At 37.8% G+C, this 102192-nt stretch overlaps 11 protein-coding genes and 1 pseudogene across 14 annotated transcripts in view; 3 read left to right on the forward strand and 9 right to left on the reverse strand.

Moving 5' to 3' along the window:
* The window catches only part of LOC126783531 (probable arabinose 5-phosphate isomerase), a 1406-nt gene extending 554 nt beyond the window's left edge, over nucleotides 1–852 (reverse strand). Inside the window, exons 1-2 of the mRNA XM_050509014.1 lie at nucleotides 157–852; nucleotides 1–74 (exon numbers count right to left, since the gene is read on the reverse strand). The exon at nucleotides 1–74 is cut by the window's left edge and continues 554 nt beyond it. Coding sequence (XP_050364971.1) covers nucleotides 1–74; nucleotides 157–813 — 731 coding nt within the window. The 5' untranslated portion in view covers nucleotides 814–852. The remainder of the gene's footprint in view (nucleotides 75–156) is intronic.
* A 9533-nt stretch (nucleotides 853–10385) lies between these two features.
* LOC126782589 (protein LIGHT-DEPENDENT SHORT HYPOCOTYLS 4-like) lies at nucleotides 10386–11773 on the reverse strand. The gene has a single exon (XM_050507863.1). The coding sequence runs from the start codon at nucleotides 11358–11360 to the stop codon at nucleotides 10725–10727; it is 636 nt and encodes a 211-aa protein (XP_050363820.1). The 5' UTR covers nucleotides 11361–11773; the 3' UTR covers nucleotides 10386–10724.
* Nucleotides 11774–15780: 4007 nt separating this feature from the next.
* Nucleotides 15781–20747, reverse strand: LOC126782253 (U-box domain-containing protein 3). Its single transcript, XM_050507468.1, has 5 exons — nucleotides 20548–20747; nucleotides 19328–19608; nucleotides 18899–19015; nucleotides 16798–18678; nucleotides 15781–16297 (listed from the first exon to the last, which is right to left on the reverse strand). Exons 1-5 carry the CDS (start codon nucleotides 20573–20575, stop codon nucleotides 16238–16240), a joined length of 2367 nt encoding a protein of 788 aa, XP_050363425.1. The 5' UTR covers nucleotides 20576–20747; the 3' UTR covers nucleotides 15781–16237.
* A 4912-nt stretch (nucleotides 20748–25659) lies between these two features.
* On the reverse strand, nucleotides 25660–28860 carry LOC126783348 (50S ribosomal protein L10, chloroplastic). Of its 4 annotated transcripts, none has more exons than XM_050508802.1 (2): nucleotides 28169–28860; nucleotides 25660–26024 (listed from the first exon to the last, which is right to left on the reverse strand). In XM_050508802.1, the coding sequence occupies exon 1, from the start codon at nucleotides 28840–28842 to the stop codon at nucleotides 28174–28176; it is 669 nt and encodes a 222-aa protein (XP_050364759.1). In that variant the 5' UTR covers nucleotides 28843–28860; the 3' UTR covers nucleotides 25660–26024; nucleotides 28169–28173. The 4 variants fall into 4 exon arrangements, with proteins under 4 accessions (XP_050364759.1, XP_050364761.1, XP_050364760.1 ...); XM_050508804.1 differs by lacking the exon at nucleotides 25660–26024 and adding an exon at nucleotides 26150–26166; XM_050508803.1 differs by lacking the exon at nucleotides 25660–26024 and adding an exon at nucleotides 26481–26499.
* A 339-nt stretch (nucleotides 28861–29199) lies between these two features.
* LOC126783296 (rho-N domain-containing protein 1, chloroplastic) lies at nucleotides 29200–31632 on the reverse strand. The gene is made up of 2 exons (XM_050508740.1): nucleotides 31485–31632; nucleotides 29200–30759 (listed from the first exon to the last, which is right to left on the reverse strand). Exons 1-2 carry the CDS (start codon nucleotides 31507–31509, stop codon nucleotides 29615–29617), a joined length of 1170 nt encoding a protein of 389 aa, XP_050364697.1. The 5' UTR covers nucleotides 31510–31632; the 3' UTR covers nucleotides 29200–29614.
* A 566-nt stretch (nucleotides 31633–32198) lies between these two features.
* On the reverse strand, nucleotides 32199–35690 carry LOC126783628 (uncharacterized). Its single transcript, XM_050509132.1, has 5 exons — nucleotides 35482–35690; nucleotides 34460–34632; nucleotides 33594–33777; nucleotides 32803–32909; nucleotides 32199–32701 (listed from the first exon to the last, which is right to left on the reverse strand). The coding sequence occupies exons 1-5, from the start codon at nucleotides 35551–35553 to the stop codon at nucleotides 32620–32622; spliced, it is 618 nt and encodes a 205-aa protein (XP_050365089.1). The 5' UTR covers nucleotides 35554–35690; the 3' UTR covers nucleotides 32199–32619.
* Nucleotides 35691–46861: 11171 nt separating this feature from the next.
* On the reverse strand, nucleotides 46862–47959 carry LOC126784111 (uncharacterized). The gene has a single exon (XM_050509601.1). It carries the CDS (start codon nucleotides 47957–47959, stop codon nucleotides 46862–46864), a length of 1098 nt encoding a protein of 365 aa, XP_050365558.1.
* A 2672-nt stretch (nucleotides 47960–50631) lies between these two features.
* Nucleotides 50632–60426, reverse strand: LOC126782486 (structural maintenance of chromosomes protein 1). The gene is made up of 18 exons (XM_050507745.1): nucleotides 59773–60426; nucleotides 59013–59249; nucleotides 58250–58483; nucleotides 57603–57841; nucleotides 57059–57325; nucleotides 56574–56844; nucleotides 56084–56210; nucleotides 55046–55153; nucleotides 54851–54958; nucleotides 54630–54769; nucleotides 54119–54208; nucleotides 53829–54037; nucleotides 53088–53257; nucleotides 52782–52891; nucleotides 52316–52695; nucleotides 51865–52116; nucleotides 51244–51471; nucleotides 50632–51143 (listed from the first exon to the last, which is right to left on the reverse strand). Exons 1-18 carry the CDS (start codon nucleotides 60208–60210, stop codon nucleotides 51095–51097), a joined length of 3657 nt encoding a protein of 1218 aa, XP_050363702.1. The 5' UTR covers nucleotides 60211–60426; the 3' UTR covers nucleotides 50632–51094.
* Nucleotides 60427–61843: 1417 nt separating this feature from the next.
* On the reverse strand, nucleotides 61844–64805 carry LOC126783157 (TOM1-like protein 2). Its single transcript, XM_050508569.1, has 4 exons — nucleotides 64691–64805; nucleotides 63991–64497; nucleotides 63023–63292; nucleotides 61844–62508 (listed from the first exon to the last, which is right to left on the reverse strand). Exons 2-4 carry the CDS (start codon nucleotides 64483–64485, stop codon nucleotides 62071–62073), a joined length of 1203 nt encoding a protein of 400 aa, XP_050364526.1. The 5' UTR covers nucleotides 64486–64497; nucleotides 64691–64805; the 3' UTR covers nucleotides 61844–62070.
* A 2605-nt stretch (nucleotides 64806–67410) lies between these two features.
* LOC126784112 (patellin-4-like) lies at nucleotides 67411–68939 on the forward strand (annotated as a pseudogene).
* A 26379-nt stretch (nucleotides 68940–95318) lies between these two features.
* LOC126784113 (prunin 1 Pru du 6.0101-like) lies at nucleotides 95319–97216 on the forward strand. Its single transcript, XM_050509602.1, has 4 exons — nucleotides 95319–95616; nucleotides 95736–96076; nucleotides 96195–96701; nucleotides 96800–97216. The coding sequence occupies exons 1-4, from the start codon at nucleotides 95319–95321 to the stop codon at nucleotides 97214–97216; spliced, it is 1563 nt and encodes a 520-aa protein (XP_050365559.1).
* A 1859-nt stretch (nucleotides 97217–99075) lies between these two features.
* LOC126784642 (prunin 1 Pru du 6-like) lies at nucleotides 99076–100898 on the forward strand. Its single transcript, XM_050510119.1, has 4 exons — nucleotides 99076–99364; nucleotides 99466–99803; nucleotides 99909–100415; nucleotides 100500–100898. Exons 1-4 carry the CDS (start codon nucleotides 99076–99078, stop codon nucleotides 100896–100898), a joined length of 1533 nt encoding a protein of 510 aa, XP_050366076.1.
* Nucleotides 100899–102192: the final 1294 nt, after the last annotated feature.

The raw sequence follows: 102192 nt of genomic DNA on the forward strand, positions 1-102192 counted from the left end.
ACCAGCTGCTCCATTATCATGCCGCCTTCCTTGCATACCGGCAATTCCTCTTCTTTCTTCATCACATCTCTCACCTGTTAACAAAATCACTCAAGATTAAAGTCAAAATCAAACTCAAACCCTACAAATTGGGGATTTAGGGATTCGAAGCCGGACCTTGAAAATGAGGGACTTTCCGATACGGCCGGCGGGGTGGTTGGCGGCGTACTGCTCCTTGGTGAGGTTTCTGGCGCCCATGAGAGCGATGGCGACGGTGTCGCCGAAGATCATCTGGACGGCGGTGGAGGTGACCGGAGCCAAATCGAAAGGGCAGAGCTCCCGCTCGAGCGGCAAATGCACGTTCATATCGCAGACGGAGGCGAGGGCGTTGCCGGCGACGGAGGTGACGGCGATGAGAAATGCGCCCTTGGCCTTGGCGCAGGGGACGAGGCGGAGGAGCTCGTCGGTGTTGCCGGACTTGGAGAAGAGGACGAGGACGTCGGAGGCGGCGAGGATGCCGATGTCGCCGTGGAGGGCGTCGAGTGGGGAGAGGAAGGAGGAGCGGATGCCGAGGGAGACGAGGGTCTGGGAGATCTTGTTGGCGACGAAGCCGGACTTGCCGACGCCGGAGAAGAAGATGGTGCCGGAGGAGCGGAGGAGGGTGAGGGTGAAGGAGAGGGTCTGGGCGAGGTCGAGGTGGTGGAAGAAGAAGTTGAGGTGGCTCTGTTGGGATTTGAAGAGCTGGAGGAGGGTAGTTTCGGAAATTGGGGATTTGGGGGAGGAATGTGGGTGGTGGAGGGAGAGGTCCGACGACGACGGCGGGAGAGATCCCATGATGCCTTTTGTTCAGGATCAAATCTAGAGAGAGAGAGAGAGAGCGCGCTGTGTGTGTGTGTGTCGGTGGCGCTTAAATCTGAATTAATACATCATTTATTCGCTCCTTTTTCTTTTGTCTTTTTCTTCATTTCTGGCTGGAGGATATTTGTTTTGTTTGGTGATGGTCTCACAACTTTGGGCCTCTGTTTGGGTCTAGAGCCATTTTACATGCAGGCCCAAATTTTGATGGAGCACTTCCCACGAAATGATTGAGAACTACGACGGGGTCTAAATTCATTTGGTTCTTTGTATTCAATAAGTATTGCATGACCGAATAATTCAAAGAGGGGCGCACTGCAGGGAGGGTCCTTTTAAGTACACCAAGGTGTTGGTGTTTATATATCTGATACATACTAATCCCAGAGTATTGAGAGCGACCTGTGGATTTCTTGTTTTGTTTTAGAAAGGGAGAATTTGGAGCAAGGGTTTGTTGATCTTGTTGGTTAAGGCTTGATCCAATGATCCTTTACAATTGTGTTGGCGTACTTGCTTGCTGTGAAAGATGGTGCGCCGGAGAACGACTGGGAAACTGGAGTAGAACAACCAATAGAGTGACTTTAAATATATTGAGTGCATCTACTTTGTTGGTGAAGGTGTATTGTAGGATCGTGCTTATGTTTTCTGCATTTATTTTGGATATCAATTAACAACAATGGTAAATATGAGGAGGGTCTGATTAGTAGCTTGTTTGCCTGGTGCATATTTATTTGCCATTTGATTGTATCGGACAGTGATCTCTGTCAAATTTAAGGTGCGTGGGATAATTACTCTATCAGTAAACAAAAGTCCAATAATATTAATTATCACAAATGGGAGAAATAAAGGAACTCAACTTCACTACTTTAACTTCAGGATAGTCCAAAGACAGAAATCTAGCCAAATAGCGAGTTAGCTAGAAGGTAATGAATAAAGTGATCAACAGTACTGATATATATATGTGCAGGAGCAGTTTAGTCACTTCATATATATAACTAATATTTCAGACGATTAGAGGCCGGGAAAATTGAGAGTTGAGTAGAAATTTAACACTCGATCGGTTAATGAGTTTTGGAGGGCAAAATTATCTTTACGAGCTAGCAGAACCTCATTGATCATGCAATGGGAATGGTACATTTTGAGACAGACAGACAGCTAGCTGCAGACACACACACACCATTTAATTACAACACTGTTATAGAGATCGATAGCACGCGATAGATACAGAGGAGTAAGGATGACGACGAGACATAAATAGTCGACCTGAGGAAAGAGATTTCTAGGCTGCTCTGCAAGAGATTCGTACAACGTGATCTGATTTTCTTTCTTTCATTGATCAGTCAATTCAATACTTTCAAACTTTCTCTGAGAAGAAAGCTACCTAGCTAACCACCATGGATACGGCGTCTTTCAGTCAAACGGTCAAACCCTAGCCCTGCATGCATTTAGATCCATTATGTAAATCACAGCTAGCTTGCTACGAGTAGATATCATTGATCTTGTTAAGTGCAAACCCTAGCCTGTTTGGTACTGTGGTCCAGTACATAATACACCTACAAACATACAGACATACTGATCAGACGCACACACATATGTAGGACAGTAGGAGGGAGGGAGAGAGAGAGAGAGAGTTTCTGCTTGTTTGGATCGTTTAAACAAATCAGTCAGCGCCATATCTTAAATTGAGAGGCTTGATTGATGAAAAGAGTTTCAGAATATATGCTAGCCAATAGCCAATAGCCAATTAACACCGACTAATACTATACGTACGTACTTGAAGTAAGAGTATGAGACTATATATCGTGTTGGGTAATTGAAAAGTACTGCACAAAATCAAAAGGTTAGATCACGTATGAATCGATCAATTACTGTAAACTCATGTATTGGAATAAACATTGTGTGTGTAGACAGTAAATAACCGTTCTTCAGTCTTGAACTTTGAACGGCCGGACATTCGACTCCCACAGTGAGCTATGTATGTTGGAAATCATAATTCCTGGCCGACTGCATATGCCCCCCCCCCCCCCCCCTTTTTAGACTTATCTGTGTGTATAGTGTAAATTATATTATGGATTTCCCCGAGTTGTAGAAAAACTGAAAATGGCCAATAAAAGAGGGCACTAATGAACATACGTACTATTTCCATGAAATCAAAGACCAGATATAAATTTGGGCAATTGATCGAGTTGAGCAATACTATTTGCATACAGCAATCGAAGGAACAAAGCAACAGAACAAATTGACAATTTGCCGGTTGTAGACATCTTGACAAATATATTAGGAACAGCAAGAAAACATCGAGACTCAAACCAGACCATTCAAACTGTTGGCCAAGTCAATAAATAGTAGCATACATATATCTTTGTTCTTTATATTGCACTCCGTTATCAGCTGTTTGATACTTGACTTGGAGCCTTGGAGCATGCGATCCTTAAATACAATACATCCGTAAGGCTGTATTAATTTGAATACTGAAATGATGTTATATATACTGTTAACAAATTCAAAAACAATCTAACATCTATTTGTACGTCAAGCTAACAAACTGCTTTAGTACTGTATTAAACATCAGCTTGAAATACATACATTGCAACCGGCCGGCCGTGATTGTGATTCGACACTTATCAGTAATATCTAACAAAATGGAATACTTAATACACTCAACATCATCTAAACTCGAAAACATATACGATTACGTGTAAAACAAAACTGTTTGTTCTATCCAACTCAATTTTCATAATACACTGAAGGTCTACACTGAATACTAAACAAGTAAACAGTCATCTCTATACCGACTATACGCACCTCTCTGCTTGTTTCAGAAACACCAATTACGTACGTGCTTCCTTACTCCAAAGCGAACATGACAAAACATATCCATGTCCTCGTGACCTCTTCTTCATCAGCAATATCATTAATTGTCTCTTCTTTCTCTTTTTAAAATCTCAGAAAAAACTTAAAAAAATATATTTCCTCTGGCTCAAAAACCCTACAGGTGTTCGTCCGTACAGACACCCGCGCCCTTCAGCGTTTTGAAACTTCTTTCTTTTCTTCTTCTTCACTGTGACTCGTGCGGGGACCCACAGTCAGCTGGAAAAACCCAGAACCAGAGAGGGTTTTAGCGATTGTGACGCGACGGAAATCTCGTACGGGCGCAGCGTGGCACCGCAGATGGCCATGATGAGGCCACGTACGCACCCGTGCTTTTCGTACGGTGGAGATGCGGTCTTCGGACTGACGCGAACAGCGGAGGAAGGGTATATTATTGCCGGTACACGACAAAGACAGACAGGTGTGCACGTGAGGGTGCACGGTTGACGGCCCTGATTGAAGATTAACCGTTGAATATGCGGGATTCTCGTACCACAGAGTTTAGGTCGTTAATAGAAACATCTTTGCATGCCTTAACTAGGTTCCCCTTAACTAACACAAACGGAATCCAAAGCATAACTATAGCTTCGGCCGGTTTCAAATCAATATATGAAGATTAACAATGAAGTGGAATTAGATAAAATGACTTGAGCTGTTTAATTAGCTAGGTTGGTAAATGTTAAGACCCTAAGGAAAACATGTTCAGATCTGTTTACATCGGTCAAAATCGGTCTATTTGAACTTCATGTGTTTACTAATTTACTCATAAAGAATTGGTACAAAATGTTCAAATTCAAATTTTAGCTTGTTAATTTGACAACATAGAATGATATCGATCATGCGCGACTTGTGATATAACGGATCAGAACCGATGAGCTTCGGAGAACTACTATGTGCTGTGGAACACGAGAACCCCAGCACGATTAGTAAACTCATCACCTTCTCAATGAAGAGGCAGCAGACTTAACGCCTCAACTTAAACCGAAGATAGATATATAGAGCTAGCTACAACATGGTGTTTGGTATTTGCTAGTCCTTCGTTGCTAGATTTTCTTCAGAGATGTCATTGTTACAAATCACAAATTCACAGGCTTAAATCATGGACATGCAGGCTGGCTTGCAGATAAAAACACGTGGGGAAGGTAAATATTCGCAGCTTTGTTACGTACTGGAACATTTGTTTCCCTTCCAACCAGCCCAGTGATTTGCTAGTTGCTATATATATATGAAACTACTACTAGTACTACTGTCAGTTACTTTGAAATGCACTTATGAACATTCAAGATCCCTGTTGTATGGCATAGCTTTTAAACCTTCAAGATCCTACTGTTTTGTAGCTTTACAAGTTTGACTAAAACCATGTGACTTTTGAACTCGATCTGCCAAACTATTTCAAGATCGATAACCAGCTAGCGGCGCCTAGTCGGTTTTAAATTATTCAATATTTATTTATTTTTATACATATATTAAAATTATTTTAATGATTAAAAATATATAATGGTGTTTAATATTAATTTTGAAAATACTTAAAATAGTCTAAATTCACATAACTTGAAGTAGAAAATCCATATAAATATTTGAAGAAAAGATAAATAATGAAACAAATGCAATAATACTAAATCTCAATTTATTTCCTAACTCATTCAGTATCGGACTCAAACTTAATATTCATATTTCTTTCATCTTCTTCTATTGATAAGATTCAGTTTTCAAAAAATACACAAAAAGTGAGAGATGCGTCCACTTTTAGTTTTTTTTTAATGTCAAATGATGCTTCACCATCTAGGACTAAATAGAGCAAATTAGACCTCTTAAAATGATTAGGGCCGCCTAAGATCGCTTAGAATCGCCTAGGACCGCCTAGAACCGCCAAAGACCGCATAGGCGGCCGCCTAGGACCGCCAAAGACCGCATAGACGGTCGCCTAGGACCGCCTTGAACCACCTAGGACCGCCTAATTCACAAAACGCCACAGATGGCCGCCGAGACAAAAAGCGTGGCGGTGGGTGACCTCCTAGCGCCTAGGCGGCCGCCTAGACCATTTTTTAGAACTTTGGATTATAATGTTGTTTTCATCATTTGTAATGTAACTTTTTGAACAAATATAGTAAAATTATTTTCAAATAAATGTAAGAAGGTAACTAAATCGTTTGGAGTTTAATTTCTTTTTACAAAATATGGTATCCGAATTATGTCCATGAAAATATATTTTTTTAAACGAAAAAAAATATTTTTAATTTAATAATCATAATGAATAAATATTAAAAAAAATATGATTGTCTTTTTGTTTAAAATTACTATTTTAATTACTGATGTAGCAAAATTATGTGGCATACCACATATAATTATGACGCCGAATCTGACGCCCTAATAATATTTTTATTATCGGTATTGGTAGTGATAAGGTCATCACATCATTATTTGACGTACCACGTCAACAAGAGTCATAGTGAACATCTCTCGTAAAACTTATTGGTGGACACATAATCGGCTTCACTAATTAGTTTTAGGCAATTATTTCATTTACGAATTAGTAGCACATTTGTTCATTGACTACAAATTAAATCGATCTCAAGTCGTCGCTGAGAAAGATTCGTTAAGATACCTACTTACTGTCTTCAATTCATGACTGGCATTATTGAAAGCAAACTAGGTCCATCTAAACGTTCATGTCGGTTGACTATCCAAAAATTGCATGATGGTCACGTTGAAATAAATTTGATTGATGGTAATTAGGCTCCAAGCCTGTAAAACTAATAATAACCAATAGTAATGGGTTCCGTACAGTAATACTCTCCAGTCTAATTCCACTTTTGACGGCTGGTCTTAAATTTTGAGTGAGGAGAATGAAAATACGTTGAGCCTTCCGAGAGAGGCAGAGAGGCAGATCGATATTATGGTAAAATGAGACTTATCAATAATGGTAAGCAACAATTTGGAGCGCCTGGAAGAGACTTAGCAAGTATGGTAACAAACTAACAATCTGGAGTGTCTGAAAGTGAGTTGAAGGAAGCGATTACCTCATTCGACTGAATTAGATACGGTCATATATGGTGTTCCACCATACAAATCATACTTAAGCTAACAGCTGGCAGGTTGTGTGTGTGTATATATATGCATGCACGACTAGCCGAGATTGATCCGGTTAATTATTACCATCAGATGACTGCTTAACTAGAATGCCAAATAACAACACGATCAAGCTAGTGTTTAGTTTCGCTATAGCTAGAACCTAACTTATGAATAAATATTATATTTGAGTTGAAAGAGAAACTTCATACCGGTTTAATTTGAATAAGGAGGGCATGAATCCTTTTCAATGTCATTATGCATATATAATTATCTTAGCTTAATCCTGAAGAGGGGGCACCAAGTACTTAGACAGTTGGGCAACTTCAATTGTATGTAATTATAGACTCTTATCATGCATGCATGAAGCCAATTACAGTATACATCACAAGTATAATCAAGAATATCACTATATCAGTATACTGGTGATAATAGATTCACGGGAGCGAAGTGAACAAGCGAAGAACCAGATCTCCATTTGGTGTAAGAGAAAGAAAAAAAATGGAGCGCAGGTCAAGCTAGTTTAAATCAGTGAAAATAGCATGAAAGACTTTATTCATAAGTAAATATATAAAGGATTGACAATCAAACAAAACCAAGGACTAAAATTTCGGTGAGAACGGAAATATCGAAGATTTGAAAACTAGAAAGTTTGATTTAAAAAAATAATTAAATAAATTGATGGAAATTTTGAATAAAACTTAAAAATGATTATTTCATCAATTATCTACTATATGTCAAAAAAATTATTATATAACTATTAGTTTATAGTGAGTTATAGTAGTATGATGTGAAATAATCGTCGAACATTATTAAAAACCCCTTAATATATATATATATATATATATTTACACAAAGAGAGGCTATGTCATCACGACTTATTTACATATGATACATTAAACATGAAATTATATTAGTGATTTCAAACCACTGATCTATGAGATATAAAATTTTCACTATTTTCATTATGTCTTTGAGTAAAACCCTGAGTATATTGTGAAGAATAGTAATTAAATGATACTTCATCTTTATAATTTTGCATATACTGACTTATATGTCAACCATATGGGTCGTGAGTGATTGACTGTGGGTTGTGGTACTGGTAGTTCCCATTCAGATTAAGTATTTTTCAACTTTGACCATAACCATAGCTTTGTGAAAATTGTGTATCAAATTGTGTCTATATGTTTTCACTTGATTGCATCTCATTAGAGAATAAATATGGTGGATAATGCATGTTGAATTTCCCCCATAAGGGTAAGGTTCATCATTGCTTCTTCCTATACCAAGTTCCCCTCACAACTAGTTCGGTTTTATTTCAATTTTAGATGAATGTTGAGACATGGAATGCAATATATAATAAAAAGAGTCAAATATAACAATAAGCTGGTGTAGTAGAGTTGACTATAATTTTGTGCTTTCAAAATAAAAGATTGGAGGTTTGATCATCCTAACTAGTGATTTTTTATTTTATTTGTAGTTGGTCTAACACGTGGCGATATTATGAAAATATCGGGAAATTTCGAAAGTTTCCAGATATATCAGGAAATTTCGAAATTTCCATAAAAAAATTGTTGGTATCTAACGAATCTATTCATATGCCGAAAAATAGAAATTTTTGCGTAAATATCGAGGAAATTATGAATATTTTAGTCCATGAAGAAAACAATCCTTAGCTACTTGTTGTGCAGGAAGGGCACAGTTCTAGTGTTTCCCGATAAATGTATTTACTTAAAACATGGCAATAATAAAAACGAATGAGTAAGTGGATCTAGTTAAAATTATATATATATATATAGTCTATATCCAGAGTGAAGCTTCATTATGAAATTACGGAGTGAAGTTCCAATTTTGACACACTTTGCGGTCAAATTTTTTCACCATAAGTGATTCAATATTTAGGTATGTTATTCAAGATTATCTCTACAAATTTCATCTAATTCGGACATCGTTAAGGTATTGAAATTAGATTAAATCAATGAATGAATTAAAATTGTTCAACGTGAACCGTTCGTGTAAATCTCAATTTTAAAAACTTCATTGTCAAATTGAATGAAACTTTGTAAAGATCATCTTAAATAACATACCTAAATATTGAATCGCTTATAGTGAAAAAATTTGACTGAAAAGTGTGCTAAAATTGAAACTTCACTCTGTAATTTCAAAGTGAAGATTCACTCTATATAAAAACAGTATATATATATATATATCCACAGACAAATCCTACCAAATGTAGAAACCATGTAGTATATGATGATATTACAAAGTTCAAGTTATCTAATTAGATTTCCTTCAATTTATGTACTATATAGTTAAATAGGGTCTTTTGAAGGGGCTTAAACAGGACTACTTTAGAAAAAATCCTATGTCGGACCGAAATGATTGGCAATGCGAATAGATCCTCCAAGAGTTAATGTGATCATTGTAATATAGAAACCCACTACTTCACTCAAAAGTGAAATCAATCAAGGATTTCTTGAACACAAACCCTAATTAGCTAATGTCTCTACTCTCTCCTACTATAATAGTATAATCACTGTAATGAATGAGCCGGCCAGGGATCAACTAAGTCCATTATCATCTTACATTGGCCCTAATGATGATTTATTAATTTCATACTCCGAGAGGAATATCTGACAGAAGGGTATCCAATCACATCACAGACCACAGACAAGCTGATTGCCAGATTGATTAATTAACGTAATGTTCTGTTCAACCTGTAATTTTTTTAGCAGTCAGTATGGAATTACTTAAGCCTCTATAAAGATAATACTTAGACGATTAGCTATGTTTACTTGACCAAAGTAACAAATTAACTATGGTTTGACAAAATTGGAAGTCTCACTGAGATTTTCTAATACTATTAACGGCTCACACTCTGGGTTGCAGACTTGACAATAGTGCTAATTATCTACACTAGTGCTGCTCTTTTTGATCAGTAATATCTGACCATCTGAGCCTGATATGACAAATAAGGAAAGTCTCGTATGGAAAATATACATATAATAAAAGATATATACATCTGCATGACATACCAATTAATTAAATCTCATGCAAGTATCAGATCGATCAGATGATCAGTGAATTGAAGTAAATATCTAGCAAGACTCGTGACAATCAAGTTAAAGATCAATATATTAGGTTAAATTTTGCTTCAAAAACCATGAATTACTATTGTAGAAATAATAAATGGAGCTGAGGTAGAGGCATGGAGCCATATATATCAAATATTCCTAAGACAGTAAAGTAGGAAAAGGTGGGAAACACTGAAGGAGAAGCTAAGGGGGAAGTCGGAGATAAAAGAGAGGCTTTGTCTGACCAATCAGCAACACAAATTAAAGCACTAAAGAAAGCAAGTTTATATATGGTGCTAAGAGACATATTGATATCTGACATGTTCATGTATGATCCTAATGTAGAGTACGTCCTTCAAGCTTTGTCCAGTGTTTGATTCTGAGTTAACTTGGAGTTTCCAACAGCAGTTTTCAAGAAAATTGCCATATATATGTGAATGAAAGAAAAGGTTAGAGAAGGCAGAAGTTGCAAGCTCCAAGCAAATCTATGGGTTAACTAGGCAAGTTTCGATCAGGGAGTTATCAGACAGATTCATAATGTCACAAAAAGATAATAAGGAACAATAGTTACTTTCGATCCATGCTCATAGCAAATAGAAGACACAGAAAATTAAGCACATAAACTGAAACACAAGTAGTCTCTCTAGTAGTGCTCAGAGTGGCTACCAACAACCACATAAAATTAACTGCTAAACCCTAGACAACACCCAAGTACCATACCGGCATAGACTCAGCTAAGTAGAAAAAAAAAAAGACAGGAATTTAAGAAAGAAAATACCATCTGCTAAAGCGGGACTGATCGATTTTATCTCAACTCGTATAGCTCATCATTTTCCATTGATTATATCAATGGATCATCGTTAGAGCTATAACTTGAGCTTACTGACAGCTGGCACCCGGAGGAGGGTGGTGCTGAGGTGGTGGTGGCAACTGTTGTGGCAGCGGGGGGCGCTTCCGCTTCTTCTTCTCGTAGCTAATTCCTCTTGCTTTGGACTGCAAGTCCCGGACCTCACGAAGATAGAGCCTAACGGCTCTAGCTCCGAAAGGATTAACTTCCGGCTTGCCTCCGTTTTCTTCGAAGGCGGCCCGAAGCCGACCGATGAGGGCATCCAGGCTTCCCCAGGCCTGACGCAGCGGGCAGGGGCAGGGGGCTGGCGGATTGGGGTGACCATAGAAGGGACAGATTGGAGTGTGGACTTTAGTCTTCCCGAACTGGTCGAGGTAGCGGAGGAATTCGAGAACATGAGCACCGCTGCAGCGGGAGAGGGAGAGCGGAGGGCGGTGGTTGTTCAGGTACTGCCCGAAGGTGTTCCAGTCACGGCGCTTTTGGTTCTCGTAACGACTACTGGAAGCAGGGGAAGATGAAGAAGAAGAAGCCGAGACTGCTAGTGTCACACCAGAACCAGCTGCGCTGCTGGTTATCATCATGCCAGGTGTGGTCATGATTAGGTTATGGTTCTGAATTTTGTGTTCTGTAGAGTTGGGGGAGTCATCCATCTCTGGGATTGAATCCATGGATTTACTAATCTCCTTTTTCTTCTTTTAGGGTTTCTGATTCTCACCACAGAGAAGAGAGAGTTTGGATTTAATAACTTTGGAAAAAGAGTGGTCCGGAGAACTGTACTGGATGAATCTCTGATTGATTTCTAGTGTCTGATTATGAAAACAAGGAAACAAAACAGACCGTAATTATTGATTGATATTACAGACGGAATTCCATATTCTGAAAAGGGATGGATGGAGGAGAGAGAGACAGGGAAATGAAGCTGGAAATGGTGAAGCAAGAAAAAGAGTGTGGTGATCTTTGTTGTGGATGTGAATATGTGATGAGATTGATGGGAGAGCTTTGAAGGACTGTACCTCTTGACTCTTTCTCTCACAGAGACACAGTTTTCAAGTACTTTTTTGTGTTTTGCTTAAATGGTTCGAGCTAGACGGAAATCTTGAAAATACGAAGGGACGGCCGGGTTTCCCTGCTGGAAAGGGTTGAGCAAAACAACTCATCACAATAAATTCCAATTAGGGGAGATAAACACAATGACAGAGAAGAGAATTGTGCATTTAGGGCTTTTTATGACAATGGAAAGGCATTTGGGATAGCCGGTGAAAATGTGAAATGGTGACAGGAACTCCAGAAGGGGGTAAAATAAATAAGGTAATTATATACATTACATGATTTTCTTTCTTGACTAGTACCCTCTTAGCTCTACTGTTGATTTGAATGACAGTTCCTATCTGAATGACTAGAGTGCCCTTGTGAATTTCTTGTCTCTCAATGCCTTCTCTTCTTTTTCTCCCCAAAATAAGACTTCAACTCCTGACACACAAATTATGCCCCATCTCAGCTTTAGAACACTTGGAACAGTCACCTATACATCTATGGAATCCCTGTGGGACTTTCGAGTTTTTGCAGAGAGCCCCAACCCAGCGTGAATAAATTTTTAGAGATATCGGGCGGAGATGTACATAAAATAGGGTTAAACACATCCATCCATTTCCAGCCACAGAGCCACAGATATATATATCCACTAACCCTAATGATTTGATAATTTCATGGTAATAAGGAAACAAGAAAACATTATCTACATTATAAACGTGATAAGTTTAAGACTGCAACCTACATAACGTTCCAGCCCCTCAAAGTAGAAGGCCATAGTGATCGACAGGGTGACCACTTCAAATCCCGTCTCAATCCTAATGGTAGCCTTCTTCACACCTTAACAAGATTTTAGCTTGTTTATGTTATTCTTAGATTGACAGTGTTGAGTTACTGATGAAACAATAATCAACTCTCTTAAACCATTCATCTTAGAGTGGCGGATCTGAACGGACAAATGATATGAACACGCTTGAAAGAATCACATGATGCAACTCATAGTTTAGGGTCCCATTATCATCATCTCCTACGCATAATATTGTACGTAATGCCTCTCAAATCTCAAATAGTAGAATGCAACATAGACTGGCATGGCCATAATTTCTTCTATCACATTAATATGTATAGCGATAGGTGTGGCTTCTAGAGCATGTTCATATGCACATGATTGTAAGCTTCATGTATACTGTTTTTATGCCAAAATCATATAACAAAATTCAACATACAATACCCAAATTATTGCTCACTCTAATTTAGTACTTTACATTTGAAAACCATCGCATTAATAACTCAAGTTTCTATTTCAACCTAATTCATTCCGTTAATTAATACTATTAGTGACTTCATATCCCACAAAATTTTAGGGGTATTTTTGTTACTTCAATTTCTTCCGATTTCATTTTTCATTTCCCTCTAATTTCAACTTCTATTTAAAAAAAATAAGTTAATTAATTCATATAATTTATTATAAAATTAATAAACATCCTTAATTTAACACAACTATTACAGACAAACTAAAGTTCGCAATTACATAATAAACTAGCATATATTTCATATTGTATGTGTCCATCAACCAACAACTATATTGTTATAATAATATGCTAAAAAACTCTATCATAGGCATTTAAATGTTTCAAAAGTAAAATAAAATGTCTATATAACAATTGGTTTGAATGGTAGAAAATACTGGCTATAAACTAAGTGAAATCAGTGAGAAATAAAGTGGTGAAAATGCCCTTAAAAATTAATAGAAAATAAAATCATTAACAATGTTAATTGACGGAAAGAACTAAATTAACCTGAAATATAAATTTGAGTTGCTAACGTAATAATTTTTAAATATGAGGTAACAAAATTTAAAATAGCCAATAGTTAGAATATTGTTTATTGAATTTATCCTTTCCCGTTATGTGTATGTTTCGTAAACCTATTATTAACCCCAAATATAGAAAATGACTGACAATGCTATGATTCAACAATGCAATAGGGTCAATTACGATGACTGATTGATGATGAAAAGGGCCAAACCTACATTAATATTGCAACTGCCAACATATATATCGATCATCTTTGATCTTTCACATTCATACACTACAGTCATTTACGTACACTTTCTGAGTTCTGAACATGGCAACTGTTACTACACAGTAGTTTTTAGTACGATCAAAACCATTATTGCTAGATTCCTACTTATAAGCGAATTTATATATATATATATATATATATATATATATATATCTGTGACTTCAAGAAGTTAATAATATATGTGATCGATCTAGTTTGAATTGTGGGTCGTTAAAGGATCTCTATAGCTGTACATTATGGGAGTTTATCTCACATAATCACCCCGAGTGTGGTTAAAACCACAGAGCTAGCTCGCTCCATTGAGGATAATTGGATAAAGAAAAGGATGTAGTAAAGCTCCATAACCTCAATTACCGTTCTAATTCCTACGCAAGAGACCGGTCCTGTATCTCAGATCTTATTTGTTTCTTCTCTTGCTTTCTTTGGGGTTAAGATCTGACACGATCTTAGAATTACATGGCCGGAGTCATAAATCTCGCGATCGGTACTATAATGGCGTTCTGTTGATCTGATCATTATTTTCTATATCGGGATGCATGTGAGTCGTGTGAGGACTACAGAAAAAAAATGAGCACTCGATCATCCTCTTTTAATTTGTTTCTTCATAATAATGTTGGTTTATTTGATCATTCGCTCATAGTTGATATAGTTTGTTTAATTTGAGCTTAGAAATAATTAGTTAATTACTTCACTACATGTGTAATTGTGTATTAAGTTTCACTGTTTTATTATTAGTGTGACTGTGTGAACCTACTCAATCTACGTATGTACGTGTAACGAAAATGAGTCAATGATCACTACTCATGCATGTTAATAACACCCATGTCACTCGGTCTATTAATAAATCAACCCAACTTAGGAATATAATTGATTTCTATTCTTTTGTCACTGGACAGATAATTATGCATGCAACATAAATTAATAAACGATTCTTTGTTTTCCTGAAGCGTACTAGCATATATTTCTTTGGTCGTTTAAAGCAAATTTGTATGGTTCTTCTACTTTTACTCAAATATAAAAGTCAGTAAAATACATCAACTTCACTTTGTGCTATTCATGTCATCTTCAATTATTGTCTCATTAGTTTGATTTAGGATCATGGAGATCTACTTTAACAACAAACTAACAAATTCCAAATGCATCTAGCTATTCTTATCTAAATTCGCATGTGAGCTCTCCAAGTTGTGTATTGGGTCACAAGCAACCAATCACGAAACATATATTGGTCAAGCTCTCTGGATCTCAATATAAGATAGTTGTAATGCAAAAAATATTGGTCTCCAGGTAACATATATAAAGAGAGATCCCCAAATTAGTCTAAATTCAGTGCTTTTTCTCGCAAAGGCTCACCTCACATGAAAAATCAATTTCATTCACCGAGTACCTCTCTTGTGACCTTGTTCCCTGCTGCGGCCTGCTGCTTGAATGTTATATCCGACTCGAATTTCCCCTCGCAGTAGTTAAAAGTAAATTCTAAATAGAGAGACGCGCATAGTTTTCTTTACCTGCATATGTAATCGAACTGTTTCATCATTTATTTTCATTTATTTAAAAAAATATTTACTTACCATTACTGATTGTATCATGGCCAACACCAGCCTTCTATTGAACCAAAACGTAACAACACCAACCTTGTGGATCATACATTCTCCGGCAACCAAATCATAATCAAATCTAGTTGATACCGTCGATCAGCTTGTGAGGTTGCTATTAGAAATTAATTAATAAACTTGCAAGACACTTTTTTTTTCCAAATTATTGATTTGGGCCAAATTGTCATTTTAACCCGTCTTTATCAAAGTCCGGGCAGCCAACTGCCCGTATATTTTTTTTTCCTCCTCTTTTTCCAGGGGAAAAAGCAAAGCACAAATGAAAATAGAAGAAACCTCTTTCTTTGTCTCAAAACTTTTCAATTGAGAGCTTAACCAAACCTTTAGTAGAATCAATCAAAACATCAAATATAAGAATAAAAAGTGCCGAGAAAACCAGAATTAGTGCGCATAATATAGCATATGGTATGATAAATTAAAGTCTCTGATCATACTGCAGATTCCACAAGAGTATATTATATGTACAGGGTATATGCACAGCAATGTATTCGAACCAAATCAATCACAGCGGTCACTCAACGAAGCTATGTTCTCAATGAAACTAAGAGCAAAAGCAGCCTACCTAGCATAAGTACAAGAGAAACCAAAATGTAGAACAAAACACACAGAAAGAGAAGTTTGGAGATCCTAGGCTCAATCAATCCTTAGCTCACTCATCAAAAAAAAAATGTGCAAAAACTTTACACTCTTCTAAAATCAAAAGTACAAGTAAAGAATATGTGGAAAAAGAATGGCCCTATAAAATTCTCGAGGGAGAAGAAATATTATGGAGGAGCAAAATCAGGAGAGAAAAAAATCTGCGGCAGTTCAAGAAAATGTTTCTATTTTCCTTTCATAGCCCCTCCTCTCTGATTCCGGAAGTGGCTGAGAAGCTGCTGTGCCTGCATAATTCATGTAAAACATATCATCTTCTTTGTACCACAACTCCAGTCTCCAGATAAATCTTATCGATCTCCACATTATGAAATGCTTGGCATATCTACAGTTTTAGTATGGACTCAATAGGGACAGACATTTATTTTCTGCAAACCATAGATGAATTTTTACTTCAACAAAAACCACACATGAAAATATGAGATCTGTTTTTCATGTCTGAGGTTTCTTGCAAACCTTTGACATTATGGAGTCATCTCCTTTTAATGATAAGTAAATGTGTCAATCACCAGGGCAAGAGGGGTAAAACTTCTTTCTGGATTGCTAAATAACAGTCGATGAAATGATGGGAAGAAAAAGCACTGGTTTCTTCAATAATCAGTTTGTTTCTCTCTATTTTTTAGAAGTTGGCATGGGCCCTAACAAGTCATCAACAATATTTAACGAACAGAGAGCAGATAAACAGAGCGCTAGGTAAATATGCATGAACGATTATTAAACTACATACCTTTTCCTTTGCTCTTGTAGTGCCAGACTGAGATAAAGCGACCAGGGGAGGAACAGCTCCTTCCTGAAGAACCATAGTACAAAACTTTGGACTATGAAGGCACAATTGCAGGAGAACAGAGGCAGAGTTTTCCTTTCCCCTCTGAGAACCTGATTCCACAAGCTCAACTAGTAATGGAATTCCTCCTCCCCGAGCAATTGCTAAGCGCCCCTCTGCAATGGTGGACAAATTTGCCAGAAGAGCAACAGCTTTATCAGCCATCCCAGTGTCAGGGTCCATCAACTCAATAAGGTGCTTCACAGCCCCCGCTTGAACTAGGCGAGCCTTATTTTCGTGAAAAATAGAGAGGTTAAACAGTGCTGTAGCAGCATCTTTCTTCCCTCTAAGAGTCCCAGAGCATAGAAGATCAACCAAGGCCATCACTGCACCAGAACGGCCAATTTTGGCCTTGTATTCATCCAACACAGAGAGGCTGAATAAAGCTGCAGCTGAATTCTCTTTGGCACCGTCATTTCCAGTTTTCAAAACATGGATTAGTGGTTCAATTGCTCCTGCTTCTGCAATCATGGCCTTATTGTCTTCATTAATTGATAAATTCAAAAGAGCTGTCACAGCATGCTCTTGCGTTATCTTCACGTCTGAATATAAAAGCGAAAGCAATGGTGTTATAGCACCACACTGTCCTATAATAATGCGATTATCCATATTGTGCTTTGCAAGAAGCCGCAATTCTTCTGCAGCCATAGTTTGCACTTCGTCTAATTGGCTCTTAAGGTCTTCAATTAATTTCATGACATGAAATGTTGTTGTCAACCCATCAGACTCTGAGCAAGAAAATGGAAGCAGCTGTTTGTTTGGGTAATTAGGACTGTCCTGCCATGATGCCACTTCTGCTTTGGCATTTGAAAGGTGAGACTTTTTTCCAGATAGGCCAGGGAAAATTCCTGATTCTTTATTTGGAGTACAAGCACTAGGATGCTCAAATGTGATTTCTCCAGAAAACTCATCCTTTTCATCCTTATTGGATATCCCTGATACCTTAATAGATGGTGGAGGCATATAGTCAACACTGGAAACAAAACTTGAAGCTGATTCACTCCTGCTATGAATATATGACTGTTTTGGTGATGCCTGGCCTTTTTCACCTCTAGGACATCCATTGGAGTTTTCTCCACTCAATCTAGGAGATACATCTTTTCTTTGCTTCTCAACTTCGACAGAGGATCTTGATATCACATTGCTACTGCTGATATGGTACTGGGTATCTGTGTGAATTAAACCTTCAGGAGAGATGTGACCTGATGGAGATGAAAAGGTCATAGCATTAGTGCAGTCAGGGTTCTTCGCATGTTTAATATTATTTTCCTGACACCAACTTTCTACCATAGCTTTGAAAGTATAATTGGGAATGAGGTTTGTATGTGTCAGCCTGTGACGGGTCTTGGGGCAGATAATCAACCCATGATCAAGCCATTTTTGGATGGCAGTTCTCTCATATGTTTGACCCGAAGCTACAATCACAGGATCCAACATGAGTTCTGAAGACAAAGGGCAGCGGAAATATGGAGGGACCGGGAAGCCAGATGCGGTAATGTGGTCACTTTTAACCATGAATTCGCGAATATGAGAGACAAAAACCACAACCTGATCGATTTGAGCTAGCTCCCCCCTAATATCACGAACCTCAGCATTCATTCTTTCCTTTTCCACAGCAATACTTTCTTTCAGCAGTTCTTGACTGGAAGTCAAGCTAAGCAATTCCGTAATTTTCATAAGATATTTGGTGGAAGGCATGAAATCTTTTGTTTGACTTTTCAAAGCCTCTTCTAAGTATTCTGTTACTTTTTCAGGCTTCAAACGTTCAATTTCCTGCATACATTGCTGCAAGATTTTTCCAGATATTAGGCGTGTACTTATCATGATTACTTTTATAGCAACAAAATGATCATCAGACGTAAACTAAATAACAGACTATAAGAACTAGGGTAAGATAATGGGGAGAAGATATTTGGATGAAATTAGTGAAATTTCAGAAAACAACTAAACTCTCTACTTTTGAGAAAATGTTATATATAGATGATATTGCGAAGTTAGTAAATACCTGAAGACCCATTAAACCTGAAGCAGATGAAGACGACTGTAATAATCTACTTAATGTACAGCAAATCTTGAGCGATGAAGTTTGTATCTTTGTTAACAATGGCTCACTCCGCAAAGCCTGAGGATAAATTGTAAACAGATTGAAGTTAAATCATAAAGAACCCTTATAAACTCATACTCACGCACATTCGAACACATACTCACAGCCATACATACACCAAAACAATCTGTGACCTTATTATAACTCCCAGGGATGCATAGCAGCAGAAGTTTTTGATGTCATAAGAAATCTAAAGCTGTACCATGTTGGTTAAAAAATTTATATTCTTAAAATTTATTTTTATATGAAAAGGGTGCATACAAGAAACCCAAGCCATTTCTAAACAAAAATCCTCAAGAGTAGAAAGATACACTCATTCAGTTAACTTACACTTAATAGTTTGCTTGACTTTGGAGACCAGTTTTCCATGAATTCCCTGGCTTCATTGACAACCATATCCAATTCTTCACACTCTTGAAAAAGAATGTTATCTGAAGGTATATGGTAATCAACTACCTCATCAAGTAATGGCTTCAAAAGCTTCAATACATCAACTATGGTTCTGTAAACCTTCTGAACAGGCACAGACCTAAGTGTTTGGCATGAAACTAAAAGAACCAGCCGAGATATGCTATTAATTAGACATTTTATAGATGCTGTGTCCATCTCACCTGTTTGAGGAAGAAAAGAAATTCAGAATTCAATACTAAAATAACACAGACAAATATAATAAGAATGTGAACTTAACCAAAATATTTCATGTTCTGCCCCAAGTAGTTTCATTTTTAATAAGAGTGCCTTTGGAATCACCATTAGACCAATGAGCAGTTTTCGCTTCTAAATCTCCTGCATGATTTATATCTTACGTTTACATCACAAGTTAATAAATTGGTTAAAAGCGACTCAGACTTAACTATCATGCTGAGTTTCACACTAATGGTCCTAAAAACAAATCTAATCAAGCAATGAAACTCACAATATGCAAAGAAAAGACACTTCAGGCCCAATGGTCATCTGTTTCTGATTCAAAGAATAGATCTTTACTGCCGAAAACGTTTCAAACTCAATACAGTGAATTGATTTCACTGTGGACTCATCATCAATAGGACAGGAAAAGGAGGGAAAGAAAATTTGTAAAACACTATACGAGACCAAAATATAAACAAGAACCTCAGTTGAACTTAGTTGAATAAGTAAATTTGTGTTTCCTGTTTTCTCTAAGGAAGCCAAACAAAATGAGATTCAGAAACCATAATTCCTCCATTTCTGTATGTCTTGAGCAATGCCATAGGTATGTAAATTGACTAAATTCACTATACTAAAACCCCTTAATTATCTCCACAAGCCAAAATAAGATAAGACATAAACCCACAATATCAACCGAAAAAATGAACTGATTAAACAGTTTATAGATTATCAAACTCGCTATTGAAACCCAGAAAATTTGCACAAATGCCAGAGGAGCTCAAATTGAAGCTCAACAAAGCACCCCAGCCCAATTAATCTCCAACACATTTCAATACAACAAAATTACTAAACATATGAATGAATAAAGCTAAGAAATCCAACATTGCAGAAATAAAAAATTTATCTTTGAATCAAAACCTTACCCCCTCTATGCCTGGTGGCTTGAGCCATAAACAGATCTTGATAAACCCAAAGATGAAAACTTCAGCATGAAATCCTCAATGGGTTAGTCAAAAAGGATCAATCTTGGAGAATCAATCTAGACCCTCATGCACTGCTTTCATTACAAAGCTGCATGAGAGAGAGAAAGAGAGAGAGAGAGCAAATGTTCAAGGAATGAGAGTTTTTTGTGTGTGACAGAATGAATAGTTTTTGATGGAATGAGAAAAATAAGAACTAAAATGGTGGGGCCTATATGGTTGCAGATTTGTTGGGGTGAGGGGAATATTTAAGAGATTAATGAGAGAGAGTGAGATGGTAAACAAAAGTAAACATTTAAAGGAGGCTTTAGGATGTACTAATCATGATTAGGAGAAATTGTAAGAGAAGTCAAGCCTTTTTCCTTAATTAAAAAAGGATTGAAGATTGAAGATTGAAGAATGCGCGCAATGGAACAATGCTATCCAGAAAAAAGATCCTACAGAGAAGACCACGATTCTTTGTCCAACTATCTCTGATTACTAATGTATCCCTCATATCTTCACAAATTTACCATGTTCCTTGGCTTCCTTCATAAAGGGATAAAAAACATTATCTACCCAAGAAAAAAATAGAAGATTTTATGTTTAAATATTTTCGATCGATATAAATTTGACGACCATCTTTAATTTATCCATTCAATGTCCACCTCCTCAAATGCTGTTATGTGTCATTCTTTTCTTTTTTACCATGGTTAATATTTATTAAGTATTATAATACTAAACTAAATGATATAGGATAACTTTGTTTTTTTTCTTTAAATAAAACATTGTCTTTCTTTATCCTTACGAACTCTACCTCTCTCTCTCTTCTTGAAATCTCATATATCTTGCGCATAAGATTTCAAGTAGAACTTGGTGCTATTAATAATTCCAAATCATCCAATATCGAAGGATATATAACATTAGATGATAATGAATTAATGATCGACATATATTAAATAAGTTTTCAAAATTGATTTCAATTGTTTTCATCCATGAGTACATGCTTCCAAACTTAAGGAAAAGCAACTCCCAGCAAAGCTATAGGAAAAACAAAGAAGAAGATATTAATTCCCATGTATGATGAAAAACAAAGAAAAACAAGCCCCATTTAGAATTCATTTATAATATTGTTAATCATGATTAAAGAAAAGAACACATGGTAGCATTTGAGGAGGTGAGCTTTGGGTGGGCAAACTAAGGGTGATTGACAAATTTATATCCATTTACAGTGCATTTGGATGAGAAAATTATGAAATATGTAGGACTATATATATGATGACATCTTGAAATCCATCAATCTAAATTCAATTAATTATAAATTATATTGTTTGGTTATATTTATGTGGGATTTGAATTGTGTAGTAGATTAGGAAAGTTTGAGACATATTAAAAACAATTAAATTTTAAAATCCTTTTTTTTTTGTAAAAATAATGGAACTTGTAGATGAATTTGTAAATGACACATATTTTATAGGGAATTCAACTGAGGAATCTAAACGATGAATTCATTCGTTTCTTTTTCACAAGAATTTAGAATTTCCTATTTAACAATGTCAAACGAGAGAATTGACCGTTAGGAATTATAAAATCCTTACTTTCAATTAAAAATATCCTCATGTTTTCTCTCCTCCAAACACACTGTTAAGCAAAGAAAATGATTTTTGATAAAGGCACAGCCTTTTCAATATGCTAAGCGTTGTAAGAGCCGCCACTTCATTTGATCATATTGGTTAAACTAACCCTACAGATGAAGGTTGAAAGTATAATGTCACCATATGTAATTAGAAAGTTGATAATGTTAAATCAGGGTGACAACTTCTATAAAAGGGCTGCATATTATCATTATCTCAAGTTAATTATAGACACATTTCATGTGTTGTGTATTACTCTCCAAGTAAAATTTAGTATGACAACCTACAGTATATTGTGTTCATGAGATTTAATATGGAAACATGTTTAGTTGTCTTGCACATTACTCTTCACATATCACAAATCATTATTATTTAATTGAAAAACTTAAAACAAACTCATGAAATTGATTAGCATTTGAATGAAAAATATTAGAATTCATGAAGGTGGAGATATAAAAATATGAAAATTTATGTCAATTTCTTATGATTAGACTCATCAATAAGCAATTATAAAAGTTTAACATGTATTTTGTCACTTAACCCAAAACACAATGAAGCAGGACGTACACAAAATGCTAAAAAAGGATGATTAGAACAATACATACTCCTGGGAGCTGAATGACCTCAGATTATGGAAGATCCAAACAAATGCACACTTGGCATTAACCCTAATGAAATTGACACCTACGGACCTACCTATTATCATCAGTTACAAAAATCCATCAAAAACATTTCTGCAGATTATGAGTTATCATATGACTAAAGTTCTCAACAATTCATAACTTGATTTACTTGCTACCTACTCCACACTCATAAAATGATTAGGATTCCATGTTTTTTTTTCATGGCTTTTAGAATAATATCCTCTTTTTAAGGCTCACCATAAAGAATAAGATGGAATTTTACCCTTTTATATGTTGCCGCTATGCCTACTTCACTCTTCTCCTACTCCTAGCTAGCAAACATAAACCCCATACCTACCCAACCAAACTATACCTAAGCATCTTGTTTGTTTGTTTCCTCTTTGACGATAAGGTGATTAGCGTTTAGGACAAATTCACTGAACCATTGATGTGATAAAAAGAAAAAGGTGAATACTATTTGAAAATTGGGAACTGATTCTTGAGGCTTTCACCAGTAGTTTTGTGTCCCAACTCTTTGCAGCTAGTACTAGTTTTGCTAATTACAGCATGCATGAGATTTTGTATCTGATTCACGTGAAACAATGACAAGCAACAAGTTGTGTGTGGGGGGGGGGGCATTTTCATTGCAGCAACTCTGCTATAAGAACAGTGATGTCCTGGTCTGTCTGTGTTGCTCCATAAATGGTAGAGATCATCCTTCTATGATCAAATCACTATGCTGTTTCATAGGCATGTGAACCTGTAAAACTGTAAACCAATCTATGACAACCGTACGCGTACATGCATTTATTTGCTAACACTGAAATTTCTACTATGAGTTGAGTACACTCTTCAAACCCAGTTTTCTCTACGTATGAGACTGTGCTCAGATTGCATTATTGCACAACACTTTGGTCGCCTTTAAATGCAAAACAAGATTTGGAAGTGAGTCTCTGTCAGGACAAGCTTTAAAAACTTTTATTTACCATGGCCAGGAGCCCAGGACTGAGGAGTACGTACTACTGTTTCTCATCTGCATCAGTATTTGGGAAAAAGAAAAAGTTCTTAATTAGGGAAATATCAACACGACTTTTCCTTTCTGCATAATTCTAGTGCAGAAACCCTTCTGCTACACAGATCTGTAGTGCTTAATTTTGATATAAATTTATAGGTAATACTGCTTAAGCTCTATAAATTAGTAATCACAAGGTGGTTTAAAGCTCAATGTGTGATTCCTTGTCTTTTGCTCAGTAAGCAAAACCTTTTCATAATTTGATTTCTAAACTTAAAGCTACACTTGACGTACACGCTCAGTTGGCCTGTTGCTACTTTCAAAGGACATGATCATTAAAGATTTGGTTCCCCATTTGTCCATATTGGTAGTCGAGATCAACAAACTTCACATAAAAGAGGAGTCGGTTACTTCAACGACTCCGAGTTTTAGTCCTCATGGTCGTTCACTTGTCTAGGGATCTTTAAAGCTCAATGCATGTAAGTAGCTTAAAGGAACTTATGCCTTCTAGATTTACGAGACATTTCATCATACATCTTAGTATTTCTCTTCGAAGATCTGCATTAACAGGACTGTGTTGAAACATCGAGCGATTGCCTTCAACACCCATTTAGACATGCATTAGAGTGCTACACTGACACTCGCATACATCAACGGCTGGCAGCTATTCATCCGTGAATACAAAGCAAATGTCATGTACACATTGGGCAAACCTTTGAGGTGAGATTTAGAGAATAGAGAGGACACAAGTTGGAGGAAATATGTCTTTTGTGACAGACTTGTGTCAAGCAAAGCAAAGCCATGTGCATTTAGTTTGACATAAATGGAAGGTAGGGTCTTTGATGTTGAATGGATCCTTCTCATCCTATTAGTAAGTTAGGAACATAATCTACTAACAATACACTACTAAACAATATGGGATTGCTTCATTATCCTTCTGTGTCTGATATCTATCACAGTCTTCAAATGTCAATTCCAGGTTTTATAACATGAGGAACCGCACAACCGAAAAAATAGAGAATCTGTAGTAACTGAAATAATGAATTACAAGGTAAGAAATTAAGAATGTAATATTTATGTTAAAGTTATATCCAACTAAATTTTAGCTTTAACATTTGAAATTCAAATTGATGCTAAAATAGAGTATGATACCAAATATAGCACTCTTCAGTTTGAAGGGCAAATTAGTGAAATTAAAAAAGTTATTAATTATAGACAAACTCTTAATATGGTAAGTTTGCTTATTTGAAATGGGTGTAAAATGAAAGAAAATTATGTATGAGTTATTTAAAAGAGACTTGACAATATTGAATTTATATCTAACTAGTCTTTTGACACGCTCTAACGTGCTAATTTATTTTATTAAATTTAAGAAAAGATGGAGAAAATAATAGTGGAGTTATCCTTTCAAAAAAATAGTGGAGTTGTGGTTAGAGCCCACTACCTAAAATTCCTCCCACAGTAATTTTTTTTAATTTTTTTATTCTTTATTTTTTGATTTCCTGATCTAATCATTATCTATTAAATATTATAATTTTAGAGTTTTAATAGATAAATGGTCAATCTGGTATTTCCTGATTGGCGGTTACAGATGACAAATTACTTAAATTTATAGAGATTTGATCCAGAATGAGTTTCATTGTCATGTCACCTTCAAAGAGAAGGAAAGAAACATAGATATGGAGTATGAGCCAACCAACAGCGCACATGAACAGGAATTTATATAAATGATTCAATGTCCAAGTTCATCTGCTTTTGTTCCAAGCTGTGTTTGTAGTTGCTACAAGTCCATAGCATTTGGCTTGCTTCCTATTTTGTACAGAATCTCCACTTCAACCACCCTGAAACAAAATTTGAGGATGAATGATTGGCCCCTTGACCGAAACCTCCAAGCGAATTGGTGACAGATTCAATAATGCTTCTGTTCATGGGGACAATCGAGGTCTCGTTATCTTGTTTTTTGATAATGTTGAGCTAAAATGCCGACTTGGATAGAATCGCACAGGTTCATTTCGTAGTCATCTTTCCTGGTTTATGCCTCCATCCAGGAATAGAATCGCACAGGTTTATTCTGTAGTCACCTTTCCCGGTTTATCCATCCAGTGCTTGCAGACCCTGAGTGTCGCAACTAACAGCAGAGAAGCAATTGCTTTACAGCCCGGAAACTGGTCACTGCAGGGAAGTTTGTACCAACTAGTGTCAACTGTTCGTAAGTACAAAATGTCCATGCAACTTAAGCAATTACTGAGGTTTATGAAGCAGCTTCTACTTCTGCAGAGGTTTGGGCAATCATGAGGGGATGGGAAGGCATGGCCTGATGAGTGAAGAGAAGTCACATGGCATTGTTCTCCAGAAAGAGAAAAGACTCAGATACAAGAATCATACATGACATGAAAAAAAAACGAGTAAAATGGATCCACCACAGTGAATTAAAATCAAAATCCATATGCATTGTTCACATGATAATTTACTTTATGAAATTGAATATCTACTGAATTGAGGCATAAAAGCAAAGGCTGAATCTTTTCTTTTCTGATGAAAAAACAAACTGTTAACTTCCAGCTGCAAAGCCTATCACTGGGATTCTGATGGAACAGCAATCAGTTAAGAAAGGTTTTGGCCTTCTCTGCCAATCACCGTGTCAAAACTGCAACCAAGATCAAACTTTCACCCACAGAAGCAAACACTAGAATGCATCTAGAATCAAACAGTTTTCTTAACACATTGTTGTCAACTAAAATCAAACAAGATTGAACCCCACAATGAATTTGACTGGAAAATGAACTTTTTAGGAATAGAAAAATTTAATTGCAGTAAGCAATTGTGAGTGTCTCACAAAGCCAGCAATTTCATGATAATTTGGCAGAGCTAAAAGAGACCAATGTAGTATTCTAGGTTCTGCTGTTCTGCAAGTACCAAGGACAAAACATATTCCAATTACAAGACCTTTAAGCTAGGATTCTCATCCCATCAAGGCTGTACGCAATAAGAAAAAATTCAAAGATGTTGGAAAGTAACAGTGCTACCAGTTTATTGCCTATCTACAAGGAACTTTTAACTCATTCCACTTTGCAGGTGTTGGACAAGTAACTCAGCAGGAGATTGTTAATTCACTGAACCAAGACTTTGGTCATCAACTATGATTTTACATGATCACAAATTTCTACTTAAAAGGAAACATAGTGGAGAAGCCCAAGAATTAGAAACTATTTGAAACGTGGTTATCTTAGCTCATTATTGAATATGGAACCAAAAAATTATTGCATAGTGACTGGTATGTTATATAAAGGTGCAGTGTTTCAGTTTTTCACAGAATGCCTGGAGAAGGCATTGTCTTGTTTACATTTTCAGGGGGAATGTTTCCAGATAACATGTTTTAGGGGCATTGTGGTAGCGCTATTGTGAGTAATAAGATGGATTATGGCAATGCAACCTCACGCATGTGGTGCAACTCTTTCCCATCAATTTGAAAACTCACTACATGTGCTCATGTTCCACCAAATTCTTTTTTGGCCAACCTTCCCCCTAAGCCTGAGAACTGATAAATCCTTGGCATGTTAAATGGCATGACTAAGTATATTCATCTCCTATCCAATGTCATTTATATAAGGAAATTGGGGACAAGCAGTAACATATACAGAAATATACTCCAGAGGGAAAATGGACCAAGACCATAGCTTTACAGCTTAAGCTAGGGCCCTGAAGCAAACGTGGCACTATTGAAATAACATTAACAATAGTCAGGCCCAAATTTTTATTTAATAAATCACTGCTGCCTCTACTCTCCGTATCCTCATTGATAATCATCATGAAACTCAATAGAAACATCATCAAGTTATCACCTAATGGCAAGGCTTTCTGTTTGTTTTACATGCCATACAAATTTAGTCTGCCTTTTACAAATATGAACAATGCCAGTTTGTATTAATGCAAATGTGAAATTACAGTTCACTTCTTCAAATGTGAAATTACATGCTCATATGTTAAGAACTCTATAGATTTCATAACACATCTAGTAAACGAAGATTGTTGCATACAATTATAATCAAGTGGAACAACTATTCTTTTAGGCATTGTGTCTTCTACACACAGGCATAGATTACGCTGCAAAGAATAAAAACCATACTAGAGCAGCCATTAAGCACATATAGCCGTAAAACCGAAGATCATCATTACTTGCTAAGATTCCAATTTTACACAAATCTACAGCTCTTTCATACTTCAATCGTCAACAAAAAACAACCAAATGCAATCATTCTACAACAACAACAACAAAATCATAACAGCTGGTTTCTTCAAGTTCAAGGTACACTTACACCAACTATTGCCCTCCCTCCTGCTCCAATTTCTGCACATAAGCCTGCAAAGTCATCACCAGCTCCCTCGCCGGCGCCTGAATTGTCCCCACCACACTCGACGCCGGGCCCTTAAGGCTTCCGAGCAGCTTGGCATAAATCTCCAGCCTCGTCGGCATCGTCTCCAGCGCCTTAAACTCGCCGGGGCCATAAAACTTGCCCTCAAACACGGCCCCGGTGAAGTCATTCTCAAGCTTCCTCTCCCTCTGAAACTCCCGGTAGGGCTTAATCGCCGGCGGGATCTCCTCGCTGTGGACGAACAGCCAGGCGTTCATTCCGGTCATGCAGGGCTTGAGGGCCTCCCACGGGGTGCCCTCGATGGCTTTGATGACGAGGGTGTTCTTGGCGACGATGAGCTTGGTGGAGTCCGGGAGGGCCTTGCGGAGGTCCTGGAGCTGTTTGACGGAGAGGCCCTTGAAGGAGATGCCGGCGAGGAGGTAGCAGTTTTCGAGGTTGGTCTTGATTGTGGAGACGGTTTCTTCTTTCTTGGTGCGGGAGATGGCGGAGCGGATGGTGGAGGAGGAGCGGCGGGTGGGGAATGCGGGCCGGGTCGGGAGAGTGAGGAATGGGTTGGCGGGTCGGGTTAGGGATAGGGGGGAGTGTGGGGGAGGAGAGGAGAAGAGAGTGGCTTCCATTGTCGAAAGGAGAAGAAGAAAGTGAGAGTGTTGTTGGATTCGTTGCCTTATCTCTTTGAGGTGTTTTTGGTGTAAAAATTTTGAGTAAGTTTGGGAAATTGCAGGATAGACCTTTGAGGTTGTCATAATTGAAAATTGTACAGGTGAATTTGTTTTTTTGTTTTTCCCCAAATTATCACGTTTTAGTATCAGAATTCTTAGTTTAAATCAAACAAACGTGCATTGATATTCACTGGCAATGAAAATGGGAAAATAATGTATAATCTTTACTCACTAATCATTCAATTTTGGTTTGAAGAAATGATTGTTGAGCAAAGACACTGGAAGATGATCTAAAATCATAAATTCCTTGACAATAGGGTTTAACAACATACATTCTCTCAATTGCAATATTTGAGGCATATACATGCTGGAAGGCCTATGAGAAATGAACAAGAAAAGATGGACAAAAACTTGAGTTATATTTTGAGTAAGAAACTACAAATGTGAACTTGACAGTTCAACAAGCTCACCAGTCTTACATAGAGCACTCACTCACTAGTCTACAAGCAAATTGAATCAGACACAGCTTCCCGGAGATGACTGAACAGAACAAAAAACAGGCTAATTCACACTGGGGTCAGACCGACCTCACCAGCCATTGCTCAAAAGGACCCCCAACTGGAAACGCCCAACAAGCTTTTCTGTGAAAGACTAACATCATAAATGAAAATAAGGCCAACATAAATGAAACCAAAACCAAAATCTCATCGAACTGGTATGCATTCATGAATCAATCTAAGCTCCCGCTGGTAAGCAACTCCAGAAGCTCAGCCTTCTTCATCTTTGAGAACCCTTTCATGCCTCGAGACTTGGCGATCGCCCTTAATTCTGGTAACTTACATGCACTCAAATCCATCTGTTCAATAAGTTGCTCCTCGTCCTCCTCCTCATCATCATGATCATCATCAACAAGATTTTCTTCAGGACCTGAAGTCTCATCCTCTAACAACTGAACAATCTCTCGCTCAGGCTCGGATTCAGGCTCAAAGTCAATGTCAGTCAAGTGAATAGGCTCAGGCTCAAGTATTGACTCCACATCAATCTCAACCTCTGGCTCTGGTTTAGAAACTCTCTCAGCATGATTCCTTTTCCATTTGTCAGTTGAATTCACATGCTGCATCGAATTGACTGTCTCATCGTCCTCTGAATATATAGGTTGATACGCCAACCGATTGATGGGAGACTTGCGTCGAAAATTTGATGCAGGCCTGCTCAAAGAGGCAGTAGGCTCTTCAGTATAATCCTTCACACTATTATTTGAATCCAAAGCCGTGTTTTTTCTTTCACTATATCGGCCATTCTTTTCTGGTTGGTCCAACATAAAGTCTTTGTTTCCAGCACCATTACTGTTTCTCTTTGCCTGTTCAGCCGAATGTTTCCTTAATAGTTTAAGAAGAGAATCTACAGTTTCATTCTCTTTACCTTTCCCTTGCACAGGTTCAACCTTATTTTCTTCTTTGACAGCAGTTCTCTCCCGAAGCTGAGCCTGGACTTTCCTGAACAGCTCAACAATCTCTTTTTCTCTGGGACCGGGGGATGCAGTAGCCCCAAACTTTGTGTTACTAGGAAGGGAGAGCAGTGGACCATTTTTAGCAGAAAGCAAATCCGATTCTTCAAGGTTTTCATAGCCATCTCTCTCTTCATTTCTCCTATTCCTCCCCCGAGAGTATCCTTGCCTGTTTTGCCTTCCGAACTCTGGATTTCTGTTACGACCACTGGAACTTGCTCTACATGTAAAAGATACCCCACTATAAGCACGGTTCAGTGTTCCAACCCTGATCTGCGACTTGAAACGAGAAGAGCAAGGGTGTACAGGGGCTACTCTCCCCGGAATCCCAGAACAAGGTAGACATTTGCTATCGGATGGTCCATAACCTGAAAGACGACCAACAGCATCCAAAATTAGGACGCAAATTAACAAAATATGAAAGCAAGAGCTATGAGTGATATACAGAACCACCATTGACCAACACTAGTCATCATAGAACACAATAACATACTAAAATCGGCCGCATGCTAAGAGTGTACCTAAAAATATGTTTTGACAAAGTACCTAAACGAACAAATACACTAAAAAATGAAAGGAAAACCAAAAACGCTTGTACCTGATTTCATTTCCCCTATATAGCCAGTAACTACAGGTAAACTGAATGTAACCGATATCACAAAACATGGCAGCAGTCCAGTAAGATAGTATCTTCTAGGAAAACAGACAACACATAAAAGCTTACTCCTTGACACACTTTTGCATATGCAGGTGCTAATTTCATATTATCATTTCAACAATCACACGGTGCGCAATTTCAATAACCAATTTCGTATAACAAGTTGCCGGATATACAAAAATCGGAACAGCCTCAAATATTCACAGAAATGGAAGATTCTTGCAGATAAAAGAAGATTATAAGAACTCCAAAATAATCAAAAACCCAGAACAATAAGTAATCACAGACCCAAACTCCAATGGCCAGTTTGGTAGCTCGACAACTGGACAAGACAAATTTAAGAAACGGAAAAGCAAACAAGCGAGTTCAACCCTCAAAAGTGTAACTATGGAACAAAGTAGCCAGAAGCTTGTTGATGGGGTTTGAGGTACTTACAGACGAGATGAACGCTCTGTGACATTGGTGAGTGAAAGACAAGAGAACAGGTGAGAGTGGTGGAGTTCAGTGGTGGCGGTTGTTCATTTTCTGTTGGGGGTTTTAGCGTTTCAAATGCGACGCTCTATTCTGGCTCCCAGTGTTTTCCAGGTTACGATTTCCTATATATTGCCATTGATAAGGCACTTGAGAGTTGAGGCGCTTTAGTCTCGGATCTGACTCCGGGTTCTGTGACCCGCTTGCCCGGCCCATCTAGACTCCATTTTCCAATTTTTCCTAGCTTTTTATCCCCTTTGAAAGTCGTAATGACATTTGATTTCAAAAGAGAGAAAATATAGATCAGTTTTTCATAACCATTTCAAATAGCCTGAATTTTGAGTACGAGTGTAAGGTGTCAAATCTCTATGGAAAGGTTTGAATCCCACCGATACTGATCGGAGTTGAATCACAATCAATTCCTGGTGCTCATGCTTGAAGCGATTCTGAACATATACGTCACATTGGTTCTTGAATTCACTTACGTACATCAAGTGAAGAATTACTCTGTTGTTTTATGTCACAAATTGGTTCTCCCATATGCCATGAAGAGCCATATGGATACGTTATTCTTGACCATTTTTATCAGATTCAGACTGATATCATCATATGCACCAAGGCAGGGCTACAGAGCCAGTTTGCAAAAGAATCTGACACAACCACTTGGCTCACTAAAGCAAACAATAACCTGGGTTTGCTGCATGTTTATTATGGTGGATAATTGATAGCATTTCTAAGAACACCCCCAACAATAGATCCCACTTCTTTCTGACAACATGTGGATTTATCCTTCTTTTCTTCAGTAGTTATTAGATTACAATGCTGCAAGAGAATGAAATTGTCATTTCTAAACTCAAAATCCCGTACAGGCTGCGTCATATTCTTCAACAAGACCGAAACTATGAGCACCTGAACAACCCATAAACTCACAAACTTACAACCATGAACCATCCCATGACTGAAGAACAGCTTCAAATTCCATCTTTATTTTTTTTCCCGTGCTTGAAACAGGGGAAGAAAAGAAAGAAGAAAAATAATTCAATAGGAAATTGGGGCGAAATAGGTACAAACCAAATGAGTCAGTGGTTTATGACACATTTTAGGCTTTATGGTTTTTTGCCATCTCATCGACATCCAACTCAACTTCCAGCACGGGTGAATCCTTTGTCATGCTTACATGACTGGAATAGGAACACAAGAAACAAATATAAATCATTTCAGAAATAATCCCAAAAAAGAAAACAACATAATCAATTAAGCAGATAAGGTTTGAGTAACTTACCTATTCTGTACGGGGCCATGATCAACAGCAGTTCGTAGACAATATATGACTCTACCAACTATGTCTGTCATGGAAACCGGACCAAACTTTCGACTATCATTGGCTTCCTGCAAAAATAAGAATAAGAATTTATCCATGTTTGCCAAATTAGTATGATTAAATGATGGCATGGAGAGAAAGTGATTCTTAATCCTAACCATTGGGTGCATATTCTATGTAAATCGCCTTTATATAGTGAATGTTAACTTTCTAATTCCCAAAATTATCTCATGCACATTCACAAAGTCCAGTATTATCAGGGTCTCTAAACATAAGATTATGTACGGTGGTGGATAAGTAGTTGATGCATCAATCATATGACTCTGGATCCATGTGTGCATTTAATCTGTCTTTCAATTGGAATAAAAGAATGCAAGTAATTGTTTGATACATTTCTTTTGAGTAAATGCATGAATTCATGTCTTTCACTATTTCCAATCCATTTCATTCATAAGGAATCCTAAGATGATTTATGTGGTTCAATAAACAACCTCCTCAGCTATGTTGTTAATACTTTAGCATAGATCATGAAGAAGTCTCATTAATATCTAAATAAAGAGCCGTGGTCATAAATTGATAGATGTTACAGCAGCAAATACCAATGAAAACTACTCCCATGCTACCAAGCACTAGGTATCACTATGAAGATGCTACTGCACTGCTGGTGTGCTTTACTTACTTTAAATAAAACACAACAAACGAAATGTGGATGAAAAAAAGTAACCGATCAAGACTTCGAAATATCCATGTACCTTGGGTTTCAAAGTTTCATTATCTGCCAAAACCCAGCATTCATCTTTTTCAAGGATAAAAGGATCATCTTTCTCATCCGTGGACAACATTTCATACCCTTCTACAGCAGCCAATCTTCTCACCAAAAAGTTATCTGCGTTATCAGGGTCCTTCAAGACCACTACATCCCCAACAAAAACACGCCTGTTGATAAAAATGAAGGGGTCACTTGAATTGTTAGGAAACCATCAATCATGTACACCAGAAGGAAAAAAGAATGTGATTTTATGTTCTCACAGAGATAGAATCATACGTAATTACATATATAACAAATGTAGTGATTGAAGAAGCTGTGCTCAGGGATCAGTTTGAAAGAATGAAAACTAGTACAGAACATGATTTAGCATACCATAAAGCTTATCGTTAAAACTATTTCGAAAATTATAAGTACATGTTGAAGAAATGCTTTAAGAGAATAGTGCCACACAGTTCTCTATTGAGAATAGACTAAACTTGGGTGACCATACGCTGACCACATATACTCATTTGTAGAAACAGTCACTACTAACCCAAATGGTTCACAAAGAAGTTTATAACCTCCGAAAGTTAAAGCCAATAGCAACTTTTCCAAATTGCAACTAAATAGAAAGTTAATCATTCAGGTACATCTTCAAGAGAAAAACACTGCATGATTGAGGTGATCCATAATAGTCATCATATAGAAAATTTGAGATGTTATCTTCTAGTTCCTTTAAATGCACAAGGAGACATCTTATGAAATCAAACTTATCCATAGAGAAATTCTGGAAGGTATGACATTTACACGCAAAACTTTAAAACATCATCAGAGAGTCGATTTAACGTGGAAAAATGTAGTGATAACTACCTGGGGTCTGCAGCTGGTAATTTCCTAACAAGGAGAGTTCCCCCTTGATCCCCTATACTTGGGCCCATCTCTGCTCCTTTGTTCCAATGCATGTATGTCAACTTTCCCTGGAACAAATTTTTCCAAACAGCATCACCAAGCTCTCTGTCTGTGATTCGACCTCCTTTATAGTTCTGCGGCTCCAAGAAGTTGTTTGTCAGTAAAACTTTAACAAACAAAGGGTCATAACAGAAAAAAAAATCCATTCATAAATCCTTTACTAACTAGATAAACATGCATATTAAAAGTAGACATCAAGTATTGGTTGACCATAAAAACCATCTGATAAACTAACTTAGACTGCTAGTAACAATGATTTATGAAAGAACTGTCAAGATAAGGTGTAGTCCTTTTGCCTCAAGCAACACTCCTGTAAAAATTATTTTTGAGGGACTGAGATGCTCCCCAGTTTAACACTTGACCTTTAACTTTCAACAGCCACATTAGAAGTTCCCATTTTCTTATCATATCTGCAAACTAACTCTAGCTTCTTTTTAAGATCATGCCCCCAAAGCAGCTACTAGAAATGCCTATATCGCAATTTCGAGCCTTAACTATGCTTGAAAACGAATACAAGCTCCAACCCATGTAGCCATATAACATTAAGAATTATATATTACCAGCTGAGAAAACAACTTAAATTTAATGAAACATAATAATGCCACAACCAAATCAAGCCTTATCCACGACAACATATTAACACCACAAACCACCATGAAAACAGAACCCAATGACACAACTCAAAGATTCAATCCATCAAGTTTCATACTTTCAAGAACAAAACAGCACAGACATGGGCAAACCGGTCTAATATCTCTCAAAATACCCCTTATTTACCAAAATTGAAAACTCCCCACTACGAAAGTTACATCCTTTAGCCTTAATGAGTCTAGCAAATCATAGTTTCTAACCCAGAAACGGACTAATCAAAGCAAATAAAGAGAAATTGCGAAATGGGTAAGAGTAAGAATGAGTGAGGAGACCTTCCAGCTGATAGTGGCAGAGTATTCGAGCTTGTGGGCAAGGTATCGGAACCAGGTACCTAGAGAAACCATCACAAAACACAGAGAGAGATTGACTGCCTGTTGATGTTGGCTTATGAGTTGAAGAGGTTCAGTTTGGGCATTCGCCTTAAACCCCTCGAAAGTTTCTGTCTTGTTATTTTGCACTCGTGGGCTTTCTCATATCGCGATTTTAGATGATCGATGTGTTTTAATGAAATCAGAGTACTCATTTCTTCTTTTTATGTATTTTCTTTTGTTACAATCTAATTATTTTTCTTTTGTAAATTAATTTTTATCCTCGTCGAACAAAAATACGTATTTTTTTTAATTCTTCTATAAAATTGGGCTTGTTCTGGAACGATGATGTTCAGGTGAATGTTGAGGACAACATCACCCGCACGAGATAGATATGGCGGTCTTTGGTGGTCATTGGAAGATAAAAATAGGCTTGGTCAGGGGGGGCGGAACCAGGAATATGAATTAGGTAGGGCTGGTTTTGAAGACATTAATTAATTTTTAACAAATAACTAAATAGTTTAAGAAATTATGCTATAAAATACTATGACCAAAATAAAAGGAAGAGAAAATGGGGAAATATGAGATATATTTCTTACTTATAAAAAATATTGTAAGATTTTTTTTTGAATATTGAGAAAATATGTGATATAAAAGAAGAGTGAATAAAGAAAAGAGTGTATAAAAGAAAAGAATTTAAAAAGAGATATAAAGAAAAAAAATTAGAGAAAAATGAAGGAAATAATGGCAAGTTGGGATTTGAACTTGAATCACAAGCTCAATGAGTTGAGTAACTTGACCAACTGAACTGACTTCAGTTTTTGTGGGACTAAAATATGTAATTAATTAAATACCAAACTGTTTCTCGAGTGGGATATAGCTAGATCAGCCCGCAACGTAGTTCTACCACTGGGCTTGGTGATGATGCTTTACATTTAAGACTATAAAGACATCACTATTGAGCCAACATGGATGCGCTTCCATTCGGGGATCTCTCAAAGTGGGCGGCTTTGCCGGTTCCAGTAATCATTTCAATGTGAGCTCCGTTAGGGTTTTAGGGGATTTGTAGTTTTTAAGTTTGGGGGTGAAAGATTAACTTGACAAATATTTAGATTTAGTTTTTTCTATCATTTTTTTTAATTTTAAAAAGCTTCAAATTATTATTTATATGAAGAAAGGATGAAACATTTTGTTTGCACACACTAGTCAGTACATTATTCTAGATAATCTAGATCGCATGCATATGATCTAGCATATAATTTTTGAAAAACAAAACTGCTGTGTTAGTATATATAGGATTGTGAGTGAAAATATTGAGCTCAATTTATGTATTCTTTTTAAATCTCTTTTCCTGTTAGAACTTAGAAATATAAGGAATAAGAAACAAAATCTCCCATATATTTCCGATATATCCTCCGATATCTCCATTTTTCAAAAAAACGATATATCTTAAGGGCAAATATCTTATTTTTTTCCATATCTGCGATATTTCTCCGATAACATAAAATATTTCCAATATTTATCCGATATTTACGATATATCCGATATATCTTCGATATTTTAGAGAAATATTTGAAAATTTTCACTTAAAAAAATTTAACTCAATTTGAGGATGTCTCGGATCTCCTTGACATGTAGTTTTTGATTAATTAATCATCTCGATGAATATAAAAATAAGACTAGAAGAGTAGTTTTTCAATCGGCTAATTTTTAATTTTTCGTAAAAGATATCGAGATGAGAAGTGAAAGTTCAAGTCTTAACTCTTAAAAGTCAAGCCATATCAGTGACCAGTGCTCTCCTTGACCTTGAGAGAATCCAAAATAAAGGGTCACAACGTAGTCTCATACTCTCATGACGGTCATAAGAGAATATCTAAAATTTTAGTAATAAGTGTTCTCCTCGAGGAATATAGAAAGAGTATTAATTTTTATCTCTTTGACATCCTCTCAAATGATATTTAGATAAGGAGTGTTCTCCTCGAGCACTATTGGGGAAAGTAAGAAAACATGAGTCACATTGCAGTATTTGTCTCCTAGAAGTTTCCTCATACCTTCATAGATTGCTAATAACCCGTGAACCCACCATGGAATGATGATAATACTGAAAGTTGACATGCGTATTTTAGCACAAATGGCTTCCTCTTCTGCTTGTGAAAGAAAGTGGAGTACTTTCTCTCTTATTCATACAAAGCAAAGGAACCGTTTTGCATATCAAAAGTTGGAAAAACTCGTATACTACTACTATAACATGAAGTTACGACTACGTGATAAACGAGCAAAAAATAATGTGATCAATGAAAACAACTATATCGATCTACTTCATATTGCTAGTGAACCACTTCAGAATGACATTTATCATTTTCATGATTGGATTATGCATGCACATCTCGATGATGAAAATGGCAACCCTCCTCCACATGTCGTAGAAAAGGCAACTGATTTTGAAATTGATGTAAATAAGGTATTATCTGATGAAGTTGGAGACCCGGGAGATGATTCTGATAATGCTAGTGTGTGGGACGGTGTAGCAACTCCAGATAGTTAAGATAGTAATGATGATAATGGTAGTGGTGGTGGTGGTAGTGGTGGTAATGGTGATGGTAGTGGTGGAAGTCGACAAGGTGGTGGAGATACAAGGTTTGAATATGAACAATTTTATGTATGTGGAGAATTTGAGCAGTTTACTTGTGAAAGTAATTTTGATCATGCTACCCAAGATGAGAATCATGGATCTAGAGCATGCGGTCATGGTGCGCAACATCAAAATAGGTGAAGGAGGAGGACAAAAGGAGCCATTAATGATCAAAATATTTCATCTGATGTTAGTTCAGTTGCCTTAAGTTTTGATTCTATCAGTTTAGGCACATAATACAGTGAGATGTCAAACGTGAAGTCAACTATCAATTTGGTCATCATATTTACAATTATAGTCAGTTTGGAGACGTTTATGATCAATTATCGAGTTGGGTTCATCTTTACTATCTCATTCTCGGAGAAACTATTAGTAGCTCAAAAGAGATATATGACTATCATGTTAACCATTATAATTCGTACTATATGGCTCATATGTATTGGGCAAAGTATTGTAGTTTTGTGTGCATATTTCAAGCACGTAGAGTTTCTTTCTGGTACTAGATAAAATTAATAATTTGTTTTATGATGAAATAATTGTGTATTATTGAATGATATGGGGGCCTATATATAGGCATTACAAAACCACAATCCCGTAGGATTCGGAGTCCTAATCTATTACGGAGATGCTAATCTATCTCCTAACAGGAAACCTATTAGGCTAAGACACACATAAGGGTAGAATAGTAATTCTCCCGGAACACTCCCCATTGTGTCGCATGCCTACGTTGCATGGTGCACACATCGTTGCCTCGGTAAAAACCTTGTCAAGCAAAATAAAAACCTCTTGGGTAAAAACAAAAGCTTGATCGAAGGGAAAAAGAGCACAACGCACCGTCTATATTTGATAACATCATGTGAGCTAGACTCCCCCTGAAGTCTACGAAACAACTCCCCCTGATTAGTGCCATAATCATGGAGTACAAAGAACAACGTATACAACGTTCATTACATGCTTCTCAAACGTAGCCTTGGGCTAATGATTAATCATTAATCTAGCCACACATCCTTAGATCATCCATGCTATACTTAGCCAAACTTAGATCTTAGGAAACAAGATTGCATAACAACTCAAAACAAGAGTTTGCAATGAAAATCAGATTCTCGGATAGAATGACCTTCACTCAGTTAAATGGCCATAACTTCTTCGTCCAAATAGGTATTAGCAAACCGTAAAATGTTTTGAAAAGTAGACACCCGTGGCTTTCCAGTGACATAAGGTTCACAACCTCATCCAAACGGAGCAGTTCACAATGCTCTGTCGAAGTTGACTGACTTGCAAATTTCCGGACATGACTGTCCTACTTTGCTAAAACGGCCATAACTCACTCAATATGATAGCTATGAACGAATGGTTGGTGTCCATGGAAAGTAGACACATAGGCCTTTCCAACGGTACTAATGTCACCATATTTCATCGAGCGAGCTGTCTTGTAAGTCTCGTTGAAGTTGACCTACGAAACTGGACAGATTCTGATTTGTCACATTTAATGTGTCTTTCGCGAAAAGAATGGGGGAATGAACCAATGAAGGACTGATTTTGGTTCAAGACGGAACCGTATGCATCCTCTACGCTACCAGTGTCGACTGCTACACCAAGGCGTACGTTGATGTTGCTGGAGCTACTGGCGGCGTTGGTGTGGATAGGATTTGTGTTGGTTCACTAAGTGTAGAACTAAACCCATGTCAAAGAAGCAATGCAAGTCCAATGACAATGCATAGGCACATAGTTAATCACGTCATAATGAAAGCAATAGTGTCCCAACAACACTAACATGTATGAATGTATAGCTCATTGAATCTCTTCATCATTTATACTTAGACGGAATAGAGAATCAAGAATTAGCTTCATATGAACACATATGGGTATGAGTTCTTGCAACCGATTGTACTACGTTCTCTCGAACGTCGCAATCTGATTACATAAGCTCTCCGTGGTCTAGAGGTATTTAAAGTCCCTCGGGCACTCTCATATCTGCGTCAAGATCCCTTTACAGATATTCTATGATCACTATCATATGCTGCAAATCAGTTTTCATGGACACTACTACTGATCAAGTAGCGGAAAGCAATTATGTCCATAACGAGAGAATATAACTCATCGTACTCAATACTAGGATAATGAGACAATATTTGCGCCATAAGTCCTGCGTATATCGCATGACTTCATCTTTCTCATTACACTTACGAACAACGACCAACATAACAAGTCTAGTTCAGCATGTATTGATTCTTTCCACTTCGGTCAAGTTGCTCATCGTTGATGCTTTACAACAGAATAAGAGCATAAGCGAATACATCATCAATCATGGGAGATCAATACATTAAACACACGCGCTGTATACGATCAATTCATGAGATTTCTATTCTTCTCTAACATCAACAAAATGAGTCTGTAGCGTCCCACAGAAACTTAATTGATACACATGGTTAGAGGATATCTCTTGATGATGGGTGAAATACTTGTGCCTACGCACTTCGCTTCTTTCTAGATTTGATTCTAGAGAATAATGGTCTCCCCCTCATCTAGGCTGGAGCCAAGACCGAAGCTATGACCCTTACTAGTTCATCTTTGCGTATGCCGCCCTTGTTTTGTGGTGCAATGCCACGGGCGCCGACAACACCACAGCGTACGATGGTGCCATCGCCGGCTTCCTTCCCACTGTCAGGGATGGTGCCAACGGTGCTAGGACCAGGTCATATGAAATTCTCTCATATTCTGAGAGTTCCAACCTTACCGGCACATCACAGCATTTATGTGTGATCTCGTCACTTTCGCAATATCGGTAAAGTCATTGAGCATCGAATTTTTGACTTTCTGGAGGTCGATAATGCGTTGCACATTTACTCACTTTGAGTAGTGCGGGATCTTAATGAGACATAGTTCCACACCACGTCAATTCCTGGCGTTAAAACCAGAATGGGAGCATTCCATATCTCCCCCTAACGACGGGAAGTATGTCTCATCAAAGTGACCGTCTGCTAATATCGCAGGATAGAGATCAACGGTTGTAGATTGGAAAATAGCGGACAAGTGTTGGTGATTCATAAATCATAACCAACCAGAATACTTAATCGTTTCAAGTAGACCCATTGAGATAACTACAATAGAGGCACATAAACAACTTTAACCAAATAGGCGTTAGTGAAAAGAACGTTGGGACCGTATCCAGTGCCCATCTGGTACGCACTAAACGCTTGACAAGTTGTGGGTCTAAAACGAATAAGTGTCGCTGCATACAACATCATTACATATCTCCATGCAAAAATCGGCAGGTTAGTACCCATAACCAAGTCCGAGCTCTGCTAGATTGTGCAGTGAATGAACATGAGGAATACTATGTTCAACGACGATCCCAGTAGATATGCAAAACGAAATCATCAAAGTCGTGGAGGTGAACTCTCCAACGGTATCCAATCAAATAGATGTGAGAGGATAGAAAGGGTGGTGAGCCCTGAGGATGATGATCATAGCTAAAAACTTTAGCAAATGCAGCGTTTCTTGTGGAAAGCAAAGCGACGTGTGACCAACGCGTCGATGCTCTTAACCTATGCCATAAAAATACTGAAAAATGTCCGCATTCGGTTGGATAGGGTCCACTAATGTCACCTTAAATACTTCGTAAGAATAGAATGTTCTCGGTTGGAGCCTTAGCAAATAAGGACTTCCTTGAAATCTAGCAAAAGAACAAGCTTTGCAAAATGAGCGATGGGCATCAGAGATTACCATCGAGGCATTAGAAAACACGGGAGGCATCACAAGCTCCTGTGAAGGAGGGGATGCCGCCACCGACGACCTTAGTGCCATGGAGCCGCCAAAATAGGCAGGCTCGGCCTCACCATGTAGAGCATGGGTGAGGTGGTCCTCCAATCGCTTTGTGAACATGAAAAATAGATGATAATGTGAATTTCAAAGAACTCGAATCATCATATCTTGTTCAAAATGACCAAAAAACGATCATGTCAAAACCGAGAAGACAGTAAAACCGAACCCATGATTCAAAGAATCTTGAGTTACATAAAGCTACTGCTGCAGGCAAGCAAAACTATGTCTGCAAGCTAACAAAGCTACTGTCGAAGCTTGAAAAAGATATTGTCAATGAAATCTGACAGATTTATTCCTCTCCATTCTTAACACAAATATCAAGATGAAAATCCATCATTGGCATGTATGGCCTTTAAAACTTAGCAAGGTATGAAGATATACAACACAATCTCCGCACGAGATCCGTAAAACAACTACCTGCGCCGTAGGACAGTGTGGGTGGTTACGCAATTAGCAAGACACTCGATTTCACGGCGAGACATTCTCAAAATGAAGATTAAGAGAGTCAACGACGCGGTGAACTTCTCTACACAATACACCGTAGGATATTGTAAGAGAGGGGATTGAAACAAATGGCAATCCCATCGAATGTATCACATGGCAATAGAACTACATTCTTCAACTCAAGAGTTGGAAAGACATGGTATTGGAGCAGTTGAATACCAAACAATTTGGGTGGTAAAAACCATCCAATTGGTGCGGGTGGTCACCAATAATAATAAAATCATTTGAGCTATGAAACGACTTGGAGAAAACCGGAAAATTAACCGGAAGACCATGTCAAATTAACTCAAAACCGGGTGAATTTTGGACTAGGAAAACATGGCAGCAAGAACTGCTGAGATATGCCGGAAAAATGACGAGAAACGACGAAAAAAAAACGTCGGAAAAACTCGTCGGAAGCCGGCGGCACCGATTGCCAGAAATCCGGCCGGCAGTGGCCTGACCTGGCCGGTATGGAGGCCATAACCTCAGGTCCGATAGGGAACGCCGTCCGGAACCGGATGGCGGTGCCGGAAACGCCGGAATATGGCCGGAAGGCGGCGAATACGCCAGTAAAACGTCAAAAAAACGTTCCGGAAACGCCGGAACAGTAACCGGGAAAAACGACGTCAATTTTGACGTTCCGAGGTCCGTTTTCCAAATTTCAAAGTCCAAAATCACAATGTAGTGCTATTGGGGTCCCATGTAACCCAAAAGCGGCCAATTTAAAAACCACGTGAGTTGCAAACGTTGACCATGCATGCTAAGCCAAGGAAAATAAAATTCTCACGAGTCCAAGAAAGACGAGAAATTTTATAGAATATGCCAATATTTAATACAACACAACCAAACTTCCAATTCCAATAGACGACTTAAGCTAAAGTCGAACAAGAAACATGGGAATGCCAACGTCATACTTGAAAAATAGTAAGCAGAAGACATAGTCAAAATAGAGTGACTAATCAAAAGTCCGTAGCAACAAAATCTTGCATATCGGATCGGGCGGAGCCTTAGCCTGAGGCTCAAAAATGTTTGCTTACTTGAGAATGGAAGAATGTTACTTTTCCATCTCCAAAATTCCCTCAAGAAATAGATATAGGTGCCAAAAATGGCATGCGTTTCTTGGATGTGGAGTATCATCAAGGTCAACTCTGATAATACAACGTCATAGATGTTCATTAAATCACTTTAAGTGTGTCCCATAGAATTCTTTATTTTTGGGATCTTTTGTCAGCAAATAGTGATGCATCAGAGTAATGAATCAACTCAAATAAATGAGTACGTAGACCTTGGGATTATCGTTTATAGACATGAGTTTAAGAAAACTCAAACATTCCAATAACAGTCGCGATGGTGACGCATCCATAAGAAACGAGGGCTGTATAGGTTTCGAATAATCGAAATATTCAAGTATGTAACCGGAATTAGAAGGGTTGTGATGTATATGGTCACAAAATAATCGATGCATATCGGCGATTCTCATGATCGCACCCAAAACAGCGGTGCACTCAGGCGACCACACGAAATCGATATCTTCCTTTTTTAAATAATAACGTGACTCCCCCAGGATCGTCACACGAAAAACGTCGACCAAGAGGGGAATCATATCCCTCTTTGGTCTCATCGGCGTTATAAGAAAGGCCGGAAAAGAAGACATGAAAAAGGCTAATAGCGCCCGATAATTTATATATATATCTTCAAAAGCAGCAACTTTAAGAAAAACATACTTGTTGGTCTGCCAAATAGACCGCATATAAGTAAATTGCTCTGCAAATCGATCGTCATGCATGAAGTTGCTTGTTGAATTCCTTTTCGATCTTCGTCCGATGACATAAAAATCTTGGGAGGATACGATCAAAATCATATGTAGATGACAAAAGTATCGTCCATCTCGGCATGAATGTCATCACCATAGTACGACGAGTGATCACTTTTCCTATGCAAGCACGTGAAACATAGTTAGAAAACGAAAACGTGCAAATAAACGATTTAATAAGCAATAGGAAAATAAAAAGGAAAAAAGAGAAATAGTTTAAAGGCCCAAAAGGGTAGAGAAGACGGGAGTAGCTTCTCTTGAGCGAAGAGTTTGCTTGTGCAGTTCGCGCTCATTGCGTATATATGCGGGAGGAGCAATTTTGAATCCTCTGATGCGGGGTTTTTGGGGCAAAAAGATGTTTTTGCGGAGCGGATGCGGAGGAGACCCTGCGGTGCTGCGGGGCTGCGTGCAGGGGCTGCGTACAGGGGCGGCGAGGCTGCGTGCAGGGCTTGCGGGCAGGGGCTGTAGGGGGGGTTGCGGCAGGGGCTGCGGCGATGCGGCGGCAGCGATGCGGTGGCGAGCAGGAGGTGCGCCGGCGAGGAGATGCCGGAACTTGGAATCGACGGCGGCCGGCGGAGAAAAAAAGTATAGGGCTCTAAAAGTTCAGGGTTTTAGGGCAAAGTGCGTGATAACGTGTTTTAGGATGAAATAATTGTGTATTATTGAATGATATGGGGGCCTATATATAGGCATTACAAAACCACAATCCCGTAGGATTCGGAGTCCTAATCTATTACGGAGATGCTAATCTATCTCCTAACAGTAAACCTATTAGGCTAAGACACACATAAGGGTAGAATAATAATTCTCCCGGAACATAATTGTATTTGTTTGTATGTAATTCAATAATAAATAAATAAATAATGTCTGAAGAGTAACAATATTTTTTTCCTAATATCCCAAATATATTTCCGATATATCCGATATCTCTATTTAAAAAAAAAACAATATATCCCCCAGTACCGATATTTCGAACGTTGAAAAGGATTTCAATTCATAGTTGGAAGTGTACTGCCAATTAGGCGCAGGTATATAATATATTAAACTTTTTAGGGAACTATTAGCGAAGAACAAAGTACCATACTGCAAATTTCAGAAGCAACCTATAAACATGTGTAGACAGGCATTACCATATGCTGAATCCAGCCACGAATTACGAGAAATCACAAATTACTCTCTTCAGCGAATTGACTCTATCCCGCAGTCCTTCAACTGCCCTTTCATTATCTTGCTCATCGATTTCAAGAGACTAGGAAGATGAGGCCCTGATGCCACCCTCCTCAATGCCATGAAAAAAGGGTGACTTTGTTGCTGCGGTAGTCCCTGCATATTAATAGATTCCAAGGATTGTTATGCAATCAGCTTCTGTATGATTGACTAAGGAGTTTGCTTCAGATGAAACATGTGACAATTTCAAAACAATTAGAAAAAGCTTCAGCAACATCAACGATAGGTTCATTTAGTCATTGATATTTTCCGGAATTGCATCTAGCACAATGGAGATATAATGAGTTTAATCACACACATTATACTCTGAAGTCTGAACCTTTGTATCAACAAGAATAAGTTGCAATACTTCAAGAAGCACAGCACATGTTCCTTTGTGATTCCCTTCAAAAATGTACTAGTCATTGAGTACATGCCCTAGTGATCAATTTGGTAACTTGAAACAGAGGAAGTCCAGTATACCAACAATATATAATGCGTTTTAAGCAGTCAATATAGCTTGTTTAAAGACTAATTAATAATCTGTATCCCATGCACAGAAACCACTGTTTTCAACTTAACACAAAGTAGCATTAACCATGGCAACAACATATTGTCAGGAAATCTTTTTTGTTGATCCAAGCATCCAATAAAATACACGGTTAAGAACCTATCCAGTACACAAACTAAGCACCTGATCCATAAAGAGATGTTCTAAGTGTTTATTGGAAAAAAGTTGATGGGGATTATGATTTTGTGAAAGATCACCGTGTGCTTTTCCGGATGAGTAAAATTCATTGACAACTTGGACTGAGAAGATAGTCCAGTATTGATCAAATACTTTTGTCAACAATAATCTTCTTCTCTTATCTGTTTAGACTTCTATACCGAATGCGCAACTTAGAATTTTTCGTAGAAATGTTTTAGGAAAATGCATAACATATCTTTGAAATGTAGTATTGCAACATAAACTTGCTCGAAGGAAAATGAAGCTCTTCGATCAGAGCAAGGGATTATGCAAATGAGCTTAACAGATATCAAGTTACAGTTGTGATCTAGGTATATATGCACACTAAAAATCGAGATAAAATTCTGTCACGAACTCATGTAATAATCAACTAATTTGCAACTAAGAATCAGTAACGACTATTTCATCCATTATGAGTTAACTCCTACTTGTCTTATCAGCGCTATTACATCTTGCATTCATCGCAACAGCAATCAGATCAGAGTAGTAGTCTATTACAAAAGGACAGAAGACATAAATAAGCTTTTTTTTTTTGAAAGGGAAGACATAAATAAGCTTAGAGAAACATAATTGCAAAACAGCATAATTATCCACAAACCGCAGGTCTTCTGGACTTTGTTCTTTCAAGGGGATATCACTGCGGTTGAATCCATAGATGGGATTCCCTGACCTCCTCAAAACCCGTATTGAAAGACTTGGCAAAGTCTCGGTCGATTTTGCCATTCTCCATATGAAAAATTCCAATATCCAAGTCCACAGATGGGGAGACCAGTTTGTTGTTCATGAAATATATGCAATTGGCCTTGCATCCGGAGTTGCTCGAGACCTCAACAGAGAAAGAGGAATTGCTTTTGCTCAAGAAGAGGGCTCTGTCACCCAAATCGAATACCTCAGAGTTGGACCATGAACTGCCACTACTGAACGGGACCTTGAAAACCCTGCAGCCACTAGTTGTTTCATAGTGGTAATGGTTGGAAGTACACAAAACCACCAATAGGGACCCTGCTGATTCCACCAGATATGAATTCTTAATGCCTTTATGACGACCTAGAAGCTCCTCCAAATCCGGAATTTCGGGAGCAACAACACTCAAATGTGCTCGCTCAGGGTCTTCAATGTCACAAACAACAGAAACACGACCAGATCGATTCACAACATAGAAGTTTCCCTGATAATACGTGAGATCCGTGAAGTAATTTTGGTAGTCAAATGTAAGACGCTTCCAACTTTGGCCAAGTCCTGGCCTGCAGAATCCCAAACTACTATATGATTGAAACATGACTATATAATCCGATGTCAAACGAGGATTCGACGACACCACAAACTTCAATACATTCTCAAGGGGGAAGCGTATAAAATCAGTCCCCCCATTTGGGATTTCAATTCTGGAATGCATTGATGGGTGGAACATACTAAACTTCAATTCCCCATCATCCGCTGTATCCTTGGTTACAGTAATCAGCCATCCTAGAGAGGCAAAGCAGGCCTTGCCAATGGTTTCTGGGAGATTGGTGTTGTATATCTGACTTTTTGTGAGGGTGTAAAACTGAACCATGTCCGCATCAAACCTCTTAGGAAGCATAAGAAGGGGAACTTGATCAGAGCCTGATTTCCGCACCGCAGCAATAAACTTGTCCCAGAAAATTGTCAGCCGTCCGTTGAGAGAGACCAAATACTTCGGAAGGAAATCGCAACACCCTGTAGCCGTATCAGCTTGTAGTGAAGAAGCCATTTTCAATTCTGTGATGATTTTGGGTAATTTTCTAACTTGGTTAGAGGTTGAGACTTGCTCTGTGCCTTTTATATAGGCTTGCATGCGGCTCTGGACTCCTTGTTAGAGTTCACTTCCTTTTCCTTCTGGCATTAGGATTTAGTTGATACTGAGTGGCATGCATATCCGTTTAAGGTTTACGTTCTTTTCCTTCTAGCATTGGGATTTAGTTAATACTAGACATCAGCCAAAGTGTACACATTTGAAGATACAGTAGTTGTTTTTGGGAGATAATTGCTTGCCGAACAAATATACTATTTTCTATTAATAAAATAAGAAATGAAGACGCATGGTTTAATTTTTAAAGTGCTGAAAATACCGAGGGTGCTGAAAATACCGAGGGTTTATATTCCTCAAATAAAACTCAACATACATAAGCGAATGACAAAAAGTAATATAGTAACGCCTGCACATTCTCTCATCTTATCAACAACTGATTCTCTTCTGTCAAAAACTGCAACTCCCACATTCGATCACTTCTTTGGGATTGAATCATCATACGCTTCTCCTAATCATATACTTCAATTGACGAAAGAAAAATGTAAGTTTTGTTGTGTACCTTCTCGGGTTCATTTAGCGTGTGAAGAAATCAAATTATTGGGTTTTCAAAGAAGAAGATCACGTTATGGGTATTTGATTTCCAACTACTTTTGTTTCGATCTCTACATAGATGGTTACTCACGAAGACATTTGCAAAATCTTATAGATAGATAACAGGAGGAGAAACCGAAAAGATGGAGAGCAGATTACCCAAAAGGAGGAGGACAGTGCTATCATATCGCCCTACGCGCTAATCTGATAATTATTACAGTTATTGTTGCTAACTTGCTATTTGACTTTAAATACGGATTCATAGGCTCACAAGTTGGTTAATTGATTTCAGGAGTATACAAGAGAGGCCGCAGTTGCCGTAGGACGCCGTGAAATTTTTTCAGGAGGTTTGAATTTGGCTCTGATCCATTCAGTTTTTGGTTTTCGATTTAATTGTAATTCTTCCAAACATGTGTTTATGTATGGATGAATTTGAGGAGCTAATCCCAACTATGCATAAGAGTTCTCATCTTTGTGACGAAATACTGGTTTGAAAGAGAAAAGTAACACTTTCTTTGTCTTGCCGTAAAGCAATTTCAAGATAACTATGTGTTTGCTATATAGGATTGGAAGAACCATAGTAAATACAATGAGCAAAATGTTGCAGTTATGCATGTCCTAGGAAAAAAGAACATGGTCATGAGACCAGTTCAAAATCATTCAGTCTCGTTCCTTTATTAAATCTTTTATAGTGCTTGATTGTGTTACTTTAGTTCAGATTAAATCTTTTCCCTCATTCTTCCGGGTTTCTTTAGTTTCCATTAAATATGTTCATGTTGGTTGCAAACATAAGTTGAATATTACTCATTGGAATTAGATTATCAGTAGAAACAAAGTTAGTCATGTTTCAATAATAGTTTTAGTTTAGTTATCGTTGGATTTTGTTTTGTTGCAGGACAACTAAGTTCACATGGGGAATCATTTGTAGAAACTATGGTTTTTGGGGAGTTTGATACATTTTGATTCCACCTTATAGTTAGTTTACATTCACGTATTCGTACTGTTCATGGTTTTCGCTTTAGGTTCAAAAAAATTTTTTGGTTTTCTGTTCATAGGAAATTTTTTGCTTATATCTCTTCCAGGTGTCATTGCATACCAGAAAGAAGGATTGTTTTCCATCAATGGGGCATATATCGCGGAAGGATTTGAAGATGTTGGATTTTCTCATTAGCAAGGAAAGCATAGGAATGGATAATTCAAGGTACCATTTTTCTGTTAGCGAGAGTGTAGATATTTTTAGTAGATGAGTTTTGTAGACTACCTCAGACGCAATTTATGATATATATCCTAATATAATAATCTATTATCTGGTCGTTTCTCTTATCCTCGATTCAAGTTGAACTTAAATAGACACAGTACTAGAAAACGAAAGATTCAATCTTCCATAGAATGACGATCGTCTAGCAGAAGGACTGTATCCGATGTTATCACTATCTGGATATAATATCGGGGGGCTTTCCAAAATGTAGTCATTAGGGTGATCATAATTTCCCGGAAAGTCGAGCCCTTGCTCTCTGCCTTGATATTCAGGCTCAACATTTTTCATAGTGGGTTTCCTGATCATTCTTCTGCCATTGTCAAATATAGAGGTGATTGAAATCCTCGGCATTCAAAGTTTCCGGAGGAACTGAATATTGATGGTGCTCGGATTCAATGATGGAGTGTTGAAAAAGATGAACCCGAAAACACAAAAAAATTATATGTTTCCCTTTCTCTATTACCTCAAGTTCAAGAACGCCTCGGGCCAAATTTAGGCTGGACAATCGTAGTAACTAACCGCGAGATTGGAACAGGCTTTTTTTTACAAGTGTTTAAAACTTCTAACCCAATTCACCGGGATTGGCTGGCACAGGATAAGTGGTGGTTGAAAACAGATCAGGTCAAGTCCAACTCAAATATAGTATTCCAGTTTCAACACTTAACCCTCGATCAAACTCTGCCTAAAAATGTGCAAGAATCACTATCTAACTCATGTCTGCCTCTCTAGGTTCTCAATGCATCTCCAACAACAACAAAAACACTCATACAACTGATACAAGAGCAACTCTGAAAATAATAGCATCCACTGATGGTGCAACAAGTAATTACACGCTTTTAGATTTGCAAAGGTCAGCTAACTGGACTCCCCAACCTTAGTTTGGGAGACATTGACAATAAAATGAGGAGAACTAGCTGCGAGAATAACTTAAGTCTTATAGCGTAACAGTTGAATGCTGGAGATAGAAAAGGGACAATGACTAAGAATTACCTCTACATTCAAAGAAGTTTGTAGCATTATGACTGACATTAGCTTGTTCTCCTTTGACTAATTGATAACCTGTAGCAGTGATTTTTACATCCTAATACAGAGAAACCTAACTGCTGATGTCCATGGCTACCAAAAGAATGTAACCTGCACGGCCATCCAGATCTTGTAATCATATTTACAGCGAAATGGGACGCGAGCTGGCTGATCTGTATTTATGTAACTAGTCACTATCCAACCGCAGACTGGGAGCTGCTGCATTATTCCTCCCGAAATCTAGTCAAGTCAAATGACATAGTTTTGGAACAACTGCAGTAACACAAGCACAGTTAGGGTGTTAAGAAACTATATAAAAAAAAAATTGAGATACAACCATGTGATGATGCTCAAACTATTGTCTGATGCTCACCTCATGTCAGCGTCCCTGAAAACCCCAACCAGAGCTTCAGCCTTGTCGTAGAAACTATCTTTTAGAGATATTACAATACTTTGAAAACCATTGCCTCCTTCAGTATCCTGGTTACCCCTGGCTCCTTGGCAAGACTTTGAACGGATGAATCGAGCAACTTTTGCTACATTTAAGTTATCCAGTGCAGCATCAACTTCATCCAGTATGAAAAAAGGCGAAGGCCTATAACTGAAGCGTTTATAAAAGGAAGAAGAAAAACAATTCATTACTGGCACTAATTTGCAGGGTTAGAGTAGAAACCAAATTCTAGAACAGAGTTAATTACAGGAGAAAAGACTAACAAAAGCTGACCAGACAAAATCAGGAAGGAATAATGATGCTATACCCAACCGACAAGATTCAACTTATATCATTTCATGAATATCAAGTCTAGTCGAAAGAAAAACTTGGAAAATCAAGTCAAAAGAGAGTTTACGATTGAATCAGAAACTCCAAACCCCACCCAAATAATTTTAATTCTATTGGAGCATGTGCTCTTTGTATTTGCTGCAAGCTCTACCCAGATTCTTTCGGGCGTTATTTTCTTTAAAGGTAAAAACTATCTTAAGTTTTAAAACAAACCTGTGTATGGAAAACAGTAATGCTAATGCTGCAACAGTTTTCTCTCCACCAGATAATTGTTCCATATCTCGGAAGCGCTTTGTTGGTGGCATAGTCGTGTACTTGACACCATGTAAATATGGATCATCTTCATTTTCTAAGTTCAAATATGCCGTCCCACCAAGTGGATGTGTATTGCTCTTCGTCAGTTGTTTGTAAATCTTATTAATATTACTAGAAATATGGTTGAAGGCATCCATAAACAACTCATACCTGCAAATTTTTTGACCACATACATTACAATCAAATGCTAGATGCAAAATAAACATCAGTTGACTGGTGGACATGTATGTCATTTAAGATGATTGATTTGATCGTCCCTATTACCTTACCAAATAATGTGCAATTAGGTATAGTTAACTATTTTTATGATAATTGGTCAATCTGGTAAGAGTGTAGAAGCAATCAATACCTCCTTTGTTTAACGGAGTTAAACAAATCAGCCTTTTGCTTCTGTTCTTTTCTGGCCACTTCAAACTCTGCAGTTATATGTCTTTCCTTTTCTTGTAGAGCCTCATATTGGTCCATGGCCTTCAAATTGGGAGCTGTTTTTTCAATTTCTGATAGCTTAGCATCCATTTGTTTCTTAAAGTCTAACTCAACTTTCTCCCGGTCAGAAGGTCTCCTATCCCTCAATAGAGACTCATCTAACTCATCAAAATCCAACACTGGGCCAGTTGTCAAGGAATCAGTCTCCATTGGGTCTGAGATGGTGGGAAGGGTTATTTGCTGCAATTCACAAGTTTCTACTATCTCCTGCTTCCGAGATGTTAGATGCTGAATCTGTGTTTCCTGCAAGGCAAGACAAAAAAGATTTATTGACTTTGAATTCACATATAACATGGTACAGAAATGTCACAAACAAGATATATGCCAACCTTAGAATTTATCTGCCGATTAATTTTGGATAAATTTGTTGTCGCAGTAGAACCCCGCTTGTTCCATTCCTGAATTTCCTTTTCACAACCTTCCGACTTGGATTTCCAATCTACAGGTATAGAGAGATACAAAAAGTATGAAGAGAGGTACAAAGTGGATTTGCAACTGATTTATATAACTTTAAAAAAAAAAAAGACAGAAAAAGAACAACAATCATACGATTAAGTCTCAAGCTCAATGGCCAAAGTATTAAGAATTTAATTTCTTCAAACAAACTCTGGCACCATGCCAAACTATTATCATACCTTGTACTTCTTCCTTCAACTGCCCTATCTCATCAGAGGCTTTTTCTGCTGCAGAGTTGGCTTCACCCTCTTTCTTCTGAACCTGTTCTAGATCTTTTTGTAGATTACTAATAGATGACTTGAGTTCTTCAATTCTTGAAGCCATGTCCCGATTTTGCTCATACTCTAGCCTGTAAGCAAACAAAGAACCGTATATTACCATAAAATATGAGCAAGTGCCAAAGCTGTCACAGCGAGAACACCAGAAACAAGTATAATAGTGGTGAAACTGGGCATGTTGTTATTTGATTGTTATTTGAGTACTCAAATAGAATCAGGTGGTCATTCTTGAACGTTAATTATTGATAATAGATCACAGACAGCATCAAACATCTCATCTTTAGTGTCACAGCTTTTTAAAGGAGTTGCATGATAATAGCTGGACTCATCCTTAAAAATTGGATCAATGACACATCATAAAGAGAGAAAACCCAACTAGATAATTGGCCTAAGAGTTGTAGTTGGTTATTTCCTCAGTTGAACAAATTGTAGTTCGTCAGAATGTTAAAGCACAATTTGAAGATGCAGAAATGCATGTGCACTCAATAGTATGTGTATCCATGTTCTAGTTATATACCCAAACACATGCATCACGTATCCAGCATACAATACACAGGGAACATTCCACTGCCCATAATAAAATTAGATTACTAACATACAGCACTAAATTCTATAAACAATAAAATAAAGGGAAAAACATACTGGTATTTCAATTTTGATAGCTGGCTACTCAAGCTAAGCCGCTCATCCGCCATAGATTGGGAAATCTTGAGTTGTTTTTCTTCATACTCACGAATGTTATCAACCCCAACAGATTTACTAAAACCTTTGTAGAGTCTGTCAACAATATCATTTATCTTCTTCTCAAGCTTATTGATTTCTGTGCCCCGCTTATCTATAGCTTCTTTTAGCTGCAAGCAAAATATTAAAATTGCTGAAGCTACTTGTGTGAAATAAAATGCTGGAATAAGATATAGTGATCACATAAATACCTTCAGAAGATCAGGGCTCATACGATCAATCTCTTCTTTTATATTCTGCCTCTCCCGCGCCAAAGTTGCAAGTTTGTCCTTAATGCTTTTCTGTGACGATACTTATTTTAGTTTTGAATCCACTAAAAGGAACCTCGTGTTTAGTCTTATTAAGAAATATTAAAGAAAAAGAATGCAAACCTCTTCGCCCACCCTCCCACATGCAAATTATAAAATATATAACACTCATCTGTAAGATAAAAACGACCTAAAGCAACCCTTCTCATCAAGTATAATTCCATTTAATTTGATAAACCATACAGACACAGACATAAAACAGTTCAACCTACATCTTCTCTTTTAGATATGGCGCCTACACAGCGCAACTGACAGACCAACAAAATCTAAAGGGAGTTGCCAACTTTGAATTGGGTGTGGATACACAACTATGAATTAAAAATTTACAAGCCAGTCAGATTAACCTTATCAGTAGAATGGGTGGGGAAAAAAAAAAGTAAATCCCTGCAATTACCTTCTCAATCTCTGCGTATTGGATTTTCTTATCAAGCCCACTAATTCTGCCAGCTGTTTCAGACTCTTTTAGCTGCATCTCTCTAATTGACCCGAGCTCTTCTAGCTCCAATTCAAACTGTTCTTTCTTCTTCTTCAGTCCTACACAACATACACAAATACTTAAACCACATTCAACTAATTCAGATTAAATCACAGCAAAAAAACAAATTCCACTCTGACCTTCAACTTTTTTATCATCCCACTGTTTTGACCTGGCTTCCATTCCTCCACTGGTACCACCAGTCATTGTGCCAGATTTTGACAGCATAATTCCATCCACAGTTACAACTAATGAAACACACACAAAAAAAAAATCACCAAGTATAAACACGCCTAAAAGAGAATACTTAACGATAGCAAAGTAAAACTCATTACCTTTGAACCTTTCACCAGTCCAGCTTAGGCGCTTAGCCTCATCAAGTTCATCACAAACGAGAGTATTGCCAACCGCAAAAAGAATAGCCTTCTCCAAGGCATGATCAAATGTTGGGTTGTTAAGTAGACAAACTCATAGCATCTTTTTTGCAGAATCTTATGCAGAAACTTACAGTTTCCTTACAAATATAATTTTCATAACAGGGATACAGCAACATACATCAAGAAAAGAACATAGCATAATGATCAGGAGGATGAACTACAGTGATAGCTAACAACAAAATGATGAAGGTGTCTGCTTGATTCCCCTATGAATGAACTGGTCTACCTAAATAAATGCTGATATGATACTAATGTGAATGCTAATTACCAGTTGAAAACTAAAAATCTTCGTCGGAGAAGGTCAGACTAGTGACGAGTTACACGAAGGAAACTCATGGTATAGATTACAGAAAAAAAAAATTAGAAGGGTTGAACAGGGAAAACATTAAAGCATGTTTAGAAGAAAAACATCAATTTTTTGAAAATAAAATACATTGACTAATAAAATACAAATTGTTCATAAAATAATATTGTCAATTTAAAGGTTCCATAATTTCTTCTCGAAAATTGCAACATAATTTCAATAACCAGATTTCAACCACCCAAAAACAATAATAGACCAGAAATTAGCAGCACTACTGGAAAACATGAATGAAAGTTAACAATATAAAATCTGGATGACACGCAGAATGTCTGTGCCAATTCCTATGCACACGAATAAAGAGAAGCATAATGTGCACTATACACATACTTCCCAACACCGACACGCATGCAGACAAACGCCAACATGATTGCATGAAAATGTAACTTTTCAGCTACATATTTCGCAACAACAAAAGCTTTCACACTAAACCAATGTAGGCTTTTTTAGAAGCAAATATCGAGTAAATAACATATAATAGATGTATTTTAATTTCTATTGTACCGTAAGATGATCACTGCAACAAAGATTTATCATAATTCAGAATTTATGTGATCAAAAGCATAAGAAAGGATATTGGACAACATCAAAAACCAGCTTTGCAGTACCACCCAAGTTACGCAATCGCTCCATCACTTGCTTTACACGAACAGATTGGAGAGGTATGAATGTCTGAGGAGGAAGCCTCTGTTCTTTCAAATACTGCAGACAATGTAAGCATCAGTATCAGAACCGCATTTAAGTGGGCAATATATCATTATAATTTTGTTGACATATATCATACAATGGTGCACCGAGCAAACATAAAACTGTCAGTATCATTAGACATTTCAATATTTTACACACAGACAATTAACATCTATTTCTAAACTTAAATTAAAACATAAAAACCATTAAGTCTCTTGGTTTCCTATTACTTTTACTTTTGTTCTAATTGCCTTGGCTTTACAAATAAAAATCTTAATTTTACAAATGAAAATTAAAGAGCAATGTGTTTTTTTTATCTAATGAAGTCAGTGTAAACACTCTACGAGAGCTAAAAGATTAAGAGAATATATAGATCACCTTGATGCACTCCTTTCCTGTTTGTTCATCTTCAACTACGACTGCATCCATAAATTTTCCCATGGCAACAGTGACAGCAAGATTATACTTCTTTTGTGTTGGCCTACAGAGTTCAGTCATGCGACCATGGACACCCTGAAACAAGCGCTTGAGAGTCTCTACTGCCTGTGACAATCTGGAATCCCTCTCATTTTCATATCTGTCAGCCTTCAGTTCACGTAATTGCTTTTCTAATTCATCAATTTTTAACTTCAGATTTTCATACTTCTGTCTGTATCCATAAAGAGGGATGATAGGAAACATAAGATTCATTGGATTAATGTCCAAGTAAATAACAAACTAAAGAAGAAACATGAATGGAGACATTTAATCAAATGAATAAACAAATGGGGGATTGAGAAGCACCGGGCAACACATGACAATGACGTAGCAGAACATATAATTGACTCTTAAAATCATAAAAAGAAGCAAACAAGTTAAATAACCTGGCATTCTGATGTTTATCCCTCATCACTAGCAACTCATTATTCAGATTTTTTACTTCCTCTCGGTGTTTTGCAGAGTTTTCTTTAATTTTTTTCTGCCTCGTCAGCATTTGCTCATTCTGTGAGTCCAGTTCGCTCTCCCTACTTCTCAACTGTTGAAGATTTTCTTCCAAATTCTTTTGTGCTTCAAGATCAGCATGCTGTTGCCGATCCAGAACCTCTTTCTCATCTTTTAGCTTTGCAGTTTTCATCCCAGCATCCTCCTTCCTGTAAGATCAGCACATTAATAACAATATACAAAGCCTCGTCATTTAAAGCTTAATATGCTAACTACTACGGTTCAGTGAAGGTAATTTAAGAAGTTCATGAAGAACGAAAAGGAAGACAAAAACTTGAGTTATATCCTCAGCTTGACTTCAAAGGAACATGGCTTTTGGTTTCACGACTAAAGAAACAGATTTCATCTTACAAATGTGAGGAACAGGACACCATGGTCACACTGAGATGCGCTAATAAAATTTGGCAGAGATTACCAAAAACTTACACTTGAAAATATTCCCTTAATTTAGTATCGTCCAACTGTAATTTTTCACCACCCTCTCGTCCTTTCTCATGTAGATCCTCTAGTTTTGTGGTCAAATCTTGGATGCCCTTCTGCAGCTTTTTAATTTCCTCCTTATGTCTCCCCCTTTCTTGTTCTTTCCTACCAAGCTCAGTCTTACTTTTCTTGATTTTTGAATTTATGCGAGACATTTCCTCTTTCAGTTTCAGAAGCTCTGGTTTCTACAAATAGGAAAACATATCAAACATTTCATTAGTATGTCCTCTTGATAAGAAAATAAGATACTAATTAAATTTACAGAAAAGTAGAAGCCATTTTAATTTATAATGTCAGCAAAATTAGCAATATATTGGAAAAAAATCAGAAGGACCCATTCGTTCACCCACAGCAGCTATACGAAATGGCCAAATACTCTTATCCTAGACATGTAAGTTGAATGAACACAGTTACTGTAATAAGCAATTGTAAAACTAATAAGTTCGATGACATATTTGGTTATGACTAATTTTGACCAAATGTTGTTTAAGAGACCAACTTATTAGCGAAAAACAAAACAAAATGATACTCATGTTATTGGATGCAAAAATCACAAGAAATTTCAATATCCTGTCAAAGGCAAAGAAACTTACACTTCTGTCAAGTTTATTACTTCTCTCAGCAATCTTCTTTTCACAAAGAGTAATTTCTTTTAAGTATTTGGCCAGCTCTTTCTTCTTTTTATTTGCTTCTTGTTGAAAATCATCTAATTCTTGCATAACCTGTTCACGGCTTCTCATTTCAGCTTCAAGTTCATTAGTCGTTTTTGTTATATCTTTTTCTATGTTGAACAACTGCCACAAAAAATGTTCTCTCTTCAAAGATTTCTGCAACAAAGAATACACATGATTATAGTACTAACATATTACAGAGAACCAAAGTTCTGAAATAGATGATTCAGAGATAGAAGCATACACCTATTGAGAATGTAACAAGATACAAACTTCAACACCAAAATAGTCTAAGGGGAAAGTTTGATATATTCAAGACAGATTCTATAAGAGATTTAATCTAAATGAGTGAAAACACAACCCATGTGGGAGAAAGATTGATAGTACGTGTGTTTATGTCTGTGTGTGTGCCCGTCTGCGGAAGAGAGATAGAGAAATGCAATATGCAAGGCCCTCTTTCCTGAAAGATGGTTCCTAGAATCTACAAATCTTTTCAGTTACATGGTGTCTTGCATGCATGCATTTGTAGAATTCATCAGAACAGAGATAAGAACTTATAAACCTAGAATACACCATATGCATATGATTGTGTGCATAAAGACATATATAATCAGAAACTGTGGATGTGTGGGTGTGTAATTGCAAGTATGTGTATTATGTATGAATAAAGCAAAAAGAAGCGCACCAGTTCATTTTGCAGGCGAATGTGCTTCTCAGCTTCTTCCTTTTGCTCTTTCTTTTGCTTCCTCTCTGCTACTATGGTTCTTTTTTTCTGATAAACAAGTGCTGCTTTTTCTTCAGCTACACCTTTCTCTTCTTCATACTTATCGTAGTCTCTTTTGAGGTCATCAGACCCTGAGATCTGCTCAAGCAGTCCAGTAAGTTCCTTCGGATTTTTAGAGGCAATGGACTCCACATCACCCTGAGAAAGAAAGATAATCAATACTAAAAGTCACCACATAACCGGCAAAGATATGCAAACATCAAAACCACCATAAAAGCAACAAAAACACATATTAGAGCAATTAAAAATAATGCAAATGAGAACACACGGGTTAGGAACGTTTGTAAATAACTTCTATCCCCTCTTTTAATTTTGGCTTAGAATCTAGAAGTCAATGTTCTAACGAGCCACTTGAGCCTGAACTCAACCACGGGCAGCAATAAACTTACATAAACTAACCAAACACCTTCAATTTCACAGATCAAAATGTGCAACTGGCGCCACAGACATTACCAATAACTTCATAATTAACTTCCATCTATCTACTATTGCAATGTATACCCAAATAAATGTCATTGATTTCCCTTCTCCTTCTACTCTCATTCAAAAACTCTGCTTCCTAGCAAACATACTCCCAATAGTACAATCAACGAAAACAATTCAAAATCGAAAACCAAAAACCATGACAACAATTACGAGTATTCGGCCATCGAAAATCAACCTGAAACACAAGGAAATTGCGAGCCTTGACCAGAATCCCCAGAGACTTGAGCTTCTCATTGTAAGCCTCCCACGAAACCGGCCTGCCGTCAATGCGGTACTCACTGCCGCCGGAGCTAGTGATGGCCCTGGTGAACTGGATCTCGGACTCGTTGGCGAGCTGGTAGACCAAGCTGACGAACGCCCGGCGGCCCTTCTCGGTCTTCTCGCTGTCGTCCATGGCGTAGATCAGGTCCTTGAGCTGGGAGCCACGGAGCTGGCCGGTCTTGACGCCGAGGACGAAGCTGATGGCGTCCATGAGGTTGGACTTGCCGGAGCCGTTGGGGCCGATGATGGCGGTGAAGTCGGAGAAGGGGCCGATGACCTGGTGGCCGCGGTAGGACTTGAAATTCTCGACCTCCAGGCGGTGGATTTTGCCCTGGGAGATGAAGGACGGCATGGCTTAGGGTTTGGTGCGGACCAGAATTGAAGCTAGGGTTTGGGTGGAGGGGGTCAAATTAGGGTTGGGGAGCGACGGAGAGGAGGAGGGAGGGGTGGCCGGAGAGGGTGAGGGGGGTTGAGTTCGGCGGCGGAGGGAAATCCCCAGTGGGGAGAATTGGCGGGAGAATTTGGGGGTTTTGGGAATTTAGGGAGGGGAGTTGATTTGAGTTGCCATTTTCAGAAGTGTGAAAATAAAGTAGAGAGCGGGTATAGTACTCGGGCAAGAAATGCGAGTTCTTTATTTGCAGTTTAGTCCTTTCTACTTTTATTATTTCCGTTTTGGGGCGCTCTTGGTCCAAGATTTTTTTTTCTTTCTTTTCTGGTGTCACTGGTGTGAATTCCAAACTCCAAATATTTTCCTCTCTTTTTGGAATTAAAAAAAAATATCAATCTGTGCAACCTTCGAATCTTAGCCGATTCAATCACCAGTGCTGGCCTTGTTCAAATTCCATTGTAATTCGTATGGTATTTTGATAGCCTGCTCTAGTGTTTTTATCTAAATTTACAATAACGTTCGGGTAATGCTTTACCGATTCGTCTTTTTTTCTGATACAAGTGGATAAAATATTGACACATATATAGAAACGTATACACAAAATGCAGAGCTTGACCAACCTTCTCCTTTGATAGGATGTGAAATCCCTAATAACGTTATTAGTTGTTGGATATGAATCTGAATCTGAATCTGAATCTATAAATCTATAATGATTAATGTCAAAGAGCAGGAAAAGTTAAGATTTGGTGGTTGTTGAATATGAATATGTAAATTAATCGTCAAAGAGCGGGAAAAGTTCAGATTTGGCGGGAGATGAAGTTCGCATATTGCCTAGTTATCGGGAAAAAATTTGGCTAGCCTAACCAAAAACATCAGGAAAAAGAGAAGAAAGAGTGTCAAGTGAAAAGAAAAGACGTATGTAATTCACTAATTCTACTATCTTAACGTTGATTCTGTTTCTGATTCCTATCAAGTTCTTTCTTTATATCGTGCAGTATAAACCAATGACTGCAATATCGAAAGTTTCGTCGATATACCGACGAAATTTTCGTCTTTTCAGCCTTAGGATATTATCTTCACCCACCATGAGAATTTCATGCGAAACTCTCGATATATCGAGATATTTCGTGAAATGTTCGATATATTGATGAAATTATGGAATTCTCGTGTGGTCCCGTTGGAAACTTTGGGCCCATTCTACCAATTTACATTGAAGAAAAAGATCCACTCATGAGGATTGAACCTTGGTTGGCCACATACAACCCTTACTTCCCAACCATCTCTATTGAGATGCAACTTGTTATTATATGTAAATGCTTGCATATATAATCGCTTCTTATGAAATTTTTGTCGATTTGTTTTTTCAATATCCGATATTCCGTCAAAATTTCCATTTTTTAGATCTTCGATATCTCCCCGATAGTCGATATTTTAGTCCTTGGTATAAACCTTGCAAACAGGAATTCCCAACATGAGAATGCAAGAGAACAGGCATTATGCCTGCAGTCCTGGACATAAATTAGACTGAGATAACGCTCAAGTAGAAATGCTGAGTTAGGCAGAGAAACTACTCATCTGAAAATGAAAAACAGAAAAAGACAGTGGCAAGATCCGCATACATAACAGAGTTTGGCAGAAGGGGCTTATGGTATGGAGACAGCTTCCACGAAAAAGTTTTGCCCCCATCTAAGTCCACAGTCCATGCTTAAAAGTACTAGTATGATTACAGAACGGTTAATTAGCTGAACCATAACCGAATAAAGAGACTCCTAATAAACAAGTAATCCTGCTAGTATGAAGTCACCAGGATGGGCGCAGTTTCTGTCACTGACCAACTTTTTCACTGCTAGACGAAGCGCCTTCTTTTACAGAATCCGCTATTTTGGTTTCCCTATGAATTCCCGCAGGAGCAGATGGGATGACTCTAGAATAAATGGTATGTTCAGGCAGGTGACTGTCACGATTTTGGATGTCATCTAAATCCTCATGCTCAGGGCGATTTGGGTATCCTGGCAGTTCTCCAGGGTTTTGTGTTGCTTCCAATCCCTCAGGCCTGGTGGCATCCGGATTTTCAAGCTGTTGGCCTGCAGAGTTTTGAGAAGCTTCCAACTCCTCATACTTGGAAATGACTTGTTGAAGTTCTTCATGAAGAAATAGAGCCTCAAAGAGCATCCCTTCATCATCAGTAGTGGTTTCTATAATCCTCTGAACAACAGGCTGAGACTCCTTGCACTTGTCCAGCATATTCATGGTTAGTTCTTCCTGCAGTCAAACAAGTATCTCTATCAACTTACATATCATCTGCCGTGAGAAGTTGATCTTTGGAGTAGGTAGAACATGGGAAAATAATTGAAGGAAAGGGTTAAATATACTTTCTAGAGATATTATCATGCAATATATAATCATATAAGACAGCACCGGACAGGCAAACCTAGCCCTAGAAGAATTACAACCGCTCTCCCTTACAGTCTTTGCTCACATGTGGAGAATACACACACCTAGTCATGATGCACAGGACATGCAAACTCTTCAACCTAACGTATTTCATTTCTATCTCTAATTATATAAGGGCACGTAACTATAATTAGTTCCTTCATAATATAAAATTAGTGCTGTGACTGCGTGAATGCTTTGGAACTGAATCACATCATTGCTACGGAAGCAAAGCACTTAGTTCTATCTCAGCAAATAATTTGCTTTCAGAGAACTAAATATGGGAAGATTTATATAGATATAGGAATTAGTATTACTTGTCTCTGAGAGGTCAGGAACACACCTTCAAAGGTTTTGGATCGGTTTCTGTATTCAAAATGCTGGACAGCAGCTCCAGGCTATTGCGAGTTACAACAAGATATTCCTTTTTTTCCTCAACTGATAGGTAGTTATAGCGAAATTCACGGTCACCTGCATCTTGAAATCCAGCGTCAGGTACAGGGTATCTATCTGGGGGAGGCATAGGCTCTTCCATGTATGATTCCAAGGTAGATTGCAATGAGGGAGAACTCCCTTCTGGTGCTACAGGATGTGCTCCTCTTTCTCTCAAAATCTGAACAACACCCAGAGATATAAATCATATCAAATATCACTTAAATGGACGAAAATACATATTGCTACAAGCAGACTGTTCCATGGTCCACAAAAGACAGGTCAAAACTTACCAAGATGAGACAAACCTGACACAATTAAATTAATTGAAAATAGAAATTTGGTGCAATGTTACTCTATCTTGGGAGAGGGTAGATGTACTCAGGTCATTGTTTATTGAGTATGCAGATCAAAAGGTAAATTTTACAGTTTACTTGAAATGCAATTGAAATTATAGACTTCGAGAAATTGTAACCTAGGCCATATGAAAGTCAGGTCATAAATTGATCAAAATGGAAGAGCCTACGCAACAATTTATGCAACTTCAGTAGACCCATAACAAGAATACAGCAACGAACAATGGTTTATCAGCCCCGGAACAAATATATATATATATATATATATATATATATATATATATATATATATATATATAGAGAGAGAGAGAGAGAGAGAGAGAGAGAGAGAGAGAGATGAAATGCATAGCTGCTCGTTCACAAATGCACTTCTGATAAAGACCCATTTTGCATGAGAAAACAGCTACCTAGACTAACTAGTTAATATTGAAGATTTGAAGTACTTCAGTGATGCAACAGAAAAAAGGTCAGCAAGCTCAAGACTGACATAAGATATACAGCATTTGATAGAAAGTATGCTCACCATGTAAGTCTGACGAAACACAGGTAGATAAGCAAGATCCTGAGACTCTCCCCAAGCCCTGATCAACTGCATAGCTCTCCTCCTATTGTCATTATCAGTCTGCGGATTATCAATCATCTTTAACATCTCATCCAACACCTTCTCCGACGCAATCTCCGAAAACACCTTCTCACAATTCATAGCAATCGCCTCCAACAAGTCCAGACTCAGCCTTTGCGTCACCACGTTCTTCCCTGAAATCTTCCTCTTGATAACCCTCACAACTTCAAACCCACTAAACTCCTCACTGTTAATCATTGCACATATCCTCAAATTCAACCCCCAATTCGGCTCCTCCATCGTCTCCAACGTCGCCTCGTCGATCATCCTCGACTCCGGCGTCGGCGTTTGCAGAATCTCCTTCACTTTTCCACTGACCATCCGACCCATCTGAGCTCCACTCGTCACCAGCTTCTCACCTAAGTTACCCAACTGGGTTAAATTAAACCTGTCCATAACTCCAAAGCCCTGTTTTCATTCACGAATCAAACAAACCACAAATACCCTCTTAGTCTCTGACCTCAAATCCTCAATGAACTGTAACTAGTTAGCTAAAAAACAGAGAGATCGTAGATTCTATACATGCAGAGATTCAGTTAAAGGTTGTCATTTTTAACAAACATAAGCAGATGGAATGAAAAGGTGAAGAAAGTTGAGGTACCTGGATTGATTGGTAGCTCCGGTGACGGAAGACCTGGGTTGCAGAAAAGCGATGATCTTCCTGGTGAAGAAGGTTGGAGTTGAATAGGTTTAGAGAGAGAGAGAGAGAGAGATGGGGATAGTCAGAACTGAAAGGGAGAGAGAAGTACGTGGCGACAAGAGAGAAATGAAGACAGGGATTTGGCGAGGTACGCGGCCTAGTGGTGGGTCTGATGCCACGTGGGTTTTAAGGGTCGGATCGGGTCCGAGGCTGTTGGGAATTGGATAGTTCTATAACGGTCTGGATAATTAGCTATTGATAGGTGAAAAGATGGATTTAGATGGATCTTCTAGATTTATATATGTTTCCGGTTAACTCCCCGCGATTGGATACGAATTGTCTAAACAAATATGTTAATTATCTCTTTATCTACTATACCAATCTAATAAAACAATGAAATTACTTATTTTGAATAAAATAAATTGAGAAACTAACTATTTTAATCGTAGTCATCTTATTTATTATTTGATAATAATAGTAATCTTGTGGCTAGTTAGTGACACATTTTGGGATACTTCAAAAGTCTATAACCCGAACCACCCGGGAATGTGATACCCTCGATAGCTAACATGGGTCAAGAAGACCCATTCTTCAATCATAACACATACACACCCGCCTTCTCGGGCTACACGATTTGTATTTTCATGATCTACTTGATTACTTTCTCGAGGGATATGAAAAACTTGAGCAATGTTCGACAAATCTCATCCACCATAACCCCTTATGCAACGAAACACGTCTCCTTTAAATTAATGAAGTGCACTGCCTCAAGACAATCCATCTCAACTTCCAAGTGAACAATTCATCTATTCACAGCCAACTCAACCTCATGAATGTGGTTGAGTTGAATTATCATGTCAGGAATCATGGATGTTCAAATACCCAAATCTTTTGCCCATTTCCAACCCTTCATACATCTATGCTACATGAAACAAATTTGCTGACCACTTTTATTTGTCAATATTGTGCTCACCCTTCTAAACTCATGTCATGTGTCAAATTGCTCAATTATTATCTAATTTTGAGTTGAAAAAAGACACATGACATGAGTTTAAAATAGTGTGCACAAAGTGGGCAAATAAAAATGTAGTCGACAAATTTACTTCCTCATACTACACCATGTACCAATAAACTTCTACCCCACAATTACTGTCACTAGATTTTCAGCCTCCATGCATAAAGGAGCATTTCAGAAAGTATTTAGCTTTAAGAAAATGACATAACAGGGAGTTTGGGTAAAACGGAATGTGTCACCCACATACAATATAAGATCAAGTCCTTAAACCCGAGACCTCCTTTTGTCTTCGTAATAAGATTATGCAAATCCGCAAAATTCATCTCTTGGCGAATCGTAACTTTTTACCCCTCTGACATTATTCTAGATTCCTATATCTAGATTGATATCCACCAACAATAACGTGATTATGGAATTTCGAAAATCAGGAGGAAAAAATATATATCTATATATATCAAAACTGTAACAAACCTTTGGTTAACTGCCCTACAAATTAAAAGCACAGACAAAGAAGCCCCATATGTGAGACACAAAAGGGTTATTTTGATGAATTGAGAAATTTAGTCTATGGTGTGTTTAAGTCAATTGGCTTATTTCTGGAATCTCCCTCTGCACATTGTCAACGAAAAAAATGAAGTCTTATTATCATTGTTGGAGGAGGATAAAGTATATAAATGTTGAGTTGAGTTCATGTATACTAGCCTTCCTACCCGCGCGCCATGTGTGTGCGCTTATTTGTTCTCATGTGAAATACGTTGAATATTTTGTTCTCATGTGAAATACGTCGAATATATATAGCGTTCTCCGACAGTGTAGTTCAGCACCGAAAACTTTGAACAAATGATATGATACCCAAAGATTTAAAATAAATAAATAAATAAAGAAGGAAGGAAGGCAGAGGAAAGGGGTCATATGCATCTCAAGTTTCATGCACTGCCAGGATGTATGTCATTCATGATCCATTCAATTCTGCATCAATCTCCCTGCTCAAATAATTGCTGCAATATGCATGATAGCCCTTTTAGAACAATGAAATGATCCATTTAGTTGGAAGTGTTATGTGCAGTTATAGTAATCCAGAGGAGAATTTGTAAAACAGATCCAGAATAAATTTGCACTAAGCAACAAAACTAAACTACAAAAGGTAATAAATTACAGTAACAAAACCAAACAACAAAATTTGCTATTTTATGTATTCGTATCCTTGACTTGGTCCATTAAGTATCTCAAAGCCTACACCAACTTTTCCTCCCATCTTCACTGAATATTAGGGGGTAAGATGACAACAGTCCTGCATCAGAAGAAAAAAAAAACAGATTGAGATATAAGTATATAACTAAAAGTACATAGTTATATGTGTAACCCAAATATCTAATTAGATCTAACACAATCCATAATAGCCCCCAAATGAAATTAAAGTGGCCTCTTTATACTATTACTAACATGAAATTAAATCCAAAATCAATGAAAGTCAGTTTTTCCTAATGCAGTTAGATACATGTACTTCCCTGATTTCAACATAGCCTTTGGTTACCTAAATATCGATCATCGCATCTAAAACAATAATTAGATACATGAAAAATTGAATATCATGCTTCCTATTCTGAAGGAGCCAAAAGAAAAGAGAGAAATATGAGAGCACAGTAAACAAACAAAGCAATCACCAATGCCGAAGGCAAAAAGAAAAAAGGATGCAGAGGTCTACGATTTGTAGTTCAGAGATGCAACCCTGATGATTATGATCTGACTTAACATACAGCTAAATAGGATGATGAGGAAACCAAAGCTGCTTCTGCCGCGTTGAAGAAGAAGAAGAAGAAGAAGGCCTTGATGGAATTCCGGTGCAGAGTTGAAGATTTAATTTGGGGGTTCTCGGAAAACCCAGCAGAAAGCTTACCCGAAATGAAAGCTTGAGGCAGAAAGAAGAACTCAAGGAAATTACCCTATGGGGTGTGCCTTTGTTGCCAAGCAAAGGCCACCAAGGAACTGATGTTGTGCTCCTCAAATTCTTGAAAGCCCGGGATTACAAGACCATTGACGCATTTGAAATGCTTAAAAGAACCCTTTGTGTGCATAAGTAGTAGAGACAAAGAGGGTCACCCTTTGTGTTACACTGCGTATGGACCTTTCAAGGACAAAGAGTTGTACAAGAAAACATTCGGGTCTGAAGCGAGACGCCAACAGTTTTTGAGGTGGAGAAATCAATTCATCGAAAAGGCAATCAAGAAGCTCAACTTCAAGAGAGGGGTTGATTCGATGGTTCAGACGGATTTGAAGGATTCCCCAGTCCCCGATTTTAAGGAGCTACATTCGCTTAGTAGCAAAACTCTGCTCTTATTACAGGACAACTATCCTCATTCAAAAGAATGTAAGTGTATACTCTAAAATTAAGCAGAGTTACAATGTGCATGGTGTATATGCTAATGTCTTTCCTTTTGCAGATTATTATAAATGCTCCACTCTGATACTATGTGTTCCATGTTGTCCGATCAAGGTTTCTAAATCACAGAATTAAAAGGACGTTCATCTTTGCTAGACCCCAAAAGGTTACACAAACCCTTCTCAAGTGAGTGAGATTACAACCCAAAAGTTAGATTATCCAGTAACATTAGTAACTCATCTGTCTCTCTAACACACAAGTTACTATGGATTTGATTATATATTAAAAGGTTCATAGAACCAGAAGAACTTCCAGTTCAATATGGTGGCCTGACGAGTTTACACCAAAGGACATAGTATCTGAAATTATAGTCGAAGGAAGTACTACAAATCATATTGAAATTCCAGTTGTTGAGGTACTAATTCTCGTAATTACTTGGGTGTTCAATTGAGTGGTATGAGTTGAATCGGCTTGTTGTTTGACTACAAGTTTCATGCATGTATGGGGTGTTTTCATATGATTAGGGTGGAGTCACATTGGTATGGGATCTAACTGTGGTGGGATGGGACGTGTTGTACAAGGAAGAGTTCCTTCCAGATGATGAAGGATCGTACAACATTCTAATCCAAGACAAAAAGAGACTGCAAGGAGAGAGTGTGAGAAACTCCTTCTACATTAGGGAACCAGGGAAAATATTAGTGACCTTTGAGGACTGGAATTTTAAGAACAGGAGGGTTCTTTATCGGTATAAAGCCAAACCCACCATTCCCATTTACATAACAAATAGACAGCCCTGCATGCACGTAGAGCCCTAGTGAACTAGTAGTTCTTTAACTTCTTTTGGAGCCGATCGAATTATTGATTTCTGCTAATAGTACAATAAACATATTAATTTGTTTCAGCGGTTAATATGATCCTCGTTTTTTTTAAGAAGATACAAGAAAGTATGGTTCATATTGGTTCAGGGCATTGTATATATATTTTTCACGTTATTGTGATAGTCCTTCTGTTATCTTCGAAAGTTCTGCATGCACATTTCTTGGGCAAGCCCCACACACACACACATATATATAAGCTGTTTGTGCGGACGTCCGCACGGTGCAGAATCGGCGACTGGCGACGCGCAATGACAGCGCTGATGATGCCCGTCGTACTCCCCATTCCGGCGCTCATGTGTTATTTTTTTATAGTGGAGGACATGGAATAGAGCCATCAATATAACCCATTAGGTCACATCCTATCAACATCGACTCAAGTATAAGTCTCCAAGAAACTTAATGTGTGCCATCTAAACTCTAATTAAATTGTAGAAATTGGACAAGAGACAATTTTGTAACAGAGAACTGGTATACATGACAGAGTCAAGGGCACGATACATAAATGAGTTAATCTACTATACATCATTATATGCTATATATTTTACATCCAACGGTTGACAATAAATATTATTTTTCTGACCCCACTCACAAAATAATATCGACCTTCGGATGTGAGATGTATAACATACATTAATGTATACTAGAATTTTCCCACATAAAAAATGAATACTCTAATATGAAAGTGAATAGCAAAGTAGCAATCCCGTCGCAATGATAAAGTAACTAAAGCTGGATATATTAGTAACTATTTAAGTGCTTATTATCCTGGTGATATATGTCAAATATGCTCGCAGTTTGGTCACTTTGCTAATGCTTGTGCTCAAAGATCTTCCCCCAGGCAAGTAGTTATTGCTTCTGGATCTTATATGCAGTGTCAAATTTGTTCCAAGACAGGTCATAGTGCAGCTGAATGTCTTTATACATGCATGTCAACCAACACCTGAAGCTGTTGTTACTTCCTTCTCAACTCAAACTATGCCAGCATAATCATATCAAGGGTATTTAGTTTTACACTCATTTTGACACATACTTTTAAAATAAACTCACATATTATTTAATTATAATTTTCTCTCAAATATGGCCAATTAAGCTTATAAATTGTCTTTCATTTTAACAAGAATTACATACGTTGCCACTATTTAAATTTAATTAGTCAACTATAATAAATTAAATTATCTTTTAAATACCTAATTGTAGATTGCACATTGACTCATTATAATTGCTAAAATTATAGACATTCTGTTTGCAATTTTAATTTAAATTAAGGTAGATAATGAATGTTATACTTATGTTTTGGTAATTTAAATTATCTATCTTAAAGGTAAAATTTTAAAGAGGAAACTTGAAAATTGGTAGGTTGTTATTTGCAGCACTAATTTTTCTATATGCATTCATCTCTTTATAGCATAACATAAAGGTAGAAATTAACATTGTTAACCTAGTTAATAGGTACGAGACAACCTAATTAATATGTATCTCTTTTTAATTTCAACCTAAAGGTTAAGAGCATTTTCTTGACATATGAAAATTTTATATTGTATCTCTTATCGAGGAAAACATGCATATATATAATTTTAATGTACCTCGTTATTAGATTTTGTAGTGTATATATATTACATATGCTTCTCGTCCCAAAAAACAATATTATACCTCTTACAGTGGATTTATGTTATAATACATCTAACATGAATAAAAAAAATATCATTCAAGAACAAAGATGTTTACGTACCTCACAATAAGAATTTCTCATATAATCTTCGTTTTACTAGCTCCTATTGCTTAAAAACAAGAATTGTGTAAACCTTTACAAAATTAGATTGATTGATGAAAGAAGAACAACAAAGAGATACAACAAATTTGCAAAACTGAATAGCCTAGTGATGAGTGTATATATAGATTGAAGATACTAATATGAATTATTTAAAACAATGAAACCATTATGGACGAAATTCATTAATTCCATATTCAAATTGATGTAAAAACCTAAAAGTAAGGAAATAATTTAATATAACTTTTTATGTATCAGAATGGTAGATCATACATTTATAAAATGAATAAATATTGATAATAAAAAAGATTTTGGGTATAGATTGAAAGAAAAATTGGGTGTGGATGTATTTTAAAGAGGGAGCTTCAATATTTGGCTCATATCTAATTTTCTCTCATATAAATCACAGCAAGAATTTTGGACAGTTGATACAAGAGATAGCAACTCAAAATTCCTTTATAACCTAGAAGTCCTTTAAATGTTCGCTTCCCTCCCATATATATAAATATATAAAATTCTGCAGTTGTAGGTTGTATTTGGCTTGTGTATTGTTGGAATACAAGTTTGTTATCCTCTATGTTTTCTTTAGTCTTTGAGCTTCTCTGTAAAGCTTTCGTGGTATTAGAGCCATGGTCACATTCTTGTGGTTGTGTGCTTATGTGATTCTATGTTTGCTTCCGTGTTGTAACTAGTTTTGTTTTTCAAATTTAGATCTCCCCCAATTCAAAACCCTAAACCTCATTTCCAATTTCTCTACTCAATTGCTCGGTCAACTTAACTTTGTTTTGTCCTATCTCTGTTTTGGTGGTCGTCCTCTATGCCTCTAGCCATCGCCGGCTGGGACTTAGTTCGCTTCTCGGATCTCTCTGTCGCCAACATTGCTGTTGTCGTTGTCACAGGGGCTATGTATTTTGGTGGCCGGTCATCCTTCATCATCTTCCCGGATTCAGTTGTCTTCCAAATCTGGGCGGTGCGTGTCTATTTCTCCATCTTTAGTCTGCAAACGGGTTTGCAATCTACTTGACTAATGTGGTCTAAGTCTAGTAAAATCACATATCCTTGTTTGACATAAGTAAATTGGATGGTTGATTGTAGCAGTAGATAATTATGATGATTTGATGGTTATTCTCTTAAATGAGTGTTGGAATTTTTGAGTGCTTTGCTGCAAGAGTTTTGATGGTGAATTCCTTTCATGCTTGGCTCCAATTGCAGAGATATTGGTTATAGCTTTACAAATTTAGTCTCCTCTTTCACTTAGCCTATGGAATCATTATGTGGTTTGAGTTGTTGTCAAGGCCCAATAGCCCAATAGGCGGCTGCCTAGAGCCCCCAACTCAGGTAGGCCCCTGAAAGAAAAAAAATCATGTATACATTTAAGATAATAATAATATTATTTATATATATATATAGGTGAAACAAAGAAAAGAAATATGGGTTTTCTAAACGCAAAGAGAAACTTTGCAACTGTGTTCTTGTTGATGCAACGAAATAGAAGGTTAGACTTAGTTTCCAGCAGATTTGGGAATTGGGCAATATATGATTCAACTTAGGCATAAATGCCGATTTGCACCCTAAACTTGGCTGAAATTGTCAATTTGCACCCCAAACTTGCATTTGAGTCAATTTACCTCCTAAACTTGGTAAAATTTGCCGATTTACATCCCGAACTTGTATTTGAGTCAATTTACCTCCTAAACTTGGTAAAAATTGCCGATTTGCACCCCATATGTTAAATTTAACTGTTTCTATCCAATTTTACGTCACATGTCATGCACATGAGGGGTAATTTTGTCATTTTCTATTTATATTTTTCTTAAAAAAAAATAAAAATATTCTTTAAAATGAGGATTATTTTGTTAATCAAATTATTTATTTACATCTTTTTTTCTACCTACTTAACCCTACTTTGAATTATATATTCAATATACCCACCCATTCAAATATAGTGTGTTGTGTATAAATATATTTTTATATGTACACATTGTTGGAGGATGAACAAAACGAGAAAATAACGACGTAATAAAACAGAACGTAACCGTTTATTGATTTATAATGATGCCAATATATGTGCATTACATAACCACAATCCCGTAGGATTCGGAGTCCTAATCTATTACAGAGATGTGTATCTATCTCTAACAGGAAACCTAATAAGGCTAAGACACACACAATGGTAAAATAGTAATTCTCTCGGAACACACATTTATTTTTAATTTTCAATGTATTTATTTATTTATATTTTTTCTAATATCTTTTAACATACCATATCACATAAAATAATAAATATATAAATCAATAACATGTTTCGAAAAAACAAACATTGTAGCAAGTGTTCCTCTTAAGTAATTTTATTAATTTATTTCATTATTCAATATGAATAAATATATAATGACAATACTACCCCTTAAATGCATGACATGTGACTTCAAATTGGATTGAAAACATTAAATTTAACGGATAGGGTGCAAATTGACAATTTTACCAAGTTTAGGAGGTAAATTGACTCAAATGCAAGTTCGGGATGTAAATCGGCAATTTTTACCAAGTTTAGGAGGTAAATTGACTCAAATGCAAGTTCGGAATGCAAATTGACAAGTTCAGCCAAATTTAGGGTGCAAATCGGCATTTATGCCTTCAACTTATGAGTAAGTCTTGTCTGTAATTTTCAAATAGCAAATTTTTTTGAGTCAATTTTGTTCATGGTTTTTCTTAATTTGTGGTATGTGTTGTTGATTGATCAATGATTTGCAGATTATGTCTTTGTGTGATAGTATGAATCATCCTTATTCCTTAGTTGTCATCTTTTCTTATCTAGTTCATTATCAATTTGGCAATTACTTTGAGCCAAATTTTTTTTCTCCCATCATCATGGTTACAAAAATATTGGTATAAGTAACGTCAATATAAACTATTATGTTTTGCAACTTATTTAGATCATTAGATGGCTCTAGGAGGTAGGAGTTATCATTCCGGTGCTCAAAAGAAAAAAAATCAAACGAATGAGGGATGCATTAACTAAACAGTTCAGTTACTAGTAGCTATATGTTGTTTAACCTTACTATCTTGCGTTCGTAGATAAAAAAAATTGTGACTACATTTTTTTGTAAAGAGGGAGGCCCCATTTTTCCGTTTCACCTATAGCCCTAAAATTCTAAGAGCTGCCCTGGTTGTTATTGTCAAAAATTGACGAAGAAGTTTTATATAATTTGTTTTTAGATTGGTAGTTATGGTTCGACAAATTTGATTATAGACTGATTGTATGGCTTCGTAGAAGTAGTTGTTTGCATTTGGTGAAGTTGGTTCCGATTTTTCTGAAATATGGTGTTGTTGCCATGAATTGTGATTTGCTTTAGAAGATTGTGCAATAGACCTTTATGTGCATAATTATCTATGGTTGCTCACGTTATGCATCAATCCTACCTCATTATCATGGAATCTGATGCAAAGTAGAGGGGGTTGATGAGTTTTTATGTAGCTGGTATACATGAGCTTCAGTTACAATATGATTGATTATTAGGTATCCTTGAGTCACAAATTACAGAGGAATGATTATGGCAGTGTGCAATCATATGCAACTTTTAATTTTCAATTAAAAATATTTCCCAAGATATCCAAATTTTCAAAAGATTTAAGTTTCCAGTTAGTTTTCTTATTGCCTTGGTGCCACTGTTACTTTCACCTCTGTCGCAATGCTTCAATGTGCAACCATGTCGACCTTCTCAAGTAAATTGGGTTTTTTTTGGGTTTCTATATTGTAGTTTTGGCTAGTGTTGTATTCTTCAACCATCGCTAGTTACCAAGCATATGGTTGCGAACTGGGGGGGGTGTTAAGAATGTAATAGATGTTACACATGTTAGAATTAGTTTGTAAGGGCCTTAATGTCATTCTACATATGTTGCCCTATCTATCCTATATAAACTTGTGTAACCTCTCAATTTCAATCATTGAGAATGAACACAATGTAGTCTCCAAAGTATTCTTGCTCTCTTTACTTCCTTGCTTTGCATTTCAATTCAATAAACCCTAAATCCAAATATCAAATGTTATTCTCGTCATGGTGGATCGACTATCTAAGTATGCACACTTCATTCCTATTGCTCATCCTTACACTGCTTCACAAATTGCGGAAACATTCACCAAGGAAATCTTCAAACTGCATGCCAAGCCTCGCTCCATAGTGTCTGATTGTGACCCCATCTTTATCAGCAACTTTTGGACTGCCTTTTTCAAATTATAGGGTACAAAGCTCTGCCTATCAAACCCCTATCTGGCGGACTAAGGTAGTGAATCGTACATTGGAGCATTACTTGCGCTGCTTGGTCACCGACAAACCATCTTCATGGTGAACATTGCTTTATTGGGCTGAATGGTAGTATAACACCACTTACCATTTAACAATCAAGATTTCACCCTTCCAGGCCTTATATGGCTATCCACCACCTGTTATTCACCATTACTCCCTTGGTTCCACTATAGTACATGCAGTAGACTCCAAGTTGTGTTCCAAGGATGCTTCTGCAAACCTTGAAACTTCACATGTCTCAAGCCCAAAATCGGAGGAAACAACAAGCTTATAAGCACCGTACTAAGCGTGAATTTTCCATCAGCGACTCGGTGTTCTTGAAAATCCATCTATATCGCTAGAAGTCATTGCTCAAGCGGCCTTCATACAAGTTATCACCCAAATTCTATGGCCCCTTTCAAATTCTGGAACGAATTGACTTAATGGAATATAAGATCCATTTACCAGCTCACTCCAAGCTCCATCCGGTGTTCCATGTTTCCTTGCTTAAATGCCGGATCGGTGACACAAGCCTTGCACTTCAAACACTCTTTCTATTCTCGAAAAAAGGTGAGATATTACTGCAACTTGCTCGGATTCTAGATATGAGCATCATTCAGAAGAGAGGCAAGAAGATTACTCAATGGTTGGTGGAGTGGACTGGCTTACCTTCCGAAGATGCCACTTGGGAAGATGTTTCTTCTATCGCCGGCCGTTTTCCCCAATTCTGCAGTCGAGGGCGATTTGCAACTTAAGGGGGGGGTGGACTTGATAGAGCCACACTCTTTAATAAACCCAGTAGCTAGCCCAAGAGGCCCATGTCATGTAGGAGTCGTTATCCTTGTTTGCTAATGCTGACGGTCTTGTGACACGCATTCGTTTGTCTTACTTGAGCAACAACTCTATATCTCTGTAAGCCTTTCATGCATTGGCAAGGAAATCATGAATTCAATCTAAATTCCCCTCTTTCAATTCTCTTTACATTCTTGTGATAGGAGCACTTTATGCGACGTTCTTAACATGTTTTTACCTCAATTTGTACTTTGTTTAGCCCTTATTGTTGTACTATTGAGTCATTGAGTTGTAGTAAGAGTCTTGAGCGGTATTGGATGCATTTTTGTGCTTACATGAGTTAAACGCATAATTGGTTTAGAGTCCTAGTTTGACTAGGAATCCTTGTTAGGTTTTGAAACTAATTATCTCTTACTTATGATTTTATTTTCTTATTTTCAGATTGGATTGAAGAGATAATTAAAGAAAAAAAGATGGAGCCAAGTCATGCAACAATTAAATAGAAGATGATCATTAAAGGCATAAAACATGGCATGTTTTAGGGATTAAAGCATGGCATGTTTTAGGGATTAAAGCATGGCATGTTTTAGGGATTAAAGCATGGCATGTTTTAGGGAATAAAACTTTCCATGATTTAAGGGATTAAAACATGACATTATTATAGGAAGAAAGAAGCAATTTCAAACCCTCCATCTTTCCTCTATATATACATGGCTTCACCTCTCAAATATCATCACTTCTCATTTGCATTCAAGAGCCAAACCTCTACCAAAATACTACCTCAAACATCCTTCACCAAAACAGCAAGCCATTCTCCCCACATACAAATTCCATCTCCACCGAAATCACCATTGAAGACACACCTCCAAGGTTCCTACAACGTGTGATTCTCGCAACTCTTCTCCACGGGTTTGTTCGTTTTTGATTTTTTTACAATACTTTGTCTATGAAGATTGTAGTATGATGTTTGTGTGGGATTATTGTTTTGTATTAAGAATCGAAATTTTCAGATTGTTTTATTGGATTTTTGGTTCTTTGCCAAATTGATGGTTTCTTATAATTAATGAGTTTGTATTTCTATTGTTGTGTTCTAATCATCTTTCTCATACTTTTAGATAATTTTCAGATATGTGCATATGAATTTAGTGCTTGGATGCAGTCCCTAAGATTGTGTTTGAGTGCTAGATTCATCAACCATATTGACACAAATCGAATCATGCCCTAAGTGGGTTCGGTTTGTGTTGATTAAAAGTGGTAAAAATTCTGGAAATTTGCATGTGAAACCATGGTGGGTAACGTCATATATGAAACATGTCTCCAACAAAGATTTGGTGCTTAAATGTAATCTTGTTTGATTTCTATTCTAAGTGTTATTGAATTCGATTGCATGCAAATTTAGATTAGACTCTAAGTCAATCTAAATGTTAATTGAAATCTTGAATGATTAGATGATCCCCTAAGGCTCTAATTGTATTGGTGTCTAAAAAGTATGTAATTGGTCGAATTAGAATGCATGATAGGTTCGAACTTGTAATTATGTGGTGTAATGGTAAATTTGATTTAAGTTTGTTAAAGAGACGTCGATCATGTAAATAGTAATTTAGGTTTTATTAAAGTAGTTGATAATCAATCTCAAATCTCCCATTATTTGTTAACACTAAAAGTTTAGAGTTCCCTTCAATTCCCCGGAAAGAACGATCCCTGCTTATTCTATACTAACGATGATGTTTTACAGGGTTTATTATAGACGTTTTAACCAACGCTCTATCATCTTGCACCTATTAGTCACCCACACTCTTGCTAGGAATGCTCTTTCCTTTTCTTGTCCTTTTGTTTGTGTCAAAGTTGTGCCTTCATGGCTTGTTGCGTCTGTCTCATTAGATTTCAACTCCAAAATATAGAGGATTGATCTATCCTATTTGGAAACAAGTCCCAAATCCATTGTATTTCTTCTTCATTGAGTGAGATGTTAAGTGATAAAAAAAACGATCCAAGTTTCATCATCTTCATCATGTTGATAATTAATCGTTAATTTGTTTTAAAAGGAAAAAAGAAATGAGATCCATTGTGTTATCATATAATTATATTAAAAGTGGTAAATATTTTTTGAAAGTACGTTGCAACATATAGCTCTCGCAGTCACACCTCTGTCTCAGTCGATTTTTTTAAGTCCATAACATTACTGTAATTAAACATCATCTTACACGCCATCGATATGTTAAGGTCGTTTTCCCTCGTAGCAAAGATGACCAACAACTTTTATACATAGTTACGTCCACACTAGTGTATATATATTCTCGCTCAGTCTCAATTTTCAATTTTTGATGTGGTGAGTAAAATTTTATCTAATTGCAAATCTATTTCCCACTAATAGTCATTCATACTCAATATTGTTCACTTTTAATTCAATTCTTTATCCTTGGGTTTACTAGCCTTCTTGGTTCCCTAATAAATTAGCACAGATCGACTTGAGTCACTTGAGAACATTAATTCCATAATCTATTGGTTATGAAGTTGGAAACACTGTAGTAGAAAGTAGTATCAGGACCCCCGAGAGAGAGAGAGAGAGAGAGAGAGAGAGAGAGAGAGAGAGAGAGAGAGAGAGAGAGAGAGAGAGAGAGAGAGAGAAATGGAAAAATAGAACAACCCAGGGCCAATGGTATTCTGGGAATTTGGGAATCAAGGGGCCTCCAATTTTTTTTGCCTTGAGGACTTTTTGACACAGGGCCGACCCTGAGTAGTATACAAAACGGGCTTAATTTGCTAAAGAAACTACTATATAGAGATTCCCAAGTGAGAGATCTACAAAACGTCCTTTGTTTGACAAGATCAAAACGGCCAAATTCATTATCATCAAATTAGTGAGAGATCTATGAACCACAACCCTTCCATTATGTTGTGTTTTAATAGAGGAAAACAATGAGGAATTTAATTAAATTTCAGAAATTTGATATTTTTTTATCTTGTATGGGGTGAAATTACTAGAAAAGTGCAAATTCTATGGGAAAAAATAATGAGATTTTGAAGTTGTTTTCCCTATTATAAACCATGAAAAGATGTCTCATTCTTCAATTCCTAATTTTTTACATACAATTCTAACCATTTTTTAAATTATAGGGAATAGTATTCAAAGAAAAGAATTCTTAATTCTTAGAATAAGATTCCTATGAAAATAGGATTCTCATGAAAATAACATTTCCATCAAAAAAAGATTACTCCATCCAAACATAGTGTTAAGTTTCCACTTTCCAACTCATATATGTATATATATGCAAAACAATGAGTTACCTTGCGTAGAAATGAGTTTTTTTTTTAAGGAAAGGAAATTACACAGAGCCACCCCTAGGGCGCCCCACAGCGGAAAGATCAAGAAGAATAGCAGAACCAGCTTGTGAAGGAATTCCATGCCAAGTAATAGGAGAGGTTAGAGAAAGACCAACATTGGCAATGACGTCAACAAGAAAATTAGCTTATCTTAAAGCATGAGAAATCTTCACATCCTTAAATCTTCCAATGAGATCATTAATATCTCTAATGATAGATTTAATCGACCACAGAGGAGAGCAGTCATTATGAGAGCAGCTAATGACCAGAGTAGAGTCACCTTCAATCTCAAGGGATTGGATGTTTAAATCTGTCATGACCCTGAATTTCGAATGATAAAAATTCGAATTCGAAGCCATGAAAACTCAAAAACAATCTCAAATATACTGAAATCATCTTATCATAACAGTGTATCGAAATTGAGTCCATCATGACTCAGTCAACTCGAATAATACACAACAAATGGAAATGTAAAATTCACTCAATCTTCACCACTAACAGTAGAAAGAAATCTTCGACGTCTTCAGAGTAGTCCGTCAATTCTGCTAATCCACACCTGCAGAACTATCCCTTACACTATCGAATAGGTGCACCACAATTGTAAACACAAACCCGGTAAGCTTTGCAGCTCGTATGAGTAAAACAACAATACAACTCGTGTATAAATACAAAATAAACATATTTAAAACATATAATTATAAATGTACTCATGAGTTATTGGACGGCCCATCTGGTTGTCCAATAATATCTGAAAATATAAGTGCTCATGAAAAATAGGGCAACCCCTATGTTTACCCAAATATATTTATAATACGGGTACTCATGAGCGTTGATACACCTCTGTTACCCCTCATGAAATACGCCGTCAGACATTGGGCAACCTCTCGCTACCCAATATCCAAAAGAAAAATACTAAAAACATTTAATTATAAATGTACTCATGAGTCATTGGACGGCCCATCTAGTTGTCCAATAATATCTGAAAATAGAAGTGCTCATGAGAAATCAGGCAATCCATCTGTTTACCCAATTACAATTATAATACGGGTACTCATGAGACCCATGTACTCATCTGTTACCCCTCATGCAGTACACCGCCGGGCATTGGGCAACCCATCTGTGACCCAAAAATCCCAAAAATATCGGTACTCATAAGCTGGTAACCCATCTGTTACCCCTCATGCAGTACACCGGCAGACATACTAGAGCTCTAACTGTATCGTAACTGTCACCCGGCCAAGGCTAGGTTCCGACATGCCAACACGTCCGAAGACTAATCCGAAGACATAAAAACACATCCGAAGACATAACACACGTCTGAAGACAGAAAAACACGTCCGAAGACATAACACACGTCTGAAGACAGAAAAACACGTCCGAAGACATAACACACGTCCGAAGACAGAAAACGTTTTAACAAAACTCAATATTAAAACCACGTACAATAATCATCACATAATATTGTACAAATCAAATCGACATGCTCAAATAAATAAATATCAACGCTAAAATAAACTCATTCGCAAACGGAAATTATGATAGTATATAACATATCAACTATATATATGTAGCTATTTTACCAATTATACACATACACAATCCAATATATCATATACATATCATAGTTCATTCTTTTTAATTAAGAGTAAACATGAATCTCCGCAAGGGTAGATTCGTCACTGTGAGGTTTTTACTCACTTTCTTTCCTGCGTGCAACTTCCACGACACTGAGAGTAATTTCCTCACTCATTTTGTCAGTCACCTAATAGCATGATAAATGCTTAGAAATGATACGTAAACTATCAGGTGACGATTTCAGTACAGCTAAATGTTGTTCATAAAACATTGTTCACAGAACACTGTTCTTGGTTTACTGTTTTACTAATCACGGTTCCAATGTATTGTTTCACTAAAACACTATTCACATGTACTGTTTCACTAAAACACTGTTCACAGTCCTATTCATGCGGCACCACTGTTCACCAGCCGCCACCAATGAACACCAAATTTCACTACCACAATCTAAATGACATTCCTAACAACTTTCTAGTTCACAACAAAGTCTAAATCAAAGCTTAAAACCTCCAATTTCGGAATTTCCGAAAAATCCCAAATCATGAACCCTAGAATTGAAATTTCTTGATTCGAGTTCTTACCTTTCGATTTAGCTGAAAACCTTTTCAGGGGTTGTTGACGATTTTGAGGCAAGGAGTTTGAGACCGGTGGTGAAGCCTAAACTCGTTGTAGATTTCCGGAAAATTGAAGAACACAATCGAGTCACCGATGGGTATTCGGGTCGACTTTCGGATTTCGATGCGTGGAAACCGACGTGCTACTCTATGATCCAGCACCACAGGGAGGTGCACAATGAGGAGATGAAACTATCTGGGTTAGCCCGGTAACTTGAAACCGCCGGAGTCGGCTGGAAAAGTCGGGTCGGGTCGGAATGAAATTTTCGCCTCTCAAGACACAGGTGCGGAGAAATGGGGAGAAAAATGAGGTTATGACAAAATCTAGGACCGCAAGTAAACCGTCCTTGAGAGCAAAGCTTTCAACAACTGGAACTGAATTAGTAAAAAAGTTCCGAGCACCAGAAATCAAATGACAAAGCCAGCGGCACCAGAAGAAGAGGAAACTGCACCATCGAAGTGGCTCTATGCATATATGCAAAACAATGAGTTACCATGCGTAGAAATGAGTTGAAAATATTAGTTCACAGACTTTCCACTAATTTGTAGGCTTATGATTGATGTCTGAGTCAAGCCCTATCATTTGCGCTCTTTAACGTAAGTGAAATGCATGTCAATTTTGTAAGTGTAATAATGAATAGTCTTACAATAATTTCAAGAGCATGCATTAATATCATAAAAGTTCAATTATAAATATATATATACACATACAGGTATATGTCAATATGTGTGTGTGACAGTGCGTACGTACTGTGATCACGTTATCGATCATTGATTTGCATGCACAGAACTCCTATGTTCCATGTACCATATAATTATTTACCAAGTACGTACTGATTGAACTAATATCTGTTGTACGTGGTTGATGAATTCTACACATGCATAAGCTCATTTGTGCAAATGATTTCCGTCTCACAATACTATATGAGAGATGTTTTCACAATAATTAAAAAATGATGGAATGGTACAGTAGCGGTGCCAGAAATTTAAATTCACTGGTTCACAAAAAAAATTGATTCAAAATTATAGATATATATGTAAATCATATTACGATGATAATTCTTGTTAGAGATAATTTAAGTGTGACATATATTTTAAAGAAAAGATTTGATATAATTGGTGTATGAGTTTTTTTTTATCTCTTAATCTTAACTACTTTGGAAGGAAATAATCTGGGAGTTGAAAGTTAATGCTCTTGTGAACAAAAGAAACAGTGCATAATCTTTAGAATAGAAAAAACAACTACCGAGCAAAGCTATGTAGAAGATCGAACCAAGTGTTGGACCAAGAGATTGTAACAAATTCACGTGACACCACTATGCCGAGTTTGCTAGAATTAACACAATCAGACTTAAATAATTATATAGATCTACTGGTGCACTTGAACCAGTGGCTCCTTAGAGCATCTCCTATCATAAAGTAAAATTGATAAGATATAAGTGATATATGACTTACCACTTTAGCATATTCTTTGACATCTTTTTTACCTTTTGTTTTTAAGTTCCCACTATAAGGTATAAATAGTAAGGTATACATAGGATTTTTGGATGACAACGGCTATTATTTGAATCCTGATTGAAAAAACGACTACTATTTTTTTTGTCAACATCTACAACGAGTAGTTCACGGACATTTTTGAAAATTCTATATAAACACATATTCATCACATCATTTTTGGTGGAGTCCTTAATTATGGAGGAAATGGTGGCTCTGGAACAAGTGGTTTGCAAGGAGTCCAACGATTCGGCGATAACGGTTGAACCAGAACATATAGTAGATATGGACGGATGCAAGAACATGCAAGAGCGGATGATAATCTTCAAGAGTACTAAATTCGGTGATTAGTGATTTCTTTTAATATTGATGTATTATTTAGTTATTTTACTTTTATGCATCAATGTGTATGGTACTTTTTCCGAGCTCGGAGGACATCCCTGAGAAGGTTTTGAATAGGCCGTTAATTATCGTTTATAAATCATAAGTAATGATTACATTAAAATAATTTAACTCGATCATATTCAATATTGGGCTCATATGAAAGAGCTCACTGCGAGGTTCGTGATGGTACAATAGTTATTTGTAAAAAATAAAAATAAGCATAGTATTTATGGAGAAAATTAATATGTAACTAAAATTAAAATGGATATAATTGAAATATTAGAAAAAAAATGAGGATAGATTGGGAAGAAAATGAAAAAATAATAAAAGAATATAACCAATTTGCCTTACGGAATGGAATGCCACAGATAGTATTCCACTGTTCACATAATGTAACGACCTCAAAATTTCGAGTATAAAAACTCAAAATTTCAAAATCGTTAAACACCAAACAATCTCAACGAATCGAAATCATTTAAAATGCCACAGCGGATCATCTCTGAGTTCAAAATACAACTCAGTCAAACCGATTATTACAACTCAAATTATAATTCAATATTATAACAATGGAATTGCGTAATCCTCACAACAAACTCACAAGATAGTCACACAAAATCCTCACACCAGCTGGAGATAAATAACTTCAAGTCCACTGAGCGGTACGTCAATTCCCACTAATCCACACCTGCAGAGTTATCCACTACACCACCGAATTGGTGCACCGGGATTGTAAACACAAACCCGGTAAGCTTTACAGCTCGTATGAGTAAAATGAAAATATATAACTCGCATATCAATATATACGAAAATTCAGAAATCAAACAAATATAAATGCACTCATGAGTGAATGGATGACCCATCTGGTCGTCCCAAAGAAATATGAAATAAAACGCTCATGAGAAATTAAGTAACCCTTCTGGTTACCCAAATGCATTTATATTACGGGTACCAAGAACGCTGGTACACATCTGTTACCCCTCTCGTAATACACCGCCGATATTGGATAGCCACCCGCTACCCAACATCCAAAACAATCTGAGTACCCATGAGCAGATAACCACCTGTTACCTCACATGCAGTACTACGGCAGACAGACTAGAGCTCTAACTGTATCGTAACTTTCACCCGGCCAAAGGCTAGGTTCCGACTTGCCAAACACGTACAATAATCTCACATCATATTGTACCAAATCACGTCCGAAGACAAATCAACATTTTAACAATCTCAATGTTAAAATCACGTACAATAATCTCACATCATATTGTACCAAAAATCATGTCCGAAGACAAATTAACATTTTAACAATCTCAATGTTAAAATCACGTACAATAATCTCACATCATATTGTACCAAAAATCATGTCCGAAGACAAATCAACATTTTAACAATCTCAATGTTAAAATCACGTACAATAATCTCACATCATATTGTACAAATCAAAATCATATGCTCGATATATAAATCTCGTCATCGAAATGACATAAATCACGATAAAATCATAACAGTATATTATATAGCAAACTATATATATATATGTACATATTTACCATTTATACAATATATATATATAATCCATTATATTATATACATGTCATATTTCATAAACACGTCCGAAGACAAAAAACTCGTCCGAAGAAAAAACATTTTAACAAACTCATGTTAAAACCACGTACAATAATCACACCTCATATTGTATAAAAATCAAATCACATGCTCAATATTTAATTCTCGTCATTCGAAATGACCAATTCCAATGAATTCATAACAATATATAATATAACAAACTATATATATATATGTACTTATTACCATTTATATATATATATGTAATCCACTATATTGTATACGTGTCGTAATTCAATATTAAAAACTCTTGCAAAATCTTGAATCACCGCAAGGGTAGATTCGTAAATAAGTGAGATTTTACTCACCTTCTTTCCTGCGTGCAACTTCCACGACCCTAAAAGTAATTTCCTCACTCGTTTCGTCAGTCACCTAATAGCACGATAAATGCTTAGAAAATGATACTTAAAATATCAGGTGATGAGTTCAGCACAGCTAAATGTTGTTCATAAAACATTGTTCACGGAACACTGTTCATGTTTACTAATCACTGTTTTTACTAAACCACTATTCACAGTTACTGTTTTACCAAAACACTGTTTAAGTTACTGTTTTTACCATGACACTGTTCACAGTTACTGTTATAAATCACTATTCACAGTTACTGTTACAGATCACTATTCATGCGGAGTACTATTCACAATTACTATTCATTCGGCGTTACTGTTCACCGACCGCCACCAATCATCACCAAATTTCACCACCACAACCTAAACAACATTTCCAACAACTTCCTAGTTGACACCAAGGTCTAAATCCGAGTCTAAACAGTCCAAACAACAAAGAACATGAAATCGGCACTATTCACAAACCCTAGAAAATTGAAATTTTGATTCGGGTACTTACACTTCGATTTGGCTCGATTCCTTTTGTGGGAATGTTGCTGGGACTGAGACAAGCAAAACCCCCCAAGAATCTCGAGCCATGGTGGCCGGAGGAGGCGGCGCCGCCACAGCAGTAACTTCCGGCGGTTGCTACACCGTGTGTGGTTGTCGCCGGAGTGCAAGGCGTAGCCCAAAAGATGGAGCTCGTCGAGCCCGTCAGTTTGATAGGTGGCACGACAGGAGACGACGTCGGATGGTGGAGAAATCGGCCGGAGAAGGTTTTTGGGTCGGGTGAACAGTGCGTCCGACGTCCAATTCTAACGCATGACATGTCCACGAATTCGTATCGATGAGCTCTACGACTTTCGTGAAGGAAGTTTTTGCAACCGAGCGACGGAATAAAAGTCGATCTATAGATTGCGGTAACGTTACGTTTTCTAATTAAACGATCCGAGAACGTTTCCGTTTTCGTTTCGAAATGTCGCAAACCTCCAATTGTCGTCTTGAATTAATTTCACAAGTTTAAGACTTTGAAAATACTCGACATTTAGTTTCTAAAAATTCGGGTTATTACACATAAGGCAAAACATTTTTTGGGAAAATGGGAGATACCTTATGATGGGAGGTGGTGGTAAGGTATATAGATGGTTTTAGCTTATGGTGGGAGATGGTCTTAGAGTATCTCCCACCATAAGGCAAAATTGGTAAGGTATAACTGTATAAGTGATATATGGCTTACCACTTTAGCATATTCCTTGGTATTTTTTTTTTTGCATTTTGTTTTTAAGTTCCCACCATAAGGTATAAATGGTAAGGTATACATAGGGTTTTTGGATGACAACGGCTATTATTTGAATCCTGATTGAAAAAACGATTACTATTTTTTTTGTCAACATCTACAATGGATAGTTAACGGACATTTTTGAAAATTCTATATAAAGACATATTCATCACATCATTTTTGGTGGAGTCTTTCATTATGGAGGAAATGGTGGCTCTGGAACAAGTGGTTCGCAAGGAGTCCAACGATTCGGCGATAGCGGTGGAACCGGAACATATAGTAGATATGGACAGATGCCAGAACATGCAAGAGGTGATGATGATCTTCAGGAGTACTAAATTCGGTGATTAGTGACTTCTTTTAATATTTATGTATTATTTAGTTATTTTACTTTTATGCATCAATATGTATGGTGCTTTTTCCGAGCTCGGAGGTCATCCCGATAAGGTTTTGAAGAGGTCGTTAATTATCGTTTATAAATCATAAATAATTATTATGCATTAAAATAATTTAACTTGATCATATTCAATATTGAGCTCATATGAAAGAGCTCACTGCGAGGTTCTTGATGGTACAATAGTTATTTGTAAAAAATAATAAAAATAAGCATGGTATTTATGGAGAAAATTAATATGTAACTAAAATTAAAATATATATATTTAGAATATTAGAAAAAGTATGAGGATAGATTGAGAAGAAAATAAAAAAATATAACTCATTTACCTTACGGAGTGGAATGCCATATATAGCATTCTACTGTTCACATAAAGTAAATAGATGATTTTAGCTTACGATGGAAAATGGTATTAGTGGCTCCGCCCTTGGAATGATAGGACAAGTAGATCGGTTTAGGACTTAGGAGAACAGAGATATCTGACATGTCAATAATTCCCAAGATAATGATCAGGATTTTTTTTTAAACTCAAGGAAAAATTAATTTGAATCCATTGGCAACAAAAAAAGTCAAGGCAACGAATTAATCTAAAGGCAACATAATGAACATGTCGGTGTGAATTCGGCCGGGAATCACAGCCCGTGATTCCCTCCGTAAATCACGGAATAATTAGTGGGTAGAATAGTGCTAGAATTAGGCTATATAATGAAGTGTAATCTGTAAATGATTCATCAAGCAATATAATCAAACCATTTCAAGTTGGTATCATGAGCTCCTTCGTGCTCTGTTTTTCTTGGGTTTTTTCCTTTTTTTTCCGGCCGGTTACCACCGGGGTGCTCATAGCTGCCTCCTCCTGTACCGCTGCCCTCCGGCCCTCTCTGTCGTCGCCGCTCATCCTTGCTGCCTTCCCGACGTCGCCGACTGCTGCTCCGGCGCCGCTGTTGCCTTCTCGACCCGACCGCTCCTGCTGCTATCTCCCCGAGGATTCTTCCATCACAGCTGCTGCTGTCTCTCCTCGCCGGACGTCGCCGCTCCACGCCGGACGTCACCGCTCCACGCCCGACGTCACAGCTTGCCGATCCTCCCCGAGGATTCTTCCATCTCTCAAAACGGTCTGTCTGCACCGCCCGACCCGGTTTCGGCCCAGCCCAGTTCATTGCGACCCGACCTAGCCCATTTTAGTGCTACCCGGCCCAGCCCAGCTCAGGTTCAGCCCAGCTTAGTGCGACACGACCCGATTCACCCGACCCGACCCGGTTCACCTGATCCGACCCAGTAGTGCATCTTCACCGACAGTTCCAGTGCACTGGCGGCAGATTCTTCTCCATTTTTTGTGTTTTTGTTCATGCCTCCTCTGCCTTTTTTTTCTTTACACTATTTCTTTTCCATGGGTTCTGGACACGAAACTGATGGTTTTCAGATGTCTGATATTCCGACATTCGAAGTATCTGTTAAGGGTTCTAACAGTGGCTCATTTGGGGGCGCCAAACTAAACGGAACCAATTTTCGTAAATGGAAACGACTCATGACTGCTCATCTTCGAGGCATGCATAAGATGAGACATGTCACCGGCGTCACTAAGGCTCCTAGTCCTACGGATATTGTTGCCTACACTAAATGGGACGACGACGATGGTCTTGTCATGTCCGTCTTGTGGAAAGCAATGAATGATGAGATAATTGATCTGGTGGAGGCCTGTGCCACTACACAGGCAATATGGGAGACACTAGCCGGCTTATATACTAATGACTCTGATTTCATACAGGTTCATGAGTCAATGTGCACAGCTTTAGCCATTCACCAGGATGGGTAACCGGTGGCGCATTATTTCACCAAACTGAAGAATATTTGGCCTGAGATTGATGTGAAACGTCTTTGCATGATTAAAAACCAAGAGGATATTGTTTGCTACCAAAAGGAGAAGGAGCTTGAACGAGTTCACCATTTGCTAAAAGGTCTTGATGCCAAACATACCAGTGCGAAAGGCGAACTGCTCCGAATGACCGAACCACCTAGCCTACTCACCGCTTTCACCTATATCTGAAAGGATGAGTCTCAGCATGAGAGTATTCTTCAGGCACCGGCTGTAGTTTCCAGTCTCACTGTCCATGCTCGTTCTCCAGCACCACCCCTTCCGCAAGTCACTTCCGCTCCCTTTCATCGACAAGGACCACCACCAGGCTTCGGGAATCAGCCCCGCCCTCCTTGCTCTTATTGTCATGATACTAACCATGCTCGTGCGACCTGTTGGAAATTGTATCCACACCTTAGGCCTAAACGGCCTAATCATCGTCCACAGACAAAGGCAACTCTTCAATTAGTTCCAGAACCAGATATCTATGGTGTGGTTGGGCATGATCATCATACTGCTAGAGGAGCACCTACAGCCTCCATCGTTGGCCGTGGTCAAATTGGTATGGCTTTCAATATTTCTCACTCTGTTAGTTTTGATACATGGATTATTGATTCTGGTACATCTAATCATATGACTTATGAAAAATCTTATTTTACCGTATTGTCCCCTCCACCCGTACCCTATGTTACTAATGTTAATGGTGAGGCATTCCCGGTGTTAGGGACATGGTCCGTTCGTATTACTCTCACTATAGAGCTTCATAATGTACTCTATGTACCTGCTTTATCACATCAATTGATATCTGTTCCCCAATTGAACGCTGACGCCCAGTGCTCTGTGACCTTTTTTCCTATGTATGTGATATTTCAGGATCTTCTCACCGGACGGGTAATTGGTCGGGGGTATCTGAGGGGCCGGTTGTTTCATCTAGATCTGACATACGCCGTGGAAAAACCAGGGGGACAGTCTCGGACCGCTTTACTCTCCACTTCTGACAAGCTAAGTGAAGTTTGGTTATGACATCGTCGCTTAGGGCATCCATCTTTTAGTGTTATGAAAACATCCATGCCTTCTTTGTTTATTAGTGTGGACGAGTCTTTGTTATGTTGTGAGACCTGTGTTTTGGGCAAGAGTCATCGATCTACTTATTCCCCTAGTACTTCTCCTAAAAGTTTTCTTCCTTTTGAATTAATTCATTCTGATGTTTGGGGACCCTCTAAGGAGTCGACTGTGTCAAGAATGCGTTATTTTGTGTCTCTTATTGATGATTGCACATGTCTTTTATGGATTGTTCTTCTTAAAACTAAAGATGAGGTTTTTCCAGTTTTTTGTGCCTTTCATGCCTCTGTCCAAACACAATATAATGCCACTATTCGAGTTCTTCGTTCTAATAATGGGAGGGAATATGTGAATAATGTCTTTCAGGAGTTCCTTAACACACACGGAATTGTTCATCAAACAACGTGTCCTTACACACCTGAGCAAAATGGGGTCTCTAAAAGAAAAAATCGTCATTTACTTGATATGGCTCGGTGTATTCTTTTTAGTGCCCACATGCCTAAATACCTTTGGGGTGATGTTGTCATTACTTCCGCCCACCTTATTAATCGTCTTCCATCTCGTGTCTTTCATGGGAAAGTTCCATATGAGGTGCTTGCATCTCATGTCTCATTACCCTCTTTTCATAATGTTCCTGCCCGTGTTTTCGGTTGTGTTGCTTTTGTTCATCTTCCCCAACATCAGCGTTCTAAGTTGGATGCCCGGACAGTTAAATGTGTGTTTTTTGGGTACGGAGTACATCAAAAAGGGTACCGGTGCTATCATCCCCCTACCCAGAAGTACTATGTCACTATGGATGTTACCTTTTTTTAGGACATGAGTTATTTTCCCTCTTCTGATACTGCTCTTCAGGAGGAGAATTCATATTTTGAAGAGTTGTATCATGGAGAGGGGGAGACAAGTGAGCTAGTCGATATGGTAACAGGTTCTGTTAAGATTACCAATGTGTCAGCCACACAGGCACCCCCGGAGGTCATCATTCGAGAGATTCAGGCACCAGAAGCTGACAATACAACTGCCCCTCATGACTCCCGTACAGCTGTTTATATCCCTGACCAATGCTCTCCTGGTACAGAAGATCACTTATCTGAGGTTAGTCATTCTATTAGGGCTAATAGTAGACAATATGTTTTGCCAAATAGGTCTACTCGGGGTTAACCAACAAAAAAATATGAACCTACCCTTCAGACTAAAGTCAAGTATCCGGTGGCAAATTTTATATCTACCAAAAGATTATCTAAGTCATATGAGTCATTTGTGAATCAAATATCTACTGTATCAGTACCTAACAAAGTGCAGGATGCATTGGGAGATCCAAAATGGAGAAAAGCAATGGAGGAAGAGATGGAAGCATTACAAAAAAACAATACTTGGGAGCTTGTACCTCCACCATATGGCAAGAAGACTGTAGGATGTCGTTGGGTGTTAGTGAAGCATAATCCAGATGGGTCAGTAAGCCGGTATAAAGCACGCCTAGTAGCGAAGGGGTTCACCCAGACATATGGCATAGACTATGATGAGACATTTGCATCTGTTGCGAAGATAAACACTATCCGGGTATTTCTCTCTATCGCTGCTAACTTGAACTGGCCACTTAGACAGTTTGATGTTAAAAATGCATTCATTCATGGAGAACTAACAGAGGAAGTATATATGGATCTTCCGCCTAGATATGTGGCCGCTTCTCCAACTACCTCTGTATGCAGATTGAGAAAGTCTTTGTATAGTCTTAAACAATCACCTCGTGCTTGGTTCAGAAGATTCTCACAATTCATGAGAAAAATTGGCTACATACAGAGTAATTCAGACCACACGTTATTTCTCAAACATCAACAAGAGAAGGTAACAGCATTGATTATATATGTTGATGATATGGTAGTTACTGGAAATGATACTGTTGAGGTGGATAGATTACAGAAATAGCTTGCCAAAGAGTTTGAGATGAAAAATCTAGGTACACTCAAGTATTTTTTAGGCATTGAAGTAGCCCGGGGAAATGAAGGTATCTATCTCTATCAGAGGAAGTACATTCTTGATCTTCTAACAGAGACATGTATGTTGGACTGCACTCCCATTGATACTTCTATTGAGCAGAACCATCGGTTAGCAGAGTACCCAGATCAAGTCCCTACTGAAAAAACTCGTTATCAGAGGCTAGTTGGATGCCTAATTTATCTATCACATACCTGACCAGATGTTGCGTATGCAGTGAGTGTAGTGAGTCAATTCATGCATAATCCCAGTGAGAATCACATGGATGCTGTTGTAAGGATTTTGAGGTATTTAAAATCAGCTCCGGAGAGAGGAGTAATCTTCTCTAATCACAATAATATCCTCGAAATTTGTGGCTTCACAGATGCAGACTGGGCTGGAAATATTACAGATCGGAGATCCACATCAGGTTACTTTACCTTTGTTGGAGGTAATCTTGTTACATGGAAGAGTAAGAAACAAAATGTGATAGCACGATCTAGTGCTGAAGCAGAATACAGAGGTATGGCTCAGGGAGTGTGCGAATTGTTATGGGTTAGAAGTTTACTACAAGATTTTGGTATTAAGCCTGAATGTGCTATGCAGTTGTACTGTGACAACAAGGCAGCCATTGATATCTCCCATAATCCTGTGCAACATGATCGTACAAAACATGTGGAGGTTGATCGTCACTTTATAAAGGAGAAGCTAGACGCGAAGATCATCAGTTTTCCTTTTGTTTCTACAGAAAAGCAACTTGCCGATATGCTCACAAAATGAGTGTCTAAAAAGGCTTTTTATGATTCACTTAGCAAGTTGGGCATGGTTGATATGTATGCATGATAGGAGCACTTTGTGCGACGTTCTTAACATGTTTTTACCTCAATTTGTACTTTGTTTAGCCCTTATTGTTGTACTATTGAGTCATTGAGTCGTAGTAATAGTCTTGGGCGGTATTTGATGTATTTTTGTGCTTACATGAGTTAAAAACGCATAATTGGTCTAGAGTCCTAGTTTGACTAGGAATCCTTGTTAGGTTTTGAAACTAATTATCTCTTACTTATGATTTTATTTTCTTATTTTCAGATTGGATTGAAGAGATAATTAAAGAAAAAAAGATGGAGCCAAGTCATGCAACAATTAAATAGAAGATGATCATTAAAGGCATAAAACATGACATGTTTTAGGGATTAAAACATGACATGTTTTAGGGATTAAAGCATGGCATGTTTTAGGGAATAAAACTTTCCATGATTTAAGGGATTAAAACATGGCATTATTATAGAAAGAAAAAAGCAATTTCAAACCCTCCATCTTTCCTCTATATATACATGGCTTCACCTCTCAAATATCATCACTTCTCATTAGCATTCAAGAGCCAAAACTCTACCAAAACACCACCATAAACTTCCCTCACAAATTAGCCAAGCCGTCCACCCCAAAACCATCATCATCTCCACCGAGTTTCACCATTGAAGACACATCTCTAAGGTTCCTACAACGTGTGATTCTCGCAACTCATCTCCATGGCTTCGTCTATTTGTGCTAATCTACAATTCTTTGTCTATGAAGATTGTAAGTTGTTGTTTATGTGGAAATATTAGTTTTGTATTTGTTTTAAATTTCAGTTGTATTTGATATTTTTTTGAGACTATGCCAAATCTATGTTCTTATAATTAATGAGTTTGTATTTCTATTGTTGTGTTCTAATCATCTTTCTCATATTTTTAGATAATTTTCAGATATGTGCATATGAATTTAGCGGTTGGATGCAATCCCTAAGATTGTGTTTGAGTGCTAGATTCATCAACCATATTGACACAAATCGAATCATGCCCTAAGTAGGTTCGGTTTGTGTTGATTAAAAGTGGTAAAAATTCTGGAAATTTGCATGTGAAACCATGGTGGGTGACGCCACACATGAAACATGTCTCTAACAAAGATTTGGTGCTTAAATAGTTAAATGTAATCTTGTTTGATTTCTACTCTAAGTGTTATTGAATTCGATTGCATGCAAATTTAGATTAGGCCCTAAGTCAATCTAAATGTTAATTGAAATCTTGCATGATTAGATGATCCCCTAAGGCTCTAATTGTATTGGTGTCTAAAAAGTATGTAATTGGTCGAATTAGAATGCATGATAGGTTCGAACTTGTAATTATGTGGTGTAATGGTAAATTTGGTTTAAGTTTGTTAAAGAGAAGTCGATCATGTAAATAGTAATTTAGGTTTTATTTTAGTAGTTAATAATCAATCTCAAACCCCCCATTATTTGTTAACACTAAAAGTTTAGAGTTCCATTCAATTGCCCGGAAAGAACGATCCCTGCTTATTCTATACTAACGATGATGTTTTACAGGGTTTATTATAGACGTTTTAATAAAACGCTCTATCAATGCACCAACTTGAGGGTGAGTGTCGGCGTGAATTCGGCCGGAAATCACGGCCCGTGATTCCCTCCGTAAATCACGGAATAATTAGTAGAAATTAGTGGAAATTAGTGGGTAGAATAATGCTAGAATTAGCCTATATAATGAAGTGTAATCTGTAAATGATTCATCAAGCAATATAATCAAACCATTTCAAGTGAACCGAAGGCAACAAATCAATCCGAATCAAAATGCAACAAAAGCAACAAACTAATCTGAATCCAAGGCAACATATATACCGAAGGTAAGGTGTTAATCCGAATGCCATACTGAAATTGACGGCGACCTTTCAAATGATTAAGCATCGATGTAATCATAGAACCATCATTCAAAACTCACCACCGCAATTACCAATCCATCTTACGGTGGTGAAGGTGCGTCGAAAGCCTATCGTAAGGAGCGAATTGAACATATCCGAGGGTGGTTGGCCGCAGCGACTGTAGACAACAAGCCGGAGGATCGCCGGAGCGGCCGTGAGGGGGGAGAGAGAGGGGGGCGGGGGGGGGGGAACCCAACTTCAAAATTCAAAATTGAATCTCTCTCTAACCCGTGAGGGGGAGAGAGGGGGGGGGGAGGGATAATGATCAGGATACGTACTAATTAAATTTGTTCATCACCTTTCGAGTTGTATGCATACATAAGAAAGAGTGCGCTGATCGATGCTAAAAATATTTATCAAGTTTTAAATAAGAACTCTTGAATTATAAAGGGAAAGGTTCTTAATTATGTTTCACCCCTGTAGATTATAGATTGTTTAAGATCGATGGTGCCGAGGTAAAATATTACTACGCACGAAACAGTTTTAGATCTAATTCATTGAGTTAAGTTTTCGGACACTTCATGCATTACACGCCATGATCGAGATAGTAAATTTTGCTTCACTTGCAAACAATCATCGCCGCCCCACCCGGTTGCCACCTTGTTCTCAGATCTTTGCATGTAACGTCTCTGAAGACTGAAGCCAAGAGCCACCTACCCTGGAAGAGAAATGAGGTGTAAGAAGGTAAATACTAATAGCCATGCAAAGAGAAGAATGGCATGAGATTCCTTACACATCATTCGCACTCTCCTCTCCTATAAATACCAACTCTCCTCGCCTTTTCATCACAACCCACATCTAGCTAGCTATCTGCCACTGATCTCACAATGGCCAAGCACTTAGCCCTCGCTTTCTCTCTTTGCTTGCTTGTTCTCTTCAACGGCTGCTTAGCCAGTCGCCAACAATCTCAGTTCAGCCAGCAAAATGAGTGCATGCTGAACCGGATCCAAGCCCGAGAGCCCGACAACCGCATTGAGACCGAAGCAGGTCGGATCGAGTCCTGGGACTACAACCAGGATGACTTCCAGTGCGCTGGCGTCGCCGTTCAGAGAATCACCATTGAGAACAATGGCCTTCACCTGCCTTCTTACGTTAACACTCCACGACTCGTTTATGTCGTCCAAGGTGATATCATATTAATTTTTTCAAATTGGTGTTGCATGTCTCTTGGTTAAAACTGAAATTGCATGTAGCTAGCTAGCTAGTTCCGATCCACTGTTAACTCATTGCTTTAAGTATTGCAGGTATGGGTCACTTAGGAATGGTTCTCCCCGGCTGTCCCGAGACATTCGAGGAATCCGAACAATCTTTTGAAGAACAACGACAAATGCAAGGCCAACAAGGCCGCCAGGAACAACAGGGACGCCGCCAGGGACCATACGGCCGCCAAGGCCAACAGGGACAACAAGAGAGCTTTGAGCAGCTAGACCGTCACCAGAGGGTCCGACGAGTCAAAGAAGGTGATGTTATCGCCATCCCTGCCGGAGTAACCTGCTGGACTCACAACCACGGTAACGAACCTCTTGTTTTCGTCAGTATGTTTGACCTGAGCAACCGCCACAATCAGCTCGACCTAAACCCAAGGGTACAATCTCTTACTACATTTTATCAGTACATATATTTAATTTAATAATTTAAAGTGCTGCATGCTTAAATGCTTAAATCACTCACTGGTTGCTGCTTACTCTTTTTTTTATATACAGAGATTCTATCTTGCTGGTAACCCACAAGATGAGTTCCAACAAGGCCAAAGCCAGAGGAGACGACAAGAAATAAGAGGAAGGACCGGCAAGCAGCAAATTCAGGGCCAGCAGGGGAACAACATGAACGTCTTTTCCGGATTTGACACACAGCTCCTCGCGGACGCTCTTAACATTGACCAACAGACCGCCCAGAAGCTCCAGGGAAGGAACGACAACAGGCCACAGATTATTAGGGTTCAGGGAAACTTCGACTTCGTCCAGCCCCCAGAGTCAATGAGGGAGGAAAGACAAATTCAAGGAACACAACAGCGGGGACAACAAGGACAGTATCAAGACAATGGCATGGAGGAGCTCTTTTGCCACATGAAGATGAAACAGAACATCGGCAGGCCTACAGTGGCCGACGTCTTCAGCCCACAAGCCGGTCGCATCAGCACCCTCAACGCCTTCAGCATGCCTATCCTCAGGCGCCTCCGTCTCAGCGCCGAAAGAGGCTTCTTCTACAACGTCAGTATTCATTTAATGCATTCATATGTTAATTTTAGTTACCAATTGATTATTTAAGCTTACTTAATAAGTGATTGCATGTTATGTGGTACATGCAGAACGCTATCTACAGCCCACACTGGAACCTGAACGCTCATGAAGTCTACTACGTCATCAGGGGCAACGCTAGGGTTCAGGTGGTGAACGACAATGGCGAGTGCATCATGGACGACGAGGTCCGCCAGGGACAAGTTTTCATCGTGCCACAGAACCACGCCGTGTTGCAAAAGGCCATGAGCGATGGATACGAGTACATTGCCTTCAAGACACAGGAAAATGCCATGATCAACACAATGGCTGGCAGAACCTCCGTTCTGCGGGCACTCCCCGACGTGCTCCTCGCCAACGCTTACCAGATGGACCGTCAGCAGGCAAGGAACCTCAAGTACAACAGGCAGGAGACCGTTGCTTTGAGCTCATCAAGATCTATGCGATCTATGCAGTCCGAGAAGGGGCATTGGTGGGCTATTGCTTGAATGAATGTGATGATAGAAATGTAAAAATGTAACTCGGCATGTAGTGTTTTATTGGCACTAAGCTAGCTTAAGGGGGTAGAGAATGAATAAAGGTAGTCCTGTATGGCTCTCTTGTAGTACGAGAGGTCTAACGCACTAAGACAAATAGCTATCTACTACTATGGACTTGTTATCCTATGGTTTATAATGAATTTTCCTTCTTTTTCTTCTTATTTGCCTTGGTCACTCCTTCTAAATGGGATAATATAGAGTAGGGGTGATTGATGATGTCTAATTAAATTGACCAAGCTAGCTAGCTAGACAAACACAAGCTTAATTAACAGACTAATTAAGCAGCTGGCTAATTAACAAACTTAAGCTATAAACCTAACAGCTAGCTAGATATAAAGCAGCGCGAACTGAACAAGTGAATATCCACCAAATAAAGCTACAGCTTGTCTTAAGTTCTACAAATTAAGTGCTACTTTCCTGTTGAAAAATTTACACGAACGCTAATCCATTTCGGAAGTCGACAACATTTTGATACTTTGAGTTTGCCTTCTGAATGTTTTTACTTTTTTCAAATCTGATTCTTTGTACTTCTTTAAAATTGGGATATCCTGTTTGTTTGTTATGGAGTGTGGGTTGTTTTATTTTGGTGAGGGTGTCAATGTGAGACTAATACCATTAGAGACCAAATAATGTTATGAGAATAATTCCATTAGCCATATAATATCGTGTGTGCAAGTGTGCACTTGTTTTCTAAAGAAAAGACTGATACCAGTAGACGAAAAGGTCTCCGAGTATTATTAGAATCAATGGTTACAACTCATGTACGTTAGCAAGACTCAGTTTTAAAAAAAAAATAGGGATAACGGGATCAAACATTGCCATTTGCCGAAATCTTCATCCTTTATTTGGCCAGATCTGTGAGAGTTGTCTAAATAGTAAATACCAAGCCTTCATTAGAAATTGTAAAATCCATTTATATGCAAATAGAATTACATGTCTCGCAGTATATTAGTTCGATCGAAGAGTGATCTTTCAATTTTTATGCGTGGGTTTATAATATTCTAGTTATGATTGAGTAGCACGTAATAATCTTTTCTATGCTCATATAATTGTACTGAAGTATGATCTTAAGGTTAATTGGTAGATACACATAACTCGATCATTAATATGCAAAAGAAATGCATCTCACAAATATAAGAGTTGTTCTCACATTAACTCAAGAGAAGACTCAGAAGAGTAGAATCGGTAGCTAGATAACTAGATGAGGTAAAACTTCTGAGTTCTGATGATTAGAGTAATTCGCAGAATAGGGTGAGGTACAGTAGTAAGCAGTTTGGGATCAAGTCAAGTAATTGCAAAGGGTAAATGTGCTTCAAATATTTACTATGTAGAATCAAAAGGGATGGAAGATGATATTTGTCTATTGCGAGACGGTAAATGTTTCTGTTTTATATTTCAACTTTGCAGATCATATATGGTCCAAGATTTTAATCTAATTACTATTACCAAACGTGAAAATGAAACAGATTAAATCTGAAATCTTTAATGAAACTTTCTCTTGAGCTTGACCAGGTTCAAGGCAGTAGAATTTGCTTTACTTGCAGACAATATGGCCATCCCCCACCTGGTTGCCACCTTGTTCTCGGCACTTTGTATCTCATCCGATGCCAATAGACACCTGCCCAGGTATGACAATGAGGTGTATGAATTTGAAATACTAATGCCATGCAAAGAGAAGAATGGCATGAGGTTCCTTACACATCATTTGTGTCTTTCCTCCTCCGATCACCTCCTGCTCATTACTATAAATACTAATGCCCCTACTCGCTGCTTCACCACAACTCGCAGCTATCTATACCACTTGATCAATGGCCAAGCATTTAGCTCTCGCCTTTTCTCTTTGCTTGCTTGTTCTCTTCCAAGGCAGCTTAGCCAGTCGTCAGTCGAGCCAGCGAAATGAGTGCATGCTGAACAGAATCCAGGCCCGCGAGCCTGACAATCGTATTGAGACTGAAGCGGGTAGGATTGAGTCATGGGATCACAACCAGGACGACTTCCAGTGCGCAGGTGTTGCTGTTCAAAGAATCACACTTGAGCGTAATGGCCTTCACTTGCCTTCTTACACCAACACTCCCAGGCTTCTTTACGTGGTACAAGGTAATGTGTAAAAAAGTCATTTAATTATCATTCAGGAAATTTCACGTACTGGTGTTTAAGTATATGTGGCTAACTTGCAATGTTTGGACACACTACTGTAGGTAGGGGTCATCTGGGGATGGTATTCCCTGGCTGTCCGGAGACATTTGAGGAGTCTGAGCAATCTATAGAAGAACAACAGCAGCAACAATATCAAGGCCAACAAGGCAGAGGTCACCGCCAACAGGGACGCCGAGAAGGACAATTCGGACCGCAAGGCCAACAAGAGTTTGAACAGCTAGACCGACACCAGAGGGTGCAACGCATCAAGCAAGGTGATGTTATCGCAGTCCCCACCGGAGCCACAACCTGGTCTCACAATGATGGTGACCAATCTCTTGTTTTTGTTACTCTTTTGGACGTCAGCAACAGCCACAACCAGCTTGACCAAAACCCAAGGGTAAAGTTTTTTACTAACATTTTAACTCTACGTACATGATGTTAAGAACTTAAATTACATATATGATCGGTCATCTCACTTAATGGTTGCTGCTTATTCGTGTAGCGATTCTATCTTGCCGGTAACCCACAAGATGAGTTCAACCTACAAGGCCAAAGCCAATGGAGACAACAAAGACAACAAGGACAGCAAGGCCAAAGCCGATGGGGACAGCAAGGCCGCGGAAAACAAGGAAGGACGCAGGGAAACAGCAACATCTTTGCCGGCTTTGAGACCCAGCTCCTCGCTGATGCTCTCAACATTGGCCAACAGACTGTCCAGCAGCTCCAGGGACAGAACGATAACAGGCCACAAATTGTTAGGGTTGAGGGACGTTTTGACTTTGTCGAGCCACCACAGTCACAGAGGGAGGAAAGACAACTGCAAGGACAACAGGGCCAGAATGGCTTTGAGGAGGTATTCTGCCACATGAAGATCAAGCAGAACATTGGCAAGCCTTCCCTGGCTGACGTCTTCAGCCCACAAGCTGGTCGCATCAGCACTCTCAACAGCTTCGGCATGCCTATTCTCAAGTTCCTTCGCCTCAGTGCTGAGAGAGGCTTCTTGTACAACGTGAGTATTCTGTGCATGCAAGTACTTAACAACTTGAAAGCTTTAGTTATCAATTGATTACTTAACTGGTGATGGTACATGCAGAATGCTATCCACAGCCCCCACTGGAACTTGAACGCCCATGAGATCATCTATGTCATCAGGGGCACCGCTAGGGTTCAGGTGGTGAACGACAACGGCCAGACTATCTTGGACGACCAGGTCCGCGAGGGACAGCTCTTCATCGTACCACAAAACCACGCCGTGTTGCAAAAGGCCATGTCCAACGGGTACGAGTACATTGCCTTCAAGACCAATGACAATGCCATGGTCAACACCTTGGCTGGCAGGACCTCCGTCCTTCGGGCACTTCCCGACGTTGTCCTCGCCAACGCTTATCAGATGGACCGTCAGCAGGCAAGGAACCTCAAGTACAACAGGCAGGAGACTCTTGCTTTGAGCTCATCAAGGTCCTTCCAGTCCGGGAGGCAGTGGTGGGAGTAAATGAGAGGGTGTACAGAAATGTGTAGCGGCATGTAATGTTAATGCGGTACTTGCTAGCTAAGAGGTAGAGAAATCAGAAATCATGCAATAAAAGTATCATATTATGGGTCTCGTGATAGGAGCAAAATTACTTAACAAAGATACTCTATTATCAAGATAATTATATCAATATAGAAAATGACAAATATGGATCATTAGCAGTAGAGAATTAGTGACATTAAATTTAAAGACACAAAAAACACAAACAAATGAGTAAACTAAAAATCTGACAGACTCGACCTAGGAGTATAAACCTAATTAATTAGTTGCTCTAGACTCAAATATAAATGCACTCATGAGTCAATGGACGGCCTATCTGGTTGTCCCAAAAAAATATGAAATGAAGTGCTCATGAGAAATTAAGCAACCATTCTGATTACCCAAATGCACCGATATTGGGCAACCACCCGCTACCCAACATCCAAAAATATGAGTACTCATGAGCAGATAACCACCCGTTATCTCACATGCAGTACTCCGGCAGACAGACTAGAGCTCTAACTGTATCGTAACTTTCGCCCGGCCAAAGGCTAAGTTCCGACTTGCCAAACACGTACAATAATCTCACATCATATTGTACAAAAATCAAGTCCAAAGACAAATCAACATTTTAACAATCTCTATGTTAAAATCACGTACAATAATCTCACATCATATTGTACAAAAATCAAGTCCGAAGACAAATAAACATTTTAACAATCTCCATGTTAAAATCACGTACAATAATCTCACATTATATTGTACAAAAATCAAGTCCGAAGACAAATCAACATTTTAACAATCTCCATGTTAAAATCACGTACAATAATCTCACATCATATTGTACAAATCAAAATCACATGCTCGATATATAAATCTCGTCATCAAAATGACATAATCACGATAAAATCATAACAGTATATTATATAGCAAACTATATATATATATATATATATGTACCTATTTACCATTTATACAATATATATATATATAATCTATTATATCATATACATGTCATATTTCATAAACACGTCCGAAGACAAAACTCGTCCGAAGACAAAACTCATTCGAAAACAAAACTCGTCCGAAGACAAAACGTTTTAACAAACACCATGTTAAAACCACGTACAATAATCACAACTCATATTGTACAAATTAAATCACATGCTCAATATTTAATTCTTGTCATCGAAATGACCAATTCCAATGAATTTATAACAGTATATAATATAGCAAACTATATATATATATATATATATACTTATTACCATTTATA

Source organism: Argentina anserina, chromosome 2, assembly GCF_933775445.1.
Source record: "Argentina anserina chromosome 2, drPotAnse1.1, whole genome shotgun sequence".
In the NCBI taxonomy this organism is placed as follows: Eukaryota; Viridiplantae; Streptophyta; class Magnoliopsida; order Rosales; family Rosaceae; genus Argentina; species Argentina anserina.

What these genes read in the sequence shown, in the direction of transcription:
- LOC126783628 (XM_050509132.1), bottom strand. Translation starts at nt 35,553, where the DNA reads ATGGTTTCTCTAGGTACCTGGTTCCGATACCTTGCCCACAAGCTCGAA. An exon ending in ATGAAACTTTGAAACCCAAG is followed by an intron (nt 32,910 to 33,593) that starts GTACATGGATAT and finishes TTATTTTTGCAG; the next exon opens with GAAGCCAATGATAGTCGAAA. An exon ending in CATGGCCCCGTACAGAATAG is followed by an intron (nt 32,702 to 32,802) that starts GTAAGTTACTCA and finishes TTCCTATTCCAG; the next exon opens with TCATGTAAGCATGACAAAGG.
- LOC126784113 (XM_050509602.1), top strand. Translation starts at nt 95,319, where the DNA reads ATGGCCAAGCACTTAGCCCTCGCTTTCTCTCTTTGCTTGCTTGTTCTC. An exon ending in ACTCGTTTATGTCGTCCAAG is followed by an intron (nt 95,617 to 95,735) that starts GTGATATCATAT and finishes TAAGTATTGCAG; the next exon opens with GTATGGGTCACTTAGGAATG. An exon ending in AAAGAGGCTTCTTCTACAAC is followed by an intron (nt 96,702 to 96,799) that starts GTCAGTATTCAT and finishes TGGTACATGCAG; the next exon opens with AACGCTATCTACAGCCCACA.
- LOC126782589 (XM_050507863.1), bottom strand. Translation starts at nt 11,360, where the DNA reads ATGGATTCAATCCCAGAGATGGATGACTCCCCCAACTCTACAGAACAC.
- LOC126783157 (XM_050508569.1), bottom strand. Translation starts at nt 64,485, where the DNA reads ATGGACAGGTTTAATTTAACCCAGTTGGGTAACTTAGGTGAGAAGCTG. An exon ending in TGTTTCGTCAGACTTACATG is followed by an intron (nt 63,293 to 63,990) that starts GTGAGCATACTT and finishes GGTGTTGTTCAG; the next exon opens with ATTTTGAGAGAAAGAGGAGC. An exon ending in CCGATCCAAAACCTTTGAAG is followed by an intron (nt 62,509 to 63,022) that starts GTGTGTTCCTGA and finishes GTTTGACTGCAG; the next exon opens with GAAGAACTAACCATGAATAT.
- LOC126782253 (XM_050507468.1), bottom strand. Translation starts at nt 20,575, where the DNA reads ATGGCTCAAGCCACCAGGCATAGAGGGG. An exon ending in CAGGTTTAATGGGTCTTCAG is followed by an intron (nt 18,679 to 18,898) that starts GTATTTACTAAC and finishes AAAATCTTGCAG; the next exon opens with CAATGTATGCAGGAAATTGA. An exon ending in CTACAAGAGCAAAGGAAAAG is followed by an intron (nt 16,298 to 16,797) that starts GTATGTAGTTTA and finishes TGAATTATGCAG; the next exon opens with GCACAGCAGCTTCTCAGCCA.
- LOC126782486 (XM_050507745.1), bottom strand. Translation starts at nt 60,210, where the DNA reads ATGCCGTCCTTCATCTCCCAGGGCAAAATCCACCGCCTGGAGGTCGAG. An exon ending in TTCGCCTGCAAAATGAACTG is followed by an intron (nt 58,484 to 59,012) that starts GTGCGCTTCTTT and finishes TCTTTGTTGCAG; the next exon opens with AAATCTTTGAAGAGAGAACA. An exon ending in GTAATAAACTTGACAGAAGT is followed by an intron (nt 57,842 to 58,249) that starts GTAAGTTTCTTT and finishes TCCTATTTGTAG; the next exon opens with AAACCAGAGCTTCTGAAACT.
- LOC126783348 (XM_050508802.1), bottom strand. Translation starts at nt 28,842, where the DNA reads ATGGAAGCCACTCTCTTCTCCTCTCCTCCCCCACACTCCCCCCTATCC.
- LOC126784642 (XM_050510119.1), top strand. Translation starts at nt 99,076, where the DNA reads ATGGCCAAGCATTTAGCTCTCGCCTTTTCTCTTTGCTTGCTTGTTCTC. An exon ending in AGCTTGACCAAAACCCAAGG is followed by an intron (nt 99,804 to 99,908) that starts GTAAAGTTTTTT and finishes TTATTCGTGTAG; the next exon opens with CGATTCTATCTTGCCGGTAA. An exon ending in AGAGAGGCTTCTTGTACAAC is followed by an intron (nt 100,416 to 100,499) that starts GTGAGTATTCTG and finishes TGGTACATGCAG; the next exon opens with AATGCTATCCACAGCCCCCA.
- LOC126784111 (XM_050509601.1), bottom strand. Translation starts at nt 47,959, where the DNA reads ATGGCTTCTTCACTACAAGCTGATACGGCTACAGGGTGTTGCGATTTC.
- LOC126783296 (XM_050508740.1), bottom strand. Translation starts at nt 31,509, where the DNA reads ATGTCACAGAGCGTTCATCTCGTCT. An exon ending in ACAGAGCGTTCATCTCGTCT is followed by an intron (nt 30,760 to 31,484) that starts GTAAGTACCTCA and finishes GTCGTCTTTCAG; the next exon opens with GTTATGGACCATCCGATAGC.